We start from the raw sequence: 141,220 nt of genomic DNA, 5'->3' as shown, positions 1-141,220 counted from the left end.
TGGAAATTCCTATCAACATGGAATATTTAGATGATGTATTAAAGCAATAGTGACACAACTCACATTTCCAGGAGATTTTTACTGCAAATTGGAAATAACAGTAATACAAACAATGCCATATTCAAGTTTATTTTATGGTTTTATTAATGATAATAAATAATCGTATATTTCACAAGCAACAAACAAACTCCATTCAAGTTATTTTTTTCCTTCTTTCTTCTTCCATACTGGCAATATAGCAAAACAATCATATTCCTAAATATTAAATAGTACAATGATAGTTTCACAAAAAGACAACACATTTAAAATGGGTAGCAGCATTTACAGAGAATATTAACAAACTATGCCTTAAGTGGGTTTATGGAAAAAGCTATGGATTTGTTGAGCAGCAGCTTGACCCACAATAGACTCCAGTTCTGCCGGGGGTGCATTGCAAAGCTGATGGATACTGGGGAAGTGCTGGAGCAGAGCGAGAGCTTTGACCCTGCCCACCCCAGGGACAAGCTGCACCATGGACAAAACCTGCGGGTCCATCAGCCGGGATGCACTCCTCCTTCTGAAGGGGTTCTCTCGGCTCTCTCCATGAACCTATAGACAAGAACAGCCACACGGTTAAATACAGACACACATCAGCAAATATTTTTATTTAATTGTATTGACTCATTTAGAATCTCAACTTTTTTCCAATTTTGCAAACAAACACATGCAATAGATAAACACATATTTCAAGTATTCTTACAATTTGAGCAATAAGTTGGGAGGCCTCAGTCTGTCCACGGACAGGCAGAAGTGTCAGGCCAAGGTCAAACACCACAAATTTCTGCACAGCTGTAAAGTACTGCTCACTCAGCCTAGTGTTCTCCACCAGGACCAGCCCCTGGAAGTTGCTGCCAGCCTACAACAAAACAATTATAATCCATCCATCCATTTTCTTACGCTTATCCAGGTCCAGGTCGCGGGGGCAGCCGTCTAAGCAGGGACTCCCAAACTTCCCTCACCCCAGACACATCCTCCAGCTCCTCCGGTGGGACCCCAAGGCGTTCCCAGGCCTGCTGAGAGACATAGTCCCTCCAGCGTGTCCTGGGTTTTCCCCGGGGCCTCCTCCCGGTGGGACATGCCCAGAACACCTCCCTAGGGAGGCGTCCAGGAGGCATCCTGAGCAGATGCCCGAGCCACCTCAGCTGGTTCCTCTCAACGTGTAGGAGCAGCGGCTCTACTCCGAGCTCCTCCCGTGTGACCGAGCTCCTCACCCTATCCCTAAGGGTGCGCCCGGCCACTCTGCGGAGGAAGCCCATTTCAGCCGCTTGTATCCGCGATCTTGTCCTTTCGGTCATTACCCAGAGCTCATGACCATAGGTGAGGGTAGGAACGTAGATTGACCGGTAAATCGAGAGCTTCGCCTTCCGGCTCAGCTCCTTCTTCACCACAACGGACCGATACAGCGACTGCATCACTGCAGACGCTGCACCTATCCGCCTGTCAATCTCACGCTCCATCCTTCCCTCACTCGTGAACAAGACCCCGAGATACTTGAACTCCTAAAAAACAATTATAATATAATGTCCAAAAATATATTTTATCTAATATCTTTATCTATAACTTCATTATGCTATTTTCTGATCTATGCTCTGATGTTATTTCCTCATCAAAGACATACCTAAAGTGGTGTTTTGTTTCATCCACATGTTTAACACACAAATCCTGTCTGCGTTCTTCTCTCAAACTGACAACACTCTGTTCCATCTTGCGATGCCATGTGATAATATAGGAAATGCTCCACTCTGTTTTTAAACTCCAAATACCTTCACTACACTGCCAATCTATAATAAGCAAAAGGTAAAGGGTAAAAGATAGCTGTTAACTTAAAAACTACTGCTTCATGACATCACAAGGTGGAACAGAGAATTTTGAGCTTTGGAGATGTAGATAGACTAATAATAAAGGGTTATTCATACAAGTGTGAATAAAACAAAATACAACTCTGAGTATGTTTTTGATGTGCTAACAGCATTATAACATGGTTTAAAGCTCACAGCAGTCAATTTAGCATAATATAGGACCTTAAAACTACCTACGTTTCTATAGCGAACCAGCTTTCGTTTATAGCTGCTTCCTGCAATAATGTCACTTTCTGAAACATAAAGAATGCAGCTTTTATTGGGCAGGTGGAAATCTGCCACTCCAAGCTCACTCTCAAAGAGGATTTTCACCCCTCCACCTGAAAAATAGAGAGCAAATCAGCTGAAGAAAGAAAATCACTATTAATTTATAACCCATACACTAGTGAAATAAACAGGTTCTTACTTTTTAGACTTTGAATAAGAGGACAGTTTCTCCATTTCTCACAAGCAATGACATGCCCATAAGGGGGAACAGCGTTCACCAAAACAGACACTTTGCTTTCCATGGAAATAAACGGTGCCCGTTAAGAGCAAAGATTTTTTTTTTAACCACATCAATAGTGCCAGCTGTACCTTGACTCAAGTCATCAAAAAAGTAGTCTCTAAAAACCCAACACCAGCACACTTCCTGCTCCGTCCAGCGCGGGCTGAGTGAGTTATTTACCGCCCTCTAGTGGAAAGGAGAGAAAGGCCTCCAGCCTTATGAAGGTATCGTGGATGAAGGGACAACTGTGACTATTGCCTTATACAACATTTTACAACTGTGGAAGGTAAACCTGAACATATGATTACTAAATATTTGCTTTCGCTTTTTTAGCAGCTTTAAAATAATTTGTAATTTACACTTTTTAAACTTTAGGATAGGCTTATTTGAAAAGCCAAATGATTATCTTCCCACACTATGTGCATCAGCTGTGATTGCTAATACTATCCTGTCTGGCAGGTTCAGTCGGGGAACCAATTTGCCATATATCTGCCTTGAATTATGCCTAATGGTCTCACTTTCTCGTGTCTCTTCTAGCCCTGGTTCCTCGGTCCCTCCTCCTGCCCACGACGCCTCTCGGTGGGTCCGTGTCATGGTCCGTAAGGCAGTCGGGGGTATTTAACATTCTGCCCTGGACAGCCGCAGGTTGTTGCGCAAGCGCAGCCCTTTCACCGTGCATGAATACGGAGTGAGGAGAGGACAGCAACTCGCGGGGACTACTGGGACTCTGCAACGCTGGGACTTGGGTCAACACTGCAGACTTGATGGACCGAACCGGACCCGGGAAGAAGGCGGACAAGATGGATGGGCACAACGGCATGAACAGCATCAGTCCCCGGCCACATCATCGGGCATCATCCGCATCCGAGACCAGGAGGAAGAAGACCAAGAAAGTCCCGGATAAAGTGACTTTGAAGAAGGAGATTGGACTGCTGAGTGCTTGCGCCATCATTATAGGTGAGGCAAATGCAATTTAGGTTTAGAAGCTTAAACTTTAACATAAGTTTTAAAACCCTTATTGGCCTACACTTAAACAAGTGTAAACAAGCAAATAGGTTAAATGCATTGTATATTATAGATATTTGTGTGTACTCCTTTCCTTTAATACAAAAACTGTGTTGCCTAGCTTACCTTTCCCATTGATTTTAATTCCATGTGTCAAAATAAGAATTACAAATAATGTAATATTCAAGTCCTACATGCACTACCAAGAGCTGTTTCTGTGCTGATAGGCCTTGGTCTACGTGGCTAAAACATATCACATGTAGAAGTTAATGCAGTGGTCAAGCAGAAGGGGATTGTGTGCAAGAGCAGAGCAAACAGTGGGGACTTTTAAATGCACCTAAGCACCGTAAAAATGAGCCAGAGAGGAGGCCTGCTGGTTCAGATCCATCCCTCCATGTCTTGTAGTGAGGCAGTGATATTGGTTAATTGATGATGATAATACCTCATAAAGAAGGTTGTAGATGCTTTGCATAAACTATAAGGCCTATACAGATAGTGGATATAAGATGTCTAATAACAATGAGAATTAGCATGATGAAAAGCGAATTTTGTGAAGCTCAAAAAGATACCTGGACCTGGAGAGGTTTACATATCATTGGTTTAAATTGCTGGTGTAATGTTTTTGGTAAAACAAGACTACCGTTTGTAGTCTTAACAGTGAGATTTCTTGTGGGTTGGCCTAACTATACTCCGATATGCAGCAGTACACATTTGGCACTATTTGCAGTAGGTCTTTTAGACACTTTACAAAAGTGTATTATTTATTCACTTCACAGACAGATCTTGTAATATGATGACTTTAGGGACAATAAATTATCTATCTAGCATTTATTCAATTACAGGTGTTTCTATTGCTCAGAAAAAAATGCATTCTTACTGTGAGTGGGTTTGCCTTGGGTAACTTGGATGTGCCTTTACTCAGTGGGGGTATTTATAAATGTCCTGTGTGGTGAATGCCGGAGCACCTTTTGCATGCAGAGAGATCACTGGCTGTGCTCTCTGGCTCTGCTTCAGAAGTCACGAGATTAAACCGTGCACTGCTTTTTTAGGGAGCCCTTTTTTTGGAACTTCTTTCGGATGCTTCGCTCGAAAGAAAAAGGTGAGTCGGTCACTTCCCACCTCAGCAGCCCAGAGTGGATAATTTATATGGCCGTTATGTAAGATTTGTCTGTGCCACTTGGCTGCTCTCTGCCGCGTTACTGGTAGAGCAGTTGTCTGAATGCATGAGATGGACTGGTACTTTAACGGCGCTCTGAGCTCTGGGTGAGTGATGGTCTTTACCTCCTACTCTTGTAATAGAGGCCTTTGTTTATTATTGCCCCCTGTATAAACTCGGAGGGGGAGTGGTGGCGGAGGGGCCCAAAGTGTCACCAGTGCTTTTTAAAGGAGGGCAGCAGTGCTAAAAGATGCTGTGAAGGATGCAAACGATGTGGGAACTCCTATAAACAAGTCACATGTAGAACGCACGTGTTGGCCAGTACAGATGACATGTCAACATTAGACAGAGGGACATGCTACGCTTGTTATTAAAATAATATAAATATACTACTGCATAATCTTAAGTGGACTTGGCACCATTCACATATTTTCAATACCAGTACTTAAAACAATATCTGCACAATGCTTATGTCAATATCTATGCTACGTTCACACTGTAGGTCGAATATGATTTTTTTTGTCCAAATGTGACCATGATCTGTTTTTTTCATCAGTCAGTGTAAACAGCCTGTATCAGATTTTTGAAATGGCAAAAAAAGTAAGATTTTAACCTGAATTGGCATTTTGGGAAAGAAAGATAGAATATTAATTTTTGCCTATTTAAGTTGAAATATTAAGATGGCATTTTTTTTTATGTATGATGGAGCTCGCTCAATAATAGTCATGACAATAGCACGTGTTCTGGTTTTGTCCTGTGACTGTCCTTTTCTGCACATCCAGGTTCACATAGGAGAACTGGTTTGAGTCACACAAAAAAATCTGATTTTGAAAAAAAATCTGAATTGAGTTTCAAGATCTGCACCAGAAAAAAACTGAATAGTATATTCAAATAAAAAAAATACATTTTTTTTTCTGATCTTGCAAAAAAAGAAATGACAAAAAAAACAAAAAAAACCCCAAAAAAACAGTATTAATGAGGTATAAAAAAATCACTCGAGCCTCATTTTGTCTTTCATTTATTCAGTGCATTTATTTTAACTATATCCAAAAGTTCCAAAGTGCAGTATGTTTAAGGACATCTGCTCTCCTTTTCAGGGAACATCATCGGCTCTGGGATCTTCATCTCTCCCAAAGGTGTCCTGGAGCACTCGGGCTCGGTGGGGATGGCTCTTATTGTGTGGGTGCTGGGAGGGTGCATCGCCGCCCTGGGCTCTTTGTGCTATGCTGAGCTGGGGGTCAGCATCCCCAAATCTGGAGGAGATTATTCCTATGTGACTGAGATCTTCGGAGGACTTATGGGGTGCGTCTAGAACCAAAGTCTTCTTGTTTTAATTATTTTTTTCTCTTGTGATTTGTTGTGACAAGTTTTAGATTTAAACCTAACATAAACATTACTTTAATTATAAGCTGGTCATTTTCAGTTTGTAGATTTTCTGCCTTGATGTATTTATTTTTTTATAAAAGTAATTATTACAACCTTGTCATTACTGTTATAACCTTCTGTCACGTGTGTCTGCAACTTTGATGTTTAAAGCAGATACCCAGATACTAACCAGTACTAATTAAAATTTGCATCAAAACTACATACTCATTTAAGCAAACATGCTTGTCTTGGTATTGAATTCAAGTCTGGATTTTTTGTATTGTGACAACACTACAGCTTTGTGTCTCTCGTGCTCTAGATTTCTGCTGCTGTGGAGTGCTGTGCTAATCATGTACCCCACCACTCTGGCTGTGATCGCTCTCACCTTCTCTAGCTACGTCCTGCAGCCCGTGTTCCCAAACTGTGTTCCTCCATACATGGCCACACGCATGCTGTCTGCCACCTGTCTATGTAAGTGTCTAACTCCCTAGAACTAGATGGGATCGCTGTTACAATATGCTATTTTGTGATTCAGTGCTTCTCTGTTTAATGCAGCTCTATGCTCAAATACGGAAGCTATTCCCCACTCGCTGCTCCTATTGGTCTGCCATTGCCATGAGTGACAGGTGGATTTAACCAATCACAGCGAAATGTGAACTCTCAGAAGCAGCAGGTGGCTTTATTACCTGTACAAAACTGGAAAATACAAATTGTGATATTCATTTCTTTTAAACCTAATCAACCCTTAGATAGTATATTTATTAATAACAATAATTCAATGGATTTTTATAGTACTTATTTGGACACTTAAACACACATTGTATTTTGCATTATTCATTCACTCCACACATTTGAGGGCCAGCTCCCAGTCTTCACATTCACAAGACATTCATTCTAGGTAATGCGGGTGAAGTGTCTGGCCTAAAAATACAAACTATGCAATTGTCTGAGCAAGAATCACCCACTGACCCACTGCTGCTTTAATTATTTACCATTCATTCACATATTGTTCTTATTTTCAAGACATCATATTGCCAATCAATCCCTATTTTCACCACCACTGACTTACACCCACTGCTCTATGCTTACTTTTTTCTTCAAATTTATTTTCTTAATTGATGATAGATGTAGGATTCTGCAGAGTGTTGTAGTCATTTTGTTATAAATGATAAAAACTTGTTTTTTTTATTTTTAGATGAATTTTGCTATTTAAAATGTGCAAATTATAACATAATGATCCATGGGTCTCAGAGATTATAACTATATAGCAGACACAAGCTCCATAGGTGTTCTTTAAGCTATTAATTTAAATATGTGAGAATAAAAATTTTAATAAGGATTTATTTTAGAAATTGCTATCAAAAACATCAAAGTAATTAAAAAGTTGTTCCCAACAAAACTTACAGTATGTAATATGCTCTCAATTGCTGACTAAGCTCTTAGATTCTATGAGTCCATTGGGCCAGTATGTTTCCATTAACCCTGTTTTCAGAATAGTCAATCACAACCATTACTGTTCTGGAGGAAGTGGTCACATGCTGGATTTGTATTACATAACTCTAGTCTGAAGGCTTTGTAAAACCTTGTGTAGTAAAAAATTCATGGCATCCTCAGAGAGGAGAGCAGAGCAAAGCGAGGAGACACTTGAAAAGAAAAACAAGAGTGGACTGAATGCTTCCACAACCGCCTCAGGCTTTTCTCAAGTGCCTGTTTACAGACGCTAATGAGTTGTTTAGTCAGTACCAAACTTGGAAGAATTAGATTTCTTTTCTGTTAAACTTTCATCTAAAAGGAAATATTCTGCATTCAACTAAAGATATGCTAATGGATAATTCCTTATCTAATTTGTATTTAATTCAGTTCAGTTGTAATTGACAAATGACAGATAGAGAATATATTACTAACTAAAATAATTTATTGAAATATTTCATTTCTGGGTTCAAGAGTTTAAAATTGTAACTCAAGGTCTGGAGAAGGGTCCCCAAGCACTGGGATCTAACAACCCGTTAAGATCCCCCTTCTGACCGGTTTACTCCAACAGGACTGATTCAAGAATGGGTTAAAGGCAGTTAACAAATGTAATAATAAATAAAGATACATGCATTAAAAGTATATTTGGGTCACCTACCCTCTCATTAGAAAAAAACAACATTTTTTGGGGGCTTTTTGTTTGCAATAGACTTAATGTTTTTCAGTTAATGTGGGTGGGTGTGGGTGTTATGTGTATTTGTTACATTTGAAATTATTGTTTTTTACAAAATGGGAAAAAAGAATGTATGTGGTATGAAGTCGTTTTGGGAGTGGCCTTCTGTAGCAGGCTGGGCAGGCTGTATTGAGAGGTGCACTGGGTGTTCAGCCACTGCCTAATTGCCTTGTTGTCTTTCCTGAGAGTACCTGCACTCGCGCCCATTCATCCATCAGCCTCATTCAGGAGCATGATTTAGCGGCTCGGCGGGGAAACCCTGGGACTCAAGTGTGCCATAACTCAGCTTTAGTGTTTTTTTGGGTAAACGTGAGCGCTGCCCAGCCCCCTCTATAACGGATGGGGTCCCTTGTCCCGTTTTGTGTCGCCTTTGCAGCGGAAGTGGTTTGTTTTGTGGCTTTTGTGATGGAGAGTGAGGCCACCGAGAGAGAGTGGGCCCAAAGCTGGTGACATTGACAGACGAGCTAAACATTCACACAAGGGTTGGTTGGTTCTCCATCTTCTACTTTCTGAGGTTATGCATTTGTAACTTTAGAGGTTAATGTCTGTTGGTCCATGGCCCATTCATTACAGTTTTAGGCACAAATTTTGCAGAAACTTTAAACCAGAGTGCTGTTTGAGAAGTTAACTAACTCCATAAACCTGGCTTATTCAAATAAAAGTCTGGCTTACTTTGCCTGGCTTACTTTTTTGTTCCTTCAAAGAGGCGCGTCTTGGTCAGTCACTGTGGAAACTTCAGTAGGAGCTGAGCCTGGTCTGGAAAAGTCCTGAGTGACCTTTAACGAGTGAGCTAAGTTTGTAATTATATGTTTATGCTACTTCCACTTACTTCAAAATAACATTACTGAAGTAGAAGTACAAAGTGCTGACCCAACTGAAAAAAGAAAGTAAAAGAGAAACTGCTACTGTTACTGTGTAACTGTTTAGACATAAAATCTAAAGTAAAAAAAAACTTGAAATGTAAGCAAATATAACTGACTGAGTACTACCCCCTCTGTAAGATGGATGTAAGGGACATAAGACTTTCTCCACAGTGCAACTTTTAGAAACATCCTTTCAGATTCAACAGTAGTTGATTTCAACAGTACTCAACAATGAATTTGTTTGGATGAACCATGTCTTGCAATGTGATGTTGAAAACACTTTGTTTTTTCAGTTAGATTTTTCTTGGTGGGAGCAGCTTATTGTTGACTCATGCGTCATTGATAAATATCTTCTGTGAATGCTCATTCATAACAAATTATGAAAAAGTGACACACCTATTTTAGTGACTTGTTAGGGATTTTATTATTGATAATACTGTCTCTGCTCAGTGCTACTGACGTGGGTGAACTGTTGGAGTGTTCGAATGGCTACCAGGATCCAGGACATCTTCACTGTGGGCAAACTGGCAGCTCTGGGACTCATCATTGTGGTTGGCCTCGTGCAGATCTGTCACGGTCAGTTTTTAAATTTTTTTAATAACTCAAAAAGCAAAACAACTCAAAATATAGTAGATGGCATTCTTATTACTTACAATTATCAGTCAATTTTCTCCAAATATAAAGCACAAACAATGTAAAATCAGAATTAAAAAAAAAAAATCTTTAGATGTTTTAATGTTGACTGCCTACATGACTTCCTCTTCCAGGACACTACGAGACTTTGACTCCACAGGTGGCCTTCACCTTTGACAAGACTGTGTCAGTAGGGCAGATGGCGCTAGCATTTCTTCAGGCCTCCTTTGCTTTCAGCGGATGGAACTTCCTCAACTACGTCACAGAAGAAGTGGTGGAGCCCCGACGGTAATAACACTATTTATGTTTCTGTTGTCATGTTATCATTTCATCCAATTTAATTTTACTATAATTCCTTATTATTATGTTGAAATGTTATAGTCTCTGATATCTAGGGTACAGTACATGGTTTCGTCAACACATCCACACAGGATAACGTGCAAGTGGTTTAGTGGTTATGGTTCTACTAGCTCTTTGACATACAAGCATTATGGAATATTTTTTTAGTGTGACATTGGTTGTAGGGCAAACAAATAAATAAATAGAAAATTACTGAACCATTGTCATGATTTTGATTTATCACAATCCTTGTACTTTTAGTAGTATTATATTGGTTTAGGACAGTGGTTCTCAAATGTCACACAAAGTGCCACCTAAGATGATCTTTGGTTTTCCGAGTGCCACCGGATCTAAACCTGGACTATCAGGCCTACAATATGGTTAATCTGGCCAAAAATAAGACTAAACCAGGTATTGTATAGTATAAATACATAATATAGTATGAGACTAAACCATGGATATGGTCTTTCTTAATAGTAATTAACCCATAGTAAGACAAAAACATTAATTGATTTCCACACATACCACAGTTTGAGAAAGACATCTTTAGGAGGTAACTAAAGCTCTGTTAGGTAACTGTGCTTGGTCAGTTTGGTTTCTCAGAGCATTAGGGTAACCAATGGGAAGAGTGAGTGACAAAATTGACAGCATACAGAAAGGCAATCCTCTAATATCTGGTGTTTTGTTCCTTATTCAGACTGTATATAATCCTGTATATAAGAAAAACGCTGTGAGAGAAAAAAAAATGACAGTAGTACAAAATAATGTTCTACTTTTTGTTGGTATCATTTTCATGCATGCCTTATCATTTCCCTTTTGTCATTGTCATGTGGTGTGCGCATGTTGTGATCAGGAACCTGCCACGTGCCATTTACATCTCCATCCCATTGGTGACCCTTGTGTACACGCTCACCAACATCGCTTACTTCTCCTCCATGACCCCAGAAGAACTGCTCTCCTCCAATGCTGTGGCCGTAGTGAGTACCATCACAGTATAACGATACACCTGCCTTTTGTTCACTGGGTTCCCCTTGAACTTGAACTTTTGTTGGACTTTTTTGGACAGTTTTATTTATTTTTTTTATTAGAGGAGGGGTCACCACACTTTTGCCTTGGCAGGCCAAAATTATTATGTATTAGCATGCTGCCAGCCAAACTTAATCTTTTTTTTTTTTTATTAGAAAAACTTGTCTGCAAAGTGATTTGAGATTAATTTGATTATCTTCAGTTATTGTGCATTTTAGGGAGATAGACTGATTTGGTCTTGCTTGCTACTATAGTGCAAAATTTCAGCCCCCTTCCCTACAATTTATAACAATTTGTAAAGAATCAGAGAATCAAGAAGAATTGTAATATGTTTACTATGATTATACAGTATGAATTTGTTTATTGAAGTCCCATTTATTTATATACATTTAAAAAGAATATTGCGTGCAGCATCGCAATAGCTTGGACAGTATAATGACAAGATAATAACATGGACAGTAGAACGGTACAATTCTGCATATTACATGAGAACACTGGACACCACACTACACTCACATGTGCTAATTATTTATTTTTTTTAAAGTAACTGTAAATCTGATTTTCTTTTTTCCATAAGACATTTGGAGAGAAGCTGCTGGGCATGTTCTCAGTCCTCATGCCCATCTCTGTGGCTCTTTCCACATTTGGAGGGATTAACGGTTACCTGTTCACATCATCCAGGTCTGTGCTTCCTGATTTTCTTCTGTCTTGAACTCAGACCTCAACCCAGTTTTGGTCTATTTTTTGAGACTCCTCCTGGACTCAGACTTAACTAAATTCTCACTTCTGTATGCTTAAAAACAACAGAAAACGTTTATTTGAAATTCGAGTTGTGAGTGATTTTGCTGACTTGGATTGGAACAGATGCCTACATTTGGAATTTACTCAGACTAGTTTAATAATAATACTAGTTTAATATAATACTTTCTATTCATCTCCTGTTTGCAGATTATGTTTTTCCGGAGCCAGAGAGGGTCATTTGCCGAGTCTACTGGCAATGATTCATTACAAGAAGTGCACACCTATCCCTGCCCTGCTGGTCTGCGTATGTATTAAAATTTTTACATAAATCCATGAATAATAATAATAATAATAATAATAATAATGGCTTACACTTGTAATGCGCTTTTTCCAAGCCTCTCAAAGCGCTACACTATAGTCATTATTCATTCATTTCCACACTTGGTGATGGTAAGCTACTACTGTAGCCACAGCTGCCCTGGGGCAGACTGACGGAAGCGAGGCTCCTCATCGGCCCCTCCGACAACCACCTATCATTCGCGCACACACCACTTACATACTAGGCAATGTGGGTGAAGTGTCTTCCCTAAGGACACAACGACAGAACTTGGTCCGAGCGGGACTCGATCCTCCGACCTTCGGGTTGGGGGACCAACACTTTAACCACTGAGCCACTGTAGATAAAATGAGCCAGTTTGCAAAAAATAAAACAAAAATGGATGCTTATATTTCTATGCACTATCATATAATTAGAATTCCAGAAGAAACTATTTGAAACCTTTTTGTAATGTTTTTCAGTGCGCTGCCACCATCGTTATCCTCTGCATTGGTGAAACACACAATCTCATCAACTACGTGTCCTTCATCAACTACCTGTCATACGGCGTGACCATCGCAGGCCTGGTGTACTACCGCTGGAAAAAGCCCTACCTCTATCGTCCTATTCAGGTACAGTATAAAAATAACGGTTTAGGTGAGATGCTGCAGGTGAATGGGAACAAAAGTACAATTAGAGAAGTTTCATACATTTTTCAGTGCATTCAACAAAAAAAAAAAAAAAAAACATGCTTTTATTTTAGTTTATTTTTGGGCTAAAAATGTATATACTCTGGATTTAACAATCTATTGAAAGATTATTACAAGATATGGCTGCACAATTTACAGGAAATCCTATTGAAATGAGTTTTGCAATATGAATACAAATCAGGAATCAGTTAATAGTTTACATTTTAAACACATCCAGAAGATTGAAATATGAACTGCTAAATTATTCCTAGAATCATATGACTTTCAAAACTGATGAGGTCTAAACTATAGGATTAGCCTTTGTGGTTTACAGAGGACATTCATTTTTCTCTTAATTCTGTTTGTGTGTGTGTGCAGGTGTCAGTGCTGGTGCCAATCTGTTACCTGCTGTTCTGGGCACTGCTGCTAGGCTTCAGTCTGTACTCGGAGCCCGTGGTCTGTGGGGTGGGGCTTGTTATCATGCTCACTGGTGTACCGGTCTACTTTCTGGGAGTCCACTGGAAAGAGAAGCCTAAATGCATCCTTGACTTTGTTGGTGAGTTAAGATGATATTGTTACTTGTAGTACTTGTAAACCATCTGTTGTAAACCTAGTATCTTGTTTTGTAGTTCCCTTTTCCTCCACAAGGCGGTGTACTTTTACACTATTATGCACAGCAATAGATCACGCCATTATTTAATATTACATACATTTTTGTAAAGTCTTACTGGCTACAGAAATTAAACTTTGAGTTAGAATTATTTTTGGGCATTGTCAAGTTTAACATCTTGTTTGGATTGTGTCTGTGGGTGGAGTTCGATTACAGCAATACTGTAATTATTTCAATAGTCATACAGTAAATTTAAATCTGTCTCTTTTTTTTTTTTTGTAGAGAGAGCCACACATTTGGGCCAGAGGTTGTGTTTTGTGGTGTTTCCTCAGATGGACCCCATCGAGACCCCTCCTCCTGACAGAAGACGGTCTTCAGCGCGAAGCAGCTTCTCGTTCCATTTATAAAGACTTTGTGCACCTCTGGGCTATACAAGCCTCTCAGACTTTTACTGGATCTGCCTGTTTTAAGCTCAGGCCACTTGAACTTCACCGTCTCACCACACACTGTGAAAAATGACCACAGAGTATATTTTTCTGTGGACCCTGAGGAAGATATGTGGCATTTCAATGAATAATTGTGTCATATTTTTCTGAATTATGGTTTACTGTGCATTTGGGTATTTCATGTATTTTCTGAAACACCTATGCCCCAAACCAGTGATGGATATGCAGAATGTAAATGTGTACATTAAAGAATTCTTACTTAGACTGAATTAGACCGTATGTGAAACTAGACATGAGAATACACTGTAGTACTTCGTACTGAACGGTATGCACAAAAAATACCAGGACTCTTCAAAATTGCACAATTTATTTTTTTCAGAATGTAGGTCTTCAATGAAGAAATCTGCTGTACAAACTCTTGTGTAATGTGTAATACTAAAATAATTAATGTACTTCTTTATATTTTAATATATTGAGTGCCTTGTGAAATATAACTTGATGTGCATTTCAATAGTATGTATTATTTTTTTTCTTAAAATGCTTTTAGATCTTTTTGTACTCACAAAGGAAGGTTCAACTTATCTTAATCTACATGTGTGTGCTGTTTACTTGAGCCTCTGCCATCTACACCTCATACTTCTGTTCTGAGTATTTCCTAAAAAAAAACATAAAAAGACTTGTTTTATAATTATAAACTGTGCACACTGTGGTTGATAATGATTGTCTATTAGTTTGTCAGCTGTGTCCCACTTTTCATAAAAACATAAAACTCTATTCAGTATAGATTCAGTATATAAGTGTCTGAAGTGTATTTGCACAGTAATGACATTTGTTATCTGTGCAACATTGTTTAAACATCCAGGGTTTACTTTGGGTTTGATAGAGCACTTTTTTATTTATATTATTAGTATTAATGCTTTTGATGTAGTTATAACAATAAAACCCACATTTAGTTAAGCTCGAAATATATTTAAAATCTCGTGTTATGTTATTTTATATTTGGAATTCTATAAGAAATTTTGATTAAAGGATCCAAATCTAAAAACATTTTAAATCCCAAGAATTAAGAATTGAAACGTCCAAAGCGGAAGTTCAAAGTGCGCATGCGTAAAGTTGCTCCACATGATCCACGTTTCTTCGGCTGTCAACAACAGATACATGCCGGTAAGTTTCGTTAAAAGTTGGGCTGGGTGCTTATTTTAATGTACAACATGTATATAAATGCATAAATCCCACGATCTGGGTACGGTTAAGTAAAAGATTGGACTAATGCTAATACTACAACAGTTAGCATAGAGCCACCACTGTGTTTTCCATATTATTTTAGCTTCTCTCAGTAGAAAATCACGCTCATCTGATTATAATATCACACAATATTTTGATACTTCTCTCGTATTTGGTTTTGCATTGGACTAAATGTAGTATATACATAACTTTTGTGTGTCTATGATGACTGCATAATTTATATCTCGACTCCTCATGCCACTTCTGGGTGAGGCATGAAATTAGTTAACTGAAGACTGCAGCGTGGAAACTCATGATCTCCTTGGGGAATGTAGTCTTTGTAATATTTACAATAGCTTGAAATGATTGTGTATGTACAATAATTTCTCACTTTTTAAAAGATGTAATTTTACAACTATTGTTTATTGGTATTTATTTACACAAAATGAATGACTGTTGTGGTTTGATTAACAGGACTCTAACCACCATGTCTGGAAGGCTGAGCTTCAGAAACATCACTGCCCTGGCCCCAATGGTCCGAGTGGGGACTCTGCCCATGAGGCTGCTGGCTCTGGACTATGGAGCTGATGTGGTCTACTGTGAGGTAGGCTGTGAGGATGACTGTGAAGATAAGTCTCTCAAAGATTTTGCTAAGACTGTGATGACACAAGTCATCCTTATTTGTTTTGTTTTTTTATGTGATTTAATTCCAACTGTGAAAGAGCTTGAGGAAGCTGGGTCACTATTTTTATTACACACATATTGTGGGGCTATTAAAATTATTTTAAAATGTGGGAGCTTCTAAGGACTGAAGTGCGAATCTGTTCTTTCTTTTCTAGAATTTTTGTCTTTGGACCCAGCAAGCGGTCACAATTTTTTATTGGTTGTGCATTTCTCTATCTACCAGCACCATTATTTTTATTCATCATTTAAATAACATGTCTGTTTCAGGAGCTGATTGACATTAAAATGGTCCAATGTCAGAGAGTGGTTAATGGTAGGTTTTTATTCATTTATATGGACCAAATTATTGATAGTAAGTTATAAATATTTTCTTTACAAATTTATACTTGCAGTTGAAATGAGAAGTTTATATACACTATATAAAAAGAGACAAACACTTTACCTGTTTTTGGTCAATTAGGATTACCAAAATAATTTATCTTATCTAAATGCCAGAATAATAAGAGAAGGATATTTTTTAGACAGTTTTTAAAAAATATTTTCTACAAAGTCAGAAGACATGCAGTAAAATTACTATGCCTTTAAACAATTTGGGAAATGATGATGTCATGTTTATAGAAGCTCTTTGGAAGGTTTATTGACAATATTTGAATTAATTAGAAACACACCTGTGGATGTTTTTGAAGGCACACCTGAAACACACTGCTTCTTTGTGTAACATCATAGAAAAAGAAATCAGCCAAGATATCAGGAAGAGAATATTGGTCCGGTTCATCCTTGGCTGCAATTTCCAGATGCCTGAAGGTGCTACGTTCATCTGTTCAAACAATTATACACAATTATAAAGACCATGTGAATGGCCAGCCATTATACGGCTCAGACCGGTGTCCCAGAGATGAACATGCTTTGGTCTAAAATGTGCAGATCAACCCAAGAACAAAAGCAAAAAACCTTGTGAAGATCCTGGCTGAAGCTGGTAAGAGTGTGTCACTGTCCAAAGTGAAACAAGTATTGTACCGACATGGACTGAAAGGCTACTCTACCAGGAAGAAACCATTACTCCAAAAGAAACATTAAAAAAACAGATTACAGTTTGCAAATGCACACAGGGGCATCATGTTTGGAGACAGTCCTGTGGTCTGACAAAACTAAAATTGAACTGTTTGGCCATATTGAGCATCATTATGTTTGGAGGAAAAAGGGGCGAAGCTTGCAAACCTGAGCACACCATCCCAACTGCGAATTACGAGGATGGCAGCATCATGTTGTGGGGTTATTTTTCTGCAGGAGGGACTGCTGCTTTTCACAAAATAGATGCCATCATGAGGAAAATACATTATCTGGAAATTCTGAAACAGCATCTTAAGACATCAGGCCAGAAGTTAAAGCTGTTGATAAATAAAATAAAAAAAATTGGCTGTGAGTAATAACTTTTTACTGTAATTCCGTTAGCATGCAAGTGAACAAGTGTAGTACCGAACAGCAGCTATTGCGTGAACTGACAGTCTGGGTTAAACATTGCGTTACAGCCACAAAACCTCACATATGGGTACATGGGAAAACATAACTTAACAAAAGCTTGGGCGCAAATGAGTCTTCCAAATGGACAATGGCGAGAAGCATACTGCCAAACTGGTTACAAAGTGGCTTAAGGATAACAAAGACAATGTTGTGGGGTGGCCATCACAAAACGCTCTCAGTCTCAGTCCTATTGAAAATGTATGGACCTGAAAAAACATGTGGGACCAAGGTGACCTACAAACTTGTCTCTATCAGGACAAATGGGCCAAAATTCCTGCCAACTACTGTGAGAAACTTGTGGATGGATATCCAAAACGTTGAACCCAAGTCATACAGTTTAATGGCAATGGTACCAAATACTAATGAAATGCATATAAACCACTTATTTTGGCATTCAGCAAATAATAATAATTTCATCCTAATTGACTTAAAACACGAAAAGCTTAGTCTGATTATATGTCAAGTGTATGTCTCTTTTTATATGATCCATGCAAACTTCTGGTTTCAATTATATGTTTTAACTTAAACATATCTGTTTGCTTCTCAGAGCTGCTGGACACAGTCGATTTTGTTGCTCCTGACGACAGAGTGATGTTCAGGACATGTGAGAGAGAGAAGGACAGAGTCGTCTTTCAAATGGTAAGATACATATAGGAAACAATTCTATATAGTGTACTAAAAAATCTAAAATCTTCTTGCAGGGCACAGCTGACCCAGACAGAGCCTTGACTGTGGCAAAGCTTGTGTAAGTTTTTTTAGATTATAATATCACCTCTCGGTTATTAATCAAACCATTGTTTTTCTAATCATATATCACCAAAGAAATCATTCACAGTATATTTTGTTCTGTTTTATGTTCTGTGTTAATATAGGCCTTTTGAAACTATTTTACTATTCATTTGTGCAACCATCTGTTCTAAGACTATAATATTACAATCTGCAATTTTAGCTTACTGGCTATATTTGGCTTAGAGTGCTGTCATTACTACATTATTACATTACTGCTCTTTTTGCAAAAGTTGGTGCACAATTATTATGACCCACTATTAACGGTGTAAAATAGTAAAATGATTAGAGATAGACCTATATATCGGGTGGATATTTGGACTCTTTAACGTATCAACTAGCAATCTTAAATCTCCAGTATAGTTTGGTATTTTGTTTTGGTCAATTCGCTGCCTTAAAACCACACAAAGGTTTATATTAACATTGGGGGGAGTTTGTAGTGAATTTAAATTACATAATTTGGGGGAAAAAATCAAAATCAGCCCAACATTGGACCAAAAACATCGGCAAAGCTCTTTATCCATCAGTTGCGCTTTATTCTAAATAATTGGTATCGGCACCGGCCATATAAAAACCCATATCGGTCTCTAAAAATAATCCTACAATAATAGTCTTTTATATTCTAATTTTACAAACTCCTTGATCATTTGATTTGTAGTGAACACGACGTGGCTGCAATTGATGTAAATATGGGCTGTCCCAAAGAGTACTCCACAAAGGTGAGTGAATTGTAACTTTTTGGCCTGTTTCTCGATGACACGATGTCCATTTTTTCAGTGCTGTTTTTAATGCTCTCCAGGGCGGAATGGGAGCGGCCCTTCTCTCAGATCCAGATAAAATTGAATCAGTAAGCCGAATTTTGTTTTCATACAACAATATATGTATGCTATTAATTCTCTAGTTATAGATTTTACTGTTACTAAATGTTTTTTGTTATAGATTCTCAGAAAATTGGTTGGAGGAGTAAATAAACCGGTCACATGTAAAATTCGCATCCTGCCCTCGGTTTGACATTTTTTCTGTTTAAAAAATGACATTTGTGAATAGGTTTTACCAACTGAGTGTCTTTTTTTGCAGCTGGAAGATACAATTAGTCTAGTTAAACGTATTGAGAAGACTGGTGTAGCAGCTATTGGTGTACATGGCAGGTGATGAGCACTGTATTTTCACAGTAGTTTTGATTGAGTGAAAATATGGCAATTTTTTCAAATTTCATCCAAAATATTGAAAATATGGTATTTTTTTCTATTCAGATTCAAAGAGGAGCGTCCCAGGCACCCAGTTCACTGTGATTACATTCAGGCAGTAGCTAAGGCTGTTTCTGTTCCTGTCATTGCCAAGTAAGTTGTTTGGAGAGGTTGATGATAAAAATATGATAAGCAAAATTACAATATTTATTATTTTGTCCATAATTGCAAAACTGTCGAAAAAGGGCATAAATGAACATGATCAATGGCTTAGATTAAAAAAGATCTTGCAATATATAGTCAAGATATATCTCACTAGCTCTTTTGTGTTTAATTTGACAATCCATTAAGTTTTGATGAGACTTGGACCTCAACAAAAACATTTACTGTCAGTTTTTAGCACATTTCTGGATGGACTAATTTTGTGATTAAGAAAGTCCAGAAATATAAATATCCATATATAAATAGCTATACATAATTGTCAATTTTAACACACATAATTTCAGATTATAAGATAACAATGTTCCCATGTCTCTCAGTGGTGGCTCTCTGGACCTGGTGAAGACTTATGCAGATATAGAGGAGTTTAGAAAAGCTTCGGGGGCATCGTCCGTGATGTTGGCTCGAGCTGCCATGTGGAACCCCTCAGTGTTCAGCCCCAAAGGCCTGTTACCAGTGGAGACGGTCATGGAGGAGTACCTCAAATATGTGAGTGCACAGACATGTATATGTATTTACATATTTACATTGTAAAACATGTTTTGAATATAAAGGGGAAGCTTGCATTTTCATCACAAACAATTATAAAATGATGGGAAGAAGCACAGATTATGATATGGATTTAAAGTTATTAAAGGAGACAAACAAGCACACAATATGTTCTGTGATGTTGCAGGCACTCCGGAATGTTTGGTTTAAATCTTTTAGGTAATAATATATAGAATAAAATTATAAGACTAAACCCACCAAAAACAAATACTTGGAATCAACCTGTAGTTCACATGTCTTGATTTAGTGTCAATAGTTGTTAACAAGCAAAGTAACCAATGACATCTCTTTTAAAGAGATTTAAGTATTGTTATCATTAGACCATCAACTAACCACCCTGTCTTTTGCAGGCCATCAGATATGACAACCACGCCTTCAACACAAAGTACTGTCTGTGTCAGATGCTTCGGGACAAAGTAGAGACTCCCCAGGGAAAACTAGTCCAAGCGGCCCAGACTAACGCGGAGTTCAGGTTTATGCGAGGCTTTATTGTCATTGCACAAACTTCACAACAAAAATGACCACCATCCTCCCACTCCCCAAAGATATTTATGTACTTTGTTCATTTGTGAATGTCTGTCTTTGTTGTTATATTATTGAGTTATTAATATAATTATACTGCAATCTTTAGATACTGCACAGAAGAGATAACCACCATGATGTTTGCACTAATAACTAATGAGTATCATTTATTTAACAGCCTCAGTCTTGTCACAATATTGTTATATTGTACTTTTGGTTATTTCTGTTATGTAAAGTGATATTTGGATATTTATTTTTGTGCCCCGGTCACTTTCACTGAAAATAAATGGTAGAAGATAAAACTAATAATTTGTTCATACATTAATTTCCATTGTTTTGTGCTGCAGTGTGGCGTATGAACTACAGGAGTACTTCCAGAAAGTGCAGGAGGAGCAGCAGGCCAAACGGAACGCCCTTCAGAGTCACTGCCTCCAGGACCGGCCCATAATGGATGGAGATGTGCTCACCATGGCGGTCAAGTTTGAGAGGTAAATGTGACTTGTACTGATCAGTGTAGGCCAAAACAGGTCATTTTACCTGAGCATGTGAAAAATAGAAGTGTTATCTACTTGTACTTAATCTAAATCTTTTGGTGTTTTTTAAAATTAAATTCCTTTAACTTGTGCGATTATTTTTGTAACGTCTTATGAATTACACTGTGTCTGGATTGTGCAATGCAAATTTTTGAAATGGAAGACTTATAATATAAAATTATTATGTTTATACCTTATTATTATATATCTTTTTGCATTTAGGAGAGAGTATCCACCCCAAATTACGCCAAAGATGTTCCTTCTAGAGTGGAGCCGCAAAGAGAAATTGGAACAACCCTCTTACGAGACGGTAAACGTTCCTCTTTTTCTGTCAACAACAATGATTGATTTATTAGTTTATTTATATCTTTTTGTTGATCTACTTGACTCTTTCAGGTTCAGCGGACTCAGGACAGAGCATTTCAGTCAACAGTGACTGTAGCAGAGAAGAAATACAGATCTTCATTATGGTCAGTCTGTTTTACTTTTTAATTTAGTGCATATACACTATGCAGTGGTTCCTAACCTGGGGGGCGCCTGAGATTTCAGGGGGTCCCCAGAACTTTGTCAGGTCAGAAGATCATATCATCAAAGGCATTATTTGTACATATTAAATACTAAAAATCCCCAAAAAGGGTTTGAAAATGTGTTGGCATATAGACCACAACTGATGTTTTTAATTATCATTTTTTTGAGCCGGAGTTTGCCAAGTCTATTTGAAAAATGAATGGGAAATTTACAAACCAGGTGGGCAGAACTGTTGAGTTCCATAGGCCCACTGTAATATGAAGTATTTGTAGGTGTAGAGTTGGGCAAGTACTTAATTTTCAATGTTTTTGTGAATGTTATTTTTAAGATGTGCAAAAATATATAGTGTTTACAGTAACTTCACATTTGCCTCTTATTTAAGCCTCAAGACGCATTAGCACATTTTTAATGGATTGTAAATAAATAAATAAATGATCTTTCGATAAATGTTATCGGGATACTCAAAGATAAATTAAAAAAGGTTACTATATCGCACCACTAGTTAAGTGATTCTGAAATGAACATTTCCAAATTTCCACCTGCTCTAACCCATGCATACCATCTTTCTGTCCTTGGGCTAGAAACTTCATCTACCTTGCCTATGTAGAATGTGTTTAGTAAGTGACTGGTTGTGATCAGAAATGCTGCTTGTCATCCATCCATCCATTTCTTCTGTTTTATCTGGGACCGAGTCACAGTGGAGCTGCTCTTCTCTTGAAGTGGAGGAGCAGCGTCTCTATTCTGAGCTCCTCCCATGTGACCAAGGTCCTCAACCTTTCTCTAAGGGAGCACCCAGCCACCCTGCAGAGGAAGCTCAGTTCGACTGCTTGTATCCGTGATCTTGCCCTTTCGGTCATTACCCAAGGCTCATGACTATAAGTCAGCTCCTTCTTTACCACAACAGTGGGATACAGCGACTGCATCATTGCATCATTCCTCCACTTGAGGTCGGGACTCTCCACACACCTGGAAAAGGCAAGCCACCTTTTTCCAGTCGAGAACCATGGCCTTGGATTTCGAGGTGCTGATTTTCATCCCAGCTGCTTCACACTTGGGTGGTTCGATGAAGCCATCAGGACAACATCATCTGCAAACAGCAGAGATGAGATCCTGTAGTCCCCAAATCGGACCCTGTCCAACCTATAAATTTTATGCCGTTTTATGCCATGTGAGTAAAAAAAAAAACTTTGGAGATGCTCTGACGCAGTTCACCAATCATCACAAATTAAATCTACCTTCTTACCTTGTTTTTCTGTTCCTAACTCAGCACCTTAAATGTTCTTGTCCAATAGACCAGTTATATGACAAAGAAAGAGTAAAAAAAAAGTATGTTTTTTTCAGGGAGAAGTCAAAGAAGTTTGCAGAACAAGCTGCTGCTATAGTTTGCCTGAGAGTGTTGGGGATACCAGAGGGACGAATTGGAGAAGAGGACTCTGGTCTCGTTTGTAAAAGGAAGAGGGAGATGAAAGGAATTAATGGTTCTGATGAAGAGGGCAGCAAAAAGCGCCATCTAGTGGATGGTCAGGAAGAAATTAAAACTACAAAGACAGAGTCTGTCACAAATGGGGACTGTCACACACAAAATTCAGAGCAGACCAAGAGTTAGGACTAGGAGGCTGCCAGGGACTGCACTGAACAGGACTTTTAAGTATAGACTTATGTCAATTATTTTAATTTTTAGTTTCTGTGATTATTTGGACTTAATTTTAATGAAATTGGCACTTATGAATGATTGTCTTGGTTGGTGATAACAACTAATTATTTTGCCAATTGCAGTGGTGTAAATTTAGAAACGGATCAAACATAATTTTTTGTATTCAACTGAAAAACTTTTATAATTTATAGGGAAAGTGCCTGGGGAAACCCATTTAGTAATGAATGGGTTGCAAAATATTTGAAATGATTCATTGAACTTTGAAAATATGGGTAATACATTTCTGAAAACCAGCCAAAATGCCTTATGCTTTACTTTATTTATATTATGTTAAACTGGAATACATCTGTTTGTCCCATTCATTGATGAAGATAATTTATTTTTCTTATAAGCATTTCAGTACATATCTCAAGATACTGGGATGGTTTGTTTTAATATGGTTACAACTTCATGTTTTCGGCTTATTTAAGCATTTATGGGAAGCTGTAAAAATTACATCCAAGTAGTTATTTATTAACAATCAACCATTACCTCTTACAGTTAAAGTTGTTTTACTTGGTTTTTTTCTTTGTTTTTTTCCAAATCCATTCTTTCTGTAATTTATAACTTTGGAAAGCAAAGCATGTTTTGTTTATTTTATTATCCGTTATAAAATAAATGCTGCATGATATTAAAATGTTTACTCTGATAATACAGGGTCAGTCTGGTGTCTGATAAGTTTCTGTTAAGTAATATAACATATGTATATCCAACATACAGGCATTTATTGAAATGACATGCCTCCTTTATCACTCAAATGTCTTTTTATTGCAATATCCAAATAGTGGTAAACTTAAATATTTTGTTGAGTATGTTTAATTTTTTGAGTATTGTTTAAATGAGTATGTCTAACCTTGTAGTAGCCCGTATTGGTATGGCTGTTGGTACGACATATTATTCGGATTTGTAAATGGTAAAAGTCACACTTTTACAAATATTTATTTTAGATCTCCCTAAACCTAGGATAGCTGACAGCGTTTTAACCATGACTCTGCTGAATTCTCTTCTCAAAAGTCCTGAATTGAACCTGATATGAAGTACACCCTACGTCATGACGAAAGAACTGTGCGTAATGGTGCGTTCAATAACACTGGAAAACCTGTGAGTAACATTTCTGTAGTAAAAAAAAACAAAACCCTGAGCAATAGGCTATACAATTGCATATTCCATACAGGCTTCTTCTTTTCTGACAGAAAAGTGAGCAACCAATACCCTATTAACATTTCCAAATCGGTAATCTAGCAAAGTTTATACTTGGGAGCATATTTAAGATTTGTGATTTGTTGTTAGTAAAATATAATTAGACATAAACGTTGAAACATCTTATTTTAAAATATTGTACAGTCGTATAACAGACTGTGTAAGTCTACTAAATGTACCGTAATGATTTTGTGTTTGTTAGTAGTTTTTTCTTTTTTTTTAAAAAAAAAACAAAGATTCCTGATCATTTTCAATATTATTTACTATTCTACAAGTAAATTTTAATTACCATTAAAAATTGTAATAGGAACCATCTGTCGTAATCAGCGTGTGTACAATTCATTTGTTTACCATGTTTTCGCAACAACTGAACTGTAACGCTCTTGTCGTTTTTCCGGAAAGTACATGAATGCAGCACGAGGATCAACCTGGAGTTAACTACGGCACTACTGCGCACAAACACCAAAAACAAACGCTTTTACACCGTTATGGGGCACTTGTGACCAACTAACCTTTCCTTATACCGACTTCTACACTCGTGTCTGTGCAGATTAACAACTTTTTAGGCGGTAAATGTCGACGTTTTGCAGTTTGAGTTGAGTTCTGCTTTGAGTCCGATGGCAGGTCTAACGACAGAGGCGCACGGCTCGGTTTGACGTAGCTTTCACACACTTTTCATCGTTCCCAAAGTCCAATGTCCACAGCAAACTGCGCTGAGGAGCTGGACTTCAGACTCATCTTCGAGGAGGACGGAAGACAACCAACAGGTAGGTGTCGATTTAAGCCACAGGACGCGAGTTTGTTAGCGATTTTTCAACTGCGTCAAGTGCACGTCAAAGGGGGGGGAGCGAAACAGGAAGTGACTGTCACAATAAAGCCCTCCAAAACAAACTAATCGGTTAAGCAGTTCTGAGTAAAAGAATAAAATAAAAAGCTAATCCGTTTTAGAGTATGTATATAGTACCTTAGATATATTAAATGCTTTGAACCTAAATTATGATTCATTCATTCATTCAGGCAGAGCAAGGCTTATGATTTGAAGAAGTATCATACGTTTCTGCAATGTGGGCACTGCTATATCAGATAAAATAACAGTGGAAACGCACACAAACATAATATTAACGAGGTTTTGCAAAAGCAGCCATGCTTTCTATATCAAATGTTTCAAGTTGTTGTTTCAATGGACATTACAGTAAATTCACTGAAGCCTGTGCAACAACCATGGACTGGGGTTGGGACTGTGGCTATAAATCTTTATACAGTCTATGTGCTACAACCAACTTGTATATTTAAATAGAAAAATTGCTATGTCTTGCTAAAGTTTTTATTGTTTTATTTGGCTACTGCTGCTAATTCTCTACTAATACTACTACTTAAAATAACTTTGTACTTACTTAATAAATTGATTTTTTTCCCACATAGACTGCCAATATAATATATAATTTTAATATGTCTTGATGAAACCGGAAATATTTTGGACCTTGAAAGTTCTATGCATCAGTTGCTTTCCAAATGCTGCACCACTATAACCCCCCAATCTGAAAACCTCCAGCGGAAGTGTGTTATTGTCGGGTGATGAGGTGACACTTCCAGCTGTCTGTGTGGAGCTGCTCTGTGTTAAATTTAGGCGAACTTCAAAATGTAAATCAGGAGGTAAACAAGTGACCCACAGCCTCTCCCAAGGGACAGGGGACAGCCACAAATCAGACTGCAGTTTATTAACACAGTTGGGGAAAAAAAACACCAATAATACAAATAAAAAGTTTTCAGAAGGGAGTGTACTGCTGGTCAAGATCTCTTATCTGAGCAACTACAGCGGTTTTAACCAGTGATAAGTGTTAAAAGGTGCTGAGATGAAAACTTCCTTCCTCTGAAGTTATCTTCCTCAAATACTAAGAAATGTCTTGAATCATACAAATCAAGCCCTGTTTACTTAAGCTGATTAAATAATAATAATAATAATAATAATAATAATAATAGTAAATAATACATTCATTTGTGTAGTTTCCTTTGAATAACATTTCACCAATGCAATTTGCGATTTTTTGCTTTCCAAATCAGAAGCCAAAGAAGCCAAATTCAAAATCTTCTAAGTTTATAGTTGAATTGCAATTTTCTGTCAAATATAGCAATTTAACTTTTAGCAATTTTATTTATCATGGTTTATTTCACAGTATATGGAATACAGATTCAGCTTTATACCTCTCAGATACTGACAGTGACAAATTACACATTTTGTTTTGTTTGAAGTGCTCTTTCATTTCACCAGTTCCAGGGACAATTCATTAAACACATTTTTGTGGTTGGGACTGTGGCTTCTCTCAGACAGAGTTTATGTCAACAGCCTGCCACCAGCTGCCTTTACTTCTTGGTCCCAAAATAATCCAGCTGCCAACTTTTTTTGCTACGTTTGCTTGAGTATTTCAAACATTTTATGATTATGCTTGTACAGGATAGTGTTGTTCTGACCTAATCCTACCCCAGCCCCTAACCCATAACCAACCCTGTCATTTTTCTAAAAAAATTTTTATGTGGTGATTTTTTTTTACATTTTTTTTTTAATCCAAGACTTCTGGTCTTAAATTAAATTGCTTTAGGGCACAGATGTTGTTTGTGCAAATGGGAGCAATTTGTAAAAATTCAAAAATTTCTAAATTTCTTGGACGTGTTCGGAAAAGTATGACATTAACAAAAAATGCTTCGCAAAGTTTAATCCAATATGGCTGACCCCTGGGAGAATGGACAGTGTTGCTGTAATAATGTTTTACTTGTCTTGTCATGCTCTACTACTGTGTCAAATTTCATGATTCTTAGTGCATTTTTTTTTTTTTAAATACAAAAAACTTCGCTAGCTTCTGGTGCTCGAGCCTGATAAACAGCCATCCTTTGCTTTTGTCACTGCTTTTGACAATTTGCATTCCTTGACCATGATAAGGCACATCTGTGAAGCGAAAACCATTTCAGGTGACATTATCTTAAAGATCACTGAGAGAAGGCCAAGCGTTTGCAGCACTGTCAACAAAGCAAAGAGTGACTTTGAGGAATTTAGTTTATATTTAGTCTGAGTTATTTAACGTTTTTTTTGCTACATATATCTATCTTGCTTCATATATTTGATGTCTCCTTATGCATCTAAAATGCAGATAGTAGTAAACAAAAAGAAAAATAAAAAGACAATAAATGAGAGGGTGTGTCCAAACTTTTGACTGTTAGCGTACATTTACAATGTTCTGAAAATTCAAGTTTAAAGATAAAGGAGTGCTGTACTAACAACATGCCTTTTTGAATGTAACATTTGAGGTGTGACTGCAAAGGAAGGACTGGGTACAATGAGTTAAGTGTGAACAAACGCTTCCTGTCCACTTAAGTCTGGGTTCAGTCTCAAATTGAAAATTAGTCTGAAATTTGTAAGTCTTTAGGGTAACTATATAGACAAGCAAAATCAATTCAAAATCAATTATTCTTTATTTTGAGCTATGTCACAGAAGAACATACAGAAACTAGTACAATTTGAATCCAAGACTGGCTCCTTCAAATGAAAGATTGATTCTTGAAATGGAGTGGGACCTACTCCTTGTACAATATATACTCACTTGTTACATAATGTACACACACAAACAAACCTATTTACATTTATACATACACACATTATCACAGGTAACAGTTGTTTTTAAATACCAACAATGGTAATCTGAAATGGTAAGGGGTAAGATAACGTCATAGACTACTGTACATGCAACATAAAGCACTTAAACTAGTTGATTCAAAGTTGAAATTCCCTCATTCTGTAATTTGCATTTGTTTTTTCCAGATCCATACCAAATCTTTAAAATTATGATTTTGAATGAAATAATAAATGCATTGTATTTTTCTGAAGTTTGTACTGTGCACAGATGTGTTTTGTTTTTATTTGACTAAACTATCAGTTCAGTACTGCCCTTGCTGTTTGCCATTCAAATCTCTACTCATCTACTTTACATTTTGCTTTTCAGGTCTGGATGTGAGGGCAAATCCATCTTCCACACAGAATCTGGATCTCCAAGACCCAAATTTAAACATCTACCATCATCATGTGACCCCCCAATCTCAGCAGCAACCACAACTCCAGGGGACCCAGTACGGAGCCCAGGGAAACCCCAGGGCCTTTGACTGCCCTAGTATCCAAATCACCTCCATTGCCCCAAACAATCACATAGACCAGTGCCAGGATGTCCAAGGTGCAGAGGGGGGATATTCGGATGCCTCTTGGTCTCGCGATCAGCTTTACCTACCTGTGGACGTTTGTTACCGCGACCAAACTCTCTGTCCTAGCCCATGCAGCAGCCTGTCGTCCCGCAGCTGGATGTCGGATCTATCCTCTTGCGAGTCATTTTCTTGCACTTATGACGACGTGGAGGGGGAACTGCAGGATGCGGCCCGATTGGCTTTGGGATCGCCTCATGGATCCCCTTTGGGGTCTCCTGGGTGTGGAGGAGGTGCGTTTGGTGTGGAGCTCTGGCAGCAAAAGTACCAGCACCCCATGGCCTTCAGCCCGGCTCTGTCGCCTCACCAGTCTCCACTCGGTTCGCCCTGCCACTCCCCCCGAACCAGTGTCACAGAGGAGAGCTGGCTCAACCGCCGGCCCTCGTCCAGGTAATTCTCCTGCGCATGGAGCTGATGGTATTTATACTCACACTCCATCTAATGTGCTATCTGTGTGTGATTCCATTTCATGTTTCTGTTTTCTTTAACGTGTTTAGGAATGTAGAGAGTGCAGTACTGGCTTTACTATAATTTCATATCTGCCATTTTAATATAATAAATTAATAAAAAAAATTATATTTTTCATTTTGTCAGTAATACTGACCTGGCATTAATTCAATTGTATTATACAATCTGTAGATTGAGAGTAGTTTTTTTTACCGTATGAGAAATTGTGATTATGCCACTAAAGTAAACATCTCTATCTCCCTCAAATGTAGAGATGTTACGAAGTTATGAATAATGGTGTTATACAATATATTTTTTTAATTTAATAAAATGTATTTGTTTGTTTTCCAGACCATCTTCTAGACCCACGTCTCCATACGGTAAAAGGCGCCATGCTAGCTCTGATCCCCATGCCTGCTCACCCTCCCCTCACCACTCTCCTAGCCCCACCCCAGGTGCCTCTCCTCGGGGCAGTGTGACTGACGACACCTGGGTTGGCAGCCCTGGAGCTGCTCTGGGTGCCCTCCTGATGTCTGGCTACCCGGAGCTGGATGTCCCATCTAAGACCCGGCGAACATCAGGGCAGCAGATGGGTCTCCTGACGGGGCAGACTGACTCGGGGCTGGAGGAGCTGAGGACCACCATTCCATTTCAGGATTCACCCGGAGAGGAGAGCCATGATCAGGATGGACTTGCAGAGCTCTTTCTCCAAGTGCCTTCTCACTTCAGCTGGAACAAGCCCAAACCAGGAAGCACACCGCTCTTCAGGTCTGCATTAGTCTGTACAAACACACAAATGTATTCTCTCAGTAACATTATGTCTTGATTGTAATTTAAAGACGCGATGAGTTTATAAGTGACGGTAAAGTTTAACAACAACTACCACAGAGCATTTAAAAGATCTAAATATTGCCATGAAGAAATGACTGTTGTTAAATAATAATTCAGCCTTTGAATGACGGTAGCGATAAAGGCTTGGTGACAGTTCTTAAGAGATTGAGTAGCATTTTGTACAACCCTCCCTGACCCTCTGCAAACCCCCAGCTTTAAAATATGACATCATGGCATTAATTACCGGTATGTGATGATAATAATATGGACATAGATAATATTAACTTAATTCTACTGCATATTAAAATTTGGTCAGATTTTCATTCACATTTAATTAATTATATGTGAAGCCCAATATCAGAAGATAAGATCTAAATAAGATCATTCTCATTCAGGTTAAATTATTACAATATCAATAATTACCGTAATTTAGAAAATCCCATTTCCATTGACCACCACTGGCTGTCCAATAGGCCTAAGGGTCAGTGTAGATTTTTTTCTCAATAAACCTCTATCTTATGTAAGCACACCTCCAAAATTTAATAGGTATAAGGTAAAAGGTTGAGGCAAGGCAAGTTTATTTGTATAGCACAATTTGTACACAAAATAATTCAAAGTTAACATTATACTTGTTGTGTCTCCCACAGTGTCTCCTCTCCTCCTCCTCTGGACTGGCCTCTCCCAAATCAGTTCAATGGACTTGAGCTGAAACTGGAGGTCCAGCCCAAGTCATACCACCGGGCGCACTACGAGACCGAGGGAAGCAGAGGGTCTCTAAAGGCAGCCTCCGGGGGGCATCCTCTGGTTAAGGTCAGTTTTATTTCAACATGAATTAATCTCTTTATTTCATAAATATGTCTTGCATACACACTGGACATACTGTGTATGTGCTTTTAAGACACCATCGATTCAAAAGAGTTTGCGTCAGAAAGCTGTGGAGAAAAAAATCAATTAATACTTAAAAGACAAATTAAATTTGACATGTCTGTTGCTTCTTCCAGACTGTACAAACAGTTATTGCTTATTTACACAGTACAATTATTCAATGTATGTCGGAAGATGTGTCTTGCCCAAAGATGCAGAAAAATGTATTTCTCTTAATGGGGATCAAACTGTGAATTTGCAAATTACTAAAGGAGCAACAGACAATACTAACCCTTTTTCCTTTTATGAAATTCTATAAAGAGTTTCTAGTTTTTTATTGATTAAATAAACTACACTATGTCTAAAGTTAAGGTTACTATATACTATGCTATATACTATATATATAGGGCCACTGTAATGCCTGTATTCACTTTGCTGAATGAATGAGCATGTTTAGCTGTAGTAACTCCATTGGAGCCTGTAACAGACACCAGCGCAGTTATTCTGGGTGCCCCTCTGCAGCCTCTAGTCAAGGACACCACTGGGTCTGCTGCTTAAAGCTTAAAGCACAGGGCCAGACCAGTTATCCACCAAAAGAAACAGGATGTGCAAAGTAATGACTTCTATTTCGGAACGTAAGCAAACAAACTTTCTGTTTAGATTATTTGTTGGGTCTTCAGGGATTTTACATCACCTACATTTCCTGTATTTAGTTTGACTGGCACTGAAGGTATAGGAAGATACAAGTGTGTGCCAGTCTCCTGAGGGCAGCTCACCCATAGCTTACCATAGTTTGAACAATGCATGAATGTCCTTGACCACTTCTATCTTCAAATCCTTCAGACCAAATGACTTAGGACCAAAATGTAATACATGTACAGGTCTAATAATAATAATAAATAGTACTTGTCTACAGTGCATTATTATAACTGGACAAAAATATTGTTGCAATAACTTTAACTTGAGGGTAGACATTTAGTCGTCATAATTGATTGAACAGAAGTACATACCTAATCCTCATAATGTCCCTCTTATGTCCTCTGTCCAGTTGAGTGGTTTCAGTGAGCAGCCCGTGAGCATGCTGTTGTTTATCGGTACTGCAGATGACAGGTACCTCCGGCCCCACTCCTTTTACCAGGTCCACCGCGTCACAGGCAAAACGGTCACCACCAGCTGCCATGAGCAGGTCCAGAGCAACACCAAAGTCCTGGAGATCCCCCTGCTCCCAGAGAACGACATGTCCGCCAGGTACGTATACCGTATTTTCCGCACTATAAGGCGCATCAGAATATAAGGCGCACCTTCAATGAATGGCCTATTTTAAAACAAATTTCATATATAGGGCGCACCGCATTATAAGGCGCATAGAATATAAACTACTGTAGTAGCTGGTACTAGTGTTACGCATCCACGAGATGGAGCTGCGCTAAAGGGAAAGTCAACAAAACAGATAAGTCAGTCAGTCAAACTTTATTAATAGAATTAAAAAAAAAAAAAACGTTCTGAAAACTTTGTTCACTCACAAAACAAGTTAATGCATCACAATATAGTAACTCTCGAAATAGTGCAAAGCAATAACAATAACTCAACGTTGTTCAAACGTTAATGTCCATATTCACAATATCTCCCAGCCTTGTTTAGTTGTAAACACGTGAAAGAAACATGTAAAGCCTCACTTTTTCAGTTCATTCTTCATTCACGAATCCCTTGAATTCTTCCTCTTCAGTGTCTGAGTTGAACAGTTGGGCGAGTTCATTCAAAGTGCCCGATTCGTCAAAATCGCCATTATCCGTGTCGCTGCTGTTGTCTAACAGTTCAGTGACAATTCCTGCCTTCGTGAAAGCTCAGACCACAGTTGAGACTGATATATCAGCCCAGGCATCCGCAATCCATTGGCCATTGTGGCGTATGTCGCCCGGCGCTGTCTCCCCGTTATCCCTATAGCGTCGGATCCTGTCGTCGCAGATAGAGCGGGTTGCGGACTTTCCAGCAGCGTAACTCCGCAACCAGTCGTGCTCTCATGTAAATTCAAACGGCGTCTCAAAGCGGAGACATGGGGCTATCTAAATATTTTACCATCATTACTGTAATCTGCCTCTGTTGTCCCTCGAAGGTGACGAATGAGAGCGCGGGGGCTGCGGGGATTTTCGCACTCATTTATTCGATGCGTAAAAGAAAAAATACGGATGGATGTGTAAAATAGAAGTAGTTGTGTGAAAAAATGCAGTTGATTCTGATAATTCGTTTAACATGATTTTTATGGCTAAAAAAGAATAAAAGTCTAGGTCTAGGTAAGCTATACTGGCCCATAGTGTGCTCAGTCCTTAAAGGGTTATTATCACTATTACTTCGGCGACGCCTCCTGACTACGGGTGTCATAATTGACCAATATTGATCCATATATAAGGCGCATCGGATTATAAGGCCCACTGTGGGTTTTTGAGAAAATTAAAGGCTTTTAGGTGCGCCTTATAGTGCGGAAAATATTGTACATTTATGCTTTGTGGGACCTGTATCCAGCGGTGGGTCATACAGTTACATTTCGAGTTACATTTTCTTAATTAACTTTTGAAAGAAATCGTATGTCTGAGTGGTTTTTAGACCCCATACTTTTACTCCTGCTTGAGTAATATCTTTAGCAGTGTAACAGTACTGTCACTTGAGCAAGACTTCCCACAAGCTTTATGTTGAAAATAATAAATTATATGTTTCTCATACCGCTCCTTCGGACACATTTTTTTAAGTATTCCTATCCTTTGAAAACACCAGATTTTGTTTCAGATTGTTGTTTTGTTCTTCCAGTTAATTTACATAAACTTAAAATCATCAAGTTCAGGTAGATGGTGCATATTTTGGACTACTAATTGTTCTAAATTATACATATCAAATATTTGAGATTTGACAAAAAATCATGCCTAGTTTTTTCTAGTTCTAGAAATTTTGTTGAAGTTTAGAATGTTACCCCCTGGTTTTACTCCTAGATTTCATACGAAGAGGTGTTACACAACAACCATAATGTTAACAATGGCCAAAACTTGTCAAAAATTGCACAATAGTTATGATTTGACAAATAAACATACATGACAACACCTTTAATTTGTTAAATCAATGTTTAATCAATGTTTAAACTGTCAGAAATGCCTTTCTTGTGCATAAATTGTCTCCGCATTTTAATGACATGGGTAGAGCTATTCTGTTTTAGAACTCATGGCTACTTCCTGTATTTTACAACTTCTTGTTTTCTAAATTTTTTCACAAACTCCCAATTTACTGATGTAACACTACGATGAATATTTACCACAGGTAGTATTCCACCAAACCAAGTAATAATTAGAAAAATTATATTAATCTCTCAAATTATACTACTTTGTACTTGAATTGAGTAATATTATTTTGCAGAAAGAGGAGTCCTATTTGAGTGAAATTTTTGACTACTCTACCCATCTCTGCTTGTATCTGATCTAAATTATAATTTGACAGGGCTATTTTTAATAACAAATGAATAAACTTGTCACTTTTGTTGCAGCATCGACTGTGCAGGAATCCTGAAACTACGCAACGCTGACATTGAGTTGAAAAAGGGGGAGACTGACATCGGCCGTAAAAATACCAGAGTTCGAGTTGTGTTCAGGGTCGCTGTGCCTCAAGCAGACGGACAGATACTGTGGCTTCAGACGGCCTCCGGTCCCATCGAGTGCTGTAAGAGTTTCACACAAAAAAATGCCTGGTTTCTAAAAAATGTAGATTTAGTGATGGATAGTCTATTTTTCTGAGTCAGTCAACACACAGGAAACTGCCACTGTGGTGAAAGCTTTAAGGACCCATATTACACTATTTTCTGATCTCTGTTCTAATGTAGTTTCCTCAGCACAAACAGACCTGGAGTTGTATTTTGTTTCATTCACACATGTTTAGTGCACAAATCCTGCATATTTAGGCTAGGTTCTAACACTCTGTCCCACCTTGTGATGTGATGTTGTAATACAAGAAGTGCTCCACTGTGTTTTTAAAGTCTATACACCTTCACTAGAATCAACCCCGGCTTTGCCTGGCAAATCCAGAATGATATCTCTGTATTTTTTTAAACAGATTGATATCAATCTGGTCCCCACGTCCTTGTTGTGTCTGAAGTCCAGTCAAACGTGCAGTCAGATTAATTGTTTTCAGTGGCACATGTGAAACGAAGGAGCTCATTGTCACCTCTGATTTACATATAAAATGTAATTGTGATATTTTTTTCCCCTTGATTTTATTTATGATACGGACAGACTGTGTCCCTGATTGTCTAATCCACCTGTTAATCATGTGGAATAGGGCATTTTATGTTTTGGAGATGTAGACAGATTAGTAATAAAGACTTACTCAAACATGTGTGAATAACACACAACTCCAGGAGGTAGCAACCTCCTGGACATATGCAAAATCGACTTGGTTTCTCTTCTCATTTAATGGCTCAAAATTGTTTTAAAAGTGATTCATGCATGTTTGAGTAATCTGTATTCTTTTGCATTGAAGCTTGACACGACCACTGCTCTCTTTTTCCTAAGGGGTGATACATGTAGGATTCAACAGCATAACGTATCCATTGACAAATACAAAAAAGGGGTAGACCATAATTAACTCCACAGTTTTCAGCTGAGAGTCAGTGGCCCTGTTTCTTTTAGTTATTTAATGTCATCTTATTAAAATGTTACCTTACCTTATTTTAATGCATGCCGTTATTTTTATTCTATCATAGTTTATATTATTATGTATTGATTTATACCAAAATGCCGAAGAAACTTTCTAGTTAGTGAATTTTGTTCACTGACAATGGTAATACAACTTCATTATTATCATTATTGTGATTTTTTTAAATGTCCAGAATATGAAATAATGATCCACTACTGCATAAAGTATAATTCAGACAAAATCTTAATATGTTTTTGAACTCTGGTCTGCCACTTCATAGACACAAATGTCCTGTGATCCAATTGGAATTAGCAGTTTAGTTGTGCTTCATGTATTTATTCATGGATGTGTTATTTCAGCCCAGCGCTCAGGCCAAGAGCTCCCTCACGTGGACAGCTTCAGTCCATCCTGTTGCTGTGGAGATGGAGGAGATGAAATGGTCATCATAGGCTCAAACATCTCTACTCAGTCCAAAGTGGTGTTCCTCGAGAAAGGACCTGGTATGAAACCTCTGTCTCTCTTTAACAATTAAATGTGTTATGTTTGGTGTCTTTAAAATATATTAAATGTCCTAAAGCCCCAGTATGTAACTTTTTGCCAAAAAAGCATGATTTTTTTTCATTATGGATGTTTTTATTGCACTGAAAATCATAGAAAAACATGCATCCTTTCTCTGAGCGGGCTTGCATCTCCACAAAACAGACTCTAATTTGACCTGGAGGAGGGCCTCCTGCTTTTTTCATGGAAATGTTAATCCTTTCACTAGTATTCCACACTGGCATAAAACGTATCTATCGCCATGGAGAATGTTTCACAGTATGGTTTAAGTTTCTATTTCCACAGACTCATGCAGTTGACTTTCCACTCTCAGTTACTTAGTTACAAACTATCAACTATATATACATGTATATCAACTATTTAAAGAGGGCCTATTATGCAAGAACATTTTTTGTTTAACCATTCTACCATGTAACAACATGTAACAACAGTTCCCTCATAAAAACTTGCCTGAAGAGGTTTTAGATTTCATCCATGCATGTTGGAGTATTTTAGCAAGCTCTCCTGGGCCCTATTCAAATCCTTCTTATGATTAGCAGTAAGATTCTGTCCTATGCTCAGCTCACAAGCTCCTACACAACATATACAAACCATGAAACAAAACTGTACACAACTGCCTCACACATCTGATGTGATGTGTAGCAGTTTCATTAGCAGGATGCACGCTATTTGTGATGTGATGTTACTGAAGCGGAGTGACTTAACGTGGGGAGCAAACGGAGGGGAGTGTCAGAATGTCAAAAGCTAAAGTGAAACTTATAAAAGACAGTAATACATCCTTTTCTGCAAGTATAGCATTTTCAAAACAATAAAGGGTAATCTGGTGATTTAAATATGTTATGTCTTTAAAACAAAAATTAACAAGACAACCATTGTAACAGATGTAAATTAATATGCTACATGTTCAGAAGGAAACTAAGTAAAATCATTGCTCTAATGCAGTATTTCTGTTTTAACAGTAGTAAACACTACTGGTAATGTTTGATTTACAGGGTCAACGTACGTACTATGAATGAAAAGATATTAAGAGGTTTGGAAATGATTCCAAACATCTTAATATCAGTATCAGCATTAGCTGCCAAAAGTCCATTACGCTTCAGCTAAAGTGTGTAATGTTTTTTTTTGTTTTTATTGGTAAGATGGAAAGACTATGTGGGAAATGGAAGCCAGAATTCTACCCGAGAAAAGTTCTGGGGTGAGTATTCAGAGCCAAAGCTTATCTTAGTGTTGTTTTGTAAACAACATAATAGTTGGTTTCATTTGTGTGAATAAGAAGCACTTTGAGCAATGTTTCTGTTGAGAGCAACTACTAAAATTAAACATTTGTGGCTGAGCTGGAAATTTCACCTTACCTCACAATCCTGCATAAATCCTCTTTTAATTTTCAAGTTCTTGAGTAAATATGATCAGTGCGGCACTGTAAGCTACAGATTGTTGTGTAAACTGATATATGCTCATGTATGCCTCAGTAAAAATAAGAGTTTAACCCTAACCCTAAATTGATCTGCAAAGAAAATTGTTGGCTCTAAAAACTAAATATTCTTTTATTTTTCATTTTGCAGTCGAGCATTGTAGTCCAAGTCCCTCCTTACATCAGGAAGCAGTCAGGTCCAGTCCAAGTCCAGTTCTACGTTTCAAACGGAAAGAGGAGAAGAAGCCTAACGCAGAATTTCACTTTCTTACCCAACTCTCACCGTCCGCTCCGCACCACCATTGCTGTCCCGCCCCATCTGGTCAAACAAGAAAGGGGCTGGGAAGTGCTGGGCCGTATTTCCCATAGTGCACCTGGTTTCTCTGCTCAAGCCTCACCTGACTTGTCTTACTACAGCAGTGGAGAGCTTCCAGTTCACTGCGATCCACCCCAAAATCCTCCTCCTCGTCTCCATCACCCCCCGCAACCACCTCCTGTCACGCTTCCCACAGCACTCAATTACTCACAGCCCTCTTCAATGCCCCTTCAACCACCTTTGATACCCCCTCGGGCGGCTTTAGTGTCTCCCCTCGCTTACTCCGTCCCGCCCCAGCCTGACTCACAAGGAGGGGCAGGCATCAGTGTGTCCCCCTCTCTAAGCAGGGCATCTTTTGTGACATCGGTGGAACCCCAAAAGGAAGCTGTGCTCCTAAATACAGTGCCGGTGCTAAACATCAAACAGGAGCCAGAGGAACAGCCCACCCTGGGATGTCTAGGTCTACAAGAAATCACTCTGGATGATGGTGAGTAGATTAAGTAAAAGTATTCATTGGTCTGATCTATAACCATTTTCATTAAGTGAACCCCAATCATTTTTCTGGTCTGGTCCCAGTACCAGTGCATCTGTTATGTTAAGTGCATCAACAATATTTTATGGACTTATTGTTCATTTTAAAAATCTTCTTATTCATATATCACAAACTACAAATGTGTAGTTAAATGAAACATCTGTGGACCAAAAAACGTAACAGAAAAAAAAATGTTTTTCTGTTCCTCCTCTCAAAAATGAGAAGGAAACTTCGAGAGGACCGGGCCTTCTCTGTGGCTGGTCCCAAACTGTGGAACGCGTTGCCCCTGCACCTTAGACAGGCTGAGTCACTTTGTACTTTTAAATCAGCTCTTAAAACGCACTTTTTCTCTTTAGCTTTTTATTGATATGTTGACTTTTATAGTGTTTGTAGTTATTTATTTGTATGGCTGTCATTTATCTGTGTTTTTAAAATGTCTGTTGTGTACTGCACTCTGGTCAACTTTGTTGTTTTTAAAGTGCATTAGAAATAAAGTTGGATGGATTGGATTGGATCCTCTGTTCGGTGATTACAGTTAAAGGGGCACTAGGTAACTTTATGGGGGAGGGTTCTCCACCTGCATGTTACCATGGAGATGTTGTCACTTTGCCAGGAATGTTCCACAGTATTTTTGAAATTCTTCAAAAATAAAAATTCCTGACTTGTAGCTTGGCTCTGTGCCATCACTTCTTGTCTCCAGGGTGATACAAGCTAGCTATGCAAATTCTAGGCAAAGTAATAGAAAAGTTGCACAGTATAGTTTGTGGCATGAATTGTTTCACATTTGCACTTGAAATAAGAATCAAACATTTTCAGATAGCCTGGGTGGTTTGCTGTTTGCATCTTCCTGTGCAGCTGTGAGCCGTTAGCTTGTCCACGCTCGGCCGCGCACTCTGTGATATTTTTATATGAGGCGTCTCTGTGTATGTCTGTATGAATACTGCCTCTGTCTCTGCATCCCAGATAATATTAGCTTCTACAGTCTCTACAGAGAGCTTCAGCTGTTTATCCAAAAATTCTCCATGGAGTTTTTAACATGACTTGGGCCCAATAACCCACCCCCCTACAGCATTTAATTAACCACTTTGTTTTGTCAATTTAATCAAGGAGATGCAAGCCTGGGTACTATTTGGGCCAGCCCTAATTCCAGATAAAAGGAAGGATGTAGTAGAAAGGGCATCTGGTGACAAAACCCATAAATAAATGTATGAATCTCTGCACACTATGACAAAGACTTTTTGTTGTGTTTTTGTTATTTTTCAAAAGAGAAAAAAAGTTGTACAAGAAACGCCATAACATTTTGCATAGATCTGGGTAGATATGGATAAAATAACAATTACAATTATTTGGGTCACGGATGTCAAAATCATAATTCTTTAGATTATTTATGTACTGTCAAAAGTCAACCTATAAAAAGTACGATCAGGACAGTTAGAACGTACTATCAAAGCCGTTTACAGTTTATACAGCAATCCAGTCCTGGTCTCTTAAGTCCTCGTGTCTAATAATACATGATTGGTTTATACCTGATTTAGGCCTCATTTTTGAATTGTGTGTAATGTCTTTAACAAAAGTACAATGAATAGTCCTTTTTTCAGTTTGGTGGCCTGCTTCCAGCTCAGATCTTGTGTTTGTGTTTACAGTGGTTTGCTCTGTTGCTTTTGTTCATTGGTTTCAAGTTTCACACAGAGCTATGAATAGAGATGCTGCCATTTGCCACACCACAAATAGGACCTTAGTCTGGGCTTGTGACATCCGTACAATCTGTCGTAAAATACAGTATGGGCCTAGTTTATCTGCTCCTAAAGCTGTTGTGATGGTTGCTTTGACAAACAAAACCTGTGCAAGTTTGGAGTTGAATTGAAACATTCAGGAGTGCCCTCCAGTGGTTACGCCTGGTTAAAGTCAAGTCAGATTGTTTGTATATCACAATCAAAAACAACCACAGCTGACCATAGTCTGCATGTCATATTGAACCCCAAGGGAAATTATAGGCTGCAACAGTTATGCAATCAAACTCACAAATATTGAGTAAACACACACACTATCCATCTATCTATCGATCGATCGATCTATATTTTTATTTATTTATTTTATATACGCACACAATTTAATGTTGAAAACATTCTATTGTCTAAATAGTGTTTTAACTATAATTGTTATAGTTAAAACACTGTTTAACCCTCCACAAGCTTCTCACAATAGTTGGCAGGAATTTTGACCCATTCCTTCTGACAGAACTGGTGTAACTGAGCCAAGTTTATAAGCCGCCTTGCTCACACTTGCCTTTTGCTGCCCATACATTCTCAATAGGGGCTTTGTGATGGCCACTCCAAAACAGACTTTGTTATCCTTAAGCCACTCTGTAACTAGTTTGGCAGTATGCTTCAGGCTTTGTCTACTTGGAAGACCCATTTGCGCCCAAGCTTTAACTTCCTGGCTGATGTTTTGATGTGTTGCTTCACTATTTCAACATAATTTTTTTTCCCTCCTGCAGCAAAACAACCCCACAACGTGATGCTGCCACCCCAGTATTTTATAGTTGGGATGGTGTTCTCAGGCTTTCAAGCTTCCCCCTTTTTCCTACAAATGTAACAATGGCTAAAATACTTAAATTTTTGTTTTGTCTGACCATAAATGTCCCTGTGAGCATTTGCAAACTGGACTCTGGGTTTTTTATGTTTCTTTTGGAGTAATGGCTTCTTCCTGACAGAGTGGCCTTTCATCTCATGTCAGTACAGTATTTGTTTCACTGTGGACAATACACTCCTACCAGCTTCAGCCATCATCTTCACAAAGTCTTTTTCTTTTGTTTTTGGGGTGATCTGCACATTTCAAACCAAAGCAGGTTCATCTCTGGGAGACAGAACCTGTCTCCTTCCTGAGTGGTATGATGGCTGGACATTCCCATGGTCTTTTATGCTTGCGTATAATTGTTTGAACAGATGAATGTGGCACCTTCAGGCATCTGGAAATTACACCAAGGATGAACCATACTTGTGCAAGTCTACGATTCTCTTCCTGATATCTTGGCTGATTTCTTTTGAGTTTCCCCATGATGTTACACAAAGAGCCAGTGTGTTTCAGGTGTGCATTCAACTACATCCATAGGTGTGTCTCTAATTAACTCAAATTGTGTCAATAAACCTGTCAGAAGTTTCCAAAGACATAACATCAACATCTGGGTTTTCTCAAACTCTTTAAAGTCATTGTAATCTTACTATATGTAAACTTCTGGCATTGAAGAAAGTAATGAAAAACACAGTGAGGAAAAAAAAGTGTATGTCTTTTTATATAGTGTACGTAAACTTTGGGTTTCAATTGTACATGTCTCAGGAGTTGCCATCGCGACAGACTGGGGAGGGGTGCAACTAAAAAAAAACATGAAATAAATATGACAATCAAATGTGTAAATGAAAGGAAAGCACAATAAAGGCAAAAGTCCTCAGATGTCTGATCACATTAGTATCAAAATCGAGTTTGAAAATGTAGTATTGTGACAACACTAGTTTAAGGATGGCAGAAGTACTTATTTTCATTAATATGGGTCAGTTAGCAGTTTTGAGTGAAAAATCTTGAATTAATAAGTGGGACTGAAAAAAATTTGTTTATGTCAATAGTTGAACCAACATTTTCAAAATAAAGTCATTTCATGATTTCTCTCTTGTTGCAGTGAACGAGATCATTGACCGGGACATCAGTGGTCTTGGCCTGGATGCATCTCAGTTCGACCCGTTCCTGTCCTCAGAATGGGAGCACCACAAATCCAAAGATGCCTTACCGTTCTGTGGAGCTCCTCAATGAATGAAACAACCTCTATGCGCACAGCACAACCAATGTTTGCACCAAGTGACCGAAAAGTGCCTCGAATGCATCCACCATTTTAGAAATAACTCAACAGGACTCTAGCATCCAGTCACCTACTCTCTCAGGAATGTAACTATACCTCATTGACCAACCAAAGATTTATCAAAGTGACTGAAATTGACAAAGCTTCATAACCAAAGGGCTGAAAATCACGTCACCTTACAATCATTTCTAAAGTTGTGTAAAAAAAAATGATCAACTATTATTTATTGGCCTTTTAAAACTATTTTTGATACACTGAAAGTGGGCAAGTAAATGATAAAACCTGCAGCTGATATTTTACATTTTAAAATTTAGATTGAGCTTCTGTACAGTTTACATTTGCTTTGAAGAAATATTTTAACTGCTGTTCAACCTGTTTTGGTGTGAAACTGAATCGTAGAAAATGTATCACAGGTTGAATTAAAATAAGACTCAACAATGTGCGCTTGTTTGTGTTTTTGGGAAATCAGTTTATTTTGCAAGGAAATATTTTTGTCAGTTATGATGAAGGCTGAAGTCTGATTTTTAGCAGTGGGCTGGATGAGGGATAATGAACAGGTAGACAGGGTAGACCATTTCCACAAATTAGCTTAATACAAGATATATAGACTAAGTGAGTTTTTATTTCACAGTGGTAGCAATCAACTATATAGTTACCGATAAAAATGAACTTTACTGTAGTAGAGAATAATTGCAAAAACTGGTCTATGTTTTTGCTTATATGTCCCAATTATAATCGCTCATTTAAACAGTTGCTGATCTGGGTCGCTCTGAACAAAGCAGAACTCCTCTATAGCCTTATTTGTGTCAGACCTCCAACAACTATTGATGCATGTGTACACCAGGACTGTCCCAAACTCCAGCTGCATGTCTGAGCTTTCACCCTGAAGAAGACTGACCAAAGCAGGCATAAGCTGCAGCTCAAATGTCCTGGGACCTCCACAAGAAGAGCATGGTAAAACCACTTGGGACATGTTAGCTGGTGGCTCGGAGATGAAAAGAGGATTACCGCCACGACAATAGCGCAAAATCTGCTCCGAACAAACTGAAATCCTCTTCATAAACCTTGCAAACACAGAATCGCCATGTCGAATTTTAGTTTTTTCATATTTTTCCTCTCCACTGCCATCTTCACAACAGTCTAGCTTGTCAACAGAAATGCCCTCTCTCTTTTCATAGTCTTTAAGCAATTCCTGAGCATGGGTCAAGTCATGGTCTTCCCCATATAGATCGGTCTCTTCCATAACGCTGATGAAATAAGGGCGAAAGCAAGGTGGGTCGTCCTCAGAAGATCCAACTCGTAGCTCCTCAAGCTTTCTGCTCAAGTCAATGTTTTCAGTGGCTGGGACTTCTGCTGAAAATACAAACAAAATGTAAAATCAATAAAAATTAGCTTAATTTAGTAATATTATAATAAAGAAACAAGTAACAAGTGTAAGCAGCCATACCCACATTCTAAGTAACCATAAAGCAATTGTTTTGTTTTTTCTTTAACAACTACAAAAATTACTTGCTTAAGGCTGTTTAGAAATTGACTATACAACAATAACTAGTTCCTCCTACTACATAGCAACACCAGCACCTTTGATTCCATTGGAAGTTTCATTTAGAGCTTGTTTCTTCACGTTTGCTCCCGATCCTTCGCCTCCCTGCTCTTCCTCCATTCCCCAGTCATCGGCGGAGTCACACCAGTCAGTAGCCGAAAGGGACCGCTCCTGAGGCGGCGTGGGGAGTCTGGCAGTGTCCGTTTCCAGACACTGAGAGCGAAGGACTCTCCAGCACTCGGACCGACCACTACAGTCATCTCCAAGACAGGCGAAAACGTGCAGGGTCCGGTGATAAGGCGACCCCTCCAGTGGGCAGTAAACTTGGACAACGTGAACCAACGTTGATTGGCAGCGACTACAGCGGGGAAAGTGGTGGGACAGTGGCGGCGGGACATCAGGCTGTCCACCTACCTTATTGGTTATAAAAGTGGCCTGATGTCGTTTTATGTCGAGCTGCCCGTCACAAAAACCCACCAGAACCGGCTCTAAACTCGGGGAAGCCATCTCTGCACATGTTTCTGTCAGTAACCGGAAGAGACCATCTTTTGTCCGATACCAAAATATGACCTACGAGAAACACAGGTCTAAAATAATTTACTTTTTTCCAACTGCCCTTTTTGAGTGAAAGAGATAGCGAGCTGAATAAAAAAAAAAGAAGAACTATTTGATCTAAAAGCTTACAGCACCTGGTTTTCTTTGTTCGTCTACCATCTAAATACTAACCAAGTCCATATTTTATTGTGCCTATTAGCAGAAATTATTTGTCAATTCCTCAAAACCTTGCAGAGTATAGCGTAGTTTCCACATTACAAAAAATTAAGTTTCGCCTTTTGATTAATAAGCTATAATGAGACAATTGCGCCATCTAGTACTTAAATAACGGCACTTGGGCCAAGGCTCGTCACTTCCTTTGTGAGTCTTTGTGATTTAACAACCATTAAATCCTCGATTTTCATTATTTTCTAAATTACCTGCACGAGTTATGTATTTTATTGATATCTCTTTCTATCTATCTATCTTTCTAAATGTCAAAAGGAGGTCATCAAACAGGCTGAGGGGTGATGAGGGGATTTTTTTGCCCTCAAAAGTTACACTATAAACACACAAATGAGTACATTATATGCATTTACATACATATAACATACATAACATACAGGCCAATGCTGCTGTACGATATGTACGTTTGCTGTTAAATATACTGTATTTGAGCCATCCTACTCTATTTTGGTATCTCGGTTACCATTATCACTCTGTATTAGTATTTTGCCTAGCCTTAAAAAGCCTACATTGTTATTGGACTGTATGAGCATCTCACTGCACACAGCATGTTTATTTGAGCAGGCTGGGCTGTATGCACCTCTGTATCCTATGGGTGGAGACTAAAGGTTGTCTACAAAAAACTGCAGGCAACAAAGTCATCTTAATCGGCTACTGCCTATTCATCTCGGGGTCTTTAAAACCTGGATTTTTCTAAAGATTGTCGGAGTTAATACCCCTTTGGAGAAAAGTGTGGTAAATTGACTCGATCCGTGCGTGTACAAGAAGGTAAGCGCCAAAAACCAGGAGAACTTCTGCACAAGCGACGAACTCCACTCTCCAAAAGTTCCCCTGTGCACTATCGCAAACAAGCGCCATACAAAACCTAAATGTCTGCATGTCTTTGTCGACGATCGGTGCTTTTATTACAATGATTTTATCCCCGTTTTGCTGTAAACGTGCAGGCTGAAGACATATTTGGTATTTTTGGGAGTGACGTGTCTGTTTTGAAAATCCAACTAACTAGAAAACTACCAGAATGCTGCTGTTGCTTATGTCGTGGAGACAAAACCACACGTAGCCGTAGCCTAGCACTTAGCACTTTTCCAAACGCCTAACTATATGTTTACCGTGTTAAATTGCACGCAGGTGTCGTCAAACTATTAGATATCAGCGTGTAATTTAGGGAAAAAGATGAAAGGTTTGGGCTACAGCTTGGTGTTAGCCTAACTTAGCATTCACTTAGCATCATGTCACAAAGGCTAAACATCTAAGCTAGTTCAAAAATCCTATGTCTGTTTTTCCTCCCTTTTTGATTAAATATTGATGATGAAGGCCCCATGACCAAGTAAATGTATAGACTACATTTAGGTTTTGTGATGTTTAGGGTAAGCAAAATGACTGTTTTGTTATAGTTGTTTTCCTCACATCAACATCACAGAGTAGGTCCTCTCTGGCCACATTGTCCAATAAGGTAAAGGTCTCGTTTTAAAAACATTTTAGTATTTTCAAAAATCCTCACAATAATTGATTTACAAACGTTTAAGTGGTGAAGAAAAAAGCTGACATTAAATATTTCGTACCCACATCAACAGATTACATAGTAGGTCTTCCTGGGGTACATACATAAAGTATTAAAAGCCGAATATTTTTAGTATTATTAAAAATCCTCTTACAATGAAGGCATACTCTATTTACATTGGGTTTATTATACAGTCAACAGTGACAACCCTTTAACCTGCTACACTCATATCCTCTAATAGCTGGTTTGAACAGGTCTGCCTTGTTTGGAGCAGCACACCCTAAGCAAGCTAGCTGTAATTCTCATCCTTCAACTTGTTATGCTACTTGCCTCTTTGTTTTTGATTGTTATTACGGGTTTGTGTAAATAACTCCTTTAGATGAAAACACATTCATGGATAATAACTGTTTTTTTCTTAACTCTGAAAAATGTTTCTAATTGTCCAGTGTGTTTTTTTTCCAGAGACATGAGTGAGGCAGAAGAGGTGCCTGAGGACGTGCCTGCATACCTCCAAGATGAACCAGCACCAACAGGTATACAGGTCTTCGACTCCTGTGACAGTTTAGAGCCTAGGTGTCATATAGCAATCTATAGGACGAAGCATGCATATTTTATATTTGGTGTCTTTTTTGGTAAAAAGTGAATTGAAAGTTCCCATTCTTAGGTAAGCATGCTGTGCATTAATCTACTATTGGAACTCCTGATAGCATGGCAGTAAATTGTAGTAGTTTTGGATACTGTCTGACCTCAAGACCAAATTAACATGCTCTTAAGCAATTGCTTCACCCTACTCGTTAATGAGGTGTTTATGTAATGTAAACAAAATATAAAAAAGCCCAAATAAACTAAACTCAGCTGAATGATTCATGGAGGTTTTTGTGCTAATGTCTATAGAAAACCTCTTTATAGTATATGCGTAAACAAAAATAAAGCTGAAACAAACAAACAAATCTGGCTAATAACACATTTGGATAGTTGTTTTAAAAATCTGATATGGGAAAGTCATAGCTGAGATATTTCCTTTACTCTGATGCCCAAGTTAAGTTGGAAAAAATAACAATAATAGTTATATGTAAGTATTTTCATTGTTCAAAGAGGGAATGTATCAGTGTTTGTACAGAAAGGCCCCACACAGCCAGGAGTCAAAGTTTCCACATTCTCCTTGTGTCTTTATGTGCTTCCTTAGTTTATTCATTTTCCTCTTATCAACCCAAAACATGCTCAATAGGAAAAAAACAAACTTGGTCTTTCTTGACCAATCCTCAAGATCAGAAAATGTTCCTTGGATGCTTCACTGCAGCTGCCCAATAACAAGCTGCTCCAGCAGCATAGAAGGATGGATCAATAAAGCATACCTTAACCTCAAATATTAAAAAATTGTGTGAGATAGTTTGGCAAGATTTGTATTTTTTTCCTCCATTGATTTTATAAATAGTCATGGCTATATCTGGGTTGTTTTTCTTGTTTTTATTATAGATCCCAACAAGGACCACCCACAGCCACAGCCAGGTTTGTTTGGCAGGTTAGCAGGAGGGCTGTATGGTGTCACCAAAGGGGCCGTTGGAGCCACGGTGGGAGGCGTGGCCTGGGTTGGAGGGAAGAGTTTGGACCTGACTAAGACCGCCATGACCTCGGTTGCTGCAGTACCAGCCATGGGGGTAGGCCTGGTCAAAGGAGGAGTGTGCGCTGTAACTGGAGGAGTGACAGCTGTGGGCTCAGCAGTGGTCAGCAAAGTTCCCATTGGAGGAGGAGGCAAAAAGAAGGACAAGTCTGACTGATGGGCAATGGAAATGTGGACGAACGGATCAATTTGTGATAGTAAAGACCAACACAGGACTCACAATTTCAGTGAAGGTTTGGTGAGGGGTGAAATACTTTTTCTTTTCTTTTTTTGGTCATTACATTAGATTGTGTGAGTGTGTTAAATGTGAGTTTGCTGTTAGTCTCATATTCCTTTTATATAGTGTAAGGCCAAACAATGCAAGACACAATAAAGACTCCTGTTGTCTGTTGAAATAATGTTATGAGTGTAAACATGCTTAAGTAAATTCTGCATGTCTTTTTTTTTTGTTTATTTCTTAGGTTTAATATAAGGCTGGTTTTGTTACCTTTTGCAAGACAATCAGTGATCTGTCCACTGCCGAGCATTCTTTTGGGAGAGCACAGTATTATGTTTTCTGCATTCTCCTTTGTGTTCTTTATTGTTTATTTTAAGTTGCCATTTTTGTCCTAATGCCCCACCCTTACACTTATACACACACACACACACATATATATATATAACAAATAGAAAGCTATTTTGATGAGGTGAACTATTTTTACAGTTTAATAAATGAACCTATTGAACTGACTGTTGCAGGAACCTTAAAAAAAAAACTTGACACTTTCTTTACTGTGACATGAATCCTCTCTGTGTCATTGAGACAAGTTCTATCTTCTGAACAAGAAGAAAATCTGTTACAAGTGCAACTCCGTTAAGGTTTAAATGCTCTTGTTTCATTACAGTACATTTTTCAAGTTTCAAAAACCTGCATATGATTAGATTTGATTATGTGCATTTAACCTAGATTTTTATACAACTTTTTAACTTTCAAAAGCCTTGTGCTGTGCTTAAAGTAGGTTTCAAAGCTCTCAAAACAGTGTTGTTGAATGTTGCAATCTAATAATATACAGATGTTTGAATAAAGATGTGTAAAAATGCTTGAATGGGCTATTTTTTATGTTGAGTTTAAGCTCATGTAGGACACATGGGACAAATACATTCATACTGCGTTAAAGTTACTTTTTATGAGCACTGTAGAAATAAGATTAACCTTACCTAATTGACATCTGAAATGAGTTGTAATGAGGGCAGGTCAGAAAAAGAACATTTTGACATTTCAGTTTGCTTGGTAATCAGAGCATTGACAGGTCAATGTGTACCTTCATTGCACAATTCCAAACAAATGGATTATAAATCACCATTCACTCAAAATATTGCACTAGTTTGACATAATAACCTAAAGCAATGCATTTTTCCAATACTTTATTGATTGCTATCTATGTCCTAGAACTATTGTTCACACCATATATTTTTATACACTCAGTGAGTAATAATACCCATGACCTGACTTATCAATATTTGAAGAGGTTAACAGAGAACAGAGAGAACACTTTTTAAATCTGGTTCATCCTCCTTGTAGGCTAGTATGTTGAGATATGTGTGTATTTTATCTGCCTACTGATCAGGTTTACTGATCAATATTGGTCCAACAGAACCCACTGCTCTTCGCTCAGCATTTTCATTGACCACAGCATCAACATCTCTCCCTGTAAACAAATACAAAGGTGAGAGGATTTATCTGAACATTTACAAACTGGTGATCATATTTAGTCCAGATCATTATACTGCAATATAGTTTACTTTGTCTGTAGCATCTTGGTTCACAGTTGTGTCCTGGTTTGGCATCACACACATCCGTACTGCAGTGAATGTATATCTGAAAGAACAGAGCATTTGTCAAGCAAGGCTACAATCAGAGAATGTCTCCGTAATGTTTAGGCCAAAATGTTACCTGTTGTGTAAGAGGAGATAATGAGCCGGTGTCAACAAAGGTAAACATTTTGAAAAAGAAACGTCTGTAGTGGGATGGGTAGTCCAGTTCAGCAAAGGGCCCAATGGGAACTATAGTAGATATGTAGCGGTCATCGTTGTATGGACAACTTAATCAAGAAGTCAGATTGTTAACATAGACATATTTTTATATGTTCAGCAACAGAAATAATGTGGACATTTTACCCATTTATCAAAATGTCCCACTGTGGCAGAGTGTGAGGGTTAGGACTGGTTGTTACCCAACATCGACCAAGCCTCAGCACAAGTAAAGGATCTGTCTTATCCATTAGCTGAACCTCTACATACACTGGGTCTCTCAGTACCTTAGTTACTGGGTATTCAGTGTAATATGAGGTGTAGGCTGCATCCACTGAAAGAAAAATGTATGGTTATGATAATATACATACATTTTTAGATATATTTAACCTCAGATGATATTTACCCTCATAGCAACCCTTTGTCTGGCATTGTCCATTAGCCAGCCTGAGTTGTACATTTATTGGTCCTATAGCAGCAACCGGGTGTATGGGATGGTCTATTTTTACAACCTCCATAATCACAGTTTCAACAGCAGAGCCAGTGTACTTACACTGAAAGAGCAACCTGAGGGAAAATAAGAACATATGCAATCATAATCCATCAATGTAAAATCAAATTGTCCTTACTTACTCAAACTGGCTGTCCCTGGTAATGGAACCATAAGGTCCCACACCAACTTCATATGAGCTTGACAGCCTGTTCTCATATAATATGGCATCAGAATCCTCCTAAAAATGCACACAGTGTTTAATATCTGCTAGTACAAGTGGTGTGGTTTGAAAAAGAGAGTTCCTACCATGACGTGAGAGCCACATTTAGTCACAGGAAACTGATAGATGGCAAATTGAGAATTGGAATCAGCATGAGTACAGCCCTGGCCACTCCCCAGAAGGGTGATAGATTCTAAGACAAGTCTTGGAAGGGTAGAGTCTTTGGCCACCACAACAATGAATTGGCCATCTTTAGTGCACTGAACAGTCACTGGGGATATAAGAGATCAATTAATTTTCTGCAGTTACATAAACTGTGTAAAACAAATTAATGGAAATATTGAAAAGTCCCTCACCTGCACTCCCAAAAAAGCAACTCTGACCATCAAAACAACAATTGATCCCTTGACATTCATCGGCTGATATATTTGCAGATCCGCAAGGTATACGGACCTCTGCAGCAACATTACAATTCAAGGTCCAGTGACTTTGTGAAGGTAGAGGACTCGCAGGTTTTCCTCCTGTGCTAACCCACTGGTTACCTGATTGTGACTGGCTTCCTGTTTGTGAAGGTAGGTGATCAGATGGTTGGTGTCCTGAACTGGGCCACTGACTTCCTGTTTGTGAAGGCAGAGGGTGAGCAGGTTTACTTCCTGTAGTAACCCACTGGTTACCTGATTGTGACTGGCTTCCTGTTTGTGAAGGTAGGTGATCGGATGGTTGGTGTCCTGAACTGGGCCACTGACTTCCTGTTTGTGAAGGTAGAGGGTGAGCAGGTTTACTTCCTGAACTGGGCCACTGACTTCCTGTTTGTGAAGGTAGAGGGTGAGCAGGTTTACTTCCTGTACTAACCCACTGGTTACCTGATTGTGACTGGCTTCCTGTTTGTGAAGGTAGGTGATCGGATGGTTGGTGTCCTGAACTGGGCCACTGACTTCCTGTTTGTGAAGGTAGAGGGTGAGCAGGTTTACTTCCTGAACTGGGCCACTGACTTCCTGTTTGTGAAGGTAGAGGGTGAGCAGGTTTACTTCCTGTAGTAACCCACTGGTTACCTGATTGTGAATGGCTTCCTGTTTGTGAAGGTAGGTGATCGGATGGTTGGTGTCCTGAACTGGGCCACTGACTTCCTGTTTGTGAAGGTAGAGGGTGAGCAGGTTTACTTCCTGTACTAGGCCACCTGTAACCTGATTGCGACTGGCTTCCTGTTTGTGAAGGTAGGGGATCAGCTGGTTGAGTTTCTGTTTTAGTCCACTGGTAACCTGACTGGGAAGTTGGAGTTTGGGCAGGTTGGTTTCCTGAACTGGACCACTGACTTCCTGTTTGTGAAGGTAGAGGGTGAGCAGGTTTACTTCCTGTAGTAACCCACTGGTTACCTGATTCTGATTGGGTTCCTGTTTGTGAAGGTAGGTGATCGGATGGTTGGTGTCCTGAACTGGGCCCCTGACTTCCTGTTTGTGAAGGTAGAGGGTGAGCAGGTTTACTTCCTGTACTAGGCCACCTGTAACCTGATTGCGACTGGCTTCCTGTTTGTGAAGGTAGAGGATCAGCTGGTTGAGTTTCTGTTTTAGTCCACTGGTAACCTGACTGGGAAGTTGGAGTTTGGGCAGGTTGGTTTCCTGAACTGGACCACTGACTTCCTGTTTGGGATGGTAGAGGGTGAGCAGGTTTACTTCCTGTAGTAACCCACTGGTTACCTGATTCTGATTGGGTTCCTGTTTGTGAAGGTAGGTGATCGGATGGTTGGTGTCCTGAACTGGGCCACTGATTTCCTGCTTGTGAAGGTAGAGGGTGAGCAGGTTTACTCCCTGTACTAACCCACTGGTTACCTGATTGTGACTGGGTTCCTGTTTGTGAAGGTAGCTGATCGGATGGTTGGTGTCCTGAACTGGGCCACTGACTTCCTGTTTGTGAAGGTAGAGGGTAAGCAGGTTTACTTCCTGTAGTAACCCACTGGTTACCTGATTGTGACTGGGTTCCTGTTTGTGAAGGTAGGTGATCGGATGGTTGGTGTCCTGAACTGGGCCACTGACTTCCTGTTTGTGAAGGTAGAGGGTGAGCAGGTTTACTTCCTGTAGTAACCCATTGGTTACCTGATTGTGACTGGGTTCCTGTTTGTGAAGGTAGGTGATCGGATGGTTGGTGTCCTGAACTGGGCCCCTGGCTTCCTGTTTGTGAAGGTAGAGGGTGAGCAGGTTTACTTCCTGTACTAGGCCACCGGTAACCTGATTGCGACTGACTTCCTGTTTGTGAAGGTAGGGGATCAGCTGGTTGAGTTTCTGTTTTAGTCCACTGGTAACCTGACTGGGAAGTTTGAGTTTTGGCGAGTTCGTTTCCTGAACTGGACCACTGACTTCCTGTTTGTGAAGGTAGAGGGTGAGCAGGTTTACTTCCTGTAGTAACCCACTGGTTACCTGATTGTGACTGGGTTCCTGTTTGAGAAGGTAGGTGATCGGATGGTTGGTGTCCTGAACTGGGCCACTGACTTCCTGTTTGTGAAGGTAGAGGGTGAGCAGGTTTACTTCCTGTAGTAACCCATTGGTTACCTGATTGTGACTGGGTTCCTGTTTGTGAAGGTAGCTGATCGGATGGTTGGTGTCCTGAACTGGGCCCCTGGCTTCCTGTTTGTGAAGGTAGAGGGTGAGCAGGTTTACTTCCTGTACTAGGCCACCGGTAACCTGATTGCGACTGACTTCCTGTTTGTGAAGGTAGGGGATCAGCTGGTTGAGTTTCTGTTTTAGTCCACTGGTAACCTGACTGGGAAGTTTGAGTTTTGGCGAGTTCATTTCCTGAACTGGACCACTGACTTCCTGTTTGTGAAGGTAGAGGGTGAGCAGGTTTACTTCCTGTAGTAACCCACTGGTTACCTGATTGTGACTGGGTTCCTGTTTGTGAAGGTAGGTGATCGGATGGTTGGTGTCCTGAACTGGGCCACTGACTTCCTGTTTGTGAAGGTAGAGGGTGAGCAGGTTTACTTCCTGTAGTAACCCATTGGTTACCTGATTGTGACTGGGTTCCTGTTTGTGAAGGTAGCTGATCGGATGGTTGGTGTCCTGAACTGGGCTCCTGGCTTCCTGTTTGTGAGGGTAGAGGGTGAGCAGGTTTACTTCCTGTACTAGGCCACCGGTAACCTGATTGCGACTGACTTCCTGTTTGTGAAGGTAAGGGATCAGCTGGTTGAGTTTCTGTTTTAGTCCACTGGTAACCTGACTGGGAAGTTTGAGTTTTGGCGAGTTCGTTTCCTGAACTGGACCACTGACTTCCTGTTTGTGAAGGTAGAGGGTGAGCATTACTTACTGTACTAGCCCACTGGTTACCTGATTGTGACTGGCTTCCTGTTCGTGAAGGTAGGTGATCGGATGGTTGCTGTCCTGAACTGGACCACTGACTTCCTGTTTGTGAAGGCAGAGGGTGAGCAGGTTTACTTCCTGTACTAACCCACTGGTTACCTGATTGTGACTGACTTCCTGTTTGTGAAGGTAGAGGGTGAGCAGGTTTACTTCCTATACTAGGCCACCGGTTACCTGATTGTGACTGGGTTCCTGTTTGTGAAGGTAGGTGATCGGATGGTTGGTGTCCTGAACTGGGCCCCTGACTTCCTGTTTGTGAAGGTAGAGGGTGAGCAGGTTTATTTCCTGTACTAGGCCACCGGTAACCTGATTGCGACTGGCTTCCTGTTTGTGAAGGTAGGGGATCAGCTGGTTGAGTTTCTGTTTTAGTCCACTGGGAAGTTGGAGTTTGGGCAGGTTGATTTTCTGAACCGGACCACTGATTTCCTGTTTGTGAAGGTAAAGGGTGGGCAGGTTTACTTCCTGTACTAACCCACCGGTAACTTGACTGTGACTGGCTTCCAGACTGTGACGGTAGGGGATCAGCTGTTTGGGTTTCTTTTTTTGTCCATTGGTAACTGGACTGGGAAGTTTGATGATTGACGGGTTGGTTTCCTGAACTTGACCACTGACTTCCTGTTTGTGAAGGTAGAGGGTGAGCAGGTTTACTTCCTGTACTAACCCACTGGTTACCTGATTGTGACTGACTTCCTGTTTGTGAAGGTAGGGGATTGGCTGGTTGGGTTTCTGTTTTAGTCCACTGGTAACCTGACTGGGAAGTTTGAGTTTTGGCAGGTTGATTTCCTGCACTGGACCACTGACTTCCTGTTTGTGAATGTGAATTGTCGGCAGGTTTACTTCCTGTACTAACCCACCAGTAACCTGAGTGTGACTGGCTTCCAGACTGTGAAGGTAGGGAATCGGCTGGTTGGGTTTCTGTTTTAGTCCATTGGTAACCGGACTGGGAAGTTTGATGATTGACTGGTTGGTTTCCTGAACTGGACCACTGACCTCCTGTTTGTGAAGGTAAGGGATCAGCTGGTTTGGTCTCTGTTTTAGTCCACTGGTAACCTAACTGGGAACGTTGAAGAAGTTGGTTTCCTGAACTGGACCACTGATGACCTGTCTGCGATGATGAAAGATTTTTAGGTTGAATTACAGGTGGGTTCCACTGATGATGAGAGTATGCATCTGCACCATGACCTGCAGGTGGTTGGCTCACTGAGAACTGTTGGGATGACCAAGAGTAACTTCCATGTGAAGATGGAGCATTGGACAGAGGAAAACCCTGGGTTTGAGTCCAATGAGCACTCCCTGGATAGGACTGTGAAACTATATGACGACTTGCCTGTTGGGTGACAGGGTCTGGTTCTGGAGTCCAGTGATTGAAGACCTTTGGTGGTGGAGGTGTAGCCAGTGAATCTGTGGAAGACGAATCCGCTTTCTTGGTAGAGTCTGGTTGCGAAGGATTAGATCCCTTGACCATCCCTTGAGCTTTTAAACTAACAATGCCTGCCAACAGGGTAACCACCATTGCAGCAGCTGTCCAGCCCTTCGGCATGATGTTGCAGGTCTGAATACACAATCCAAGTGTTTCATGAATAGAGGCTCTCATATTTATACAGTACTGGAAGCTGTGTTTCAAAACCCAACCTCCAGTGCAAATCTGATCCAATCATCAGCTTCAGCTGTTGCTTGCCAATGACTTCGATTTATGTCCACTGGCAAGTGGCAACTAAAACAGATGAAAGATTAGATAAAAAATGTTTGTTTTCTCAGGTCATGTCAGTGCCACTGCACATGACAATTGTTTGTTGACAAATCAAATGTCAAATAGCATTTATTTTCCCACATCCTTGTTTGATCAATTCTCTAAAAGATTGCAATAGCCTGCCAATTTTATTTACCCTCTGTGCATGGTTCATGGGTGTGCAATTTCAATGTTTTATATGCACCATTAAAAAGTTGACCTAGATTTCAATAGGCCATGTGTGCTCATGCGCCTTTGCATACAATAACCGTAAGAATTACATGTTCTGGTCAGATTGTCCTGACACAGTTACAATCATTAGCTACTCAGGCTAGCAACAATGTTTTACAGCAAAAAGGCTTCAGGTTAAATCCCTGGGTCACCCGGGATTTTTGGTTTTTGGTGTGAAGTTTATGTTTCTCTCCGTATCTGGGTGGGTTTCCTCCGGGCACTCCGGTTGCCCCCATCAATACCCAAAACATGCACCATAAGTACAACCATAGACTATATATATAAATCTTCTAATACAAATCTTCTTTATACAATCTATGTCACATGTGTCAAACTCAAGGCCCATGGGCCAAATGTGGCCCTCCACATCATTTTATGTGGCCCTTGACAGGTCAAATTAAAAGGAATTTAAAATGTCATTCTATCAGGAGATACACAGTTACACAGCCATATTTTTACATCTTTGCAAACGCATATGCAATATTTGTAACTTGAATAAGTAATAAATATAGAAACAGTTAATTAACAAGTTTAAAAAGTAGTTACATTTATTTGACTTCTGGCCCTTTGACAGCAGCCATTTTGCTGCTGTGGCCCTTGGTGAAAATGTGTTTGACACCCCTGATCTATGCATACAACCCCTTAGGTAAGGTGGTCCTGACCAAGCCTAGCAACAAGATCACAGTGATGGGTGCCCAAGCACTGCAGTCCTCACTGCTTCTGATGAAGTGCCCCAGCATTGAAGGATGGGTCAAATGCAGAGGACAAATTTCCCTACGAGGATAATAAAGTGAGCCTTAACCTCATGTTACCTTCTGTATGTATGTATGTATGTATGTATGTATGTATGTATGTATGTATGTATGCATGTATGTATGTATGTATGTGTGTATGCATGTATGTGTGTGTATGCGTGTGTGTGTGTATGTATGTATGTGTATGCATGTATGTATGTATGTATGTATGTATGTATGTATGTGTGTATGCATGTATGTGTGTGTATGCATGTGTGTGTATGTATGTATGTGTATGCATGTATGTATGTATGTATGTATGTATGTGTGTATGCATGTATGTGTGTGTATGCGTGTGTGTGTGTGTATGTATGTATGTGTATGCATGTATGTATGTATGTATGTATGTATGTATGTATGTGTGTATGCATGTATGTGTGTGTATGCGTGTGGGGGTGTGTGTGTATGTGTGTATGTGTATGCATGTATGTATGTATGTATGTATGTATGCATGTATGTGTGTATGCGTGTGTACGTGTGTCTGTGCATGTATGTGTGTATGCGTGTGTACGTGTGTCTGTGCATGTATGTAGGGGTGGGGGTGTGTGTGTGGGTGTGTGGGGGGGTGTGTGTAGGTATGTGTGTACGTAGGTTTGTAGGCCTATTTATGTATGTATTTATTTTGCAGAGTTGATAAGTCAAATGTGGTAAACAATACTGTCTATGCTAGATGGAGTATATACGTAGGCTACTTCATTTCCCATACTCCTCAGCGGCTCTAATTCACGAAGAAGCAGTGCGCGTAAAGGACGCACAGACGCACACTGTATCGCGCCGTCACAGCAGTGAGAGCTAGCGGTCACAGCTTTCTGGGCAGAAATGTCACTGTTACTCGACCCAAGTACGAATCGCGGGAACCGGAGGAGAACGCAAGCTGAACACACTCAAGGTGAGCTTAATACCAGTCAAACAGTTTAAACGAGTTAGATCTATCAGTTGGTATATGCTTCATCTTGAACTGCGACAACAGACTGCGCAGATATTTATATAAATGATTGGAATTCTAACCTGTTTCATCCTGCGATTCGGGTTCATATTAAGCAACAACCATTAGGATTCGTCACATACTTAGTTACCATCATATTCTAGCTTACTGTAATATAAAAGAACCACAAAAGTGTCTACTGTGACTTTGTAACCACAAGCAAAAAGAGGAATGTCTTTTGCCACGTTTTTAAAGTGGAAGTGCTTAAATTAGTCATTTCAATATTTGGGCAGTGTTTTTTTGGAACATTTGAGATTTTGTTTTAATGAAGCTTGACAATGACATAATTGCTGTCATACCTGTAAGTAAAATGGTAGAAAAAAACACATTAGTGCAATGAGCATGGGACTGGTGGGGTCAATGGCTAATAATTATTTCCATTGTATGTCTGCAAAAATAATAGACCTACATCACTTGACATGACTGTAAATGCCTTCAGATAACTCATATTTTGTATTGACTTTGTATGCAACAGTATGTAAAATGTCATAATAAAATATAATAATACACATTTTTACTAACATAGACAAAGAGAAGGAAAATGTTTGCGTTGCTGATGAGTCCTGGGACAGTCCTCCTGCATCGTGTGACCAGTCGTGTGCTTCTATAGAGGTCGCCACGCCTTCTTCCCTCCAATCCATCTGTCTTGTTCCCAATTCAACAAAAACTTGTAAGCAAAATTATACATTATGTAATTTGCCATAAGTAACCATGTATTTATCCCCTACACTTGTGCTTCTCATAAGGCCAAAGCCATTACATGTGCGATGATTACACATGTGGTGATGAGCCCCAAAGTAAAAGAACTATCCGAGCAGAAAATGAAGTGGAGGCCAACAAACTTGTCAATAACTACAGGGTAAGTGCAGCAAATACAATGTAATACATGTGCACTGCAATGTATAGTTGTTGTTTTTAGCTGTATTATTTTGTGGGGGTGACAGTTTGGTTTTAGAAAATGGAAGAGCCATGTGACAGAGCGGCCATTTGAAGGCCGGTCCGATGTTGTAAAGGAGCTCTACTCAGAATTAAATGTTGTTAAACCCTATACAACTGAAGGTAGATCTCCTAAAACAAACATATATCCAATTCATTTATTGCAATGAAAGGGCCTGTATCTGAGTTGAAACCATCAGTCAGGAACATGTTTTAGTTTTAACTTTTAGCCCTATCCACTTAGTTCTTTCTGAAATTGTGATATTGCACCATGACACAGAAACAACAGCCTGGGATGGTGTCATCCTGTTGTTTTCTTATAGTTCCCCAATCCCTGCCTACTTACCGGTACATCTTTTTGTCACTCTTGAAGATTCACCATGGCAGAGAATGAAGTTGGATATAGTGTCAGGCAATGTGCCTGATTGGGCGAATAAAGTCAGTAGCTTCTGTAGTTATTACCAGAGAAAATGCTATGTAAAATGAATGTAAGGTTATATTTTACAGTCTAATTTTTTATGCTTTTACCATACAATGCATGGTAAAGAGCAGGTGTAAAGAGCATTTATTTTAAAGCTGACTTATCATGCAACCTTTCAGAGATTTTAACCATGTTATGTTTTCCCTTTTCATTTACCCTCTTGAAGTTGTATTTGGAGTGATTCATGCATTTGATTGGTTATTTTCAAAATGCCATATTGCTGATCAACTGTTTTCATCGCCACTGGCATACACCCACCACTCCATACATACAAAATGTGCAAATTATAACATCATGATTCATGGGTGCCATAGATTATAACTATATAGCAGACATAAGTACAGTATATCTTCTTCAGCAAGATACAGGTCCTTTACTTAATACATTTTATGCAACACTCATCTGTTTTTTTCTGTTCTGTCAGGTCATTTTATCACTTGTGGAAATATAGCTTATGTGTTTCTCTTTGGCTGGTGGGTGTCCCTTGTCTACCTACTGGTCAGCATCCTCATGTTTATCACCATTATTGGGTTTTCTTATGGTAGGTAAGTAATACGTTTCAATGAAGTAGTGGTGTTAAACTATTCTTCTTTGACTTTCAGGTAAACTGTGCTTCAAATTGTCCTGCTACTTTTTATGGCCATTTGGCAAATCCATTCATCAGGTACTGTGGGGTGGTGAGGGCTCATTTGTACACATTTTTTTTCTTACAGTATTATTACAGTGTAATTAGAGGTTTCATTGGTTTTAAACTGTCCACTAGCTTGAAGCACTGGGGTTAGGATGAGGCCCATTGCTTCAAGCCAGTTCTGTCAAATTGAAAATAGCTTCTGGATGGGAGCTGAAAAATAGTGTTCCCGTGACTACTGTGGACAATACCACTGAAACCGTCTCTACATTGATACTTGTTTTAGTATCGAGATCAGATTTTTGATACTGACATTTTTGACAACTCTAATCTCAAATCAACTTACAGTAAATCATATTGAATTGTCATTACAATCAATAATAATTAAATATCATTAAAAGCATGTTATTTTCTCAGATAGGTAACACTATGAGAAGATGCTGCAGAGATGTACCACACTGTAACTGCTTTAAAGAGGAGACAGATCCTGATTCAACATTACTGCTGCCTTCTCCCACTGAGATGCCACTGGAGGAGCCTCAAGAAAATGTGCAAACCTCATACTGGGTAACTTTTTATATGTGATTCACTGTTAATGCAGAATGAGTTGAGTTAATTAAGTGAATTAAATGTTCCTTTATTGTATAGTGTCGCATTTCCACATACATCTGGCTGTTGCTGGGCTACCCTCCACTGGTGGTCATCCACTGCTTGGCCTGCTTCATCTCCTGGATCCTTGTCTTCACCATCCCGGTGTCTAAAATGAATGCAAGGACTTTATGTGTCGTCCTGCTCCTACCTCCTGAAGATGTTTATGTTTCTTCTTGTTCAAGGCAAAAGGTACTGATAGATTTCTTATTAATGACCATTATTAATATAAACAGTTATAATTTTTCATCAGCAGACTGTTGAAACAAAAGCCCTGCTGTGCTGTTACCGTGCTGCAAACTGGTATTACTACAAATACACTGTGGATGGGATCAATGTGTTTGCTGTCAGTATCCTTTGTAAGAAGACATCCAATGACTTTCTTTTCCAACTCAATGCTTTTATCAACCTTGACTGAAATTTACAGATCTACTTCCTTTGGTAGTTGTTGCCATAGTGATTGGATACGTTGACAAAGAAAACCAGTTTGCCAGCTCAGATGTAAAATTTGCCATAGCAGTTAGCTCTATTATACCATTGTCATACTTCATTGGCATGGGCATTGCCAGGTAGGTTTGATGTTATTTTTGAATCATACAAGGCCTTTGAATCGCCTGTGCTTGATGGTATCCACGCTGACTGTGTTGTAGTATCTCAGCCCAGAGTAACTTTGCAGTGGGCGCGGTGGTCAATGCAACGTTTGGCTCCATCACAGAGTTGACCTTTTACATCACAGCCCTTCTGAGAGGTCACCGACAGGCCAACTCGTGTTTACAGGAAGTAGTCAAAGCAGCAATGACCGGTACTCTCCTGGGATGCATCCTCTTCATCCCGGTGAGAATACACATTTTGAAGCTATAACAGATTAAAAACAAGGATTGAGGTATTTTGTGGCAATATTTTAGTTGCATTCCATTAATTTGAACCAAATAGGATATATATTCGGAGTTTCTTCACAAATGTATTTAAACAATCACATTTTATTAAGAGGTAAAAAAAATCTTGTCTTTGGCCAGCAATGTGAATTTTGTTGTTGGTGAAATGTCCCTTTAGTTTCTAAACCCTGAGAATCCAAACAAACAAGTGTTTCTCTCTGTTTTCTTTCTTGTAGGGAATCAGCATGATAATTGGTGGCCTAAGACACAGTGAACAAAGATTCAACAGCCGCTCCACTGGTGTCAGCTCGGCGTTACTTTTCATCTCTGTTGGCGGCAAGGCATTCACACATTTGACATACATTTTCGTCATACATTTGATGGTATTTCAGATTCTAGAACAGGGGTCACCAACCCTGTGCCCGCGGGCGCCATGTCGCCCCCAAGCCCCACATGAGTCGCCCGCAGACCAGTTCTAAAAATAGCACAACTCACTGCATCTAAAATTTAATTTTATTCTGTTGCTATTTTTTAATCACCCTTGCGTTTATATAGATTTAAAAATGACAATATCTTAAACATATGTTCATTATACGTGAAGTGTAGATAGATAAGTTAAGGTGAACTTTGACCTACTCACTTCAAAGGTCAGTATTGTGCGCGTGACAAAACCAGTGCTCCGCTCGCGAGCGCTGTGAGGATGCGCTGAATGCAGTTTCTTTCTCCAAAACATGGTAGAAAATAAAGAGATCACTTTCACAACGATTTAAGACTGTAAAAGAAACCTGCGCGTATCTCATCTGCGGAGCGACTGTGGCGACGGCAAAGCGGCACAATGTGGAGGGACACTTCACTACGTCTCACAAACGCAGCTTTGGGTAAACACCAGGCTTTTTCCACGACAAAGTCACACAACGCAACCGAAATTTATTTAAAAATATGTAAGCTTATTTTTCTTTAACATTACATAATTGATAACTTTATGAAACATGGTGCAATGTATATTATTTATGTTTTGTTAAAAAGGTTTGTCAATGGATAGTGAAAATGGGATACTTTTCCTATGAGATGTAGTGATGTAAGTGTCATCTGGAAATTTAACAATTACTAAGATTAGTAAAGTTAAAGTGCTGAATACTGATATCTGTTTCCCTCCTTGCTCATCGTTGATAATTATTTTGAGAAATCATTAATGTGATCAGTGTCTTGCAACGTGATTAGTGTGTTCACATAGATGATTATCATTTATCATTGTTAATAATTTATAACTAAAGGCAAACTGAGCAAATGTGTTATTTCAGAAGAGCGTCTCAAACTGGTAGCCCTTCGTATGACTCAGTGCCCATAAAGTAGCTCTCAGGTTAAAAAAGGTTGGTGACCCCTGTTCTAGAATATGAATATGGCCACAATTAAACAGATGTTGTATATAGCCCTGTATAGTGGTACTATGTTTATACCAACAACTTGCACAAAACATATTTTATTTAGTGTTTCATGAAACCCAGCCATATCATGTAAGCTGATGTGTGATTTCTTTAGTACTATTATTGTATTTAAATAGTTCTGATATCCTTCTTCATTGTTGTTAATTACAGGAGTTTTCACTCCAACGCTGTTCTCCAAGGCCTATGGGAACCTTGTTTGTGATGCATGCTCAAGTGTGAACAACAGTGGGCCATTTGTCTGCCATAACTGCCACTATGATCTGGTAGGCAAACATGAGGAAATTTTGAAAAGTATCTTTTCTCAACCAAAATCTGATGAATGTTTTAATTTAACAGAACAATGGCACATTATTTCACAACCATGTTCAGTAAGTATATTCTATATACTGGCACATAGTCACAATCTACTAGAGGAGGGCTTGACCTTATTACTTTTTTGCTGCTGTGAATTATTAAAAGTAACTAGCCATTAGTATTGTCATGATCCTAAAATGTCAAACTTGATTTCAATACTAAGAAATAGACTTGATACTCAATACTGATTCTGATACGCCAATGATAATTAAAAACACTCTTCCTTTAGACAATAGAATGTGATTTTCAATCATAGTACTTTTTTATATTACCATGTGGCCTTATATCTGTAATTCCTGAGTCGTCAAGGTACGCCCATGGGCATATGCTAGTCTATGTGATCTTGTACTTATTCTAATACAGCTCAAGATCATTCTAGGTATCTTATTTCAATACTAGTTTCAGTTTCATAAGTACCTGATACCTGATCAATACTTATGACAACCCTACTAGCCACATGCATGTTACCAGCAATGTGAACACAGCTCCTGCCGCATTGCTAGTAGTAAGTCAGACCTGTTCTCAGTGCATGTTGGACTCTGACAGGGCTGCTCTTTGTCACCAGAATTTCTAGGTGCAGCTAGGGGCCCAAAGGGTTCTGGTTCAGGGGCCAGAGGAAGTCTGATCAGGGGCCGGAGAGGGTCAGGATTTAATCTCTGCTGTTTGCAGATGATGTTGTCCTGATGACTTCATCGAGCCAGGACCTGTAGCAGGCACTGGGGCGGTTTGCAGCCTAGTGTGAAGCCGCCAGAATGAGAATCAGCTCCTCCAAATCCGAGGCCATGGTTCTCGACCGGAAAAAGATTGACAGATAGACAGGCGGATCAGTGCAGCGTCTGCAGTGATGCGGTCGCTATATCGAACTGTTGCGGTAAAAAAGGAGCTGAGTTGAAAGGCAAAGCTCTCGGTTTACTGGTCAGTCTACATTGCTCACCTATGGTCCTGGTTTAGACCTCATTTAGTCCTGGTTTAGATCTCTGTTCCTACCCTCACCTATGGTCATGAATTTTGGATAATGACCAAAAAAACAAGATTGTAGATATAAGCATATAAATGGGTTTCCTCCATAGGGTGGCTGGGCGCTCCCTTAGAGATAGGGTGAGGAGCTTGGTCACACGGGGGGAGCTCAGAGTAGAACCGCTGCTCCTCCACGTCAAGAGGAGCCAGCTGAGATGGCTCGGGCATCTGTTCAGGATGCCTCCTGGACGCTTCCCTGGAGAGTTGACCGGGCATGTCTCACTGGGAGGAGGCTTTGGGGAAGACCCAGGACACGCTCGAGGGACTATATCTCTTGGCTGGCCTGGGAACGCCTTGGGGTACCGCCGGAGCAGCTGGAGGACATATCTGGGGTGAGGAAAGTCTGGGAGTCTCTGCTTAGACCGCTGCCCCTGCTACCCAGCCCCGGGTAAGCGGAAGAAAATGGATGGATGGACATGCAAGTTGCTTCAGTAGCATGTGGTGATAAAAGACAAAATAAATGAAAAATTATTTAATGGGCTCTACAGATCCAAGGAGAAAGTAGAATTGCACGATATGTGTTACTACTCGCGTTTGGATGCTAAACTAGTACTAATGTCAAGCCCTGACTACTTATTACTAACAAGTACAATCATGGTAGTAGCAACTTGTGTTTTCTGATGTTTAGGCCTCTGGTGTACACCATGTCTGCTCTTTTGCCTGCTGCCTACATCATCGGCTTATTGTTTACACTGAAGACACATTCTCACATTTACAATATTCATGTGGAAGAAGGACAAGGTATGACTATTATTATTTTACCACACTATCAAAGTCACATGTTTAAATTTTCTGATGTTATGTAAAATCTATAGTCACAATGAATCTGGAATGTTCTGACATGTTTATATGGCGTGTGTATTTTTCACTGCAGCATCTGGTCACAGTGGAGCAGTGGTGCATTGGTCTCGCTGGAGGTCTCTGGTCATTCTCATCATGGCTACAGTGCTCATGTCTGTTTGTGCCGACTTAACAACTGAGCACATTCAACCCATACTTAACCAGCCCAACATATCACAGGTGACCAGTGGGTTTCAACATCAGTTTAGTTTGTATTAAACTTATGGTGGAACTAAACACAAATCTACTTTTTTTTAGCTACTAAACTGTTTACGTGGTGTTTTAATAGCATTATGTACTGTTTGGCAGTTTTAGTGCAATCTAGGTAAATTTGCAGCTTTAGTAAATAGTAAGCTTTAGTAAGCTTGTGCTGGCTTCAGTGGCCACAGGTGCTGCCCAAGTTAGCAGCTCTATTTGAAATATGGTTATGATTATTTAGGTGTTTTGTTATGTAAATGTGCATATGACAGGTTAGACTACTCATTTCACTAGAACATAGTTAACATATAAAAAGAAAAATCTCATCCTCACCCTCCGCGGGTGGTCTCATCCCCTTTTTCCACGCTCGGATCCTCTGTGTCCCTGTGTGATGCCACACAGGGACTTCTAGATGGGACCTCTAGAACCTCTTTCTATACTCTGCACTGTCTGAGACATTAACTGAGCACATCATCTGTTGGGGCCTTGTCCTTGATGTCCTTATGGATCTTGAATGTTTCATCTTGGACACTGGCTCTCACACTCAGTAGTCCTTGGCCTCCTTCCTTACAGCTCATGTACATTCTCAGGGTGCTGGATTTGGGATGGAACCCGCCATGCATTGTCAGGAGCTGTCATGAGGCATGTATCTCTGCTCCTGTTCTGCCGCCCTGTGTGCTCTCCCCCCTCCCTCACCTGCCTGAACCTGGAGCTGGGCAGAACTCTCGGCTCCTCCCGCACGCACCTGTGTCCCATCAAGGTAATCATCACCACCTGCCGTGGATAAGAGGTGCGGGGAGAAGACACTCGGTGCCAGATCATCCGCGTGTCAACGTGATGCTCCAGCTTAGTTTTTGCAATTTTGTTACCTGTCTGCCTGTTACTCATTGGATTTTTGCCACCTTCCAGATTCCTGCTCTCGCTCGTTCCTGCTCCTGCCTCTGCGCTCCAGCTCCGGTACAGTCCACCCCTCTGCCTTGCCTCCTGTCCCGTCTTGGTCTCTGGCTTGCTTCCCGTCTCCTGCCCTGTCTCCCGCTCTCTGGATTACTCCTGTTGGGTCTTCCCTGGCCCTGGCCCTGGTCCCGTCGTGCTCCAGCCCTGGCTGTCTCCGTGCCCGCTCTGGACATCCCTGCTTGGCTTGCCCTGGTCTCCTCCAGATCCTGTCCTCGTTCTGGTCCTGGTTTCCCGTCCCTGCTCTGCACTACTCCTGCCTGGTCTGCCCCTCGCTCCCTGCTCCCGTGTGTGTTAAATGAACTATTAAAGACTGAATTTCACCATTTTGTAAATAAACACTGTAAATCTGCCCCGAGTCTGCACGTCTTTGATCCTCCCAACCCCACCCGTTACGACAAAACGATCTGGCCAAAAAATGGACCAAGCGGACTCGGGACCAGATCAGACGCTGCGCCAAGCTTTTTCTCACCATGGAGTGATTATTGAGCAGCACGACCAGTCCATCCGGACCCTTTTGGATTATAAGCAGAGTCTTACCCAACAAGTGTCCCAGCTTGCCGGCCAAGTCGACGCTCTTCTCGCCACCTCGCCTCCGGCTCCACTCCCTGCTGCCGCTGCCCTCGGACCGGCGGTGCAGCCACGCCTTCCGGTATCGAGGGGTACGGATCCCGACCCCTACTCAGGTCAGGATTCCTATTTCAGTGCACGTTTATGTTCCAGCAGTGTCCTGTCCGTTTTGACTCAGATGCTGAGAAAATAGGGTATGTCTGTGGACTTCTCAGGGGAAGAGCGCTCTAGTGGGCCGAGGCGCGGCTATCTAACACGGCGCTGGCCAATTTGAATTTTGAAAACTTTGTGTCAGCCTTTAAATTGGTCTTCTGATCACCCACACTACCAAGCGGATGCTGCCGCCCGGCTGTTAAGCCTCGCCCAGGGGCGGCGGTCCGTGGCAGTTTACACTGTGGAATTCTGGATGCTCGCGGCGGGGATAGACTGGACAAATAGCGCGCTATGCCCCGCCTTTTTAAAGGGCCTTAATGAACATTTAAAAGACGAGTTGGTTTCTCGAGATGAGCCCCCGGACTTAAAGTCACTCCTTTCCCTGGCTAACCAGACTGACAACCGGCTACAGATGTGCCGGAGGGAGAGATGCCGGTCGCCGGCCCCGCGGGAGGCACGTTCATCCCCGCTGCCCCCGGAGGAGCCGATGCAGCTGGACCGGACCTGCGTTTCCGTTGAGGAACGCCACCGACGTCGCCACCTGGCGGGGGAGTGTCTCTACTGCAGGGAACGGGGACATTTTATTGCAGTCTGTCCAGTTCTGCCAAAAGGGGGCGCCCACCAGTAGTACTGGGAGTACTGGTGAGTCAGCCTCACATCCCGGAAAAGAACAATAGACTCTTGTTGAATGCAATGCTGTGCCTTCACTCGGAGACCTTATCTGTTATAGCTCTCGTTGATTCCGGGGCCGAGGAGGACTTTATGGACAAACGGCTGGCGGAGCAGTTTGGGATTAGGCTTGAGACCCTGGAACAGCTCCTCAACGCCCGGGCCCTAGATGGACATTTCCTCGCCCACATGCGATGCGCTATTAACGATGTGCTCCGGGATTTTCTTAATCAGTTTGTTTTCGTGTATCTTGACATTCTAATCTTCCAAATCTCTGCAGGAACATCGACATCATGTCCGCCAGGTCCTCCAGTGCATGCTAGAGAATAAACTGTACATCAAAGCAGAGAAATGTGAATTCCATGCAGAGGAAGTGAGTTTTTTGGGTTTCATCGTGGGGCAGGGCTGAGTGAAAGCCGGCCCAGAGAAGATCCAAGCCGTCACTAAATGCCAACCGCAAGCAGCTCCAACGGTTCATCGGCTTCGCCAATTTTTATAGATGGTTCATCCTTTACTTCAGTCGAGTCATCTCCCCCCTCACTAAATTGACCTCACCTGCTTTACCATTCGCCTGATCCCCAGAAGCTCAGTCTGCCTTTGATAAGCTTAAGCACCTGTTTACTTCGTCAGACACTGGGGTGGGGGCCGTTCTGTCCCAAAGGTTTGACCCCCATAATCGCCTTTTTCCCTGTGCCTTTTTCTCCTGCCGCCTGTCCCCAGCTGAGGCAAATTATGATGTGGGGAGCTCCTCGCGGGTTAAGCTGGCGCTGGAGGAGTGGCGCCACTGGCTCGAGGGGGTGAAACTTCCATTTGTTTGGACGGATCATAAGAACCTCGCGTACATCCAGTCCGCTAAACGTCTTAATGCCCGCCAAGCCCGTTGGTCCCTGTTTTTTAGCCGATTTAGTTTTACCCTCACTTATCGCCCCGGGTCCGGGAACATCAATTCCGACGCTCTCTCTCGGCAGTTCACTCAAGGGGAGAGTTCCACAGCCTCCTAGTCCATCCTCCCTTCTACCTGTGTCATGGCGGCCGTCCACTGGGAGGTTGAAGACGTGGTCCGGGCGGCCCAAACCGATGACCCCGATCCAGGTAATGGCCCACCTGGTAAACTGTTCGTACCTGACTCTGTCCATTCCCAGGTTCTTGAGTGGGCCCACCGAACTCTAAGTTCGCCTGTCATCCTGGTGCCAATTGGTCACTCTCCCTGCTGAGGCGGCATTTCTGGTGGCCCACCATGGACAAAGATACCCGAGCCTACACTGCAGCCTGCCAGGTATGTGCCCGGGCTAAGGCCTCTCACTCACCACCTTCTGGACTTCTTCTGCCCCTCCCAGTTTCTAGGCGGCCTTGGTCCCACGTGGCGGCGGACTTTGTTACCGGCCTTCCTCCGTCCCAGGGGAACACAGTGATCCTTACGGTGGTAGATCGCTTTTCCAAGGCTACCCACTTCATTGCCTGCAGACCAACTTACCTGTCAGGTCTTTCGCCTCCATGGGATACCTATGGACATTGTTTCCGACCGTGGAACTCAGTTCACCTCGCAGGTGTGGCGGGCCTTTTGTGAGGGTCCAGGAGCCACGGTCAGTCTCACCTCCGGTTTTCATCCCCAATCGAATGGGCAGACCGAGCGGGCGAACCAGGACCTAGAGGCGTCCCTCCGATGTGTGGTTTCTGCCAACCCCACAACCTGGAGCTCCTTCCTACCCTGGGTCGAATATGCCCACAATTCGCTGGTGAGTTCGTCCACAGTTGTATCCCCGTTCCAGGCCTCCCTCGGGTACCAGCCCCCACTATTACCGGCAGAGGAGAAGGATCTGGAGGTTCCCTCTGTCCAACATCATCTTCAGCGCTGCCGCAGGGTGTGGAGGAAGACCAGGTCCGCGCTCCTCCGAGCAGGGAGGCGTATCAAGGCGGCGGCGGATCGGCACCGTGTCCCGGCGCCCGTATATCAACCCGGCCAAATGGTGTGGCTCTCCTCGAAGATCATACCACTTAAGACAGACTTTCTCCCCGATTCTTGGGCCCGTTCAAAGTCACGAAAATCGTCAGCCCGTCCGCCGTACAGCTACAACTACCACCGTCTCTCCGCATCCATCCGACCTTCCATGTCTCCAAAGTCAAACCCGTCCACACCAGCGACCTTGAGCTGACTTCTTAGTATTTGGCCTTGGCTGCTTTCCTTGTTTCCTCTTGAAGGTTGCCATTTGCTTGTGGAATACCAAGGTACTTCTAACTGTCCTTAATGTCTGCTATTGTTTCTTCTGGGAGTGAAATTCCTTCTGTATAGACTATCTTCCTTCTCTTTGTCACCATCCGGCTATACTTCTCAAGCCCAAATGACATTCCAATGTTTGTGCTGTAGATCCTGGTGGTGTGGATCAGTGACTCAATGTCTCGCTCATTTTTAGTGTACAGCTTGATGTGATCCCTGTAGAGGAGGTGACTGACGGTGGCCCCATTCCTGAGTAGGTATCCATAGCCAGTGTTGTTGATTTGGCTGAGTGGGTTCAGACCTATGCATAACAGCAGTGGAGACAGTACATCTCCTTGGTATATTTGATGGTCACTTGTGCAAGTGGCTTGCCATTGGCCTCAAGGGTGGTTTTCCACAACTTCATCGAGTTTGCAATGAAGGCTCTTAGAGTCCTGTTGATGTTGTACAGCTGCATGCATTCAGTGATCCATGTGTGTGGCATTGAGTCGTAGGCTTTCTTGTAATCAATTCAGGCAATGCACAGATTGGTCTGACGGTTCTGCAGTCTTGGGCGACTATTCAGTCTACCAGGAGCTGATGTTTGACTCCCCTGGTATCTTTGCTGATGCCCTTCTGTGCTGTGCTCATGTTTTGGTCTATGTGCCCACATGTCTTAGCTGCAATGATGCCTGACATGTGCTTCCATGCTGTGAAGACACAGGTTATTGGCCAGTAGTTAGCTGGGACTGTACCATTTGAGGGGTCCTTTTGGATGAGGATTGTACGCCCTTCGGTTAGGCATTCAGAGTGAGTCTCATCCATTAGCAGCTGGTTAATTTGTGCTGCCAGGCGCTCATGGAGAGCAGTGAGTTTCTTTAGCGGTGGATCATGTTAGGGCCTGGTGCGGTCCAGTTTTTCATACTCAAGACTCTTTCCGAGATGTCTGCCACTGTGATGGTGACTGGACTTTGTTCAAGGAGGTTTCTGTGCTCTTCTCTCAGAGCCACCAGCACTCTGCATCACTGTGATGACTCCATCTCCCATATGCCTTTCCAGTACTGTTTGGTTTTGGCCTTGGTAGGTCTGCTCTGATGTTATTACCCTGCTGCATACACTTTCGCCGGTTGTATTGCGAACAGACCGTTTATTCGTCTGGCTTCATTATCTTGTATGTACCTCTTTAGACGGCTGGCCAAGGTTTTGAAGTCTTTGTTTGGAAGTTTCCAGTGTTTCAGCTATGGGCATCTGGTTGTATCTCTTGGCTACATGTTTTGTCATTGCCCCTCTCTGGGCCTCTGACAGTTGGCTCACTTCTCTCCGCATTGCCTTGATTCTCTCTCTCTCTCTCTCTCTCTATTTATTTATTTTATTTTTTTCCCCTTTACCACAGGTACTATCCCACATCAAGTAATACAAAAACATGAAAACCTGTCATATGCACTTTCTACAGAGAGGATCCAAGCATTCAGTAGATTGTGCACAAAGACCCTTACCCTTTTTCTTATTTTTCTTCAGTACTTCATTGGAGTTACTGTTCTAGCGATGGTTCCGGAGATTCCTGAGATTGTTAATGGGATTCAATTTGCTCTTCAAAACAACATTAGCTTAAGGTAAATATTACATTTTACACTTGCTTACAAAAATGTAACATTTTAATTGTACATTTAAATGTAACATTTTGAATTTCTGAATTATCTGCACTTTAGCCTTGAGGTTGGGAGCTGCATTGCTGTACAGGTCTGCATGTTGCAGATTCCTGTGTTGGTCTTCTTCAATGCTTTTTGGGTAAGACTTTACCAATTCACATTCTGCAGTATTGGCACGAATCAGATTTAACGTCAAATGTTTTATGGTCACTTTGTGTAGGATGTGGGCTTTGTGTTGTTATTCAGTGACCTGCACCTATGGGCCAGCATTTTCAGCGTCATTGTAGTTAATTACATTTTCATGGATGGGAAGTCGGATTATTTTCAGGGTAAGTGAGGTTCTGCTAGATTAATACACGTATATCGAGTTTACATGTATTCAAGATAATGCTTCAGTAACTCTGTAAACTGGTTAATATTTCTTTGTATTTAATGGTTACAAGCATTCTCAGTAGGCATTTTTGTAACATGTTATAAATTATTACTTTATGAAGTATGTACACATTCTCTTTTCAGGCACTGCCTTGGTGGTCGTCTACCTCATCCTTTTGGCTTTATACTATTTTGCGCCCTCTCCAAAAGGCTGCTAAGCATAAGTTATGACAGGTTTTCATATTTTTCTAATTATGACTTGGTGGTGTGCCTGTGGTCATTATTTGTCATAGTTTTACATCAGTTAAATGCCAGTTTGTGGAAAAAAAGCAGAAAAGTACACAAATGTAAGCAGCGTCGAGTTCTATAACAGAATACCTCTACCTATGTCATTAATGAAAATTCCATCCAAAATGTAGAGACAATTTACATGCAACTAGCAAACACTGTAAACATTTAACAAAATGTGGTGCAAATTATTTTATTAGTCTAATCTTAACTATTGTGCAATTTCGAGCGCCCTTCTTCACATTATGTTTGCTTCCCAACATTTATGGAATTACCTCTACACATGTTATATCTATTGCCAATGTCCAACTTGAAATGATATACTTTATCAAAATTAAAAAGCTACAGAAAATAAAATGGGCTGCACTGATATATTAATGCCATTTTCCAAATGCTAAACTGCATGTATTGTTCATCATTTCTCTTTCATCGGACAGTTTATCTTTCAAGAACTTCATACATTATTCTTAAAAAAAGGCTGCAGTTACTTTATTTGGAAAGTTAAAGTATATAGCAGCTAAGGGCATTCGGGGAGACCGAAAGCCAAGTTCAAGTTACATGCACAGCACGGACATGCAAACTGCTTTGACAGGGTGATGCAAATAAACATTAACTACAAAAAGATGAGTCAAGTCTAAAGACATAAAAAAATAAATAAAACAAAAGGCAAGATCATAAGATGTAAAACAAAATGTCCAAGGCAGTTAGGTGGTGCTGTACAGAATGTGAAACTACAGTACAGTTTTACAGTGCTCAGTCTGTTTTAAGGATACAATCACATCAACATCAACTGACCCAATCCAACTAAAACCGTGCCTCATACCTGTAAAAACAGCTAAATTAAAATGTCCAAAACAATGAATTGAGCTAAGATAATCCATTACAAATTTGGTTACAGATTTAAGATTAAAAACAAAATTTAAAAAAACAGCAGCGATGAGAATAAATAAACAGTAAAACATCTGTATTTCATATAAAACAAATTCCTATGAACAACCCTGGTATTAATAAAAAAAACTAAAAAAAAACTAAAAAAAAAAACACACACACACACACAAAAAGGCTCATGGAACACCAGGTAACATCACAAGAAACACCAATATATCAGATGTTAAATTAAACTCTGCAAAGACACTTTTAGCCTTTGGACATAGGTAAATTTAGAAGGCACCAAATGACAAATGTTTAAAATAATAATAAAATAAATTAATTCCAAGCTTCGAGAGGCACGCCAGAATTCACAGTGACGCTAAACTCCAATGTGAGAACATCCATGTCCTCAACACAACAGCATGATCGACCTTCCCCCCCTTTTTTGCCACATCATATGCAAGGTAATGTGTCTTTTTCTCACCAAAATATGAAAACAACAAAACATCTACATGTCATGCAATAATATTTGTGCCTCAAATGACCATTTTTGATGGGTAAATGTATAAAAAGCATCTTGAAAATTTCACACAAAAAAAATAAAAATAATCCAGATTCCCCCCCACCCCCTCCCCTCAAACCATGACATCATTTGACTTTTTTCTACATACATGAGTTTACGTAAAAAAATATTGGTCCTTTTAAAATCGTGTCACATACTGGCACCTTTTTCAGTCTGTGCTTCTATTTGAGCCGCTGGATAAGTGTGTGTGTCAGGCCCAGGCTCAGCAGCTGCAGAGTGGACAGCTGCGCTAAGTGAGGGAACGTTTTCAGCAGCTTCTCCCAGGTCACTTCCAACAGGCTCGGGACCACCAACCACAGTTTATACAAAGAGCTAGTCCTTCGGTTTCCTGACATGTTGATGACCCCTCCATGGATATACATACAGCCAGCCTAAAGAACAAACGTGAGAAGAATCTTTACTGTCTCTTGATCCTATGTCTCTGAACACAGTTTACTTTACAGTGTAGGGCCTATAAGAAATTTTAAGTTCATATGTCTTCCTCAAAAATACCGTTAGATAAGACATATAAGACAGTGCAAGTGTGCTCTATAATGTGGATTAATTTGTCACCTTAATGACTGAGAACAGTCATGAGCCTGACTAATGTTAAACTCAATGCCACACGGTACCAGTCCGAACTGTGAAGACACTGGGACAGTAGTTTACTGTGAATATTGTGTTGGAGTTTTGTGTTGTCCTTTCTTTTTCTTTTTTTTATTGTTGTGTGTTGTTTAACTTTGTACTAAGAGTCTACAGTGATGTCAGTTGGAGGGCTATTCTCAAAGTAGGCATGTGACAGTGTTGAAATTTGATGTCACAATTATCATGGCGATTAACAATAAAATCACAGATTATTAAAACTGCTGACAATTTAAAAGTGTTATGAATACTATTAATTATATTTTTTTATGTTTAAAGAACCATTATAGATTTTTTCCTGAACTATCTGGTGGTATAATAGCCATCATCTTGGTTGGTGATTATACAAATTGCATCTTTGAACAATTATTGTCTACCCTTTTTTTCCACAATAAATGTGTATATTGTCCTATTCCTAGTCCCAAATTTGTTAATAGAATATACACATTCCATGTGAAAGAAAGGCAATATGAATGTTGGTATTTGTCATGTGTGCATTTCTTCACTTACTGGAGTCACTGCTGCACAATGGAAGTATGCAGGCTCTGGCATTAAAGCAGGAAGCTTGGTCCACTCAAAGGTTTGCAGGTTGATTTTCCAGAGGTCAGACAGGATCATCTCTCCGTTATAACCTCCACATATAAAAACCTCTACCAAAAAACAACAAAAGTACAACATAGCAGTTTAGGGAAAATGTTGAAGCCAGACAATAAAAATCAAAAGATCTCACCATTTTTGACCTGAACACAGCTGTGACATCGGCGAGCAGTAGGAAACCCTATTGTGATAAATAAAAATTATCTTTATAGTCCCTGACATGTTACTGTCAAACAAGCAATAATGAATACCTATTTTATCATGAGGTTTGGTTGCAATCTCCTCCCAGTAATTTGTCTCCAAGTTATATGCATGAATCTTTAAAAAATAGAAAAAGATAAAAAGAAGTTTAGTTAGATTATTGTATGTTCAAGAATGATTCCCGTTACCTTGTCCAGAGGGTATGAGGTCCATGAAGTCCCTCCACCCAGGACATATATCCTCTGTCCATCATGGGCTAGTTCATGTCTGTATCTGTATGAAAAGAGCCCCTGCATTACTTAACTTCTGTTCACATCACTGTCTCGTTGAAAAAAAATCTCAGTTTACCAACCGTTCTTCCGGTAGATCCGAGGGAGTGTTGTTTGGTTTGAGGTGGGTCCATTCTCTAGTGGACAGGTCCAGCCTGTGCAGGTCTGTGCTGTATAGATAGCCCGTAGTTCCTCCAAATACATAGAGGTACCCGTTGACAATTATCATGGCCTGAGGAACAAGCACAACATGAACTGTGCCAATCTGTACTGACACACATGAAACAACTAATGGTCACCTGTCCGTAGATCTTGTTGGGCTTCTTCCCTCTGCAGTTAAGAAGGTTCCAACGCTTGTAGTGAACGTTGCAAACATGGACATCATTGCCATTATTTTCACCAAAGGGAATCCCAGTCCCACCAAACACAAGGAGATTATTACCGTGCATGACAGCTGAGAAATATTAAAAGACAGTTACATTTATTTAGTCATTGCTTTCTGGAATGTGAACCTCTTTATTTGTACCAGCTTATAATGTCTGCCAGTAATTCAATACTATCAATTTAACTGAGAGTAGGTAGATACACTAAAATATGTCTTATGTCAGTCAGCTTTCTCCAAAAAGGTCAACATGACAAAATGTTGCAGCAGCGCTCAATACCTGACATGGAGGCTAGCTCTGTGGGCATGTAACCCTCTGTGCGGACTTGCTGCCAGGTGCCAGTTGCAAAGTGAAACCTCCAAAGTTCTCTAAAGAGAGGGTAATCTTCATTTTCCGAACCACCAGCCTCCTCAAAGTCAGGGTTATAGCCTCCAAACACATACAGGTTAGTGTTGTCTGCAACACAGCGATGCCCACTCCTAGCAGGGGGTACAAACTGCCCTGTAAAGAAAAAAATGGGATGCTTACCTGCTACAATCTTCACAAACACAAGTGTGCCAATAATACCTTCTCTTAAAAATCTGTTGGGGATTCTCAGGTTAGGGCATGAAGGGGAGAAAAGGCGTCGAGCTTGGAGCCACCGTGCACGCTTTTTGGAGCCTGCAAAAACAGAAGCATTCAGTCACTGGGGCACAAAATCATTAACAGTGCCTCCTGAGGACACTACTCGGAGCACTGAGAACGGCTAACAGCTGAGCGCATAGAAGCCCACATTTAGCCATCACTGTTTAACACTCGGCCTTACCATAATCTGTCGAGATTTTACATATAAATCACGGCGTAACATGACTCATGACCTGTAGCACGACCCTAGTCTCTTTAAGATCATTGAGGGCTTCCTTAGCCTTGTTAGCTAGCCTCTCTCTCTGCGTCCTCTCTCGGTGCACACAACTAGCATGAACTTCTCAATTCAAGCCAACGATACAAGCGATACACGAACAGCAGAAACGACCATATATAGCATCAACTGCATTATACAAATTACCCGCACTGGATTGTATGCACGGATTTGCAGAAAGACGCTTTGTTTACAAACCTGAATCTCTGATGGAGGGCCTCCATGACAGCTTTTCAAACTTATTGAGCAAACTAGATGTTGAATTTTGCTCAGCTGAAGACATTTCAAGAGGAGAGAGCTGGCAGTTGGCTCAGAGCTCTAATAGTTTGGCCTGGCAAAAGATTGGAACATGCACAGAAATAAAGTCAGACCCAAACCCAAAGATCCCACACCTGCACTGTGCGCACTGCGCGTCACGGCCAAATGTGCTCTGTGCCCAATCAGAGGCACCGGGCGCATGCAGCGTTCAGGGACAAAGTACACAGGGGGAAATTATTCTTTCACCAAACAAATGTAAACTAATGTCAAACACGTGATACATTATTATTATTAACCTGTAAAAGACCTAAATTAATCTAAACAGGCCTATAGGTGTTTTTCTCTCTGACCATGTCTATTTAGGCGTAAAAAGACTCCTTGAACCTTAATGACCATGTTTTCTCAAGACGTGGAATTTGCAAAGTTGTAATATCATGAATGATGCAGATCTGCACCTGTGAGTTTTTGTATCAGCAGTGTAAAAAAAAACAACATTTCAGGACAGGGCATTTGGAGGAAAAAACTGCTGACATCTGACTGTGCAGTGGCTGTCTGAGCCTCACCTATTGACTTTTATTAAATGCCAAAAAGTAAGACATATAGGATACTAACCTGATCTGGAATTCACAGACGGTATTCACAGAATAGTAGTCTTTAAGCGTATTAGTATAGCCTCATTTGTGTATGTCCCATTTTACTTGTGAACTCTCTTGAGACCTGGACCAATAGTGGACCTGTTTGGGACTGTGGTCATTTGACGTGACCTCGCTGATCTTCTGTCTGTGAACAGATCACCAGGGGGAGTAAAAGGCCAAAGGGATTGTGAAAATGTAGGTTTTTTGTGGGTGATGGGCCTTTGTAGAGTATTACTTTGCATTCCAAGCTTTGTATCATTAAAATAAATCTAAAGTGAATCAGACCAGTACTTTGAATAATAGGTCTACTTAACTTATACATAGCCTACATCAATAGAAAGTTTATTGACTAGGCCCTAACCAGCATGAAAATAGGTTAAATGCTCATAATTTAACTTTACAGGCTAAGAGTGAATAACACGTTTGAGCGCTAGTTTGAGCTCTAAATAAGACATAGGCTTTATAAATGCAAGAATAAATGATAAGAAAGTGAATAGTCTTTAGTTCACTGGGATATAGATCCCTACACAATCTAGATTAGCAGGACATTTTTATCGTTTAGTCTGGTCAGATATGAAATCATTTTGAATAGTTTTGAGATAGTGCTGCGTAGTTTTATATATATATATATATATATATATATATATATATATATATATATATATATATATATATATATATATATATATATATATATATATATATATATATATATATATATATATACATACACACATACATACATACATACATACATACACACACACACCTACATATACACGTACACGCGTGTGTGTGTGTGTGTGTCTCTGTGTGTGTATATACGTGTGTATATGTGTGTGTTTGTAGAGCGCAGCCCCTCCTCTGCTCGGGCTGCTGAGCTGGATGTCACAGCAGCAGCACAGTCTTCAGGACAGCCCAAGGTGGAGGTGGTCAGAGGAGCATAAAGTGGGCGATGTTAAAGGGTTTTGTCGCGCGGGGAGACAGTTGATACAGTCCGTGCGAACAGTACATTTTACCAGCTGAAGGATCGAGAGTCAAACCGCCGAAGTATTTTTAGATCACTTCTGAAAGGAATACAAAAATGTCGTCCCCAAGTCCAGGCAAGAGGCGAATGGACACCGACGTGGTGAAACTGTATCCTTTTGACCATAAACAAGCCCAAATGCCAGGCAAAATCGACAGGCTTTTGTAATGGTGTTTCCTTAGCTGTCCTGTGTAGTAACAGAAGCTTTTCAGACTACTTTTCTGCTGAATGTTTTTAACCGTCGGCTGTTAGTAAAGATTAAGATTCTGTGAGAAATTGTTTGTGTAACCCTGAATACTTTAGTTTTTTTTTTATTAACACAAAGTGAGGTTGTATTTAACCATTGGCTTGTTTGATGATCGTTTTCTGTCGAGTTTCAGGAGGAAGCGTCATTATCACTGTATTTAAACTAAGTTATAATAGCATGAGTTGGCTTTCTCATTTCGCCGGATCACTTGTTTGTATGGTTGCAGAATTGTTCAACTCGAAATGACGCTATTAAACAGGCTAATAACTGTTAGCTTTGAACATTAGCCTTAGCCTGGCAGAGGTAGTTTGTTAGCCTCTGTGCTCGTTTTTGTGATTATACAGGACTGACAACACAAAGACAGCACTGCTCATCGTATGTCTTGAAATATTTCCCGACATTTTTCTAAATGACCATTATTTACAGATTACCATTAACAGGCTACCTCCTTTAGCACGCTAACGCCAGCAGACAACAAATATAGCTGATGTAGCTTTAGCAATGGCAGTTTTTTTTTTTAAAGAAACTGTAACTGTTCCATTCAACAGAAGCTTTGCCTTAGTGTAAATGTGTATGTTGCGTTTAATCTCATGGGAATTTGTAGATCTTCAGTCTTCTAAAATACAAATCGTACATTTAATCTCCCTTGGCAAGCACCTTTTGTTATTTTAGAAGACACTGATCCCTTATTAACACGTTGTGATTATGTTTTATCACCACCTTTATAATTCATCAAAGATTTATTAGGCCTATAAGTTCAATTTCAATAGATTTATTTAAATACTTGCACATTTTAATGCTTAATGATCCCCTTAAGACTTTTCAAAGCCCTATAAAATTGCCCCTATATGAAGTCACATGTGTAGACTTAAGAGTAAGTTGTATTCCTATTTGACTTGATTTTCAGGTTTGCCAGTTGAAGTTCAGAAAAGGGGGTTTTGTGACAGCGTGAGGTGAATTGTTTTGTTTTTGTCCTGCAGCGAGACACCGTGCTCCCATTGGCCAAGCTGTTACCATCCGGAACAGAGCGCAGGGCGGAGCTTGCACACAGCTGATCTGAACAACAAGCATGCTGTAGGACCACATGAAACGATGGGGGCAGGGAGCAGTGCAAGCAGGGACAGGGCGAACCGTGCACTCAAGTCGTTCAGAGGCAGGCCCAACAACATGTTTTTAACCCCCCTCCCACAACTGGCAGCCCATAATGATCATACAAGCAAGTTGTTTTCTGTTCTTAATACAAATGTAGCAAGCATACTTAACATTCAAAGTACATTTATATCCAAGGGCACATCGCAGTGAAAGGTTTTTGTCCAGAGAAAGGTTGCATTACTCCTGAGTGAGCATATGCGGTTGGTGCATGAGTTTCTATGGAGTAGCCCTTGGGGAATGGCATGAAAAAGAGATGTACTTTTGTGTGCGAGGTAACTTCTGTAAGTACCATCCACCAGAGGTTTTAAGTTTGGTGATTTGAAAACTTTGTCAAAAATGTATGATGGGAATATTTGGGGAAGAAGCAGGGAGTCAGATACATTTTTTGCGCATGTGTTTTTACCATCTGTCTAAGTGTGACAGTCACATAGTGCTGGGATCTGCTGTAGCTCTGTCACTGTCAGAGTTGACTCATGCTTCCAGCTGTCAACATGTTGAGGTTATGACACATCTTATCCACCCAAGTCATCAGGGTTGCAGCTCTTTTACACCTGTGCCCTGCCCAATGACCAGTGATCAGGACCTATGTTATTTCAATAGCCACATTTACTTATTACACCTTTACATGCAGTTTTCTTGTGATACAACTTGTCTTGTAGTTGATAGCTAATTGGTTGAGATGAAAGGTAAATATTTATCTGTTGATACTTCAACAGTCTTAACTGATGTCTTTAACATCGATCCCCTGTGTCAAAACCTGACTAGCTCAGAGATGCAACACTTTAGTACAAATCTGATCATTGGTCAGTAGTTCTAAAAAAGGATGTTTTTACCGCTAGTTTCATAAAGAGGTGTTATTCCTAATGTTTAGTTATCACATGCAATTATAGTCAAGCTTTTTAAACAAATTAACTAGCAAAACCTTAATCATAATAGACCTTTATCAACGATTAGAATGGCAAAAACTTCATGTCTGTGCTGAGAGAGTCACAGAAATCCAGAGGAAAAAGCTCTGGAAGACGGGAAGATACTTCTCAGAACCTACAATTTAGAAACCAATATTTTATTGGATTCAGGTATTGAAATATGTGAGGTCAATATCTAAATGACCTTGGCTTTCAAAAGTTTTAGAAATCAAGTTATAATTTATTTAAATAAATGCTCCATTTTGAAGTCATGTCAGTCAGGTTTCAGAAAAGGACATAATACTGTCACTGCAAACACAAAATTTTAAATGACATTTTCACAACCCTTGATGATAAACAAGATTGTGTAGTTGTTTATTGATTTGACTAAAGTTTTTGATTCAGCGGATCAGTAGAAGAAGCACCTGAAGCAGATTGGATTTGACAATGCTACATGTAATTGTTGTTAAAATTATCTTTCGTACGGAACCCAGCCAGTAGTAGCTGATGGGTTTAACTTTAAGCAAAGGTTAAATTTTGGACCTGCTACCATGTTTATTAATTCCTTTGGTTGCAATTTAAGGGAGAGCCTCATACATTTATATGCAGATGAGACTGTATGCAAGTGCTCTGTCTGGTGATCAGGTGATTTTAAAACTGCAGCAAGATTTTAATGAATTCCTTAATTCCCTCATAAATCTGAAATTATCATTTTGATTTCAATAATATTCTTGTGATTTTTTTTTTCCTATAAAAAAAAAAAAGAAAGAAATTGTTCAAGCAACCTTTCTTTCTGTACTAGATTATGGAGATATAATATACATGGAGACTTCAGTCTCTACTTTAAACCTTTAGAAACACTCTTTCACTCAGCCCTTTGTTTCATAACAGGTGATGAATTTAAAACCCATCACTGTTCACCTACCTACATGAAAAAGAGAACAAACTGGATGCATTAGAACTGAAATGAGATAAAAAACTTTTGACTGTTTTGCTTCCATGCAAAACTGGATACATTGGTGCCACTAATGCACTTTAATAATGTGATAAACATTTATAATCACACCTGCACCAGTTTTTAATGTTTTAAATAGACCTATGCAGTTATTTGTTTTTGTTTGTATTTTACTGTATTTTAACAGGGTGCTCATGAACAAGATGGCCTGTACTCTAATTGGGCTTTCCCTCTATAAATAAAGATGAAATGAAAATAGATTGTAATGAGAATTATAATGTTTCCTAGTATCTGTCCAGCCTAGTCTCTGTCTATCCAGCCCACTTTTCCTTGACCCCTTTTCAGTATTGAAAGCCAACATGAGGTTACCATCCTCAGCGGACTCAATGAGTTTGTGGTCAAGTTCCATGGACCAAAAGGAAGTGAGTTATATTTTAAATTAATTACAAATAATCTTATCATAATGTTTTGAATCCACATTGATTTTGTGTTTTTTTCCTGAATAATTTCAGCCCCATATGAAGGCGGTGTGTGGAAAGTTAGGGTAGACCTACCAGATAAATATCCTTTCAAATCACCATCCATAGGTATTTCCATTTTGCTACAAAAATAATTTTAATGTTGCGTGAATTTAAATACAATATGATCTTTTATACCGTTCTCAGTTTTAATAAAAACAAATATTTATCTGCAATTTCAGGGTTTATGAACAAAATATTTCACCCAAACATTGATGAAGCGTAAGTATTCATTAGTTTCACATTTACAATCTGCAAAATTTATGTACTGAATGTATTTTTTCATTTTCAGATCAGGGACAGTTTGTCTAGATGTTATAAACCAGACATGGACCGCTCTCTATGGTATGTCACTTTGTGTTGTTCATAAAGGAACACAAAGGATATCATTATTCTGTTGATGTCATACTGCAGGATTCTGGGATGTAAACGTCATCCAACAAAGACCAATTATGTCATCTTGTTTATGTATTGGGTGAAGGTATAGATGACTTACAACACTATTGTGTGTTCTCGGGCACTCAACCCAGTCTTTGACTAGTAACAAATGTCCCGTCATCAAATAGTTTGTACACAGAACTATTAATGTAAAAAAAAATAAAAAAAATAAAATGTTTTGATTGATTAATTATGAAACCAAATTTGGGATTGTTAGATATGGCTGGATGGTTGTGTCTGATGACGTAACCCTGGATACCACTGTAAGTTAACACTGTAATGTGTAAACTTACAGTGGTATATTTTGACTGTTTTACGATCTGTTTAAGGTGTGAAATGTGAATGTGAATTTTTTTTTTTTTTTTAAGTTACTGCTGCTAACCATATAACCTAAACTATTCTCCTCTCTTTAGCATTTACCATTTGGAATGTAGGCCTACGTTTTTCCTTCATGTTTTGACATTTATGTCAAAACATTGACATAAAACAGTAGAGACCACTAGTGGACAATCTGGGCACTGACTTAACCATAAATGAGGTTCAATATGTACTCTTTTACATTATATCATAACTTGTTCTCCACTGATTTTCTTTAGATCTTACCAACATCTTTGACATGTTCCTGCCTCAGCTGTTGGCTTATCCCAATCCCATAGATCCTTTAAACGGAGACGCAGCAGCCTTGTACCTGCACAAGCCAGAGGATTATAAGCACAAAATCAAAGGTAGTAATGCAAGGAACTATTATTACTTGAATATATGCAGTTGATGTTGTGAGTATGTAAGCCACTGTGTGTGTTCCAGAGTACATCCAGAAGTACGCCACAGAGGAGGCCCTAAAGGAGCAGGAGGAGGAGGGTGGAGACTCTTCGTCTGAAAGCTCCATGTCAGACTTTTCTGAGGATGAGGCTCAGGATATGGAGTTGTAGTGAATGGGGAGAGCCTGTCTCCTTCAACAGACTTGAGCAGAAACTCACTACTATATTCATATTTAAAACTATTTTTACACCAACAGGAGGATAATTTTTATGCCTTCATAAGGATTTGCAGTATGCTATTGCAAAATACTCTTTAGGAACTCATGACCACTCACTCTCAGCCCCTATTTCCTTTGAGAGCCTGCTTAGATCAGAATGGAGCCATTCATGTCCCCCATGTTGTGTGGCTTGAGCCTTGTTCAGGCTTTCATACTGCACCAGCAGTGGGACTGTGCCACTGACACACAACGGACTGTTTACACTCATTTGGATTCACAAGGCTCTCTCACTGCCTCCTCTGTTTCACACGACATGTTTTCTTACTCTGTTAGCAGACTTCTTATTCAGTCCTGCAGAGGACTGCAGGATGACAATCTTCCGTTTTCTTCAGTGCTGCCTGCTGTAAAAGAACCAAGGAACGTCACTGTTATTTTGCCACACTTTCCCCAGAATGTTCTAGTGGAAGCCTATTCAAAACATCACTCATGAGGAGAGAAGGACAGCAGACAGCCACAGTGCAGCCAAAGCCATGCAATGTTTTAGTTGCTTCTGTGACCCCATACACACGACACTGCAGTGTGATACATGAATGAAATTCAGGGAAAATCATATTGCTAAGCATCAGTGTTGAACTCATGCTTTGTTCAGACTTTCAAAAAGCTATCTCTTCCCTTTCCTCTGCATTAAAGTCCTGTCATTTAGAGTATCTTCGTATATTGTGGCATGACCCAGAAGTGAAGTTGTGTAGGCATTGTGGACATGGGGATGACACCTATTAGCAGGTCTATGTTGAAGCGTTATTCTAAACTTTGCCTATTGCCTGTGTTGAACTATATAGGTGTTTAACTTGTAGGGATAGTTAGCTCTTTTTGCAGGTGGTTAGTCAAAATCTATTATTTAATACTTAATATGACGTTCTATTTGAAAATGTCCTGTAAAGACATTCATCCCCCTTTGTTTGTGGGATGACTGAAATCCTCCAAAGACCCCTGATATGCAAATATGCAGCCATCTTCATCAGTTGGACAGAAGTGCTCTTTGTTTCTATGTTGTAGTAGTTTTGTACACACTGTTAGCACCTGTTGCTTTCTAAATGGTGGGACCAAACTCTGGACTGTTTTGATAACGTCACAATCTTACTAACAATGGCTTTCAATGAGGACCACAGTCTGTTCCTCTCACTACACTGGCATTTGGATATCATTAAGTTATATACTTCTTTATGACAATACAACATAGCTCTATACGTTTTGTTAGTTTCCTGATTTTGGTGGATATGTCCCACACTGAAAAAGTGGAGATAACAAATAAATGTTTACTGGTCAGTTTGGTCAAGTCTGACGATTAGCAGGTTGAATTTTTGTAAACGCAAAGAGCATAAACTCATTGCATTATCAGTACATTAGTGTTATATTATTTCTTTGAGAAAGTAAAGAATTTTAGTTTATTATCCTGAAAGTATTTCTTTATATTTGGATACATAAAACAAAGCTCAAAATGTACCCCTTTACAAATGTTAATGGAATCTTCCATGTTGATGGATTAAAATGTGTTAGTTTTATTTTAAAAAATGTCCACGTTGATATGACTTGAATTAGTTTCTTTCTTTTAACCCCAAATAGCCAAATATGGACGTTCCATTTAACTTTTCTTTAAGAAAATTGTATTTTACATAAAAGAATGTGTCAGGGTTTATCATTGTATTTTTTATTAATCATTTGATGCCTTTAATTAGTAGGAATGTTTTATCGTCTAATCCCCATGTCCCAGATACAAGAGGAGGCATCCATGATTTTTATGGAAAAAAATAAATAAATGTGCTTCCCTTGTAACTTGAAGAAGTAAATAAAATATTGTCAATGTTGTCAGTTTTCAGTATTTAATTATGAAATGTTTTAGAATAAATGTTTTGGATGGGGTAAAATCATTCAGAAATTTCTGGGACAGATTCTACCAAATAGAAGTCACTAAACCCTGCCTTCATTGTGTGCAGAGCCCATGCATTTGTGGAGCCATCTATCATGCAAATTTTCACACCCAATCTCTGTATTTTAATTTCCAGAATATAACTGTACTGTTATACACATTTAATGTTCGCTCTGAAAATCTTTTATGTTAAAGTCGATTAATGCCCTGTAGTGGAGCTCATTTTAAGCCTGGTCAGCTCAGTGCAGACAATATACACCTCTGTTTTCAGGCTTGGGGCATCTTTGTCCGTAAGTTCAACTTTGTTTTTTCCTGTAATGTTGTTTCATTTGCAATATAATACTTATGGTAAAATTTCAATTAATATTTTGGTATATTTAAAGTTACAACTAGCTCCTGTTATTAGCTCTGTTTTATTTTAAAATAGGTAATTGTACAGACTTACATTTTGCTGGCACAAACATAATTTTTTTTTTGTAAAAGATATCTAGAAGTGCATTTAATAAGGTCAAGGTAATAATTCATTAATATCTATGTAACAAGGTACAAGTTTATCTACAACTGCTTTATTTCTCTGTACTCAAACGTACATCTTCTGTACAGTTTGTTAATACACATTTCTGTGTGTTCTGTTACAGTTTTACAATTTTACAAAGACAAGTATGGAGAGAAAAACGCCAGTAAAGACAAGTTATCTCTAAATGGCTTTGTTCACCATCTGGCTAAACATAGTTGTGACACCAGACTAAGACAAGTTCAACTGTCATCATCGCACTGTGAACAGACAACATAAGACAGAGCAGCAGGACAAGATGGAGCAAACACAAAAACCATTTGAGACTAGGTCACATGTCTCCTGCTCAAGATCAAGGTGGTCCTCAGCTCGTGCTGAAGTCACTAAAGCCAAATTTTAAGCAGAAGCAGTCCTAGTAAAAGCTGAATATACAAGTAAAGAGGCACAAATGATGAAAGAGAAAGCTAGAATAGAAGCAGAAAATCAAAAGATGTTAGCTGAAGCAGCTCAACATAAAGCAGAGCTGGAGGCTCTGTACATGCTAAAGACAGAGGGAGCGTCACTGCCACCTCACAGAAGCAGCTGTCTTACGAGGCTGTAGCAGCGATGAAGAGGGACCCTATGGACAACTTGCACCAGATCCCTCCACAGAACACCCCTCAATGCACCACCGAGTATGTGCAGGCCCACTACACACCGGACCCTCAGCAGGAAGCTCCAGTCCATTTGCAGCCACCTGTAACAATCTCCAACACACAACGAGCACTGTCTCCACCTCTGCCAGACCAAACTCAGTGATACCCGCTTTCTAACAGGGAAGCAAGCCTACCCAAGACTTTCATTAAAATGAGGTCAGGTTTAGCACTCCAAACGAAGCCCAAACACATTATCCTCCAATGTCATGCACATCCAGTCTTAGAGAGTGTGCTTGTAAAGCATCCCCAATGACTGATCTCACTAAATATCTAGTTAGAAAGGAAATTGGACTATTAAAGTTTGATGACTGTCCAGAAATCTACTGAGCCTGGAAAACCTCTTTCCAGGATGTTACCAGAGAGAGGAGCTTGACTCTTGTAAGTGAGTTTACTGTTGAGCTTATGTTCACAATGCTACAGCAGGTGGCGCCATGGTTTTGCAAAGATTAGATGACATTTACCGTTCACCTGAGATTATCGAACATTCACTTTTGTCCAGTCTAGAGGACTTTCTCAAAATCTGTAACAAAGACAATCAGGGTCTCAGAAATTTAGGACATTCTAATGGAGTCAGCTAAGTCAGGGGGATGTTGTTTGCTTTCTGCCTTTCAGCTATTTTGTTCATTTCCAGTCAAGCCTTTTGTCTGTGTAGTCCCTCAGTCGTTCAGGTCTGATCCATAGCAAAAGTTTAGGACAAGCCCAAATGCAAAACAGTTTGTCTTCTGCAATTTCTATGTGGATGATTGACTGCCCTCTCTGTCCAGTGAGAACAAAGCCATTTATCTTTTGTCAGGAGCGAGAAAGATGCTGACTCAATCAAACATTCACAAAATTGCCTCTAATGTCAGTCAGGGCATGGATGCGTTTCCACCAGAGCAGTGAGCAACAGAGTTTAAGGATTAAGATTTGGATGTGGACCCTCTTCCTCTTCAACAAAGCCTTGGGGTTGGGTGGAATTAAGAAAATTTAGTATGAAAAAAACTAAATCATGTACCCGCAGTGGCATACTTTATGTTGTAAAAATAGCCTCTATAACCTCCCAGGGTTTGCTGCCCTAGGGGGGGTCATAGAGGGTCATAGCAAAGCACTGTACAGGGAGCTAACTCTAGGACACCTGGACTGGGATGAACCCATCACACAAGGAGGCAGAGTGGACAAAATGGCCTCTGCTCTCAATGGTTTCCAAATCCACAGGCCATTTGTCCACATTTCATTGTCACACACTCAAACGAGAGAACTTCAACTATGGCAATAGCAGCCATGGCTTACCTCACGGTTATTGACACAGATGGTCAGTGCTATGTTGTTTTTATTATGGGTAAATCTAAACTTGCACCATTTTCCAACCATACAGTTCCATGCTTAGAACTTTGCACAGCTGTTTTAGCAGTTGAACATGATCAGATAATCATTGAGGAAAGTGACATTGACTTTCAAGCAGTCAACTTTTACACTAACAGTAAAATAGTTCTTGGGTGCATTCACAATAGCTCCCACCAATCTATATGTAGTTAATAGAGTCACCCCCAGATCCGCAAGTCAACCAGTCTATATCAGTGGCATCATGAGGCCACAGACCAAAACCCAGCAGATCACGGTCCCAGGCTAGTTCTCACATTTCAGCTGTAATACATAACCTGTCTCTCTGGCCCACAATTCTTTAGAGTAAATAAAGAGCAGTGCAACAAAACTGAAAGTTTTGATCTCTTAATCTTTTAGCATATATGGAAATCCATGCTCAAGTGACCACCTTAACAACAAATGTCACATAGTTGGTTCACATAGATTTGAATGTTTCTCAATCTGGAAATTGTTAGTTAGAGGAATGCAAGGCCTCATTCACATGGCAAACCTGTCATCAAAAGTAACACATGCAGACCAATATGATGACTCAAATGTTATCAAGTGTGATCAACAAGAGATCTTTGGAGAGAAAATCAAAAGATGGTTTCTAACATAATTCACAAATATGTTACATGTTTGAAACTCATGGGTCAAAAAATGCCACTTTACCCACTGACAGACTTACCAATTACATGTTTTTGGATCTTGAAATGTAAAAGTGTAATAGGTGGGTTGTGATGTTTACATGTCTTTGTACTAGGGCAGTGCACATAGAAGTTGTTGAGTCAATGTCTACCTCCAGCTTCATAAACACAGCTTTATCTGCCTGTAAGGAGTTGCAAATCAACTCAAAAGATCCAGGAGTCAGGGACTTCTTACAGGATCAGAGCTGCGCTCCCATGTGAGAGGATGACTGGACTAGTCTGAAACATTCTTGACAGCTTGCTCTTAAAAAAACCTCTAACAATCTTCTCACACAAGGTATTGGTCATCTTATGACTGAGGTCATGGCCATAATGAATGCCAGGCCCTTGGTCCCTGTGACTACAGATCCTGAAACACCAGAAATCCTCTTACCTGCAATATTTCTCACTCAGAAAGCCAGCCCAGTGTTATCACATCCTGGGAACTTTGAACTCACCTTTACAATGCTCAGTGGTGTCAAGGTTATGGTCTTGCAGACTGTTTCTGGAGGCCATAGTACCTCACCATTCTTCAAATGAGAAGAGAATGGGAGGTAGAAAAATGTAACAGAAGGTAATGTTTTGTTAAAAGACACTTAAGTTAAACTTGAGAGTACAAGTAATGCTAAAGATTAAATAGTGGCACATTCATTAAGATGTCAGGTGGAGAGAGTGTTCTGTTATACACATTTAATGTTCACTCTGAAAATCTTTTATGTTAAAGTCGATTAATGCCCTGTAGTGGAGCTCATTTTAAGCCTGGTCAGCTCAGTGCAGACAATATACACCTCTGTTTTCAGGCTTGGGGCATCTTTGTCCATAAGTTCAACTTTGTTTTTCTTGTAATGTTGTTTCATTTGCAATATAATACTTATGGTAAAATTTCAATTAATATTTTGGTATATTTAAAACATTAGCTACAGCTAGCTCCTGTTATTAGCTCTGTTTTATTTTAAGATAGGTAATTGTACAGACTTACAATTTGCTCAAGGTCAAGGTAATAATTCATTAATATCTATGTAACAAGGTACAAGTTTATGTTTAGCTGTTTTATTTCTCTGTACTTACACATACATCTTCTGTACAGTTTGTTAATACACATTTCTGTGTGTTCTGTTACAGTTTTACTATTTTAAAAAAGACAAGTATGTAGAAAAACGCCAGTGAAGACAAGTTATCTCTACATGGTCGCGTGGACTCTCTTTTTTGTTCGCCTTCTGTCTAACTTTAGCTTCTGTACAACCTCAGAAATAAACCAAACTGTATCATTTTATACATCAAAAAGCTGCATTTCTCTTATGTGTCCGCTAGATGGCAGTGTGGCTTATTTTCCTGTAAAACAAACGGCCTATTCAAAATGACAAAACTAAAGATGGGACTTTGATTTGTTTTGTTGCAAAACACAGCTGAAATATATTGAAACTTTAGTGTTTTTAAAGATTGACGCCAACCAATACATTATGAAAACTCTGCACGCTTATAAAGTTATAATGAAACCAGATTACTACCACATGGGTTTCTTGCACATTTTGCTATGAATGAACGTAAAACAGGACTGAGGTGGTCACATGATCCTCCGGGCGCTGACACGATGACGCCCTTTAACAGACAGTATGATCATCTTATAAATTATTCACGTGCGTGTGGTGTGCCTCGTCTCTCTGGTTGCCTTCGGGTTTCTAGTTTCACCGGATTAATTTGGCCCTGGTTGGACAGAAAGCAATGGACGCACATAGACCTCTGAAAAAAAATAGATACAGTCAAATAAAACTTGTTTTTAGTTAGCCTAGTGAGTAGCCTATATGAGACTCTTTTTTTTTTTTAATCTTAATTGAGGATTTACATTGGAGACACCAGGGATGCGTCATACCGCGCTCTTACAGTAATTAACCATAGGAAGCAGCGCGCGCCAGGTGAGGAGCAGTGAAGTTATTTGACGGTAAGTGGAGGAGAGGAGACGCTATAGTGACCGGCTCTGTCTCCTTCATAATGCATGCTCCTGGACAATGGGTTCACCGGCAACTTTTGTAATCCCAAACCACTCTTTCCCACTTGGACGAACTCCTATCATCTGAACAAGGATGATGCGTCTTTTTCCACCTGCAATCTGTCTAATAGAAGTCGGCAGCAGTTAAATGAGCCCGCGGAGGAGCTGCACAGGCCTATAAAGCCGGGAGTTCAAGAGGCTTGGAGTAGTGCGCCTCTTGTCCCGAGCGGAGACAGAGAGGGGAAGACAACTGCAGCGATATGTCCTGCCACGCCCGGGATGGGGATGCTGGTAAGTCTCATAACACTAACACATTTGACTTTTAGACTAGGTCTGTTATTCGAAGTTAGTCTATCGTGTTATTTGACCAAGAACTTGAACTGAGAAGGAGTTATGTGTGTACCTGTGCGTGCGTAAAACTTAATATTTGCAGTCCCATTTTGTTTTAAGTGGTCTAGAGCCCTACATTATAATTGCAAATACTGCTATTATTGGAGGGAATGTTGGCTAAAGGTCATTATTTCATCATATTTTGTCTTTCTCAAACAAAATAAACTAGTAATAGAAATCTATACATGTACCAAAGAAACAATAAACCGCAATGTGTTGGGAAAAACGTATTTGTATATGTCTGGACTATAATCGAGCTAGTTTAGGGTTACGTCTTTCCAATCTTCACCGAAGTTACCAAGCCTTTGCGCAGCCGCGTTGCGCGTCCTGTGCCTAAAGGCGCAGCAGACGCTATGCCGTGCGCACTGTCCTGGACAGGCCTGGTAAAGTGTGAGGACAAGAGGGAGAGAGAAGGAGGAGGGGTGCCATGGATTACTATTCTGCCAGTAGGTTAAGATACTTACCAACTAATTACTTGTCCACTAAAATCCTCGGCTGCACATGCAGACCAAACAAGAGAGGAAATGGCGAAGAGACGCGCATTAAGTAAGGCAAAAGTATGCTTGTTTTTATTTGTACATCTTATTTGTAGACTACACTAGTGCATTGTTATTTTAGTTTGATTGGACGTGTCCTGTTTTACTCTTTTTGGCTATTTAAAAGGTTGGCTCATGTACCCATATGTCATTTTTGTATTACTGGACTTGTAAAGAATGTTTAGTATAGTTCAGGATAATAAGCCAACTTAAACAATCATTTCTACGATAAAAGCAGAGTATTAGGGTTTTTGTTTTTGTTTTTATTTTTTACCATCACATTCATTGATGAAAAAGTTTGCTTTCCATTATAGATTATTCAATAATTAACTTGATGCTTAATTTATTTATATGTTAAAAAACAAAAAACACATATTTGTCTGAAGTAGCTTTGGGCTTATTATTGCCAGCCTCTCCGCCTCTTCTCCTTAGCTTTTTACTGTATTGATCTCTCCCGGAAACAGGGAAGATGAGCCCTGCTTTGGGACCCATTTGGAGCATCTCAAAAATCACTTAGCGCATCATTCCCCCACCAGCCAGAATCAATCTATGCACAAGGGCTGCTCCTCCACCAGGGTTAGGACAGGCGGCTACAACCAACCTCCAAAACACCGTCAAAACTTTTGTCCATGGAATCAAAGGACAAGTTGTACGCCAGGTCAGATTTGTAATGGTTGGATTTGTTTTTGGTGACAAAATATGGGGGAAATGGACACTAACCAACACTGTTCAAGCTAGCAACATGAACGGTATGGTTTAAGTGTCTTGCCCAATGACACAATAACAAAATGCACTGGGTTACTGCAATTAAACGGAATATTCTCTCAATTTGGATTATCCTCCTTCACTTCTTTTTCCTTCCAAGTTGTAATACAGTGAAATGTTTTTATTTCTTTGTTTATTACATACAAATTTTATGTACTAATAAACATACGTGTTTCTTAATACATGAAATTGTGGCTGTTGGTTGTTGTTATGAAGTTATAAAGATTATTGTATTATTGGATATGTATTGGATAGTATAGTAAATGGCAGTCTAACATTCTCCTCCTGTTCTGTGTATGGCACTGGTAGAATTCACTGTCACGGCACTCTCTCAGTGAATTACCAAAGGGCCATAAACAGAGTAGAGACTGTTCCACAATGCCCGGCCGCCTGATATCCCCACATGTCCACACCTCTCCTCCTCCTCCACCCATCTTAATCCACTGATGTCATCGTCTTTGCCCAGTTTGGCACTAGCACATTTTTGCTTTGTTGTCCTCCACTTTGAGCAATCATGTGTAGTGCCAATATGGGACAGGACACTCTCTCTCTCCGTTTCAGATCTATATCACGCTCTGCACTGTATGTTATCTATCTTGGGATTTGAAATGCGATCTATGCTACCAGTCCAGTTGCCATGGAAGCGGGATGCTATAGGTAACGCAATCCGGGTAGTGAACTCTCCATTGGTCTTTGGCAATGGTAGAACTCACTTCGGTGGGCTGAGAGGATCCGGTGGTTCTAGACTTGCCAACAACTGACAGAGAGAACCGACCACAGTTTTTGACATCCAATTCAATATTTTATTAAGGTTAACGTTATGGTGAAATTTCTTACTTCAGCGCTGTCAATTCAACCCAGTCCACTGCATCTGTCAGGAGCTACGGGCAATCGCAGTGCATCTCGACCAGGAGTACCTAGTTGGAGGATTAGACTATGATACATATTTAAGCTGAAGGGGGAAACTGGACAACCCTGTAGAAACCCTCCACAAACATGAAAATGCAAACTCCATATAAACTTTCAACTTCGTGAGTGACTGCAAAAAGAACAGTGAAGGGTCCAATATTACAAATCCCCTCTTTTGACTTCTTGCAGTTTCAGAGCACCAGTGCATCGCCATTTTGGAGAAACCTGAGATGGAAGAAGAGAGTTCGTCTCATATTGTTGTCCTCAGATGTTGAAAGGATATAGCCCAAAGAAAACTCCACACTTGGTGATAAATCTATATATAGTCCATTAAGCGTTAGGTTGACCATCACTCTTCCTGGTCAATAAATCAATCAGGATTTGGTGGTCAACATGCTGGTTCAGTCGCATTCACAAGCTGCACGGAAAAGGAGATGACAAGATCAAAAATGCATATAGCTTTTGTTTTTATATCATGTGGTTACTGGACCATTGCTTTCCTCAATGACTTCAAAACATATATTGTTGTGTGTGTGTTTTGGGCATTTTTTTTTAGTTTAGTTTTTTTTTTTGGGCAAAATCATAATCTCTCGAACAGTCAATTTGTGCTAACTACACTATTGTGTCTGTAGGCAAGACACTTCACCTACATGGCTCATCCCAGTTACAGTATTTGTTTGGTTGCAAAGGGAAGGTCATCCAGCATAAAAAAAAAAAAAATAAAAAAAAAAGACAAGATCAAGGAGGAAGCACAGCAACACATGAATAAACTGAAATCAAATGTGATCACAATTGTGATTCATGTTGCCTATGAGAGCAAAAGTATGATTATGTTGAAAAACCTGCAGTACCTGCAAGATTAATGTTTTTCAGTAAAAATAGACATATATATTATGCTTTATAAAAACCACAAAGTATTAGCTTGATTCATAATGAACAATGTTAAGTTACTAAGCCTGAATCATTCTTAATAGACTATTATTACTGAAGAATGATTCAGTAACTTAACATAATTGTAACTCCTGACACTAGCCTTATTATGTACCACGCCTGAATCATCCTTAATGAACTAATTGTTCATTATGAATTTAAGTGAAAATTAAATTAGGTTTTTTTCATGTTTTTTTTTTCATGTTTTTAAAATGTGTTGTGTATTATAAAATCTTACAGTAAAACTGATTAGAAAAACTGATAAACCTACAAACTCCAAAAAGCATTTTGTTTAGCTGTTGGAATTTCAATGTTTTCTCAAGTAAAAAATAAACAGGCTCACTTTTTATTTTTCCAAATAGCAACTGCTCATAAAATTGCCAAAAATCCACACACATTTGTGGAATTGTATATATCTATTCAGCATAAACTTCACTTGGGCCTTTTGTCCTTTGAATTCTGCAGCATTTACGAAAGAGATCCAATTCCCGTCTCTATTTATATCATGCACTCTTGATAGGATTCCTGTGTCTAATGCGTTCATCATATTTCGGCGTTAACAGCGTGAGAGTGCATTACGGCGCAGTGCAGACAATGCCAGGTTAAGTGGTGCCTCGGACAGCTGGTATCAGTGATTAGGGCCTGCAGCGAGAGGGAAGGCCCCAAAGCTCTTTAGGAACAATCCCACACCAGGGAGGAGGAGACACGTCATCATATACTCACTACCACTGTCCAGGACACTTACAGGCCACATGCACCATCTGGCTGTCCCATGCTCCATGCTCTATTCTCTCTCTCTCATATATATATATATATATATATATATATATATATATATATATATATATATATATATATATATATATATATATATATATATATATATATATATATATATATATATATATATATATATATATATATATATATATATATATATATATATATATATATATATATATATATATATATATGTATTTGTTTACCTGGTTTTGCTCATGGATAGTCATGTATTTATTTAAATCTAATTTCAAGCTAAATTATTTGCCAGAGGAGTAAAAAGCATGGCAGAAAACTTATACAATATAAATATACACTGAAAACAACTTAAATAAATGTTTTAAAACAAGTCAAATAATTTGGCCCTCGTGTAACTAAACAAATCCAGTCTATTCACATTAAAATGTGAATAGAATGTGAAATAATTTTAATTACATTAACATTTTTTGTAGTGTGTTCCTGCTAATAAAGGAGAAACATGCAATTTAGTTTTTTTTGAAGCAAAAAGGTTTGGGTTCAACATGTTTCTGTTTGTGTGGGCCTCCATCCACCAACATCCACAGATGTGCATGCTCTAACTGGTGACTGCTATTGGCCATATTGAGTCAATGTATACTGTATGATATTTTCAAGCTTCTTAATAAATGTGTCTAATGTCTGAGTGGCTCTATTCTCTTGCACAGTTCAGAGGGCACAAAGTTCAGCGTGTTGTGATCCTCCCTTTGATCATGTGACCCACCTGCTGCTCTCAGATACGTTCTGTTCACTCCAGTAAGCATCTACTCTGCTGTCTGGATTACAGTAATCTGCCGTATTTTTAGGAGCACACGAGACAGACAGGATGTAACAATCGAGGAACACGTTATATGAGCAAATTAATTTTCCTACAAGTTAATTACAGGCACTCAGCACGTGCCACTTAAGGAGCACGAGAGACTCCTTAACAAAGATATCCAGTGACCAATGAAAATGGCAGAATTTCAGCGACTAGAGCAATCAAATCATATCAAATTCAGAATAAAGTCGGTTATTAGTAGATAAGAGATTGTGATATAAAAGATATCAATGTATAAGCATTTATCACTTTAAGAATATTTAATACCACACAGCCAGGCCTATTTAACTTAAACTCACAAATTCAACATATGCATCAAAACAACACAATATGTACAGTAGCCCATAATTGAAATTTGTGAAATAAATGCTAAATGCTCCTATTCAAGAGCTGTAATTGCAGCAAACGTTGGCAAAAACAAACTACTATTGCGCCCTCTAGTGGGTGCGTTATTTACACAACCATTGATATTGGGATTAAATTAGAGCAGGTTTAAACATGTGATTATGTGAACTATATCTAGAATTAGAGTACTGAAATAACCATGATAATATTGTCGTTAAAATAATGTCTTATGACTTAGAGTAATATTTAAAAGAGTATAGATTACTACAAGGCCCAATACGTATAACATTTATTTCTTAAAGGGCTTGGGTCACATGGCCACATTATCACAAGATATGTATGTAACAAAACCTCACAATTGTAATCAAATGCATTTAAATCCAGTCTACATCATTGCAGCTGTGTGCTCCTTTGGAAGAATCTTAATTTAAAAACTCCCCTACACCTAGGGCCTATAAGAGCGCGATTCAACCTCCAGAGGGCGCCATTGCTCTGTCTGCAGATCTGATCCCACACTGGAGTCTGTCAGTACCTGTGGAGAAGAGGAGTTAGTTAAAGTTGCAGATTCTAGGCTGACATACAGTGTGCAGTTCATGGTGTCACCTGTAGTAGTGTGGTTTGAAGGGGCCCTGTCTCCTGACTCCCAGGTATTTGGCCTGTTCCTCTGTCAGCTCTGTCAGATGCGCGTCAAAGCAGCCCAGGTGTAGACTGGCCACATACTCATCTGGAAAACATAAGCAGAATTGTTCAATGAGGAACATGTTTTGCAATTTGGTAGGACATGGTGGAGTTCACTCCCTTTTTGTACTGATACATTGTCTTCAGGATATTTCTTTAGTTAATTATAAATCTGTTGACTAGTATATTGCCAATGGTGACTACTATATTTAGCAGTTTTAATTATATTAATGCCAAAATTATTCTACAGGAATCCTTTGTAAGGATATAAAATGTGCTACAAATATTTATACAATTTATATTCAAATACTATTACACATTTTTCCTTGGCAAGTGCTCACATACCCTCGTACCACTGGTTGGGAAACTATCCGATATATTGCTTATATCATTGCTTATATCATTTTAGAATTTTAATCAATGCCTACATGATTTTAGAATATATATGGTTCTCTTTACATAGAATTGAATAGAAAGTGAATAGAAAGCTGTAACCAAAAGGACATTAATACTGTGAACTTTAAACATACCCATCTTTTTGGGCAGCAGGTAGACCTCTTGTTTGTACCGTCCATCTCTGGCGTTGTACAGCTCTATAAGAGCAAGTGCCTGAAACACAAGACACAATTAGAATATATACACAATAAACAAAAGGACATAGTATGAGACTATGGAAATATACCTGTGTTGTAGCAGTGATGGAGTGGACAAAAGAGGGCACTGTGGAGCAGCTCAGGTTCAACAGTCCACCCTGACAAAAGATTGGACAGCAGAATGATTTTGATCATAAACAACATGACATATACAACCAAATGACAGACAGAGGGCATTAAGTCATCATAAAATATAATATAGCCTATTCTATAGTATCTTCTGTTCTATTTTAGACTGTCGCATCAAACTTAAACTGATTTTATTCATGGATGCCCTTTCAGCCACAGCAGTCATACATGTCTGGATAATGTAAAGTGGATAAAATTCCAGGAATAGCAGTATACAACTGGGCAGGGTTTGGGTAAACTCTCAATCTACTGTACCATTGCATCCCATGTACTGTATATTAAAAATGAAATCTTCTTACCTCAGCCAGCAGAAGGATCCTCTTCCCATCGGGCCAGACGACATGGTCCACATGGGGACGCACTCGCACCCACTTGAGCTCGGGCGTGCGCAGACTTGCCTGGCAGTGACAGACAGATCAGAGACAGAACACAGACACATTCACAGGTGCATATAGTGGAGTCCTGTATACCAGGTCGATCTCTGTGTTGGAGTGGCCCATATTACACACGATGCAGCTGTTTTTCATCCGGTCCAGGTGTTTGCGCATCACCACATTTTTGTTTCCTATTGAGAGTGAGTATCACTTTTAGCCATAGTGACATAACAAGAGAATAGCTTAAGTATTACCTGTGCATGTGATGACCATGTCCACCTGTCGCACCACTTCTCCCAGCTTGATCACCTTGAAGCCCTCCATCCTGCAATAAAACACACACTGGGAAATGTCTTCACTGAGATAAACAAAAGTGATAATAGTGCCTGCCCTTTTTCATAAAAAGTGTTATCCTCATGGTAATACTGGCTACTATACTATATACGATACGACTGGCATGTCAGACTGCATCATCATGATTAGGAGTCTGGGAATCAAACTCACGTTTGTGTTAGTGAAGGTACGTCCTTACTCACTACTACTGCAGTTAACTCACAGATCTTGGATAATGCTGAAGAATGTATTTTTGATACAAGAATTCATATTATTGAACTCAATTTAAATATGAATAGTTATAATAGTGTAGTATAAGTGTAATGTAGTATAAAATACTAAGATAAGAGACAACCTCTATTTGTCCCATGATAGAAAATGTTCAGTGTTGCAATGCAAAGTACAAGTATCAAAATATGCATTAAACATAAACATTTAGCTTGAATATTAAAATATACTTAAAAGGTAATACTTAAGATATGAAAGTCATTGATGGACATCCTTGTGCTGAAACATAGTGTTTGTTATGGTCATGAAAGATATGAGTCAAATAATAAAAATAAAATGCAATCTAAGTAGAGTAAAAAATTATAAGACTCTTAAAATCAATTGACTGTTGACAACTGGAGAAATATTCCATACACGTTACACAGATATTATATATATAATGCATATATGTTATATATACACACACATAACTGAGGGTTGATTCTTACACAGCCTGCAGTGCACAGATGGGATCCACCTCTGTCACATAGACCACTGCTCCCAGGGCTTTGAGAGCGGCGCAGCATCCCTTACCCACCTTCAAGAACCAAGAATCATTGTTTCTATTTGAATGTAAAACGTATTTTTATATATGTATGTATGGATTTATTGTCTGTTATTTGTTATTTGTCTGTTGTCATTTTACCAGGCACTGACCTCTCCATACCCACACACCACCACCTGCTTGCCCCCCAGCATGATGTCTGTGGCTCTTTTTAACCTGAAACGCAGTCATCACACATTGCGATGAATAGAATAACACACAAATGACTTCTAGTATTCACAAGTAAAGCATTGTGTATTATTACCCATCCAAAATGGACTCCTTGCAACAGTACTGGTTGTCAAACTTCTGCTTGATAACAGAGTCGTTGACATTAATAGCAGGAACAATAAGTCCACTGGCCTTAGACAGTTGGTAGAGCCTGAAGAGGGGCCGTGCTGGTTAGAGGGGTTATAATGGAGGTTGCTTTGAAACTAGATACTCACCTGTAGACTCCAGTCGCGCTCTCTTCCACGATACCTTTAAGCTGTTTGAAGATGCTGGGATATTTCTTCTGGATCCAGTGAGTCATGTCTCCTCCATCATCCAATATCTATCAATCAAATAAACCTATTCTTTTATAAAAAAAAATCAGGTTTGGGGCATTATTTAATGTTTAATGTCCTTCCAATTACATTAAAGTTATATTATAAATGCGAGTAGTGCTTTCCTTCAATACATGCTTATGCTTGCTTGATTAATTTCGTCAATCACTACTACTACTTGTACTTATATTTGGATAGTATTATTTTGAAGTATCAATACAGTTGTTGGCTATTCTATCTCTGGAGTACATTGGCACCATTTGGTGTACACTGCACTACATACATTGACATGCCGAAATTAAGAATTTCTTTTTCAGGAGAGTCCTGCCCCCAGAGGGACCTCACTGTACATGTTTTTAGTACTAGGGGAAACCGGATCACCGGAGGAACATGCAAATGCCACACTGAAATGTCCCGCTCTGCTGTGACACCGTGTCATATAGACAAAGGACAATTGAGATGACAAAATAAAAAAGGCAGTGACATTAGCTTATTCTTAATGTAGAGTAAAATGACAAGCTGGATGAAGAACAGGTTGGTTTACAAAATAAACCCTAAAAAACGAATGCTAAATGTGTGTTATTGAATGAACGTTCTGTATTTATGTCAAAACATCCGCCTATAGGCCACCATATAGTGTATCTGTGTACCAGGTTGGGCTGCCAGCTGGCTCCACTGATACACTTGTCAATGCACCACCAGAAGTCGTCCTCGGTTTGTCCTCTCCAGGCAAACACAGCTACACCTGAGCAGGTATCACAGTGATGTTATGAGTTTTAATGTTATTACAAAGAAGCAGAAGAAGGGAAGAGTTCTGACTTGCTTCGGCGAGAGCTGCGGCCACGTGGTTCTGAGTGGAGAAGATGTTACAGGCGGCCCACCGGCATTGGGCTCCCAACACGCACAGGGTCTCTATCAGCACCTACAACAAGGAACTCATCTGATTACACCAACCCTTAACATGTTGTTTGAACAGTTCTTGAATTTGTTTCTCCATTACTGAAAATATTTTACTTCCACATGTAATATTATCAGTAGTAATAGCACCTCCACCTCTGTGGACATACACATCTAATAAAAAAATAATCGTTTTGGAAATTGTGAGCATTGCTAACAAAGATAATTGCCCTCATGCCAAGTATTTTCAAGATAATTGTTGTTTTCAAAGTAAAATGGATCTTTTTTTTATTTTTTATTTAAAGCTACCATCCGTAATTAGAGTGGCTGATTCAACCCTGTTGTACTCTCAGATATCACCACTAGATGCTATATACATTACTGTCTGATTGAGCTTTGTCCTTACAGAAGAAGAACAGGGAGCACAGGTGAATCTGAACAAAAGCCCAGTGAGAAGAGGGGGAAGATCTTTTACATCTGCATCTACTGGTAACACAAAATAAAATAAACTTAGGGATGGTAGCTTTAAGGACATGACGAGTATAATCATTATTCCGTACCATTTTTAAACCATCTGCAAATTTCACAGTTATTGGGATATTATTGATAATTGCATAATGATGGCCATAATAATCGTGACACAAATGTTCAAAATTGTCCTATGATTCATGCACATCACAGTGTACTTTTTGACCACAAGATGTTGCTAATACAGCACTAATACTTCCCTTATGCTTGCAAGAGTGCTAGTCTTGATATAGGCTTAGTTTAGTTCTAGATAAATAATCTAATAAAGTAAATATCCTATACCGCTGTCTGTGCAGTGATATGAGTACAGCCCACTATTTTGGCTCCAGCTAAGGGCCGCTCCCCTCCTGCTCTCCTTCTCAGCTCCATCAGTGCTGGCATCTCTAAGTATGACAGACATACCACATCACACAAATATAATGCACAGTTGTATTGTCTTTGCCATTGTCCAATACTATGTACCTTGTTCTGCCAGTCTGATTTCCCTTCGTCCGGATTCAACATGTTTGATATTTTTGATGCAAAAGTCAATCAGGCCTCTGGAAGTTTTCTGAACATTGTTTCGGGGACTTAGGCAATCTTCATAGTTGTCACTGTTCACTGTAGGAAGTCAATAGGAGAATGGCAGTGAAGAGTGCTATTAAACTAAAGTGAGTTGCTGTTATAGAGGTTCTATCTGTTAGCATCATCTGGGCATCAATGCAAAGGTTCAATAAAGCAATAACTTTGCCTGGAATGTCCATGGTATAGCATTAAGTGTATCAATCTCACAATTATGTAATTACTGTTGTTTTTATTGCTCAAAAATATGTTGAAAAACTATAAACCATAACTTGACTTAATTAGGTCACCTGCTGGTCTCCATGGAGTTTAATATCATACTTTGTAACATCAAGTTCAATTCAATTCAATTCAATTTATTTTTCACAATGGTCAAAGTTTAGTAAGGCACATACACACATACACACACGTAGCAACATACTATCTACAATTCTGCGTTTATATGCTACATATGGAAGTGTCTATCGTTCACCTATTCCCAATTGACCCTGTGAGTTATGTACCCGTCACCATAAAAGTTATGCAATTCACCATTAAACAATCGTTCGTGTGGAGAAATCAGTTTTTTAACATGGTCAGAAACTCCAAAGCACACTTTTCTAATTGTTATGTAAAGAAAAATGTACCTGAGCCGTTTTCGCTGGACGAGCGAGACAGCAAGCGGTGGGAGGTCTCTGTGTGATGCTTGTCATAATCCTGGTTTTGGTTGGTCACTTGAATTTGCTGTGAAGACAAGAATTCTTTCATCCAACATCTGTGACAACTCTCAGCCTACCAGCTTAAGTAGTTTTATCACTTATGTTTAGGCCCGAGCTTGGGACAACATCCCGACAAGGGACTAATTAAAACCTTGCCCTGAGCCTGGAAAATGGCAAAAATCAAACAGTAAACATGACCCGACATGCCAGTGATCGGTATCAAAAAGTACAACTTGATGAGCTCTAATTGTGACTGAAGACCCTGAGAAAAAATAATGAAAGACGACTTGGTGCCAATGGGAACCTGATTCGGAACAAAGTCAACGTAAAAATCCAAAACTCACATCAAAAAATAGAACATGTCAGGACATAACACAATTATATTATGGCCCCACCCTAAACCGCACAGGAAGTCGGCCATATTGTATAAAACCTGGGAATCACAATAGCACACACCCTCGCATTTAGGACATCTCCTCACACACACTTGAAATTTGGCCAAAACACACAAGACCCATGTGCAATTAAAGATGATCAATTACATTTTGAATATGACTTTGGGTGTGATCATGGGGAATTTTCAACAAAATTGCAATTTTTGGAATATTTCAAAATCATATTTCTTATTCACACATTTTTGTTTGAAAAAAGCCAATAGAGTATTCATGCAGATTTGCGAGCTGAATGCAATGATATGCAAATCAAGGTGCTCACATCTCACATGATGCCTTTCTAGCGCCCTCTTCTAAATTTATTTTTTTTTAAAATTGTATAAGATAATCTATTTGTCCTGGACTTGTGAAAAAATTCATAGGGCCGTTATTTGTGATGGTACACAATGTGAGAAAGGGTATTTATTTACATCTACAGGATTTAAACTTGTATGCACTTACCACCACCATTTGTAAATTGTTTAATAATTAACTCCTACTTATGTTAAACTTAGACTTTGTACCCAGAGTAAACCTTTCTTCTAGCATTAGCTATCCTATAATGTTATTATCTCATCAAAAATATTGTTTTCTTTCACCTCAGTTTTAAGTTGCAAAACTGGAAATACCACATATCAATGTGTCCAAAATCTGAACCGACGGCTATAACCAACACACAGGGAACAGAAAATGAATTGATATCACAGGTAAAATCCTCCAGCAAAGGTCCTGACCAAGCTCAGCAACAACATCACAGAGATGGGTCTCCAAGCACTGCACTACAGTGCTCACTGCTCCTGATGAGGTGCCCCAGAATTGAAGGATGGGTCAAATGCAGAGGACAAATTTACCTACGGGGACAATACAGTGTACCTTACCTTACCTTACCTTGGTAAAAGCCAAAGTTTAATCTGTCAACTGGACAAAACTTTAACTTTGGCTTTTACTATGGATCAGACCTGAACAACTGAGGGATTACACAGACATCTTACCTTACCTTGCTATTGCTACAGTCTGCTTCTCCAAATTGTCTACTAGTGTTATTTAAAAGAGTATACATCAGAGTAATATTTACAAGAGGTACCTTGATACAGATGGGCTGCACTGGCTCCTGCTCCTTAGCCCTTCCCAGGCCCACAAGACTATATACCTTCTTCATAGTACAGTGTGTGTCACCTGTCACACACTGTCCATTATAGAAAGCCACCGATTGACCCCAGGGCCACATCGCCCCCACCTCTAACAAAACTGTACCAGGTGACAGGACAGGTGACTAAGACACCAGTGAGAAAAGTGCCAGTAAATGAAGTCTTTGTGAATGAACAGCTGGGAAAATGCCCCAACCACTTCCACTCCACTGAAGTGGAAAAACAAAGCTCTGCTTGGAGGGGGCAGGCATAATACGTAAACAACAGACATGTTCTATATATGGAGAGAGAAAAGAAAATGGACACTATGGCCCCAGAGGAGGCACTGATGTGAAATAGTTACATTTAAGGCCACTGTGTAGACACTTGATGTTTCTGCAAGTATGAAATGGAGGAGTACTGATGTCTATGGAGAAATGTGGGGCTTTCAGGAAAAAACTTTCGAACGCTTATGCTATATGACCATGTGTAATGCACTAATCAATATCTATCCCATCAAATAAAATACAAATGTGCTGTGTGTGCTGTCTTATCTAGGGTCCACCACTTGCTTGTCTCTATGGATATATTATATATTACCTCTCCGCAGTATGGCATAAAACATCTAAATCTATCTTGCAATAATTCAGTTACAGCTGTTACAGTGAAAAAGATGGATTCTTACTGTCAGTGGGTCGCCTCTCTACTGATCTACCCATAACTTCACCTGTTTGTCTCAGATAAGTTTAATGCCATACTGTGGAACATTCCAGGTTAGGTTAAATGAGCCATCTTTTGCAAAATTGACTTTGTTAGCTTTTAACCATATTGCTGCATAATGCTATTCCCTTATCATAATAAAGAGATGTATTTTGATAAATGTATATAGTAATTTCTGTTTTCACCTCCCCCCTATGTATGCCCATTCCTCTGTACTTAATTGGGATTTTTTTTTAAATTCACACTGATTAGGGTCCAAAAATGGAATTTTTCAACAATACCAATTAAAACCCAGACTTCCCTCTCCACATACACTTCCTTGAATTCTTCCTGGGAACTCTCGGCTGGCTGGTAGAGACATAGTCCCTCCAGCTTGCCCTGGGTCTTTCCCAGGTCTCCTCCTGGAGGGACATGCCTGGAACACCTCTCCAGGGAGGGGTCCAGGAGGCAACAGGAACACCCAAGCCACCTCCTCAACATGGAGGAGCAGCAGCTCTACTCCGAGCTTCCTCCAGTGTGACCGAGCTCCTCACCCTATCTCTAAGGGAGCGGCCAGGCACCCTGCGGAGGAAACTCTTTTCATCTTGTCCTTTTGGTTATTGCCCAAAGCTCATGACCATAGGTGAGAGCAGGAATGTAGATTGACCGGTAAATCTAGAGCTTTGCCTTTTGACTCAGCTTCTTCTTTACAACAACAGACCGACAGCGACCGCATCACTGCGGACGCTGCACCGATCAGTCTCTCAATCTCACGCTTCATCCTTCCCTCACTCGTGAACAAGACCCTGAGATACTTGAACTCCACTTGAGGCAGAGACTCTCCACTCACTCGAAGAGGGCAAGCCACCTTTTTCTGGTAGAAAACCATGGCCTGGGATTTTGAGGAGCTGACTTTCACCCCAGCCGCTTCACACTCGGCTGCAAACCACCCCAGTGCCTGCTGCAGGTCCTGGCTCAATGAAGCCATCAAAACAACATCATCTGCAAACAGTAGAGATGCCATCCTGTGGTTTCCGAACCAGACCCCCTCCGGCCCCTGGCTGTGCCAAGAAATTCTATCAATGAACAGTACCGGTGACAAAGGGCAGCCCTGGCAGAGACTAACATGCACTAGGAATAGGTCTGATGCTTTTGATGCAAATGCTTTCTCCAGATACACAAAGCACATGTGGACTGGCTGGGCAAACTCCTATGAGCCCTCGAGGACTCAATGGAGAATGGAGAGTATAGAGCTGGTCCAGTGTTCTGCAACCAGGACTGCCACCGCGACAAGCAACAGAAACCTTGAGACCACAGCTACAAGCAGCTGCATCGACAATAAAGGCAGAGAACATAGCCCACTCGGAATCCGTGTCTCCAACCTTCCTGGGATCTGGGAGAAGCTCTCCCTGAGGCGTGAGTTGAAGACCCCCCTGACTTTCCCAACAGACCCTCACCGTATGCTTGGGCCTGTCAGGTCTGTTTGGCTTCCTCCTCTGCCAGCGGATCCAACTCACAACCAGGTGGTGATTGGTTGACAGCTCTGCCTCTTTCTTCACTCGAGTGTCCAAGACACCCATTTGGAGGTCAGATGACATGACAACAATGTCGAGCGTGTCATCTGACACGTGCATTGATGGACATCCTTGTGCTGAAACATAGTGTTTGTTATGGACAAACTGTGACTAGCACAGATGTCCAATAACAAAACACTGCTCGGGTTCGGATCAGGGAGGCTGTCCTTCCCGATCACACCCCACCAGGTGTCACTGTCATTACCCACATGGGTGTTGAAATCCCTGTATAGAACAATGGAGTCCCCAGTCGGTGCACTGTCTAGTACCCTTCCCAGGGACTCTGAGAAGGCCGGGTACTCTACAATGCCGTTTGGTCCGTAGGGCGACACAACAGTGAGAGACCTGTCCCCAAAGGTGCAGAGACACGACCCTCTCGTTCACCGGGATGAACTCCAACACATGACGGCTGAGCTGTGGGGCTATAAGCAAGCCCACACTAGCTCACCGCCTCTCCCTATGGGCAACACCAGAAAAATGAAGGGTCCAACCCCTCTCAAGGAGTTGGGTACCAGAGCCCAAGCTGTGTGCGGAGGTGAGCCTGACTATATCTAGCAGGTACCTCTCAACCTCCTGCATGAGCTCAGGCCCCCCCCAGCAAGGTGACATTCCATGTCGCTCCAGCCAGATACTGTGTCTGTGGACTGGGTCTGCTGTCCAGTCCTCTTTGCATCTGACCCCTATGAAACCCTTTATGGGTGGTGAGCCCACAGGAGGGTGAAACCACATCGTCCATTCGGGCTCAGACTGGCTGTCCCTCGTGGGCAAAGGCCCCTCACTAGGTGCTCACATTCGAGCCCCAACTCCAGACCTGGCTCATATTATGGTCTTTGTTTTATTTAAATTTTTTTTTTTTTTTTTTTTTTTTTTATGAAAATCTGTTGATTATGAGGGGATGGGGCCTCTGAGTTTTGCTGTTTTGCACAGAAAGTGAGTGTAATGGAATTTTGACAATAATAAAATAAACTAGTAATAAAAAATAAGTAGGCACTAAAATTCTTACAAGTGTGCTTTTGAAGTTCTATAAACTGAAAAATATGTGTAAAAAACACAAACATAATATCTGATGTCCTAAACAGAATCACACTCACAACAATATTATCATAGACTACCAGATTTACACAAACTATTTCTATTTGACCGCTGAGACTAAACATTTCAATGAATAATTTTTGTGAAATTGTGGAGTCAAACATTCACACAAGGCCACGTAATGTTGAAAGATTAACAGCTTAAATACATGCACAATCACACATGCGGAGGAGGGTTAATGACTTTGAGAGCATGTGAAATATCTCACCATGTCCATTTTGGGCGCCTCAGTGACCTCTCCCTTGGTCATCTCACCTCTACCCCCATTGACATTGCCCAGGCGCCTATTCTCCGAGGCCTGGAGCATCTGCAGTAGGTCTGGACTGCTTTTGGGGGAGGCCTGCTCTTCCTCCCCTGTGTCCACCCTGAGACGCTCCGGATCGGGGGACTGATCGGGCAGTGGGGCGCTGTCCTGTTGCCCTTCCATTGCACACAGCTGATTGAGACTGGTGTGACTGGTGTCAGAAGGACAGTCTGTTTTTCAGATGGTGCCTCCCTCGCTGTGTTGACTAAATAGCAGAAGATGAGGGCTTCTCTGACCAGAAGCAGACATAGACCCATTATTAAATTATAAATGGCATCTCTAACAATAAAAAAATAGGAGTCTGTGGCGTATACAGAGGCCTGCATTGCAAAAAACATAGTATACAATAACAAATAACAGCCTAAAAATCCTATAAGCCTAAAAATCTTTCTTCAAATAACATTAGTGACAAATACCGCTGTTAAAATGTCGTTACAAAAATAGAAATGAAGGCAGAATATTTATTTAGCAATTAGCAATATTAATAAAGTTGCCTAAAATAAGACATCACAGTATATCTGAAAATCTATATTGTAACAAACTGTGACTGTACCAAGTCAGGTGAAACAGAAGGAGTGGTGCTGTGTTGTCTTTAATAACAAAGGCAGATCACACAGAGACATGAGTGCAATGCAAACACAGAGACATTATAAACACTGAGCCATTTGCACATGTTTACATCACCAGCATCAGGCTCCTCTTGGCCAGACTCAAACAACATGACTGACATGGAACTATCAACACCCCATCATGCATCTTTAGGCCTGCTTATTCAAAACCACTTGACTTGTCCCCAAATCAAATAATAATACTTACAAGAAGAAAGTGCAAATCTTAGAAAGTAGGAAACATCTGTAAATGTCGACTATGTTCACATTATTTTACTGTTCCCTTGTTAAGAGTTTTCTGTCACATCCAGTAAATTAACATAAAGGGCCTGTACCTGTCATTAAGTAAAATCTGTTTTGCTCCTGTACAGGTATATTGTAAAAGCAGGTCTCAATAAGACTGATGTCTGTTATCTGCATTTAATTACAGAGTGATCTATTGTACATGAAACGGTATGTCATTAGCATGCTAATGTTTGTTAGCTTTACGTTAAAACTCTACTCTGTCCTTTGAAAGAGGAAAAACTTTCAGCAAAGCAAAACTACATTAGGATGTGTGTATGTGTTGCATTGTAAAATGTCTTTTTATTAAAAGACCAAACCAAAGATTACTACAATTGAGGTTTATGGCTAGAAATGATTTTATTACAGACATGTGGATAAGAGACACATTTTGCCTGCATGCACACAAACAAAGAAGAAACTGTATTTGACATTTGGTAACATGCTACCGTCACTATAAAAACATGTCAAATGAACACAGAACATTCATTTACCTACAGTAAAACAATGAGTAATATAAAATATTAAGCCACAAAGAATCATGAAAATTGAACTGCACTGTAGCTGATATTTTCAGAATGCTGATGAATATACACCCATCAAACTTTGCTTTCTTAGTCTTTTATTATATTCTCATTATCTCATAATCTCATTTGATACCTTTTGTGAATCCTGCACATAACATTATGAACAAATGTACAGTAATCAGACAGACATCACATATATTTTATTCAGTCCTTCAACACACAAACACACTTCTCTTTTTACTCTACATATATACAAAATTGCATACATTTTTGGAGTAATGGCAGGTACATAGGCCAAAATTATCCTAAAGTGTTTTTGTGGAAAGATGAGTTTTCCGTTTGCGAGGCTGTGATCTCATCTTACAAGATCAAATGTTTTGTAAATGTATCTGCAGACCACTCCTTCTCACCAACTGGGAAGATATGCCTCTGTTTTGTGTTACTAAACCATGCAAATGCAGCTTTTTTAAGGTTGCATTTTACATAAAATAATAATAATAATACATTTCTAGATTAACTTACTACATTTGCAGAAAACATGTCTTTTATATACTGTTTATACATCATTATTTTTACTAGCTACTCTGCTTTAAAATGAACATATAGTCCACTTCAGTGTCCATTTGTGCGCTGCTCACCGGGCTGTTCGTATGTTCTTGTACTGGCACAGCAGCAAGTGTTTGAAGGTGTTCTTGAAGGTAGCGTTGCACAGGGCGTAGCATGCTGGGTTGATGGTACTGTTGATGTAGCACAGCCAGTAGCCAATCATCCACAGAGAGTTGGGGATGCACTCGGAGCAGAAGGTGTTGACCAGAACCATCACATTGTATGGCGTCCATGTAACCACAAACGCCACCAGGATAGCCATGATGGTGCGGGTCACCTTCTTCTCTCGAGAAGAAACACTCTTCTTCTTCCACTTGGATAATGCATTCTGCTTTGTTACCTGGAGGAGGTACATTTTATGTACACCATTTTACAATCAAGAAAAATGTCCAGTAGTTATAATAAAAAGCTGAATGAATGTTACACTAAAAACCTAGATAACATGTAGTATTTAGATGTATCTAGATCCAAAATGGTGTATGTTTTAATACTAAAATGGTAATTTTATAAAGGACTCAAGTCTGTATTAAAGGAGGTATGAAACAGTTTTACATTATTTTAAAGGCATGTTATAAGAATCTTTTAATTTAATTATACAGTGAAATGGGTACAAAAAATGTTATTACAACCTGTGAAAAATGAGGCATGAGATGTATATGGTCATAAAAGCTAATAATCATTTCACAGATGTTTTATGCACTTTTATTACAATAACATGTTGGCAGTATTTTCATGCAAATTGAGTGTATTTTACTGTGTTACCTCATATGTTCATTATTTTGGCCTTTAATCAACTATCCTCTCTTGTATGAAAGCTGAATGAATTACCTTGAAGAGCGTCCTGGTGGTGAGACTCTGTCTGTCGGCAGCAGAGCTCCCTGGAGAGGGTGGTTGTGGTTTTCTTGCTCCATTTTCTCCATTGTGTGATGTGCCATTGGTGGAAGCTATGCCTCTGGATGTCGAGGCCTGAACGTTGTCGTCCATATTATCAGTCATGTTTTCCTCGGGGCATTCTTCTATGCACAGTGTACTTCCATTCTGCCGCTGCAACATCTTCTCCCTGACTTCATTGGGAGGCTCGTTGGAGGGCTGGCAGTTGTTCTGGGCCTCTTCCTGGCTGTGAGAGGGGCCTTCCCCCAGACTCGCCCCAGACGCCTTCCTGCAGTCCTTCTTCACCCTGCTGCGGCTGGCCATGGAGATGCGCCAGTACAGGTAGATCATGATAGCCACTGGCAGGTAAAATGCTGCTATGGCTGTCCCAAATGTCACCACAGGGTTGGAGAAGAATTCAATGTAGCACTGATCAGGGGGTACTGTTCTCCCACCCGCAATAAACTGCCAGAACAAGATGGCAGGGGCCCACAGGATGAAGGACAGCACCCAGGCAGCTGCGATCATCAGCCCAGCCATCTTGGTGGTGCGGTGGGCTGGATAGCTGAGAGGTTTAGTGACACAGAAGTAGCGATCAAAGCTAATGATGAGCAAGTTCATGACTGAGGCATTGCTAACCACATAATCAACAGCTAGCCATAGGTCGCACACCACCGCGCCCAGGGGCCAGTAGCCAATCACGATGTAGACGGTGTAGAGGTTCATGGAGCAGATGCCGATAATGAGGTCTGCACAGGCCAGGCTGAACAGGAAGTAGTTGTTGACAGTCTGCAGGTTCCTGTTTACCTTTAGAGAAACAACATGAGCAGGCTGTCAGATGCTAATCTTTTTGAGCGCAGCATGATTTGTGTTTTCTCCTTTCTATTAGATTAGCACTCGGCAGAGGGGAACGGCGCGCTGCTGGCTCTTTCAATCTAATGTGGCAGAAAATGAAGGAAGTTGCTGCCTGTCATTATCCTAAAGTTAGTTGAAAAGTTAGTTCATGAAATTGTTTATTGCTCAAAAATGATTTATACCTGATCAGTACAGTACAGTAAAGTGCTGTAAACTGGTAAAATAATTTGACTCTAAAAAGAATCAAATTAGGCATTCATAACATGCTGATATGAATAACAAAAATGTGTTTAACATTACAGATGTTGGGGTTTGCTGCACATATGGCAAACAAAATTGTGCAAGACAATTATATATCAATTTAAATTAATTTAATTTGGCTCAATTTCCATTTACTAGTTGTTGTGCGACTTACGTATTTACATTTGTTGAGCCATGTTTTAATTATATGTATGTGTTGACTAAATTATTGGATTAGTAGAAAAAAATACTTTTTCCTTAACAATAATATTTCAAATTTACAGTTAAATGAAATGTATGTAACCTGACTTATCTGTGCCTCCAGATACAAGGTAAACATCAAATCAAATATAGCATTTACTGATAACAATTCTAATGTGGATTTATTCTTAATTACAAAAATGTTAGACATGATGTCCCATCTCAAGAAGATTATCCAATCAGAAAACAGAATGAGCCTCACATGAGTCTCTGATTTGGGTTGCCCATTTCATTACTAAGATCCTGTGGGTTTAAACCTATGACTCTCTCTGATGTGAATTGTCTACACCCCTGCACCTGCAGCTAATTATTAATCAGTGCTACTGCAGCCGCTGAGTCAATTCTGGAGGTTCTGAGCCTTTACCTGAGGTGTGTGTTCTCTATTTGCAGGTTTTGGCACATGAAACACGGGTTCAGTTGTGATTGTAATATCTTTTTAAAACTGTAAGCACACAGGCTATATACAGTGGACGCACCTTTATGGAGAGCATGACCAGGATGTTCCCGATGACAGTGACGAGGCTGAGGGAGCCTGCCACCAGAATGATGAGGCCGATCTCCAGGGCCGTGTATTGGCTTTTGGAGAAGAGGCCGGGGTCCACACTGCTCATGTTGGCTGCACGGGAGGAGTTTAGACAGGCCATTCACTCCTTGTTCCTCTCATGACACTTAAGATGTCTTCTGCTCCTCCAGCTATAAGACAATAGATCAGCTTTAAAATGGGGATGCTGTGTGCCTGTGCTTATCTGAGAGTGAGGGGCAGGTGTTTTATCTTTTGGATACAGCTTGGCTCAGGTGCGTATGAAAGACAGGTGAGTAAATATAGACTTAGACCAATGGGTTTGCTAACTGACTGCACTGCCTCAAATCCTGGTCTCTGAAAAAACAGTGTGAGCTGATTTAGATGTGACAATTGCCAAGTCAGTGGTTCACAAGTCCAATTACATTTTTGGATTATCAGAGATTGTCAGTTAAAGGAACAGTGTGTGACTTTCAGGAGGTGGCATATCATGTACATGATTCCATGGAAATGGAAGGTTAAATTAACTTCGGAACATTTTAACGTTTTAACGGAACATTTTATGCCATACTGTGGAATATTATGGCCAAAGAAACACAATTTTAATGGAAACAAGCTGTTGCATTAAGGATGCATGTTTTTCAGTGCAATAAACAGACGGCCAAAATAAAAAATAAAAATCTATTTTGGACTTTTAACTGTAAAACTTTATATATACTGTGGCTTTAAATTGAAAACTGAGGTTTTACTCAAACATTTTGAGAAAAGATATGATAGCACTTCGTTAAATCATACATTATTTGTTAGAATACACAATGAGAAGAAGGGTCAGAATGTGGGCCATCATCATACGGCTATCTGAATAACAGGCATTTAACTAGAGACTAGACTTTTTATGGATTGATATACTTGAAATGCCTTATTGAACTTCATCAAGTGTTATTTGCGCTATCAGCAACACAGGTCTTCCTGCATCTGATATACAAGATCACTGATTAATCTAGCCTGACCACATACATTTTCTCAACGATAAAGATAATGATGCTTTATGGCCACTATATGACACAAGCCATGTTAATCAACCCTTTGCTTGGTATCTTTCATATGAAAAATATATCAACAATTTACACATCTGGCACCATATTTGCTTTAAAGCTTCCATCTGTAATTAGATTGGCTGACTCGCCCCTGCTGTATTCTCCCATAACACCACTAGTTGCTACGTTACTTCAGTCTGATAGTGTGCCAGCTTTGGCCTGACAGAAGAAGACCCGAGAGCACAGGTGAGCCTGAACACAGACCAGAAGGGGGCAGAGGTTTCACATCTGACATTTACCAGCGAAAAAGAAATAAACTTAAACGGATAGTAGATTTAAGGTAATTTAAGGCTGCCATTTGACATGTTCATCTGACGAGGCCATTTGGATCAACTTAAAATCAGCGACGTTTTCCTCCTGCCTCTGTACGGTCCTCATACTGTATTTAGCCACAGGTGAAATAAAAGACCACTGCGCATAGGGGAAGTGAGTGTCTGTGAGTGTATTCACGGGGCTCTGTCTGCTTGAAGCACGTCATAGAAATAAGTTCGGCAATCAGCTGATGGACTCTCACGTGGCTCATGGTGTGGTGTTTAGGGTGAATGATGTTTAGTGTATGTGAACAAAAGTGAAGTAAACAGAACTAAATCTAGTGCACACTAACTTATTTGAGAAAGTTGATACCAGAAGTCAGCCACTGCTCTGACAACACAAAAAACAAAGTGGCTCTCTGCATTGCATTTGGGAACCACATTTTAATACCTAATTTCAGGGAAAATATTAGTCTTTCGTTAAGGTCACTCTCAAACACAATTTGCACAAATCAAAAAAGTCAAGTTGTTATCTTGATCACCCAGACCTACAGGAATCATTTTATTTGTGCAACTCAGCTCCAGTCAAATGGGCCAAGCCTGCTTTGGAAATCAGATTTTATACCACCAGTTGGGCAGATGTATGCTGTTGCAGAGGAGTAAGTGGCTTTAATGCAACAAGATATTTACTAAAATGGAGTTATCTACACAATTATATTTGCCTCTCCACAGACTGATGAAAAACGCCAAAAAATATTACCATGGTCTGTTTTTCTGCTGGAGGGATACAATGAGGGTCAGTGTTGTTTCCGATGGGGCCACCTACGCTAAGTCACCATTTAATGTTTTAGATAAAAGCCTTTGCTGTTATTGCTAGTGTCTGCCTATTTGGAGCCTAAAATCACCAATAATTATGTAACATTATCGGCCAGGGGGAGGTCATTTACGGTTACGCCTTGAAAAACATGTTACGATTCCATGCAGCGACATATCAGTGTGATTAACTGATGTATGCTGATGAAGAAATCAATGTAAAGACACTTAAAAGGGGCGTGTGGAGGTCTTTGAATACTGGTAAATCCTTGTAAGTGAGTCCATTAGGCCACATGATAACATCAGACTGTACCTGAGAGATGGGTCCTTCCTGCTCCTACAGCCAGATCAAACTTCATTATAGCCAGGCTAACTAAGAAGGACTTACACAGCAGGCTCTGTTCTGGGCTCCTCTGCTGCATATGAGAAGGGGACACAGTTGTAATTAATTGATCGTTTTTATTATTAAACCACTCGGTTTTGGAGCTATGTGACTTTAATGTCTGTGAATCAGAGCTGTAAGGGTGGTTGATACACTGCCCAGTTTCAGTTCTGAATTGAAGTTATTATTCATTTTTGTTGTTATCTAAATGACAAGGGTTTCTTAAAGGAGACATATTATGTTTAGTTTTTTTGTTTGTTTATTTGTCTTTCAAGTATTTAGTACTGGACGATAACATGTGTAGATGATTGTTTAACATTTTGTTCAATATAAACTGCAATATTGATCTACAATGGTTTAATAAAAGAAACAGGTCCACTGACTTCCTGTTCAAAATTACAGAACTGATAAACCCTGCCTTTCATAGTGGCTTTTGACCGTAACAAACTGTGGATTTGTTGTTGAAAAATGGCTGTGTGGCATTTGTGAACCCTACATTATGGCCTGATTTTTTTTGAATAATTGCAATTAAGTACAGAGCAATGGGCAGAGATAGGGGGTAGGTGAAAACGGAAATTTTCAGAGCACTCAAGGTGTCTGTGTCCCTCAGTCATCCAGGTCTGATCTATAATAAAAGCCAAAGTTAAATCTGTCAACTGGACAAAAAGTTGTGGGAGTGAAGAAGTTTCGCTGCTCATCCAAGCCAGAGAATAGAAATGGACAATCCTTCTTTGAACAGGAATGGGGCCCATCATCCCCATCATCTATCACCAATTTATAACTCCCTCCATAGACCCAAAGCAAACAAAGGAAACAAAGAGAACAGAGCGAGCCTTTAGGGCTGAATGCAGGCACATTTAGGCTGAAACTGTAAACAATAGTTTCAGTGTAGTTAGCTCCTCCCTTCAGATAGCTATGAAGCAGTGTCCACCAGTAATCAGACCAGAGCTGAAGAAGCAGCTTAAATGAGCAGTTGAATGTCTTCACTCCTACAACTTTTTGTCCAGTTGACAGATTTGGCTTTTTATGATAGAACATTCAAGGCTCAAATGCAGGACAATACATAAGATGACTCAAATATGAATCAATAGAAATACTACTCTAAGTAAGCTAATGATGAAGGGACACTCTCATAACTTAGCTAAAAGTTGATTTTAAATAATATGTCCTATTTTAAATAAAAGGCATTAAAGAGTAATAAGGTGACACACAGCACTTTTTATTTTTAATATTATATATTTTTAACCAAATGGTTATGTCACAGTTTTGCTTTCAGCATTTTGAATGTCAGTATAGCTCAGACTAGAGTGGTCATTCAGCAAAGTTATAGATTCAGTCTGCCCCATGGTGGCTGTGGCTAGCAATGTATCTTACAACCACTCAATGTGTTATGAATATATAGAGGACTGGTGATTCTGACACTTTGAATGTAATTTCTATGATTACATCAAGTTATTGGCCCATAGATGATTATTGTGTATTCCGCTTTAATAACTTTGCTTTTAATGTACACTGTTTCATTACGCTATCCTCCATTCAGAAGATCAGGACCTACATAACTAGTGCTCCCTAATTGCTATTGGGAGGCTACTGGAGAGAGTCACCCAGGCAGGCCACATTTCTTTGACAGGCACAGAACCACAGTCATTAGATGGAGCAGATGCTGTCTGCAACAGCTGGACCGGTAATCTGCTCCTTGAATATACTCCTCATCTGGAGCTCTTTAAAAAGCCTACCATGTACCTGATATTATATGAACAGTATAAAGCAAATAGGAAGCTAGAGAGATTGTATTGTTTGCACAGACAAGCTGGGGACAGATCACACTGTACAGATCATCAAAAGGAAGACCCACCTATCCCAACAATCAAATCAATCTATCTGCAATATATTTTTTATTCAGTTTAAAATACTAGTTAATACTAGTAATGCTAGTGCACTAATGTTCACATGTGTTAGTAACCAATAATTGTGTACGTGTACTTAAAGGTGCACTACGGTATGTCACTGTTTTGGTGGTGAGTTTGTGGCCTACTTAAGCTTTAAGGGAATGTTACACAATATGGCATTAAAACATATCTACTTTCCATGTATTCAATATTGATGTTTTTATTGCTCAAAATTACCTATAAATACATGCATTCTTTAAGTAAATGGGCTCTCCACAGATATGGAGTCTCATTTATGAAGCGTGCACATGTACATGAAAATGAGCGGTTCAGTCCAAAAATTCTGAACTGCAGGTGTGAAGGTGTTCAGAGATGAGGCAGAAGGAGATCTGTGCTCAGAGAGATGAGAAGTGAGCGAGTTTGTAGAAGTTTATGTTTTGTGTGTACACAAAGTTCAATGGATTTAAGTAGCAGAAACAGAATTGCTAGAAAAAATACCAGAAAAATGACCCTTTAAATCTTAACAAAACTTCACAATAAGATCCATTTTTAATCATTTGTAACACATTGACCTCCACCAAGGCACTTTTGCGATAACTAAATACTTTGCCTAAACCTGTCTTACTACAGTAATATAGGTAACAGTAATACTTTAATCATTTTAAGTAGGATTTAGTCAATAGAAAGTTGATCAGATAAACATAGTTACAAGTTCATACAAAGTCCATTTTTATAACAAATTATTTTTTCACCACTTTCTCCAAATCACTTTGTCACCTCAAGTTTAATTTCACAAAAGTGTGTCCCAATTCAGAGAGTGGGAAATTTCACATCATCCTGAGCGCTAGCTTCACAAAAGGGTGCAACAGAGCGCGAAAAGTCAATGTGTGGAGTGTTACTGGAAGACAGGCGTGGGCAATGAGTGGCAAAATTAGGTCTGGCAACGCACCAAGCAAGAATAAAGAAACGCAATATGAATTATTGTGTAGAAAGGCGTGCGTATTATATAGTGATAGTGCAAATTGAATGCAAGCGAGGGATTCCTTGGGAGCAGGGAGACTGGGGAATCCGGAGGCAACTAAACAAATCATCCCATTCAAGTTGAAATCAAGCAAATACTTATGTCTCCCATGAGGTTATAACAGCAAGCCAACATTTCAGTGTGACAAACGGTGCATAACTACATTACATCTTGCCTGTAAACAATAATAATAAAAAAAAAACTTTAAGTATGTGTTTTCTTAAAGATACAAAAATCTTGCAATTTCACTAGCATCGTCAAAGACTGGTCCTCTATTAATTGAGTTGACCACAATTTGGATAAAATTTCAACTAATGCAACAATATCTAATCAATATTTCAAATTCAAATTCCTGGAATTTGAATATACACATTTTACACATTCACTGTAACCTTTTCCTTAGCAATTTTAGTGAATATATAAAATCTAAGTTTAAGCAAGCAAATGTACAATATTGCAAGTTCAAACGCCATATGGGCCCAGTAATTCTCATTTTAGTATCATCTACATTTTCATAATATACTTACATAAAATGTACTTATAGTTCACCTAAATATTTCAGTTCTATTTTATATTCTTTAATATAAAAAAGTACTTACATGCCCTGGTGGGACTGCATGGGTGAAGTGCAGCCCAGTTTTGTCCATATTACCGAACATCAGAGAGCAGTTACATGGATGTGGCCCCTGCTCTGATGAGAAGCAGTGTGGTTAGTGTGGCAGCAGACCCAGGCACTGACAGACAGAGGAGGGAGGGGTTAGGGGCCTATTAGCCACTGTTGTGTAGCATCCCTCAAAGCAAGGGTCACCAATATGAACAAACAACCAGCAGATAGAGGAGAGAGGACATCTGTGAATCGTGATGTGGAAAGCAGTTTGGAAAGGGTTAAGAAGCTCAGGAAACATGGGGTGTTCGGACTATAATCTGTTCATGGAATAGACATTAGACCCTATTAAGGGCCACAATGCAAAACTGGGGCTAAACAAAAGAGTAAACTAAGTCGAGCCTAAACCCAGGTCTATACGTGGACTAAACCCAAATTAAAACATTAATTAAGTAGAATTTAACTTGGTTTGATGACTGGAATTCACTGAAATGTCTTGATTATAAATAATCTTGATTATTTGTAACAAAAAATGGTGACATTTCAAGATCATTATTTAGTTTGAAATGCCAATAGATGTTTTCTCATTCCATTGGAAGATCATTTTGATTCAAATAAGGTGCAATATATTGAAGGTCAGAAACCTTTAAAGATGAGCAAAAGAACCCATAAGTACATCAAGTAAATGCACTAAACAGCAGTCATATAACCAAATCAAGACTAAACTAATAAACCAATATTCTTTGCATCCAAAGAAAGTCTAAGAAACTTCACATTTAGGCCTCAATCAAAGCATGACTAATGTCAATCACTCACTTAAACTCAAGACTCATGTGGACCAGCACAGGAGACCTGCGCACCACTGGAGACACACACACACCAGTTGTGAGAACCCTAGGCCATTAGGAGATGGTTTAAAACTAAATGTAAACCCTATGGTAATACGGAGAGAGAAGAAGACTGGCTGCCCTGCTGGTGCAGGCTGCAGGACTCTAACCTTTGAAGACTCTGTTGTTGTGACCTTTAAACCAAACGGTGACGCAGTCCGCTCCGGCTCTACGATGACCTTACTTTGATGGAATTACCACAGAGAATAATGGCCACTCTGGGGGGACAATATTGCAAATGAAATAACAAGCATGCCATCAAACATCAGGACATGTAAACACGGAGAGAACGGCTGGTTGGCCAAGACGTACATAAAAAATGTGCAACAAGATTTATTTTCATAACGAGATAGTTAACCATGGGCACATTATTTCTGTTTCTTTGAACAGTAAATCTTTTACAAGAGCGGACACAAAACCTAATCCACACATTCAAAAGGAAAAGAATGTTAAGCAGAATGTTCCGTTATATTTTACATTCTTTAGGACAAAGGTAACTCACAGGCTTGGACGATGAGTCGCAAACTAAAAGGTTTGCTGATCCTGATCCCAATCCTCATATGTGCAGTTGTGTCCTGACTCCAGACAAGACACTTTGCCCATCTTGCCTGTGAGGATAGTGCATGGCAAGTTATTGATTTGTGGTGTTTGGAGGGGCTATGTAGTATATGAAGCCAAGCTTTAGTCCAAAGGGGGGGTGCAGTGTCTACAGAAGCTGCAGTGCCAACCACGAACAAGTATAGTGAGTGAGCTAATGAAACTGTATGCAATAATATGTCAGGTGAAGTAAATGGAGTGTGGAAGGAGTTGCAGCAGCCTGTTTGAGAAATTATGTCGTTTCATTTCACAGAAATGACTTTGCCAAAACACATTTTTATGATTTTGATTTTCTGCTACATTTAATGCTTTAACTTATTTGCACAATTCCAACCTTTCATCATGTTGAAGGTCGTCATGTCTGCGAATGGCACAGACGCTGCCCTCATCCGTCATGGCTCTAATCAATAGGAGAACTTGAGGCTGTGTTCATCATGGATTTACATGGGTCTTCTGCTGCTTCCTGGACAGTTTCCTGTAATAAATAAGAGTGCCCAGCACATATTTATTCCTTGTAGTGAAATACAATCTGATTGTAGATGACTGACAAAGGAAATGCATGAGTAATGATGGATAATGGACTTCTGAGTTGAAACTGAACAGAAAATGGACATTAGATCAACATTGTGTCTGGGCGTTTCCTGGCAGTCAGACACGACAATAGTTAATCTAATGAAAATATTATAATATTCTGAAATATGCATAATATGCATAAGTTGTTTTTGTTGGTATACTTTTAGTGCTGTTAAACAATCTTGCAGTAGGAGATGGTGCCAAAACATTAGATTATTAAGGCGTCTTGAACTTTTGGACCCCTTAGCAATGGTATTACACATCAATAAGTCGCTGATTACTAAAGCACAGAGGAGTGAAGCATGTGTAACCTAACCTGGCAGAAGCCAGATTGATGTGTAGCACTCTTGAGTTCATTTTTACACAAATGCAACAATAAGAGCTGTACAAGAACTCCTAACAATTCAGGGAATTCACCTTGGTGTGCAGAGTCAATTCTAAAGAAAGATCGAAAGAATTAATTACCACCTAAAGACACAAGGTGGAATATTTTGAGCTTTGGAAAGGAAGACAGACTGGATAATACAAACATGAATGAGCTGTTACCTAAGCATTCCATAGAGAGTATCTCTATGGAATGTTAAATAACTAAAATGTATTATTATTATTTTCTCTTGTATAGAGGCCTTCATCCAGATCTTAATCCCAGATCCATAGCTGGAACATTATCTTATAAGCATCGTGCCATGGTGCCACTTGGCATTGATGCGTTTCCATATTCCTTGTTGTACCCCTGCAAAGGGGGAATGTTGCACCCCTGAAAATAGGGACAAATAATCACAAGAGTGATTTATCGTTGTTTCGCTCACATAGGAGTTTAATGCCGTCATATGAACAGTATTTTACGTTGTAACATATTTTTATACTGTCAAATGCTCAACGTTGGAGGAACAGCTTTGCTAAATAAAATAAAACATTAAGCAAACAAACAATAAGTTCTCAAACAAAATAAAATGATAAGAGAATAAGGTTATTGCAGAGGTCAGGAACCTAGGGCTTGAAAACTGCATCTGGCTCTCAGATAAACCTTAACTGACATTTCTTAACATAATGAGTAATGAATAAATCTGCTGATATTCAAGTAAAACATTACAGAAATCACAGTGTTAAAAAAATCTTTTAAAATAAAGTTGTGCATTTTAATCCATACATTAATGTTTTACCCCCCTTGTTCAAGGTTGCACTGGAGCTAATCACATCGGGGTACGGGAGCATTACGGGAGCACCTCTATTTTTATTGGATAATATGCATTAGCCAACACGAGTCATTGTGAGGTAAAGAGGTAAACTTTGCCATTTAATCAATACGTCAGCTAGCTGATTTCTGCAGAGAAAACCCTTTTGATGAAGAAGATGGTGAAAAAAAGAAGTGGAGAGGACAGGGACCACAGTGTGTCTATGCAATGATAAAATTTCATTGCTGAAATGGTCAAATATAAAGCGACACTTCGATACACACCATACCACATTTGCATTGAAATATCCAGTGGGGGACAGCTGGAAGAAGGCCTGCCAAGAGCTACTAAAGAGTGCAAGCCAGTCAGCAGCAACTCTGTATATGGACCCAACAAGGTGACGGCAATTCGGCTAGCTTTGCTGGTTCTTTAGCAAGTGAGGAATGGAAAGCCATTCACAGACGGCAAGTTTGCCAAAACATTCATGCTTGATGTGGCTAATGAACTCTTTGATGACTTTACGAATAAAATCCATGCCTTTGTCAGCAAGAACTGTTCACGATCGTACCATCATGATGGCAAATCAAGTGGAGGAAAAGCAAGTGTATTGTCCACATAAATGCAGTGACTTATTTTTGGATGAGTCAACAGCTGTAAGCCATTTATCCCAGTTCAGTGTGATTGCAAGGTATGCTGCCAGTGACACACTGCGTGAGGAAAGTCTTGCTATGTTGCCAATAAACGCATCAACAAGAGGAGAGGATTTATTCAGGTCTTTCATGGAGTTTGCAAAAGAAAAAAAAAATCTACAGATGGATAAACTTATTTCGGAGCGTATCAATGGAGTGGTGTGTATAGTTGGGAAAAACAGAGGATTTGTAGCACTTCTTTGTGAAAATGAACATAGGCCCATCCTAGGTTTTCATTGCATTTTATATCAGGAGGTGCTTTGTGCTCAGCTGTGTGACATGCAGCTTGGTGAGGTGATGTCGCTGGTCATTCACATTGCCAACTTTATTGTTGCCCGAGCTTTAAATCATCGCCAGTTTAAAACACTGCTGGATGAATTTGGCAGTAATTACAGTATCCCGGCCTGCTCTTGAACAGCAATATGCATTGGTTGTCAAGAGGGAAGATGCTTAGCCATATTGCGGCTTTCCTGAGCAAAATCTGTACTTTTTAAAATGAGAGACATTGAGCTTCCCAAGTTAGCTAATACTAAGAGTCTCCTGAAATTTTACTATCTCGTGGACATGACTGAACATCTGAACCAGCTCAATGTGAAAATGCAAGGCATTGGAAATACAGTCTTAACCCTTCAACAAGCAGTGTTTGAGTTTGAAAACAAGCTTGAGCTCTTTATCGTGGACACTGAAATGTCGTTTACTACACATTAAAAAACTGACCTGACCTGAAGGCCTCAGACATATGGGTGAATAAGTTCAAATCACTGAAGGAAGATTTGGAAAGACTTGCATGACAGAAAGCAGAGTTGGCAAGCAAACAAAGTGGACAGAAATGAAAAAACTTCAACCCGTAGAGCAGCTGATTCAAAACTTGGAACAAGATTCCACAGAGATACCACACACTGCTGTTTTTAACTATTTTCTCTTAGCATGAAATCACATTATGACTTACATCGCTGTAGATAAGAACAGAGCATAGTCTTAGGGGCATATAATACCATTCTAACCTATCATGCCTCCTTTGGGTACAAACAGCTTTAACCCTATGTTTAAGTCATACTTCTCTGCTGTTATGCTTACGTTAGCCACGGGCTATTTTTTACATGGGAAAATGTCCTCTTGCATAAACCCGTATATAGGGCGTGCACAAATGGAGATGGCTAAAGGTCAACATTAAAGCTTTCTTTATTCTATACAATAGCTGTATGGTTTTCCGACTGCTGTATGTGCTACCATAATGGTTAACCAGGGGTAAAAGGAGGCCGCCTTGCTTTGGGGCAAATTTTGCACAACACTGCAAATCATTAAAGAGAATACCTACAAAAATTACTTTTTAAAAATCCAAGTCAATATTAATAATACAATACTAATATTTTTATTGCTACAAATCTGCAAATATGTTTTAAATGTATATATATTTTAGTCAATGAACACATGCTGCCTTCTCCAGTGTGAAGAGGGTTACATAAACGTGGCAGTCTAGCACTTCTTGTGATAGACGACAACAATAAAGCTCTTTTCTTTGGACTACTTTGCCCCGCGGCGGATGTGGCAAAATGAGGTCACCAAGTGGGAGCCATAAGACAGTGGTTTGAATGGAGAGGTTGTGCATGTAACACTCAGACAAGGCTGCTTCATGCTCCTTGCACCAGGTACATGGGTTGGATGTTAAGATTTTAACTTTTCAGAGTTGCATGTGTGAGTGACTAGACATTTAGTGAAAAAAGGTGGTGCTGCAGGATTGGGTGGCCTAGGGTTGGGCTATTTGGACCTGGAATAGTCTATAGTTACTATACATTACTATATTTATGTTACTCAAAAAGACTTTCTTCTGTCACACTATTAGTCTTAATATTGTTAAAGGTCCAAGATGTACTATTCCAACTTTTTGAATTAATAATTTCAGATAGCTCAAAGTAACGCTGCACTGATTTCTGAGCATACAAAAACACACAATTGCACCCTCAGGAGTGAATCAGTTCTGTATGGACGTAAAACAGCATGGAATACCTCCAGTGAGATCATAAGGTAGGGCTAAGCATTTTGAGCTCTGGAGAGGGAGATCCTGGATTATTCAAAAACACCAGGTATGAGGAAATAACACTGGTGCGGTTAAATCACAAAAGTAAATTTAGCATAATATGGGCCCTTAAAACTATGCTAACTTTTCTGGGGGAGTGTCCACCTGCTTGTCTCCATCAAGATGTTATTGCTTTACCTGGAATATTCCACAGCATGGCATTAAACCTATGTGTTCATGGAGAAAAGCTGCTGATGCCACCAGCTCATATCTACAAATGCATATTTCCAACACCTGCAACTAGAAAAATTAAGTAAAATATGTTTAAAGCCATACATACATTGCTTTGTCTTGAACATTCAAGACAAAGCAATGTCATCACTAGGGAGACAAGCAGTTTATGTTCCCTCCTCCAGAAAAGTTTCATAGTGCTGCTTTACATCAAATATGATTCTTACAGTTAACCCTCTCAAGCCTTCCTTCACTATATTTGCAGAGCTACCTACTCAACTATATTACGTCATATGCTGTTAGGGCCTATGCTAATGCAATGCTATACAGAAAGTCCTCCCCTGACCCGCAGCTAATCGTGACACCAGCCTCCTTGCTTCTGTGAATCAAACATCACCTATAATGCACCAGTGTTCTGATCCCTCTGTAACTGCCAGAAATGTGAATATATGTGCTTGTTTATGATTACTTATGCAAATTCCATGTAATCATAAAAATCATGGAATCATATACTCAAGGCAAGGCAAAGAATACTTAATAAGTGCATACACTTACTACTACTGTAGAAATTGTGGTATTTGTTTTACTGCTTTCAAATTAGTAGCCGATGGTTGGCAGTTCTTTTCCACCCATAGTCTATTGTGCTTGAGCAAGACACATAATAATACCCCTTGCTTTCACTGTCTGGGTTTGAATGTAAGGTATTTAACCCTGTCAATAATTGTATTTTATGTACTTCCTATATATCTTTTCTATGATTATTGCTGCTAAGAATACATTTAATAAACAGAAAATGCAAGTAGTTTTTAGTATGGTCATTTGGTTTCGTTCTTACAGTGCATTTTTTCATGTTTTTATGTTGCATTACTCATCTTATCAACTTGATATTGCTCAATCTTTCACTACTAAACTGATTTCTAGTTTTGCAAGACTATACGTTTATAAAAAAATAAATAAAAATGCTAGGCAAACAACGAATAAGTCCAACACATGTGAGACTTTCACTATGGTGGGTGCTTTTGATCTCAAAAACAGAAACCATGTTAAAAACTTGATGTTATTTCATGTCTCTGCTGCTATCTAGTGGTCATATCGGTGGCATTTGCACCAGCGCATGTCTCCTGAATACTATACAACAGAAAAGCCATATGATCTATTTCTATTGTCCTACCTGACATAAGGAAGAGAGCACTGCCATTGTAAGAAAAGTACATCACAGGAACAACCACTAGGTTTTATTGGGGGCAACAATTGTAGTGTCCCTGCAGGGTTATCATACATTTACATGCAAAACAGGAGATTGTGGGCAGATTTCCCTTTCACCCCCAGAGGTCACTGAAAGGCCAAGCCCATTTCATAAGGTCACCTTACTGAGTACTCATGAAAGCAAAAGTATATGTGGAGTTCTCTCTTTAAAAAAAAAAAAAAAAAAATCTCACTTGTAATATGGATAATATGTGATAGACGTAGCATACAAATATTAGTCAAATATCAAAATATTAGGATATTAGCAACAATGGCAGAATTCAGATTTCTGTGATCAAATCAGTCACTCATTCAGATTCATTTTAGATTATATAACAACATGCTTTTTATGTTCAGTTGACAGAGGACAGCTAGTGGACATTCACAAATTACTATATGTTTATTTGATATCTTCAAATTTTCTTGAAGAGATCTCTTGATGATATCATAGCATTTACATTCTAGAGGTGGGCTGATCGAAATATCATTAATAATGTGCATGCTATTTTGAAGATATACACATTTTTAATATTGAGTATATTATTCATAGTAAAAAGGTTGCAAAAATGACTACTGTATTTTCCAGACTATAAGTCGCACTTTTTTTCATAGTTCGGCCGGGGGTGTAACTTGGAATATGTGGAATATATGTTTTTTTCCTCATTATTATGCATTTTTTGGCTGGTGCGACTTATACTCTGGAAAATACGTTAATCAAAATTTAAAGTGGAAAAATAGTGATATATTTCTCCACTTTGCTATGCAATTGTTATGTGTTTTAACTGAATATATTGGCTAATTAATAACTTGGTTCAATGAAAGCCACAGTCAATAGTCAAACTTATGTCAGCAGAGATCCCTGGAGGTTGCTGTAGTCTTGTCAGCTCTTTAATTAGCATGAGAGTGCTGACATGCTGCTCTGCTCCATCACCAAACATCTCCTGTTGCATGATGGGAGTCAGTCACCATGGCAACCACAACACACATGCAACTTCTCTGAATCACAAAGAGTCCTAAAGTGGGTCTAGGTTTGGAGTCTAGTTTTATTAAGAGGTCATTATAAAATAGGCCATTATGGGGCACATGAAAATCTTTCCACATTCACTTATGCTTTGGGAAAATAATGAGGCTAGTTTGCATGACGCACGGCAATATGCAATGAAAATACATGTAAAGTATGAGAGACGACTTATGACCACAAGCTATCCCTGGGCCTTTAATACCATGAGATATTATGATAACCTGGTTAATATAAGGTCAACGTTGATTTAATGCTTCACAAATGTGCCCACTATTGTTGCGAGTGATTGTACAGAAAATTGTATTATAAGTCTAAACCATTAATATTCTTATTAATTTTTTTTACTGTGTTTTGTTGTTTAAATGGATCATCTTTGCATGGGCTGCCGTGCTGGTTTCCCACAGTCATTTGAATGCGTGGAAGTGGTATTGCAGAGAACTGACCACAGGGCGTGATGCTCATTTGTGCCTGGCTGCATCTTCTCAGGAGAGCTAGAGAGATGAACTCCCATTTCACTTGACTCTTCTGTACACGGCTTCTTCTAAATCCTAAAACATATTGACATTTCAACATCAATGTACAAACATAAACCAGAACTCAAATATTTGTTTGAAGATGGTAGAATGTTACAAGATAATCTCAAATGCTCATAGAAGGCTATATTTATGTAGTAAATTTACAACCATAATCCTGCAATGCAAATCAGTGCGGACAGCTTGCATGAGGTACTTATGCTGGAACAGCAAAAGCACTTTCCATGTATTCACCTTGTAAAATTATAAATATATAAATGTTAATGTGCTGCAAAGTAGTGTAGCCAATGTAAGGCACACTTGTTGAGCAGTTAGTGGGAGTTATGGTGAATGCAATGTTTACCTCATATTTTTAAGCCTATATTGCAATAATGCCATAATTTATTGCAGTATTTCTGATAATGAATATGTTTCTAGTGGCCTCCTTTTGACTATAAAAATAGGGACAAAGCAGGTCTATGGCTATATGAAAAAACTGACTAAATCAGGTGCATTCATACTTGCACACACATCACATCACAATAGGGACTAAATCCAGAACTAAACCAGGACGTGAGCAGAACTAAACCAAACAAACCAAGCCAGGACTAAAATGGGCTAAAAACAGGACAAAACTAGGACTAAAAGTGTGAATGGGACCAGAAGAAGACTAGAAGACCTGAACTTGTCTAACCTAAAATCCACATATAGACCTCACCTGAGCCTCAATGTTTCCAAAATTCTATGTGGGCCAAAATAGCGAATAAAAACGTGGACAGAGAGAGATCTTAAATTTTTTGAAAGAAGCTTGTTGCACTTCGGCGCATGCGCAAAGTGTCGTTATGTGCAAAGAACAGGAAGCGAACTGTTTGAGACTCCGCCGCTGATGATGCCAACTACACCCTTTATGTGAGCAATCATCAGCCTGCTCTACGACGCTACAGAGGACAGGCGAGCGCACAACAACCGCTAATCGTGGATGCCGTGGTTTTCTCTCGTGTTTTTTTAATAGATCGACCCAAATTTGGGGAGATTAATCGCGAGGCAAGGGCGGGTTGGAATCCGTTTCAAGTCAGACGCCCTCCTCCCCGTTGCTGCTGCTGAATGCTAACTCGGTAGCCTTTGCATGTTTCTGTTGCATTCGTAGTTTTAAGTTTGGGTAACGCTTCAGTTTTATTCGGAGTCTAAGATAGAAGAAGATGGGGTGCACTTTGAGCACGGATGACAAGGCGGCACAGGAGAGGAGCAAGATGATCGACAGGAATCTACGGGACGATGGGGAGAAGGCAGCCCGGGAGGTGAAGCTTCTGCTACTCGGTGAGGAACATGGATGGATGGACGGAGAGGGAGGGTCGGGTTGATAAGGGGCGAGGGCTGGAGGGGCACAAACTTCGGGCCGAGTACTAACGTTATAAAATGTAGCCTTGTTCCACGTTTTTAAAATAGTTTGTGAATCTTCAATTTAATGATTTCGTCTGAATTTTAACACAAACGTGGTGCTACGCCAGACTTTTGGGGCGTGATACGAATTCGATGGTGCCACTATGAAGTTCATCTAATTTATTTTTTTTAAGTTTTGATTTCTTTAATTAACTGTTGCTTACACACATTGTTCAACTGTTTAATCCCCAAAGCTGGTCGCGTTAGCTGCTGGAGACATCTCAGTCTATAAGCTAATTTAGCTATTAGCATCCGAGCTAGCTCCCTAAAGCTAGCCTGGATTAGTCGGATAAGTCTGCACAAAGTTAAATACTGTCTGGGATTTATCCGTAACCAGCTTGTCAGAGGTATATGTATTGTGAATGTCAATCTGACTAACCATTTATTTGAAGGAACACCCATGTTACTCCAAATATTAATATTTTAATTTGAAGTCATGTCAGCTATGATGTACCAAAATGAGTAATTATTTGGTTCAGGTGATTGTTGCAAGATTTTATTATATTTATCTTGGCTAAGCAATGTCAGTTAACATTGTTTTTGAACATGTATTTTGTAATACACGTCAGTAAAGCTAAAGACCCGCACGTCCATAATGACAGTACCCATGGTGCAGAGCTAGTGTTAAAGTCTCCATCCTTGACCCAAATCAGATGTGTAACCAAACAAGAGCTACACCCTGTACTCTCCATCAGCTCGTGGATGACCACTGCTGGCACAGCCAGGGAAACACTGGAAGCAGGTCGCATAGCAACCTGTGCAGCTTTGCTGACAGGAAAAAACATCCTAGGCAGCCTTGCACACCACTCCACAGGTAGTGCATTGTAAATAGGCGATTGTCCTTGACTCTTCAGAGAAATCACTTACTGATTGTATTTCACTGGAGTTATGCATGTGTCATTTGAGTTAGCAGATTTGGATTTTCATGGTTGTGTTTTGTTTCTTGCCATGATTTCCCAACAGCGGGTTGTGGGGTTGGTTTGTGGATTTATTCCAAATGTAACGATTAGCTTATAGTTTTGAGGACATCAGGGTTAAACTTTATATTTGTTAAAAGGTCACAAAGAAGACAGATGCACATATCCATAGCTTAATCTTCAGCCTGCATTCTTTGGGTCTTTGACATGCTGTAAACAGAAGAGAGCATTAGACCAAATCTATTGAATTAATTCGATCACAAAGATGTAAATGAGCACCCAGAGAAAGTACAGTGGGATGTGCAGAGTGAGATTAAGTGTATTTCTCTGAATGAGGCTCCTACATTTCCTGGAGACAGTGGTGTGTAAGTGAAAGGCCACTGTTTGTTGTACTCTGAGCGTGCATGTGTTGTGAGTCGGTTTATCATATGGGACTGTCAGGAGTTTTCACCTGGGAGAACTCAGTCCCTGAGGTGGCACATTAATTAAAATGTGCTCAGCTAGTAACACACTGCTTCTTTGAGGAAACTGGATAGGGACAATGCTACATCGATTACAACTTTTAAATTCTAATTTGATATTTTGCTGAGCCTAATGTAATACATATGCGCAGCAGACTAGGGATTATGTGAGCCAGCCTGATGTGCCAAGCATTTGCTGTCCAGGCATGTATAAACTGTGCGTAATCTCATCGGCGAGAGGCTTTACTTCATTAATCCAATTGCATCGCAGCCCAGCAGTGGCCAGAATTATGTTTGCTATTTAATCAACTTGACTATGACATGGAGGCCCTGGCATATTCTATGGAGTCAGTGGCCACTTTGTTGTAAGTTTTGTCTCCAAATTCCAAACTATCACTTACTAACCTGGACAGTAACCAGAATATTATGAAAATGCAAAAAATAATATTTTACTGTATCTTACTTAGCAGACTTTTTTGTTGGAGCAAGTGTCGTTTATTTTGTTTGATCATCTGTTGTCTTTCTGTTAGGTGCCGGGGAGTCTGGAAAAAGTACAATTGTTAAACAGATGAAGTAAGTGTCAAATGCACAATATTTTTTCTAACAGTTGGCTTGTGCCTTGTTGTTTATACAGAGCTCAGTATGTCCGCAGTTTAGTTTTGGCTTGATGTTTAATCCTTCTGCTAATCTTATTTATCTAGACATTGGCAAGCAGATTCCTCCTAATATTTCAAATGAATTAAATTAGAATATATACTATACATTTAATTCACATTAGAGGTGGCCCATATTCAAGTGAAACAATATTTTAACAATGCATCAGGAATGTCCTGAAGTCTGCCTCTAAATGTATTGTATTATTTATAGACTATACCCTTGACGTTCAAATTTTATGCCTCCAAACTGGCAGTTGTGATTTCACACATTTTTCAATATACCTCCCACCTCCATTTCAGATATTATCCATTTTAATTCCTGGAAAATTGTAGTAATATTTGTGTTTGTGTGTTAGGATTATCCATGAGGCAGGATACTCTGAGGAGGAGTGTAAGCAGTACAAGGCTGTGGTCTATAGCAACACCATCCAGTCTATCATTGCTATCATCCGAGCTATGGGGCGTCTCAAGATTGACTTTGCCGATCCTGCTAGAGCGGTGAGTGGAAATAAACTGACTGTATACTCTTTTTGTTTATTCTTCTGTTAACTAGGCTTCTAGGTATTGATACTACTGTATAAGGAACTTCCCTGAAACGATTTGAAATGTAGCATTTTAAGTGTTTTTATTATTTTCCTATCTGCTTTTTATATTTTCAATGAGAAGTAAGTAACCCCCTATGCTTTGTTACGTGCAGGACGATGCTCGCCAGCTGTTCGTTCTTGCTGGCTCTGCTGAGGAGGGCTTCATGACCGGAGAGCTAGCTGGGGTCATCCAGAGACTGTGGAAAGATGGAGGCGTCCAAGCCTGCTTCAGCCGCTCCCGAGAGTACCAGCTCAACGACTCCGCAGCATAGTGAGTAGGACGCACAAGTGCTAGTCTGTACACCCTTTACAAGACATGCCAAATGATGCACGCCCACTTTGGAAAAAAAGAAGGAATGGTATTTTCCAGTCAGGTCCTGAACATCTAGAAAACTGGATGTTTTTCTGGCACAATCACAAGGCAGACTTTTTAATCTAATGTTGTATACAAACCATGAAAGACACTCCTTAGCACAATAGGAAATCATAGCTCATATTCACCCCGGCAGCACATCTATGCCCTTTGTCTCACTGACTTTTTCTTGTGTTCAAAGCTACCTTAATGACCTGGACAGGATATCCCACGGATCCTATGTGCCCACCCAGCAGGACGTGTTGAGGACCCGGGTCAAAACCACCGGCATTGTGGAGACGCACTTCACATTCAAGGACCTGCATTTCAAGTGAGACTGCACCCCACCTATTCTAACCCTAACCCTAAATCCTTGTTGGAGAAAAAGAATGGACAGGAAGTGGTGTGGTACATATTCATAACAATGTCTCTCTCTCTGCAGAATGTTTGATGTTGGCGGACAGAGATCAGAGAGAAAGAAATGGATCCATTGTTTTGAAGGTGTCACAGCCATCATTTTCTGTGTGGCTCTGAGTGACTATGACCTGGTATTGGCTGAAGATGAGGAAATGGTAATGTTTATTTGTCATACTTGAATGTTGAAATAATTGGGCATCTGATTTGCTACTAAATCAGGAGTAATTTAATAAAAATATTAAATCAAATATTTATAAAATGCATTTTAAAATGGCCAACCCATACAACCACAATAGCATATAATAAGCAATAATAAATATAAGAAAATTAACTTTAGCAAGAAAAATTACAGTTTATATATTTTATGGGATGATGTGTAAACTTTTTTTTTTTTTTATCAACAATATAATATGTAAATATAATCTGTACTCAATACCATTAAACTGGTATGTAAATCTTTTATGTCTTGTAAACAATTTATGTAAATATTTGTAGTTGGTCATATAATGTAGGTATGGCAGTCTGACAAATTGTATATAAATTGAATTAAAGTGAATAAATTATTGCACTATTTTTTTATTCATGATGTCAGTAGGAAAATAGAAAAAAAAAATCATGCTGAAAACTCATGATGAATTCTGTCATCTGGATTTACCAGAGCCCTCTCAGAACTGAAGCAACAATTTGGACGAGTGGTGAAACGTATTCACTTTTAAAAACAAGAATTTTCTTTTGCTATGGAGGGATTACACGGACATCTGTAGTGATCTACCCATCAGTCTCCTCATTATGAACGTGTTCTTTCTCCTCAGAACCGAATGCATGAGAGCATGAAGTTGTTCGACTCTATTTGCAACAACAAGTGGTTCACAGACACCTCCATCATCCTGTTTCTCAACAAGAAGGATCTGTTTGAGGAGAAGATCAAGAAGAGTCCTCTGACCATCTGCTACCCTGAGTATGCAGGTGAGCCTCGGGGCCAGGTGTGCCCACATGCAAATCCCAATTTGTGTTTTCAGACTCATGTAAACGAGTTTGTATAGAGGTATGAAGTGATGAATGGCATATTGGAGTTTTTTTTCACCTGTGGTAGATGATAGCATAATATCATAGCATAATTGCTAATTATTTTTCAAGGTTTGTGGGAAAATACTAAAATAAACTGCCCGTACCAATACCAGTAAGATTACTGGGATAGTTTGTTTTATGGCTGTACATTTTTTTTCTAATTGGCCAAGGATGGAGCCAATAACCTGTACAAATGCAGCTGTGTCTGGGGCAACTCAAGTGTGTGTTCATTTCGCACTTAGGTCTATGCAATTATTCACATTTTAATGATTATTGTTGGTGCTCCTATCATTTACTAAAATGGTTTTGTTTAATTATTATTATGAATAAAATTATATTCTGAATGATATGGTTCTCCGCTTGCTGTGCCCTATCAGACCTGAAATCTACAGTTGCTTAAATTCATTAATCACATTAATCCTTTACTGGTTAACTATTTCCAGTACAGAATTCAAATCATGACTATTATAAATAGAACTGTCCACCTAGTGTGAACAGTGGTGCAGAATGCTTTGTTTTGTAAAATTATTTTTTGAACGAGTTGCATATTGAGTTGGTGGCCTTTTCTAAGGATCCCAATTACATTGTGACTAATGTTTTGCACATGGCCACAACCCATCAAGCCACTACCCCTCAAAACCTTACCAAAATTAAAATGTATATCCAGATTTGCTGTAAAATTAATTCATTAAATACAATGTTGTCACTCAGGAGATGCATCTCCAGTAACAGCCACTGCTAAGAATCTGAATGTAGTTCTAGTGCTTAAATGTTTGATTTCTACCTAAAGGTGCCAACACTTATGAGGAGGCTGCGGCGTACATTCAGTGCCAGTTTGAAGACCTGAACAAGAGGAAGGACACCAAGGAGATCTACACCCACTTCACCTGTGCCACGGACACCAAGAACGTGCAGTTTGTGTTTGACGCAGTCACTGACGTCATCATCAAGAACAACCTCAAGGACTGCGGACTTTTCTAAAAACGGGTACTTCTCAGATATTGTTTATTTCAGATTTTTGACCAGTTGGAAAGTGCTAATTCCTCTGCCCTCTTCTTTCTCTCTTGTGAAGCGTTTGTTTAGCTTATCGAGTGATGTGGTTGGAGTCTGACTGGAGGGATCTTCTTGGACACTGCTGAGAATGTCACTTTTTAACCTCTAATTAACTTATGTACATCTCTAAAAGTTTTAAAGACGGAGTGTAGAAGAAACGTTTTGTGTAAAATATTTGTACAACAACTGTCTGAGGCTGGCAATTTTCCACACTTTTAAAAATGTGCTTATTTTACCTGTCATTATTTTAAAATTTTATATACAAATGGCTCCTTTGCTTTTTTGTCTAAAAGCAAACATTTTTTTTGTAGGCGCTTGTGCCTTGCATGCCTTAGTTGCCGTGTTTTTTTCTTTATTGTTTTTTCTAGTTTATTTGAATTTCATGTCCATGATATCTCTTTTCTTATTGTCTCCATACGAAGGTGTGTTAAACCAGACAGTCACTTTGTAGACCTGTTTCATTCTTACATACTGTGAGTGTGTGGGTGCATGTGGGCTGTGTGTATGAAACTTTAATTGCATTGGTATGGATGGTGCATGAATGAGTACACAAAACAAAAGGGACTATTTTAACCAGCTAGTCATCCTCTTTTGAAGTTTTATTTTTCTATTTGACCAAAAACAACCTGATCTCTCACTGATTCGCTTGTGCACAATGTCTGTGTGCTGGCCATAAAATGACATTCCTGATCTGATAATGCAAAAATGACAGCTTTGAAAAGAGGATGCCAAAGGCGGCCTTGTAGCAGACAGGAGTAGGCCTATATACAGTGCACACACTTGCGTGCACTGTTGTATTGATTATGGTCTGTAATGGTTTCCAGTTACATATCTCCCCTACACCCCAACCCTCTGTTTCCATTGGATGGGGACGTTATTGGACTAATATCCATAATTTTGCTAATAAAAGAGTTGCTGTGGTAAAATCATGGCATCCTATATAAGAAATGTGTCTCGTCTTTATTTTTTATATGAATTTGAGTTCTTTTTCCATTATCTCAATAGCAAAATTTACTCTTATCTGTAGACTATTTATATCCACCGACTAGAATGTAATGACAGCATCAATAACCACTTTGCTACTGTAATAGTAGGCTAGATAAATACATGGCTAATTTCAATGACATCTTATGTACAGAGGGCTCCTGTGCTTTGGGGTTTTTGTAGTCCATTTTGTTTTAGTCTTGATAGTTATTTTATTCTAAATGAAAGAGGATATTTAGCTGGTCAAATTGTTAAAAAAAAACAAAAAACAGATTTTGTAAGAATTGGAAGACACAGGAACAAATACAGAAATTTAGGGTAAACTCATTTTAATGCACACTGATAGTTTAGTTTGTATAAATCCTTATGACTTTGCATGATCCATATTCCTAGGTCTTTGAACTTACTGTGACTAAGTTTGAAAGAGGCTAACATTGCGGATGTGCAAAACTGCTTTTCTTTTGACTGACAGTATGAAACCCACAGCCTATTTTGGACTGATGTAGAACACTGACGTGAGTCATAGACTTAACCATAGAGGTACTCAAAGTAGCACAATTAAGAGATGTAGAGGATTAATACACATAGATATAAGACAATTTACTTTTACGATGACTGATCAATATAAAAGTAGCTGGGCTGTTTCCCGAGATGTTTTTCTTTTCACTGTTTTTAAAAAAAACCCTAAAACACTAAAGCTTTCTTTCAAATGAAGAAAGTATTCGTCATAATAATCTTGTTCTGTTTCAGCTTATATTTACCTGCTCCCTCAGAGTGTGGCACTGTGGCTGAGTGGGACGAGCTCCAGCAGAGATGGTGGGCACTGTCTGAAAGAGAAGCACAGATGGTTTGGAGGGGGCCGACTCCTCGGACACATTCACATCAATAAGAGGTGGATAGGGGAGACCTCCACTGGTCTCTGTTTCGCTGATGAGGGGCTGATCCAGCTTCCCCCACAGGAGCTGCTTAATCATCTGGCTCATCTTCAGACTGTAGGGAGGGAGTTGACGGTTGGGGTAGCCCGCCAGAGCACAATAACGTCAATAATTTGACACATGTTTTAAAGAAAAGTTAGATATAAAGACTAAACCAGAAAGCGAACTGATTACAGCAGGACTGAGCCTAGACATAACAAATCTGAATCAGGACTAAACCAGGACTATAACTGGTTCACGATCAGTAACACAAAACATTTACTTGCATACCAGCAATTGTAACTATACACTGATAAATAATGTAAACAAACACATTACACAATTAAACAATACTGTAATATCACTGAAGCAAAGTGTTCCATATATGTATTCCAAATAATGAATAGGGAGTTAGAAAATGTGATCAAACGTGAGTCTGGTCAGTGAAACATACTTCAGCATGGGGTCTATGACAGAGTGGTAGATACCCTGATACCCCTCCACAGTGTATCTGCAGATGAGCAGAAGGCTTTCAGGGGCAGGGGGACTGAGACAGAGGACACAGAGGTGAGGACCTAGACCTGTTCAGGAGGAGCGCCAGAGAGGGGGTTACTATCTGGATTTGTTTTTTTTCTGTTTTAGCATTTATGGCATAAAAATATATTACTCTTTTATTTGTCTAAATAAAATTCTTGTTGTAGCTGGGTAAAATAGCAGAGGAAACTTTAGAAACTTAAAGGGTGTTCTTACTGCTTTAGGTTTGCCCTTCAAAGCCTCCTCCTGGAGACACGTCCCAGATCCTTGGCTGGGACAGCGGCCAAACCCAGAACTTAGGGCAGCTCAGGCACATGAGTGCTGCTTGGTGCCTAGAGACACAGGTGAGTTAGTTCAGAGGAACTTTAGTAATGTGCAGTGCTTCCCACACTGTGGTACAAGTTTCACTGATGGCACACAGACTGTACCAGTCATCCTTTAAAGGCCATTTTATTCACTACACAGTATACTGTAGAAGTGATGTGATGAGATGGGTTTTGTAATGATATAAGCTCATGTGACTATCACAGTTTCTTACTTGTTCAGTCAGACCTGAGGACTCCCATCTACAGCAGAGACTGTAGGAGTGATTAAAAAAAAAATGACTAGGAAACACAACCTGCAAAACAGACAACAGCTCAAGTTACTTTAAACAACAACAAAAAAAATTACACATAAAATATCTTGACGACATTGTCATAAAATAGGCCTACACACTTAATCTTGACAGCACTAGATGTAAATAATGTAGTTTAAATTTAAGTTCCATGTTTATTGTACAAATAAATAAAGACCTATCAAACTTTGATAGGCCAATATATAGGCCTATTTAACACACAACATAACGTAGTAGGCCTACATAGTTACACAGAAAATGTAACAACAAATGTTATAGGGAAATTACAAGGGAACAACTAGGCCTAGATGTTTCTGTGCTATATAATGCGGATTTATTTAGGCCAAAAACACATCAAACTGGCACAGCATGTGGACAGTAACTAAAGTTAGAGTTAGTTAGTTAGAGTTTAGCAACAACTCAGTTACAGATTATGACCTTATTTATGAGAACAGTCCAATAAAATGGAGTTAAAACGAGAGCGCAGGTGAATATTAATGGTAAACAGGCGCTGCAGGAGGCGCTGTTAAATCTTCCGTGCACCAGGCTCAAACTGCTTTAAACTGGCGCAGTGGGAGTAGGACACGTGTCAGGTGCACGCAAAACACCGCGGGATCAGCTGCTTTTGATAAAGTGAAAGGCAAAAGTGCGACTTTTCTTTCGGCCAAGATTTTGGAATGGTGTGACAATAAATCAAAACTACAAGCTACAAAACTCAATCTTCTACACATCTCACAGAGAATATTAAATGCATTTTGCGTTATTTTGGCTTAATTTTAGCGAATCAAACCCCTTTATTATTTTCATTGTTGTTGTTGTTGTTGTTGTTGTTGTTGTTGTTGTTGTTGTTGTTGTTGTTGTTGTTGTTGTTGTTGTTGGTGGTGGTGGTGGTGGTGGTGGTGGTGAATTGTACGTTTAAACCTTAATCCCATAACAATCATCGTATGGCAAAATGTAACACTAGGCGGCGCTATAATCACAGTTGTAAATCTCATATTCGCCACGCTGAATGGCTTTAGTTGCAGTCACAATGTGGTGATTATGGTTCAAGTTCACCTTTGGGAGCAATAAAAACATGTTTTTAAAGTGAAAGACAAAAATAAGAAGACATTCAAATGTTTAAATAATTTTAGTTTATTGGATAAGGCTATTGGATAAGGCCCTGTGCCATCCGAGAATGACAAAATAGCAGATTTTTTGTGCCATAAAAATGTCGTTAAAAAATGAATGCAATTTGTAGGCCTGCGTTCATTATTTTTTTTTATTGCAACAATTGCGTGGATGCAGACTTGCGACCATAGTCGGTAGTTTTCCTCTCATGTCGTCTGCCTCCCTCTGGCGGACAGACAGGTCAACTGCGAGTTTGGATCCTGTTTGATTGATGCTTTATTACCATGAAAGAAACGTATGCAGAATATGTAATCACCTCTTAATGCAATTACCATAGATTACTCACGACAAAGATGTATTGTTGCAGAATGTCATATCTCAACTAGACTTAAACCAAGATTAAAGTTAATAAATCTTGCATTGAAACAAGATTTGTGGCTGTAACTGTCGGTATTTAATCTGTAAAAGAAAAAATATGAGAAATGTAGAATTGGCTCCGTGTACACCACAACTGTCATCATCATTTTATTTCAGATATGTGGATTTATTTGGACAAAACAAGTAGGACCAATATGAAAAATTAGCTAAACCAGAACCATAACCAAGTTTAAAAAACTAAACTAAACAGAAAAAAAAATAAAATGCCAGACCTAAAACAAAATTCAATAAAGCAGCATTAACAAAGATTTTTACCGAGACTAATTCAGGTCTTAACTATAGGACAAAACCCATATTTGAACTATCAAACACCAGGAATATACCAGGACTAAATAAGGACTAAACATGGAATAAACTCATGGCACCAGTTACTGGACCTCATTTCAAATATTCCTGACCTTGCACTCACAGATTCAAGTTAACCAATGCAATGGTACAGTGACACATAGACCTATAAAGGCATTTAGAGAAGGAGGGTGGCTAAGCTATATTGCTAATGATCAAACAGTAGCTCAGAGGTTAGATAAGAACGACTTGGGAGAACACGTCCAAGAGAAGCAGAGCCAAAGTACTAGTCTCATCCTTCTCTGAAAGACTCTGCAACACAGACTCCACTTTTATCAGAACATTAATAAACCATTACCACTGGAGTCAACTGGGGAGAGGGAAAAGAGTGCATGCAAAACATTTTAGAGATTTAGAAATGTTATGGCTGGATATGATATGCTATGTGTGTGTCTCTAGAAGAGGATCCTATTTTATATGCTGCCAGATAGGTAAGGTCAAATTGGGTGATATTTAAAAGACACCTGGAAAGAATGAGTGAATACCAATGATAGCCAATGATAAAACAATTGAAATGTTCCAAATACAAGTTTTATTTAAAGATGCACTGCATAACCTTTCTGATCGAGATGCAATTGCTTTGTGTAGATAATATTGCAGTATGGCATTAAACTTAGGCCACCATCAGGCCAAGTTACAGGGTCAGATCTGTGCAGAGGCGACCCAACTGCACAGACAAAAATATGGCTATTAGTGGTATTTATTGTATACCTTCAGCACCTACAAATGGTCTTAATGATCTATTCATGATGTTTTACAAACTGGAAAATTACAAAGTCCTAATAATGGGTGATATAAATATGAACTGGCTGGAGAAAGAGTCTGGAACTTTGAAAAACCTATGCAATGGCCTGAATCTCATACAATTAAATTCTATTGCGACTAGACCTGACCCCAAAAATATAAATAAATGTAATCTTAATAAACCCCATAATTACAAGGCAAATGGTGTTTTCCCACAGGATTTTAGCGACCATTGTCTAATTGGGTGTATTGCAATACAAAACTTAAAAAAACATATCCCTGTGAGAGAGAAGATCGTGTAAACATTTCAGTGAGGCCTGATATGGCCTTACATTGTTTTATTAATGCATTTAATGAAATTGCAGACCGACATGCACCTAAAAGAAAAATTTGAATGAAAAACTGCAACAGTCCTTGGTTCAACACATTGCAAGTTTAGTTGGAGAAAGAAATGCTGACTGGAAAACTGCACACACAACTAAGTCAGATCTGGGTAAAAAAAAAAAAAAAAAAAAAAAAAGCTATCAATAGTAGAGAATTTCGGAAATCCGTCAACATTCTGGAGGATCCCTCTCAGAAACTCATATGTTACCAACCGATATTTTATTGGATTCAGCTATTGTAAATTCTAAAGAGGAAATATGTGATGCTTTTAATAGGCGTTTTATCTCTGCTTGTGATGTTTTGGATAAGAATGGTGATCCTTCTGATTGTGATTATGTTGAATCTGAACCTGGCAGATAGCAATCACATTTTCTCTTTACATGGCGGTCTTAAATGCTCTCCACTCCATAGATCCAAAGAATTCTACAGGATGGCCTCAATCCAAAATTTCTATTCTATTCCCCATATTTAATTCAACCTCTTTTACATATTTTTAGTTTATCAATTCAAATGGGAGTTATACCAGAATTATGGAAAAGAGCATATGGCTTGTCTTTAAATAAAGGTGTGAAAAATGTAAATCTTTTCCGGCCCATATGTACAGTTAGTTACAAAGGAAGTTACAATTGATTTACATAAATGCTCTAATCTGAAGTCTTTGGTTTCAGACAAGTTCGATATATTGCTATAGACGATAAATGATAAAATTGCAGCCAAACCATGAAGCACGATTATCCCCCAAAACACATTCTAAATGAAAAGTATATGACATGAGCTGCAACAAATAAATAACACAATTAATCACTTTTATAGTTAGTTAATATTTAATAACAAATAATAGAAGTTCATAATTCAACCTTGTATAGCTCAAACCTCATTGTAGTACAGAAAAATAAGCAAAATCTTCCAACTAGTACAAAGAAAAAGTACCCATGATAAATACTGACCCCCAAAAATTATTGTTCCATCCATCATGTACAACAATGGATGTAATGATAAGTTGAGATAGTAAATATTATCACAGGCTTACTATCACTGCAACCACAAAAGTTTTACATGATGTTTTCACAGCCCATGATGACAAACAAAATTACTTAACACTGATCAATGATTTAACTAAAACTTCTGATTCAGTAGATCATAAAATCGTGTTGAA

At 39.5% G+C, this 141,220-nt stretch overlaps 13 protein-coding genes across 16 annotated transcripts; 8 read left to right on the top strand and 5 right to left on the bottom strand.

The window, feature by feature from the left end:
* Positions 1 to 122: 122 nt before the first annotated feature.
* Positions 123 to 2,524, bottom strand: faap24 (FA core complex associated protein 24). The gene is made up of 4 exons (XM_033967960.2): positions 2,305 to 2,524; positions 2,076 to 2,218; positions 740 to 895; positions 123 to 588 (listed from the first exon to the last, which is right to left on the bottom strand). Exons 1-4 carry the CDS (start codon positions 2,405 to 2,407, stop codon positions 349 to 351), a joined length of 642 nt encoding a protein of 213 aa, XP_033823851.1. The 5' UTR covers positions 2,408 to 2,524; the 3' UTR covers positions 123 to 348.
* A 474-nt stretch (positions 2,525 to 2,998) lies between these two features.
* Positions 2,999 to 14,472, top strand: slc7a10b (solute carrier family 7 member 10b). Of its 2 annotated transcripts, none has more exons than XM_033967961.2 (11): positions 2,999 to 3,342; positions 5,644 to 5,848; positions 6,231 to 6,382; positions 9,428 to 9,553; positions 9,745 to 9,898; positions 10,803 to 10,926; positions 11,553 to 11,656; positions 11,924 to 12,020; positions 12,515 to 12,664; positions 13,100 to 13,277; positions 13,614 to 14,472. In XM_033967961.2, the coding sequence occupies exons 1-11, from the start codon at positions 3,150 to 3,152 to the stop codon at positions 13,736 to 13,738; spliced, it is 1,608 nt and encodes a 535-aa protein (XP_033823852.1). In that variant the 5' UTR covers positions 2,999 to 3,149; the 3' UTR covers positions 13,739 to 14,472. The 2 variants fall into 2 exon arrangements, with proteins under 2 accessions (XP_033823852.1, XP_055078449.1); XM_055222474.1 differs by lacking the exon at positions 2,999 to 3,342 and adding an exon at positions 4,647 to 4,653 and having other exon boundaries at positions 13,614 to 14,166.
* A 394-nt stretch (positions 14,473 to 14,866) lies between these two features.
* On the top strand, positions 14,867 to 23,873 carry dus2 (dihydrouridine synthase 2). The gene is made up of 16 exons (XM_033967959.2): positions 14,867 to 14,941; positions 15,476 to 15,605; positions 15,953 to 15,998; positions 17,754 to 17,845; positions 17,908 to 17,951; positions 18,651 to 18,711; positions 18,792 to 18,839; positions 18,932 to 18,997; positions 19,070 to 19,140; positions 19,246 to 19,332; positions 19,719 to 19,887; positions 20,298 to 20,419; positions 20,817 to 20,957; positions 21,225 to 21,312; positions 21,399 to 21,472; positions 22,872 to 23,873. Exons 2-16 carry the CDS (start codon positions 15,489 to 15,491, stop codon positions 23,134 to 23,136), a joined length of 1,491 nt encoding a protein of 496 aa, XP_033823850.1. The 5' UTR covers positions 14,867 to 14,941; positions 15,476 to 15,488; the 3' UTR covers positions 23,137 to 23,873.
* Positions 23,874 to 24,820: 947 nt separating this feature from the next.
* Positions 24,821 to 42,587, top strand: LOC117372090 (nuclear factor of activated T-cells, cytoplasmic 3-like). The gene is made up of 10 exons (XM_033967824.2): positions 24,821 to 25,190; positions 28,416 to 29,055; positions 29,464 to 29,880; positions 30,591 to 30,753; positions 31,856 to 32,055; positions 34,334 to 34,506; positions 35,838 to 35,978; positions 37,176 to 37,231; positions 37,599 to 38,250; positions 41,969 to 42,587. Exons 1-10 carry the CDS (start codon positions 25,118 to 25,120, stop codon positions 42,097 to 42,099), a joined length of 2,646 nt encoding a protein of 881 aa, XP_033823715.1. The 5' UTR covers positions 24,821 to 25,117; the 3' UTR covers positions 42,100 to 42,587.
* Positions 42,581 to 44,225, bottom strand: pdcd2l (programmed cell death 2-like). Of its 2 annotated transcripts, none has more exons than XM_033967827.2 (2): positions 43,727 to 44,225; positions 42,581 to 43,495 (listed from the first exon to the last, which is right to left on the bottom strand). In XM_033967827.2, exons 1-2 carry the CDS (start codon positions 44,193 to 44,195, stop codon positions 42,885 to 42,887), a joined length of 1,080 nt encoding a protein of 359 aa, XP_033823718.1. In that variant the 5' UTR covers positions 44,196 to 44,225; the 3' UTR covers positions 42,581 to 42,884. The 2 variants fall into 2 exon arrangements, with proteins under 2 accessions (XP_033823718.1, XP_033823717.1); XM_033967826.2 differs by having other exon boundaries at positions 42,581 to 43,498; positions 43,727 to 44,220.
* A 768-nt stretch (positions 44,226 to 44,993) lies between these two features.
* On the top strand, positions 44,994 to 48,669 carry tmem263 (transmembrane protein 263). Its single transcript, XM_033968712.2, has 3 exons — positions 44,994 to 45,236; positions 46,432 to 46,502; positions 47,446 to 48,669. Exons 2-3 carry the CDS (start codon positions 46,436 to 46,438, stop codon positions 47,745 to 47,747), a joined length of 369 nt encoding a protein of 122 aa, XP_033824603.1. The 5' UTR covers positions 44,994 to 45,236; positions 46,432 to 46,435; the 3' UTR covers positions 47,748 to 48,669.
* An 8,513-nt stretch (positions 48,670 to 57,182) lies between these two features.
* Positions 57,183 to 72,678, top strand: LOC117372029 (uncharacterized). 2 transcript variants are annotated; one of them, XM_033967747.2, is made up of 20 exons: positions 57,183 to 57,303; positions 57,926 to 58,069; positions 58,146 to 58,258; positions 58,344 to 58,458; positions 59,241 to 59,357; positions 59,419 to 59,480; positions 59,862 to 60,011; positions 60,093 to 60,284; positions 60,346 to 60,442; positions 60,520 to 60,661; positions 60,743 to 60,926; positions 61,204 to 61,303; positions 62,563 to 62,675; positions 62,749 to 62,780; positions 64,412 to 64,524; positions 64,658 to 64,803; positions 70,877 to 70,971; positions 71,068 to 71,146; positions 71,228 to 71,336; positions 71,524 to 72,678. In XM_033967747.2, the coding sequence occupies exons 1-20, from the start codon at positions 57,234 to 57,236 to the stop codon at positions 71,595 to 71,597; spliced, it is 2,247 nt and encodes a 748-aa protein (XP_033823638.1). In that variant the 5' UTR covers positions 57,183 to 57,233; the 3' UTR covers positions 71,598 to 72,678. The 2 variants fall into 2 exon arrangements, with proteins under 2 accessions (XP_033823638.1, XP_055078399.1); XM_055222424.1 differs by having other exon boundaries at positions 57,191 to 57,303; positions 60,349 to 60,442.
* Positions 65,422 to 66,332, top strand: LOC129456307 (uncharacterized). The gene is made up of 2 exons (XM_055222425.1): positions 65,422 to 65,581; positions 65,731 to 66,332. The coding sequence occupies exons 1-2, from the start codon at positions 65,459 to 65,461 to the stop codon at positions 66,259 to 66,261; spliced, it is 654 nt and encodes a 217-aa protein (XP_055078400.1). The 5' UTR covers positions 65,422 to 65,458; the 3' UTR covers positions 66,262 to 66,332.
* A 486-nt stretch (positions 72,679 to 73,164) lies between the features above and the next one.
* On the bottom strand, positions 73,165 to 76,537 carry LOC117372031 (kelch domain-containing protein 10-like). The gene is made up of 10 exons (XM_033967748.2): positions 76,288 to 76,537; positions 75,759 to 75,851; positions 75,471 to 75,692; positions 75,108 to 75,262; positions 74,892 to 75,040; positions 74,728 to 74,812; positions 74,590 to 74,656; positions 74,472 to 74,519; positions 74,252 to 74,391; positions 73,165 to 73,491 (listed from the first exon to the last, which is right to left on the bottom strand). Exons 1-10 carry the CDS (start codon positions 76,370 to 76,372, stop codon positions 73,282 to 73,284), a joined length of 1,254 nt encoding a protein of 417 aa, XP_033823639.1. The 5' UTR covers positions 76,373 to 76,537; the 3' UTR covers positions 73,165 to 73,281.
* A 1,308-nt stretch (positions 76,538 to 77,845) lies between these two features.
* LOC117372032 (ubiquitin-conjugating enzyme E2 H-like) lies at positions 77,846 to 85,067 on the top strand. The gene is made up of 7 exons (XM_033967750.2): positions 77,846 to 78,119; positions 81,614 to 81,690; positions 81,781 to 81,855; positions 81,969 to 82,008; positions 82,079 to 82,131; positions 82,821 to 82,949; positions 83,029 to 85,067. Exons 1-7 carry the CDS (start codon positions 78,067 to 78,069, stop codon positions 83,151 to 83,153), a joined length of 552 nt encoding a protein of 183 aa, XP_033823641.1. The 5' UTR covers positions 77,846 to 78,066; the 3' UTR covers positions 83,154 to 85,067.
* A 10,674-nt stretch (positions 85,068 to 95,741) lies between these two features.
* LOC117372120 (S-adenosylhomocysteine hydrolase-like protein 1) lies at positions 95,742 to 107,421 on the bottom strand. Its single transcript, XM_033967868.2, has 17 exons — positions 107,179 to 107,421; positions 101,976 to 102,072; positions 101,251 to 101,388; positions 101,071 to 101,171; positions 100,183 to 100,285; positions 100,014 to 100,108; positions 99,265 to 99,371; positions 99,084 to 99,200; positions 98,932 to 98,995; positions 98,724 to 98,812; positions 97,929 to 97,999; positions 97,771 to 97,865; positions 97,600 to 97,698; positions 97,201 to 97,269; positions 97,049 to 97,127; positions 96,444 to 96,564; positions 95,742 to 96,372 (listed from the first exon to the last, which is right to left on the bottom strand). Exons 1-17 carry the CDS (start codon positions 107,395 to 107,397, stop codon positions 96,366 to 96,368), a joined length of 1,671 nt encoding a protein of 556 aa, XP_033823759.2. The 5' UTR covers positions 107,398 to 107,421; the 3' UTR covers positions 95,742 to 96,365.
* Positions 107,422 to 109,250: 1,829 nt separating this feature from the next.
* On the bottom strand, positions 109,251 to 127,037 carry LOC117372250 (muscarinic acetylcholine receptor M2-like). Its single transcript, XM_033968021.2, has 5 exons — positions 126,979 to 127,037; positions 118,096 to 118,230; positions 112,000 to 112,216; positions 110,126 to 110,974; positions 109,251 to 109,637 (listed from the first exon to the last, which is right to left on the bottom strand). Exons 3-5 carry the CDS (start codon positions 112,165 to 112,167, stop codon positions 109,326 to 109,328), a joined length of 1,329 nt encoding a protein of 442 aa, XP_033823912.1. The 5' UTR covers positions 112,168 to 112,216; positions 118,096 to 118,230; positions 126,979 to 127,037; the 3' UTR covers positions 109,251 to 109,325.
* Positions 127,038 to 127,874: 837 nt separating this feature from the next.
* On the top strand, positions 127,875 to 134,943 carry LOC117372003 (guanine nucleotide-binding protein G(i) subunit alpha-1). The gene is made up of 9 exons (XM_033967708.2): positions 127,875 to 128,364; positions 130,396 to 130,438; positions 130,878 to 131,019; positions 131,219 to 131,376; positions 131,660 to 131,788; positions 131,900 to 132,029; positions 132,687 to 132,840; positions 133,733 to 133,929; positions 134,015 to 134,943. Exons 1-8 carry the CDS (start codon positions 128,247 to 128,249, stop codon positions 133,921 to 133,923), a joined length of 1,065 nt encoding a protein of 354 aa, XP_033823599.1. The 5' UTR covers positions 127,875 to 128,246; the 3' UTR covers positions 133,924 to 133,929; positions 134,015 to 134,943.
* Positions 134,944 to 141,220: the final 6,277 nt, after the last annotated feature.

Source organism: Periophthalmus magnuspinnatus, chromosome 6 (assembly GCF_009829125.3).
Source record: "Periophthalmus magnuspinnatus isolate fPerMag1 chromosome 6, fPerMag1.2.pri, whole genome shotgun sequence".
Lineage (NCBI taxonomy): Eukaryota > Metazoa > Chordata > Actinopteri > Gobiiformes > Gobiidae > Periophthalmus > Periophthalmus magnuspinnatus.
The sequence above is the reverse complement of the archived record's forward strand: the minus strand, read 5'-3'. Positions and strand labels throughout refer to the sequence as shown.

Bases quoted from the DNA above. Each gene is read 5' to 3' on its own strand.
- LOC117372032 (XM_033967750.2), top strand. From the start codon at position 78,067: ATGTCGTCCCCAAGTCCAGGCAAGAGGCGAATGGACACCGACGTGGTG. The intron at 81,691-81,780 runs GTGAGTTATATT...GAATAATTTCAG, and splicing joins GTTCCATGGACCAAAAGGAA to CCCCATATGAAGGCGGTGTG. The intron at 81,856-81,968 runs GTATTTCCATTT...CTGCAATTTCAG, and splicing joins TTTCAAATCACCATCCATAG to GGTTTATGAACAAAATATTT.
- LOC117372120 (XM_033967868.2), bottom strand. From the start codon at position 107,397: ATGGAAGGGCAACAGGACAGCGCCCCACTGCCCGATCAGTCCCCCGAT. The intron at 99,201-99,264 runs GTGAGTATCTAG...GCCCCTCTTCAG, and splicing joins AGCGCGACTGGAGTCTACAG to GCTCTACCAACTGTCTAAGG. The intron at 97,699-97,770 runs GTATACAGGACT...TGTCACTGCCAG, and splicing joins CCAACACAGAGATCGACCTG to GCAAGTCTGCGCACGCCCGA.
- dus2 (XM_033967959.2), top strand. From the start codon at position 15,489: ATGTCTGGAAGGCTGAGCTTCAGAAACATCACTGCCCTGGCCCCAATG. The intron at 15,606-15,952 runs GTAGGCTGTGAG...TGTCTGTTTCAG, and splicing joins CTGATGTGGTCTACTGTGAG to GAGCTGATTGACATTAAAAT. The intron at 21,473-22,871 runs GTCAGTCTGTTT...TGTTTTTTTCAG, and splicing joins AAATACAGATCTTCATTATG to GGAGAAGTCAAAGAAGTTTG.
- tmem263 (XM_033968712.2), top strand. From the start codon at position 46,436: ATGAGTGAGGCAGAAGAGGTGCCTGAGGACGTGCCTGCATACCTCCAA. The intron at 46,503-47,445 runs GTATACAGGTCT...TTTTTATTATAG, and splicing joins AGATGAACCAGCACCAACAG to ATCCCAACAAGGACCACCCA.
- LOC129456307 (XM_055222425.1), top strand. From the start codon at position 65,459: ATGAGGCATGTATCTCTGCTCCTGTTCTGCCGCCCTGTGTGCTCTCCC. The intron at 65,582-65,730 runs GTAATCATCACC...GCCACCTTCCAG, and splicing joins CGCACCTGTGTCCCATCAAG to ATTCCTGCTCTCGCTCGTTC.
- LOC117372250 (XM_033968021.2), bottom strand. From the start codon at position 112,167: ATGGCCTGTCTAAACTCCTCCCGTGCAGCCAACATGAGCAGTGTGGAC. The intron at 110,975-111,999 runs GTGCGTCCACTG...GTTTCTCTAAAG, and splicing joins TGGTCATGCTCTCCATAAAG to GTAAACAGGAACCTGCAGAC. The intron at 109,638-110,125 runs GTAATTCATTCA...TACCTCCTCCAG, and splicing joins CCACCAGGACGCTCTTCAAG to GTAACAAAGCAGAATGCATT.
- pdcd2l (XM_033967826.2), bottom strand. From the start codon at position 44,195: ATGGCTTCCCCGAGTTTAGAGCCGGTTCTGGTGGGTTTTTGTGACGGG. The intron at 43,499-43,726 runs GTGCTGGTGTTG...TTGTATTTTCAG, and splicing joins AACTTCCAATGGAATCAAAG to CAGAAGTCCCAGCCACTGAA.
- faap24 (XM_033967960.2), bottom strand. From the start codon at position 2,407: ATGGAAAGCAAAGTGTCTGTTTTGGTGAACGCTGTTCCCCCTTATGGG. The intron at 2,219-2,304 runs GTAAGAACCTGT...TCTATTTTTCAG, and splicing joins TCTTATTCAAAGTCTAAAAA to GTGGAGGGGTGAAAATCCTC. The intron at 589-739 runs GTAAGAATACTT...TCTTGTCTATAG, and splicing joins CCCAACTTATTGCTCAAATT to GTTCATGGAGAGAGCCGAGA.
- LOC117372031 (XM_033967748.2), bottom strand. From the start codon at position 76,372: ATGTCTTCAGCTGAGCAAAATTCAACATCTAGTTTGCTCAATAAGTTT. The intron at 75,852-76,287 runs GTTTGTAAACAA...CTGTTTTTGCAG, and splicing joins GCCCTCCATCAGAGATTCAG to GCTCCAAAAAGCGTGCACGG. The intron at 74,392-74,471 runs GTGAGATCTTTT...GTTTTTTGGTAG, and splicing joins CTGTGTTCAGGTCAAAAATG to AGGTTTTTATATGTGGAGGT.
- slc7a10b (XM_033967961.2), top strand. From the start codon at position 3,150: ATGGACCGAACCGGACCCGGGAAGAAGGCGGACAAGATGGATGGGCAC. The intron at 3,343-5,643 runs GTGAGGCAAATG...TCTCCTTTTCAG, and splicing joins TGCTTGCGCCATCATTATAG to GGAACATCATCGGCTCTGGG. The intron at 12,665-13,099 runs GTACAGTATAAA...GTGTGTGTGCAG, and splicing joins ACCTCTATCGTCCTATTCAG to GTGTCAGTGCTGGTGCCAAT.
- LOC117372029 (XM_033967747.2), top strand. From the start codon at position 57,234: ATGTCACTGTTACTCGACCCAAGTACGAATCGCGGGAACCGGAGGAGA. The intron at 60,662-60,742 runs GTAGGTTTGATG...ACTGTGTTGTAG, and splicing joins ATTGGCATGGGCATTGCCAG to TATCTCAGCCCAGAGTAACT. The intron at 62,781-64,411 runs GTAAGTATATTC...TCTGATGTTTAG, and splicing joins TTATTTCACAACCATGTTCA to GCCTCTGGTGTACACCATGT.
- LOC117372003 (XM_033967708.2), top strand. From the start codon at position 128,247: ATGGGGTGCACTTTGAGCACGGATGACAAGGCGGCACAGGAGAGGAGC. The intron at 131,789-131,899 runs GTGAGACTGCAC...CTCTCTCTGCAG, and splicing joins TTCAAGGACCTGCATTTCAA to AATGTTTGATGTTGGCGGAC. The intron at 132,841-133,732 runs GTGAGCCTCGGG...TTCTACCTAAAG, and splicing joins CTGCTACCCTGAGTATGCAG to GTGCCAACACTTATGAGGAG.
- LOC117372090 (XM_033967824.2), top strand. From the start codon at position 25,118: ATGTCCACAGCAAACTGCGCTGAGGAGCTGGACTTCAGACTCATCTTC. The intron at 29,881-30,590 runs GTCTGCATTAGT...TGTCTCCCACAG, and splicing joins GGAAGCACACCGCTCTTCAG to TGTCTCCTCTCCTCCTCCTC. The intron at 34,507-35,837 runs GTAAGAGTTTCA...GTGTTATTTCAG, and splicing joins CTCCGGTCCCATCGAGTGCT to CCCAGCGCTCAGGCCAAGAG.